The 144179-nt window shown below is 39.8% G+C and overlaps 2 protein-coding genes across 15 annotated transcripts; one reads left to right on the top strand and one right to left on the bottom strand.

Annotated features, from left to right (window-relative positions):
* The first annotated feature begins 35845 nt into the window (after positions 1-35845).
* Positions 35846-57465, top strand: LOC310650380 (transcription factor CP2-like protein 1). Its single transcript, XM_083379312.1, has 15 exons — positions 35846-35940; positions 38465-38616; positions 41371-41444; positions 41993-42098; positions 43238-43344; positions 44975-45127; positions 45695-45805; positions 46582-46679; positions 46776-46830; positions 48723-48816; positions 49325-49415; positions 50610-50692; positions 51518-51663; positions 55596-55647; positions 56927-57465. The coding sequence occupies exons 1-15, from the start codon at positions 35858-35860 to the stop codon at positions 56962-56964; spliced, it is 1443 nt and encodes a 480-aa protein (XP_083235438.1). The 5' UTR covers positions 35846-35857; the 3' UTR covers positions 56965-57465.
* Positions 35869-142456, bottom strand: FBXL20 (F-box and leucine rich repeat protein 20). 14 transcript variants are annotated; one of them, XR_014494357.1, is made up of 17 exons: positions 135492-135653; positions 113763-113824; positions 101582-101636; positions 98876-98950; positions 95268-95362; positions 93441-93509; positions 92585-92680; positions 91791-91917; positions 89688-89762; positions 87592-87722; positions 77998-78058; positions 74440-74484; positions 71711-71767; positions 70662-70874; positions 69449-69557; positions 65277-65355; positions 63098-63144 (listed from the first exon to the last, which is right to left on the bottom strand). XR_014494357.1 is itself a non-coding variant. In XM_083379306.1 (16 exons), the coding sequence occupies exons 1-15, from the start codon at positions 135633-135635 to the stop codon at positions 69450-69452; spliced, it is 1413 nt and encodes a 470-aa protein (XP_083235432.1). In that variant the 5' UTR covers positions 135636-135653; the 3' UTR covers positions 35869-35995; position 69449. The 14 variants fall into 14 exon arrangements, 12 of the variants coding, with proteins under 12 accessions (XP_083235432.1, XP_083235430.1, XP_083235429.1 ...); XR_014494358.1 differs by lacking the exon at positions 65277-65355 and adding an exon at positions 65762-65858 and having other exon boundaries at positions 63106-63144; XM_083379306.1 differs by lacking the exons at positions 63098-63144; positions 65277-65355 and adding an exon at positions 35869-35995.
* Between the last annotated feature and the right edge of the window lie 1723 nt (positions 142457-144179).

Here is a 144179-nt window from a genome sequence, read left to right as displayed (position 1 = left end):
GAACGCGCTCAGACACAATAATAACCCGAACGGCTCCGTGCATCAGGAGAACGCTGCAGACAGCGGAGAAGGGGAACAGGCCAACAAAACAGAAATCAACGCTATTCTCCAGAGGCTGGAGAAGTTCAAGAACCGACGTGACCACATCCAGTCACAGAAGAAGCCAGTGAGGGCCAGCAGAAATGCAAGAGTCCCAAGTCACAATCCAACAGGGAACAGCCAAAATTGTGCCAGCTGCGGGGGCAACCACCCCAGAGCATCCTGCCGGTTCCGCGGAGTCAAATGCCATGCATGCGGTAAAACCGGCCACATACAGTCCGTCTGCTGAACCCGAAACCGCAACAACTTAAATGACATCGACGAGCAGCCTGCAGGTACCAGTAACCCCCTTGAAACCCCAGGGACCTGGGCACCCCATGTCATAGAAAATTTGGAAGTGGCATGCCAGTCAGCGATCCACCCCCCGCTCAAACCAAAAATCCAAATTACTATCAGTGTGGAGGGAATCCCTTGCCAAATGGAAGTGGATTCCGGCTCACCTGTTTCTTTAATTTCATCAGAGACCTATTCTTTAATTTGTTGTAAGAGCAGGCAGCGGATTGGCATAAGACCCACCAAAATTAGACTAACAGACTTCCAACGTTCCCCGATTAAACTAAGAGGACAAGCCACTGTGTTTGTCAAGTATAAGGGATTCCAGGGTCAGCTAGAAGTTCTAATCACCGAGGGAAAAAGGACTAATCTAGTGGGCTTGGATTGGTTTGAGGCCCTGGGCATTTGGCTAGGGGGAATAAACAGCGTCCAATTTAATAGCCTAGAATCCGTCTGTAGCGAGTTTACAGATGTGTTCGGGGGGGGATTGGGAAAATACATCGGACCCCCAGTAAAATTAAGACTCAATCCCGAAGTCCTGCCCGTTAGAATTAAAGCTAGGAGGGTCCCATTCACTTTAAAATAAGAATTTACGCGGATTATAAGGCCTCGGTAAATCGGGCCTTAAATCCGCATGCTTACCTGGTCCCCTCGGTGAAACACGTCCTCGCAGCAATACAGTCCGGCGCCATCTTTGCCAAGCTCGACTTGGCGCAGGTGTACCAGAAAGTTCCGGTTTCCCGCAAAACAGCTGAAATTCAAACAATTGTCACACACAAGGGAGCCTTTCGAGTGAATCGTTTACAATTTGGAATTGCTGTAGCTCCTGGAATTTTCCAGGAAATAATGGAAAAAACGCTGAAAGGTATCCCTGGTGTGTGCCCGTATTTTGATGATGTGCTGATCGCCGGAGAATCGGAGACACAGTTAGCTGACAGGCTGAGAGCAGTACTTAGCAGATTCAGGACTGTCGGTTTGAAACTACAGAAAGACAAGTGCTGTATTGGGGTAACTTCAACCGAATTTTTAGGGTTTAGGATAGATGCACAGGGCATCCACCCCACTGACTCGAAAGTAAGAGCTATTAAGTTGGCTCCAACTCCTAAAAATAAGGCTGAATTACAGGCATTCCTAGGCTTGATTAATTTCTACCATTCATTTTTACCCCATAAGGCAACCATTGCAGAACCTCTGCATAGGCTGCTAGACAAAAACACCCCTTCGAAATGGTCCACAAAGCATGACAATAGTTTCAAAACCCTAAAACAATTGCTCTCTAGAAATTCAGCTGTCACTCATTTTATTGAAGGGAAACCTGTAGGCCTTGCATGCGATGCCTCTCCTTATGGTGTGGGCGCAGTACTCAGTCACTTAGAAGACACCAGGGAGCAAAAGCCAATTGCCTTTTACTCCAAGACACTTACACCAGCAGAGAGGAACTATGCGCAGATTGATAAGGAGGCGGTAGCCCTCGTGGCAGGGGTTAGGAAGTTCCACGACTACCTGTATGGTAGGAAATTTGTGATCTTCACTGATCACAAACCCCTGTTGGGGTTATTCACAACCAACAAAATAACACCTCAGATCCTATCCCCCAGAGTCTTACGATGGTCCATATTCCTGTCTGCCTACTCTTATGACTTGAAATATAAACCTGGAAAGGAGATGGGACATGCGGACACACTAAGCAGGCTGCCCCTGTCCGTTGTTGAGCCAGACCCAGCCCCGGCCTGTAATGTCATTACCATTCAGGAGCTCCCTGACTCCCCCCTCCAAGCTAAGGATATAGCAAGCAGCACAGCTGGCGATAAAATCTTAAGCAGGGTATCAGCATGGGTAGCCTCAGGCTGGCAGGCACAAAGCCCAGGGAAGGACTTTCAACCATACTTTACCCGAAGAAATGAACTGTCTTCACATAAAGGATGTCTACTATGGGGTAGTAGGGTTATAGTCCCTGACAAACTGAGAACTAAAGTATTACAGGCATTACATGAAGGGCATCCGGGCATTGTTAGAATGAAAGCCCTGGCCCGCAGCTATGTGTGGTGGCCAGGTCTCAACAAGGAAATCGAAGGGCAGGTTGCGGGGTGCTATCAGTGTCCAAAAACCAGGCCCAAACAACCACACTCCCCTGTGTATAAATGGGAACCAACTTCTATGCCCTGGTCAAGAATCCATATTGACTATGCAGGCCCCTTCCAAGGCCACCTTTTTCTTATAGTTGTGGACAGTTACTCTAAATGGTTGGAGGTAGTGCCTGTGTCTAGAATGACCACGTCCAAAACTGTGCAGGTGCTTCGGGGGCTCTTTGCAACACATGGCCTACCTGATGTTATTGTGTCAGACAACGGCCCATAATTTAAATCTACTGATTTTCAGGCTTTCATCAGAGCCAACTTGATTAGGCACATCACATCTGCCTCTTTCCACCCGGAGACTAACAGCCTTGCAGAACAAATGGTAAGCTCAACAAAAGACGCCTTGAAATGAATTATTACCGGAGACTGGCACCAAAGACTGGCACAATTCCTATTAAGTCAACATACCACTCCATCCACTACCTCCGGCAAACGCCCAGCTGAACTTTGTTGGGGCCGATGCCTCATTACTAAACTGGACAGACTGCACCCTGACCGTGTGGCGGCGGAAGTGGAGCAGCGCACGACCGTGAAGGAGCTGACAGTGGGGGACTGTGTGTGGGTCAGAAATTACACCGCAGGGGACTTTTGGGTTCAAGGGGTGGTGATTGATAAAACTGGGCCACTGTCATATATTATTGAGGGGGAAGGGGGTTGACAGTTTAGAAGGCATTTAGATCAGTTAAGGAAACGGGCTCCAGAAAACCAGCATGAGGTTGAGGCCAACGACAGAGGGTCAACCTCAGGCCCTGCAATCACCTTAACACCTGAAAGGCCCTCGTATGTGTATATGCCAACCACACGTATCAGGGAAAGACCAGAGACCAGTGAGGCATCTCAGAACCCGGGGGACCAGCTGTGGGACTCCAATCCCAGACCAAGGGATAGCGGGGAAGAACTTAGCCAGTCTCCAGACAGAGCAGAGCTGCCATTAAGACGGTCCAGTAGAATTCGCAAGCCCCCAGCATATCTGCAAGATTTCGTAAGGTCATAGGTCATCCACAAGGGCAAGAAGGAGAGTCTAGTTATTGTTATTTGTTCTTGTTAGGGGGGAAGGGAATGTTATATATTAAGTGTTATTGTTAAACTGACAGCTCAGCCAGGCATCAGCTGTGTAACACCCGGCAACAACAGGTGGCGTCGTAACTCCCGTCCTATTGGTCAGGCCGTTCTGGCGGGACCCTTTAAGGATGTGGATTGGTCGCCGGCTTGCCAGCAACAGTATTTAAAGGAGCTGAGCTGTGGAGACTCTGTCCTGTTCCATCCACAATAAAGCTGAGCACTGACCCGGTGTCATGTCATCTGTTCCTGATCGGTCAACCCACAATACTTAACAATCATGGCAGACAGGGGTCTGACTCAGGACAGTGGTCACATATTAGATTTGATCTTCTTGTTGGAGCAATGGCAAAGTGATCTGGTGGGAGATCTGACATTATCCCCTCTGTTATGGTTCTTTGAGACTTTCTTATGCTGACCCTTCAGGCCATCTTCGGTGACTTGGTTGGCACGGAGGTAGTTTTCTACTCTTTAGATGTAGGATGACCATCTCTCTGGGTGAGTAACATCAAATTCCTCAAGCTTTCTGACTTTCGCCATTGTAGGGAAGTCTTCGTGTCTTGTGCCTCTCGTTGCCTCGTCCTGCTTCTTCTGTAGGCCCAGGGACTGTTCTGCAGGGTAGTGTGGTCCCTAGCGTGGCTTGCTAGGCTGACCAAGGGGGGTGAGTAACGTGGTCCCTGCCAGGCGCATTGGTGGCCTCACCTCCTAGTGACTTTCAGCTCTTCTGAAGAAGCAGGATCCCACCTTCATCACCAGTGTTGTGTAGTGAGTTCTTTGGAGGCAGTAAGTGAGATGAGGCATTGCAAACAGGAACATTGCTTTATTGAGGCAAGCAGGAACAGAACTGAAAAAGAGGCTTCTGCGCAGCTACTTATACAGTTGGCCACTAGGCAGCGGCCAATAGATTTAAAGGAACCAATTCCCACCCCAAATCCTCCAATCATCTTCTTGGAGACTGGCAACTCAGTGACCATTACACAAACACACCAATTGAGCAAGCTTAAGCAGCATTCAAAAGACACGTGAAAACAGTTCAATTAAATCCCAATACATTACAAGGGGATCTACCTATTTTCTAAGGCATCTGAATGGAAAACAAGAAGCAATGAATGGAAACTAATCAAGGAGAAAAGCAACCTAGAAATAAGAAATTTCCTGACAGTTAGAACAATTAATCAGTGGAATGACTTGCCTTCAGAAATTGGTGGTGCTCCAACACTGGAGGTTTTTAAGAAGAGATTGGACAACCATTTGTCTGAAATGGTGTTGAGTTTTCTGCTTGAGCAGGGGGTTGGATAGAAGACCTCCAATGTCCCTTCGAATTTTGTTATTCTGTTATTTTCAGGGCCTTGCATAGGAATTTGTTCAAATCTGATGGACAAAGTCACTCAGATTTGTTCCCAGTTGGAACCCATGAGTAGTGCAAGTTCATGTGAGATGCCTGGGAAAAGATCTTGCTTAGTTATCTGGGAATAGTTTGGTCCTATTGGCCCTGAGGAAGCAGACAGTCCTCAATGCTGTCAGTACAATCATCTGTCAATTAGATCCTTGTCCATTCTGGTTGGTGAAAGCCTCTAGGATGATGATTGACAGGTGAATTCAGGTAATGATAAATTCTTCACTGCAGGACAGGACATTCCTGGGGCTTTTAAGTAGGCTGTCTCTGGTTTGCTCCCTCCTAAAAGGAAAAAAAACCCAAAAGCCACTTGATCCCATCTGCCTGGACAATTTCCATCAAGTTTCTCATCTTCCTGTAATAGGGAAGGTAATAGAAAAGGTGGTTGCCTGACAGTTTCAGAGGGTCCCAAATGAAAATGAGTATCTGGGCCCCTTCCAGTCAGGATTCAGGCTCTGTGGAGCAGAGATAGCATGATCTCTGATGCTATCTCTGGCAAGAGGGGAATGGGTGAAGTACAACTATCCTTGCTCTCCTTGGCCTCTCAGCCACCTTCTTTTGGGGTGGCTATAGGGTTTGGGGCTGGGCAGCATAGTTTAGCACTAGTTCAGTTCCTTTCTCCAAGGCTGGCCCCAATCTGTGTTGATAGGGAGTGAGAAATCCAGCCTGCGGCTGCTCTTTTGTGATGTGCTACATGGCTTAATATTCCCCCCACTCCTTTCAACATCTATTTGAAGCCACTGGGTGAGATCATCTGTCATCGTGGGTTGAAGTATCTTCAGTATGCTGATGATATTCAATTTCATATCTCCACCCCTGGTGATCCAAGAGTGCTGTTACTGCCTTCTCATGGTGCCTGGAGAATGTGGGGGCCTGGATGGGGGACAAGAGGCTTTGGCTGAATCCTGGCAAGATCGAGTGGTTTTGGATGCACTGAGCTTCAGGATCCAGGACTTTAACATCCTTAGATCTGGATGGGGTTGCACTACTTTAGGCAGATCTGATCTGCAACTTGGGAATTGTCCTGGGCTCACAACTCCTGCCTGAAGAGCAGGTGGCAGTCATGTCTGAGAGAGTCTTTGCACAACTTCACACTGAGCACCAGTTGCTTTCCTGGATCAAGAGTCTTGCTCTTAGTCACTCAGGCCCTGGCCGAGATACCTAGACTAGTTTAATGTGCTCTACATGGAGCTACCCTTGACTAACATTCAGAAGCTACACTGATGCTGGCATGGGCAGTCTTTGGTGCATCTAGAGTAGCCCATGTTACACTACTGTTCCATAAGCTGCCAGTTTTCCTCCTGGGTCAATACAAGATGTTGATGATCACCTTTAAACCCCTGCACAACATGGGTCCAGGTTGCCTGAGGAACTGTCACACCCTAATGGGACTGGCTGCCCCACCTGTGCTGGCAGAGGAGGCAAGCTGGAGACCCTGTTGGTCAAGGAATACCAGCTGGTGGAAACTAGGAGTAGAGCCTACTCTGCTGTGGCTCATTCCCTTTGGAAATTCTTGCTCTCCAAAGTGAGATCTGCTCTCACCCTCCTGGCCTTCTGCAAGAGCCAGAAAACTTGGCTCTGCCAATTGAGTTGGGGCCCCTACATTAGAGGTGATTGATGAACCAATAGAAAATCTTAAACCCCCCCCCACACACACACACATCCTGCTCCTCCCTCCATCTTTTAATTATAATTTGTATTAGAATTGTTTATTTTTATGGCTTTATTGCTTTTATAGTAAGCTACCCAGAGTTCCCTGTGGTGAGATGGGTCACAAATAAATTTAACAAAAAAAGAAATAAAATTCGAGAGATGTGATGTACTTGAGACAGTGCTGTTCTTTTTTGGGGCTGCAGGGGGCACTATAATTCTTCAAAGGTTGCAACCTGGAACCTTTCTGAGAAGCCCCTATCTTCCCAGTGACACTTGGGCAAATAATTTAAAATGCAGATGTCAAAGTGGAAAGTTGCACGCAAACAGTTAATATAATGACTGTTATAGGACCGGGGTAGCAGATGAAGCCAGCCATAGCTTAAGATACGGCATTACATTTCTGATGTGACCCACTGGGCTAATAATCCTGATCGTCTCTGCTTGCTTCTTCTTACGGCTGAAAAAAAATGGGTTCCCTATATTATTTTTATTATTTCTAATATTTAATATTTTTACTTACATTATTTTTCCTAGGCTTCATATGTTCCTTTTTTCAACAAAATGGCCTTATTTCTAAGCAAATGTACTTGGCATGAAGCAGGCAGAAGATTCAGTGCTATTTATTTCTGCAGATTAACTGCGATTTACATGAGTGGGACATTCAGAATTAACTACTTCTACATCAGGTTGGCCAGCATCCAGAATATGTGCTTGGGAGAGTCAGCTTTAATTTAGATTATGACTAATGCTTCCCCCTACTTACAAGTTGCTGTTTTACAGTTAAAAAAACAACAACAGGAAGATGGAGTATGCATTCTGCCTTGAACTCTTAGAAGAAAGGCAAGATTTAAATTGCTCAAATAAATAACAAATGTCACCAGTGGCAAACTTGTTGTAAACCTGGAATAGCCATGGTGGTAGTAGGAAAAAAGAGTAAATAATTTGTTTCACAGCTGAAATAGTAACAGGGCAGGCAGCAATCGTCAGGACAGAGATGTGAAGACATTCTTTGGCCTTGCAAGTGAAAATGTCTAAGCATCCTACCAAGGAGGAAGCAGTTCAGCTTCAGACCAAAATAAATGGCTGAAAAGGGTTACATGTTAAAGAAAAGGCAGTTTTTTCTTTTGTTCTGTGTCTATCCATAAAATTCTCCTCCTCCCTAACAGAAAGGCAGGACTTTGCAGCTTTACTAGCTTTGTACGTGAAATAATATTTACTGAAAACAGGTAGGAAAACTTGGGCATGTGTATATAGAAAACATCCAAAGTACAGAATTATCCACCCCACACCCAAGGCCTGTAACTGTTGCTTCACCTTTCTTCTACTCACAGTTGACAGGTTTTGAACATTTGGGGGTATAGAGAGAGGCAGGAGGTAGACTGGTAAAGTCTATCCCTGGAGAACGCACGTTTGGCCCAACAGATGAACTGAGTCCACACAGTTCATGAAGCTACAGTGTGATTGATGTTATGTTGGCTTGTTTATCATTCAGCATGAACCCAGATTGTGTGGCTTCTTTACAGTTTCTACTTGTGAACCCAGGCAATTAGATGAAAATCACTTAGTGGAGTTAGTATGTAGTGCAAATATAATTGCATAGTCCATTTCAGTCTGCAAGAAAAGCACAGATGGAGACTTGGTAGCCTGCTGGAAGTCACTGAATTACACAACTCATTACCTAGCTGCACTTTAGCTTGGGGGGGGGACTAATATGTGGAATTCCACAGGGCTCGGTTGAATATTTTTTATCAGTGACTTGGATGGAGAAGATTGAGGGAACATCTATTTTCACTCAAACTGTGAAAATTTCACTGCAGGTTCAGGGAAGCGCTACCAAAGTAATGAAGGGTCTGGAAATCAAGACCTTAGAGGAACAAAGAAAGGGCATGGGTATGATTAGCCAAGAGATGATTAAATGATAACAATATTCAAATAATTGGAAGAGGCTCAGATGTCAGGACCTTCAGCAGAGGTTTAGAATTACAAGGAAGGATATCCAGAGCAGATGTCAGGAGGAACTTCCCTCCTGTATGAGCTGTCAGCTGGTGGAACAGACTGCCACATGAAACATTTTCCTCCACTGGAGATCGTGAAAAAGTTATAAAGTCATTTACCTGAGACCTAGGGGTAGTGTTTCTCAATCCAAGTGACTTGAAGAAGCATAAACTTTAATTCCCAGAATTCCCCAGCCAGCATAACTATTTTTAAGAATTCTAGGAATGTAAGTCCATGCATAGTTGATTAGATTGGGAAATGTTCTTGTAATGGATCCTGCACTGAAAAAGGGATTTAACTAAGATTTCTAAGATTCTATGAACTCTCAGAATTCATTGCCTCAGCTTCTGAAGGTTTTGGGAGTTATAGTTCAGCAATATTAGGATGACCACAGATTCTCCAACTTCAACTCAAAAGAAACAATATCTTATATGCAGCAGTGTGCAAAGTGATATTTGTACTTGATTACACAACTGAATGCATGTAGCAGGAGGCTGCCCAATAGAAGCACTGGGGATAAAAATGAAAATTTATTTTAATTTCTTTATATGGAGGGAGGGAGGGAGGGAGGGAGGGAGAGAGGGAGAGAGAGAGAGAGAGAGAGAGAGAGAGAGAGAGAAGGTTGACAAAGTATAAAGTTCAGTTAAAAGAGCCGACACATTTCTCAAAAAGATTACCAAGTAGGAAAAGCTAAAGTATATCAAAACTGGCAACTTAGAATGGTGAATTCTTCAATTGCCTACAAAATCAAATGTATTTTATCTTATTTATTTGTAATGTCACATTTTTGTTATAGAGAGTATCTATAACAGCATCTCTAAAGAAATATGAATGGGCCATAATGGTATCATTATATATATATATTTTCCCTTAAAATGTTTCTGTAATGAGAATGATTTTGTCCAATTTATCTGAAGGTTACCTGAAGAGAGGCAGCAGCAAAATGACAGCCTATTTCATTTATTTGGTTAGAAAAAAAAAGGAAATCGTAGGTAGCAGGAAACTCATTGTGCCTAATGTTGAAAGCAGAGGGGAAAGCATGAAAAATAAATGCAACATAGATGGGGAGGGGAGTCCAAAATAAACTTATCTCTGGGTGCACTTTTGTTCTGCATCTGAAGCAATGCTCATGGAGTGGAGCTCTGTGCTAGAGAGCGTCCATATAAATTTATTTATGGAGAACCACTCTCTTTGTGAAAGCATCTCCACCACAAGTCCTGCTTAAAAATAAAAAGATTTCAAAAGAGAGAGCAGTGGCAGCAGCCGTTGACCCTAATCTGTGAATACTTAGAATGCAGACATATTTATTTATTTTAATTTATTTAAAATATTTGAATGGCCACCCATCCTAAAGGACCATTCTGGATTGCTTAGACTGAAGATTGAACAGAAATACAGATGGCTATAGTGATATTTTTTTTACTGAAATTAGATAATAATTCCTATCATTGCATCCATATCATACCAAACTGTTATTCCAATCTGTACCTGTTTATTTCCTTTTCGCTGTGATACATACTCTTCCTCTCTTTGCAACACACAAGCAACAACATTACTAGGGAATTACAGCTGAACTCCAGGCATCCCGACTTTGGATGTGAATTCTTCTCTCTGCTGCTCTCCTTCAGGCCTTTGATCTCCATATGTTTTGACATCAAACACATGCCCAGTTTCTAGGACAGTGTGAGAGCCTCTGGGATGTATACTGTATAAACAAGAGAAATAAGGGCTGGGGGTTTAAAGGTAGAGGGAGAGATACAACTTATGTCAGACACCCTTTGCTTATTTGTTTACAAATAAACTCCAATAGAGAGAAATGCAAAAGTGCAAAAAAAAATCCCTGGGGAGAAAGAGGCACAGATCTATTCCTCAACAATAGGATATGCTCTTTCACTCAAAGGCTAACTCCTAAAGCAGTAAAGGGTGGGACGATCGGCCCTCTGTAAAATAGTTACAAGGTCCAAAATACATTTTGTTCATATGTTCAAGCCAAACACTTCCGTTATGTTATTTATTTAAATAAGATAATTTATGACACACCTTCCCGTGTAAAATTTCCAAAGCAGATTTTTATCCTATAAATCAGCAACATTTCAGAACATAAGGTGCTGGACGAGATAGAAGAAAAGTGCTGTTGCAAAAGACAGTTTTAGATTTTAAACAAGTTGGAGATGTATTGAATATATCTTCACAAGAGCTGCTAATCTAGTTCTGGTCCTGAATTCCAGCTGGGCCAAAGCTAAGACAGCCATCTTGCTTTCTCATGAACCCTTATTTTCAGTAGAATCATCTAATCAGAATAATAAGGCTGGAAGGGTGCTTGGAGGTCTTCTAATCCAAACCTCCCAACACAAGAGTCTTTATGACTACAGACAAGAATGCTTGAAATGTATATACCCATGTGCCCTCTTCTCATTTATCAAGGTGTGTATGCAGTAAGACCACCCATTGCAAGGATTTGGTGTCATGTTCAAGTGAGCGGTTCACTGGGCCATATTATCTCTCCTTATGAATTGATATTCAGCTCACGCATATATCTAGAACTCCATTATTTTCTTTATGGTGCTGCACATTGTGGGTGGGAAGAAAGATGTTTGTAGTGCTGACAAAGTGCTTTTTTCTAGAACAGTCATTTGTCATCGTTAAATTGATAAAAGATGTTTGGTTTGAGGCTCAGGGCTACTTCCATTCCCTGAAAGTCTTAGATGTAGCTTTCAAATTCTTCCAAAAGTTAATACTGAACAATAGTTTCTAATTTGACAAGAAAAAAGACATTACTAAATACAGAGGGAGGAATCATGAGTTGAATTACCAGCTTTAGTTACATTTCCGTAACTTTCCGTCGGGGCCTGAAGACCCACCTGTTCGAATTAGCTGGTCTGGCCTGATGGGGGATTATGGGTTTTTAATTGTTTTTAATTTGTACCACTGTTTTATTGGGCATGGGTTTAATTCCTTTTTTAATTTTTGTATTCTCTTTTTGATATATGCCCTGTGAACCGCCCTGAGTCCCTACCAAGGAGAAGGGCGGTATATAAATCAAATAAACTATAACTATAACTATTTCAGTTAGGTTTTTGGCTGCTTCTTCCCATTTTTTATCCTAACACTGTCTCCCTATTACTTGGAATGTGGTCCTCATAGACACCTAAACAGAACCTATTTTATCATAAACCATTTTTGAAAGGAGAGAATGCATACAGTAGTCCTTATCTTACAGCCATTTGTTTAGTGACCTTTAGTTACAATATGTTTAAAAACAGAGTTACAAACTGGTCCTTGGACTTAGTGACCATCATAGCATTTCCGTGATTAATTAAGTCACTAGGGAAGCCTGATTCACTTAATGTCTACATGATTTACTTAACAACTGCAGTGATTCATTAAACAACCAGGGCAAAAAAAATTGTAAAATTGGGCCTGATTCATTTAACAATTGCCTTGCTTAATTTGATAAATTCCAATTGTATCCTTACATTGAGGACTACTTGCATTTTTTCTCTCTCTGTGGAATAAAAGAGTCTAGATAGGTACTGCTTTGACTCTCATTTGAGGAGATACTGGTCATCTTCTGTATTATGGACATACAGGCTAATGGATCTTTTCTGCCCCTTTGCCTAATTTTGCCCTTCTCACATCCATTTTTTTTAAAATAAAGTGCCTTCCCACCTTAAGAAAGTAAATATTCCTTTCTTCCGTTCCTTCTTTTGCCTTGCTTTGAACTGATTATTGAGAAAAAGGAAAAATGAAGGTTACAATGGAAAGAAAGCACAACAGAACTGTTTATTAAGGCTTGCATTTCTAACTACAGTAGGTTCAATCTCCAAACTTGATGAAAGAAGAGAGAATGAATAACTTGCCTTTATCCCAAAGGACTCTCTGGCCCTTCTTAAATTACTATAACTATCTGGGTATAGTAAAAACAATAGCATCTATGTGGAAATTAGTCATATCATCCTGTTTTGAGTCATTCGAGCTATGCTACTGTATACCCTGTGACATTCTATGGAAGTAAAAGTTGGGTTGTGTTTTTTTTAGTAGCATAGGAAGAAAAATGATGCTTTTTAACTTTGGTATTGGGAAAGACTCCTGAGAATATCATAGACAATCAAGAAAACAAACAAATGTTTCATCAAACAAAACAAGAGTTTTGTGCTTGAGGCACAAATGATCACACTATGAGGCACAAATGAACACACTATGAGAAGATCCAACTTTCTGGAAAAGGTTCTAGTGCTGGGAAAGAAGGAAGAAAAGAGAAGTTCTGTTTGCTCAATTAAGTTAGACCACAGTTTTCTGCCCTAGAATCTTCCCCTGATAGCACCACAAGCTTCACACATTCTTCTTGCGGGCTATTACTACAGAAAGCTCTATCATGTGGACTCTCGGTCTAATCCAGCAAGACTATAAAGATAAGGATTACACACAAATCATAGAAATCAAGACATGGTTGCTTTTGTTGCAACAATAAGTAGAATCATCCTTCTGTAAGCTTCTAAAATAAAATGAGCTGCTGCTGCCAAAAATGACAGTGGTTGCCATTTGTTCACTAGACTTCTTAATTCTGGTTGGCAATTGCACCTACAAATGTGGAACCAGGTTTTTGTTGACCTACATTGTGTATCTTTTTTGGGAGGGGACATGTTGACTGTTCAAAAGAACAGCTAGCTGTATGGGATGGTGCCATATTACTAGTACCTTGCTATTTAATCATGGTTAAGTCTTTCTAGGGCAGTGGTTCTCAGCCTGGAAAACATTAGGTGGAGTTCAGCTCCCAGAATTCTCCAGCCACAAAAGATATTATTCAATCCCTTCCTTAAATTCTGATGTTGTGTGTTTTTTCTTTTTCTTTTATAGAGGCTTCTCATGCCTATCTCAGTCTTAGTTCTCAGCCCTAGCAAAAATCAGATTTTAATATTAAAGGCAAACTGTAGTGGTGGCTGCAGGAGAGGAATGAGAAGAAATTATATAGGCTACACAATGCGCTTGCCCTCTAAAATTGGTTGGACAGAAGAAAAGATGCCCAGCAATAGGAGGACAGTTCTGATTGGCCCTCTTTTCTTGTAATACCTGCAAATACATTTAATACAATGGACCAGTTCCTTGAGGATTAACATCTTATTAAACTTAAAGGCAATCTCTTGGCTTAGTTCAGCAGGCTTATTTATGCACCATTATACTTGTTCTAGTTTCTTGAATTAAAATTATCACAATAATATTTATATCATGTTTATGAGCATGTCTAAGATTGTTTAATAAAGACCGTTAATGAACTCCCACCTGTGATTTGGGAGCATACAACAGTCAAACATATAGTTTATTACTGCTTCATTTGGTATTAAGAATTGTCAGGGCTTTTTTTCTCATAGAACGCTCAGAACGGAGTTCCGGCACCTTTTTTGGATGGTACCCTGTAGGGTAGGCAAGGTGGGTTGTATGACATATGTGAGTTCCGGCACCTTTTTCTTTTACAAAAAAAGCACTGAGAATTGTTAAGGCAAATTATTGCTACCGATATTCCTTTGTACATCAAATGTCTTAGAAATGTTCCATAAGGTAGAGAATCTATGTCATATTAAGGATTGTCAATCTCTAAGTGGGAGAACCAGCTAAACAAATTATTACATGGCATTTCAACATAAATTTGATCTCTGAGAGTGAATAACTGATATGTAACCTCTCTTGATACTGGAATTGGCTATAGATGATGGTGAAGCAGAATGGAAGACTTTCAAGTATAATTATAATTTTTGTGTACTGTAACAAGAACAAATAGTGGGAAATAATTTGTTTTAAACGTTCCTATTGATTTGTTAAGTATTCAATTTGAGAATGCTTTCTTTTACGTCATTTGTTATTTACCATTTGTAACTAATTGAAGTTTGCATCTGCATGTACATTTTTCCCTTTTACAAGCGTAATAAAGAAAAATATGAGATGGATTCATGTGCTCAGGTCCACAACTGAGCTAAATGAGTCAGGAGTGCTGGAGTCTCTCTCCTCTTTGTTTGGAAGACAGGAAAACTGAAGGCCAAGGTTCCATAAAGAAAAAGGCCTTGGGCAGGATCCAGTTCATGGGATAGATGGGTATGGGCGTTGGAGAACCAAGCAAGAGGAAGGGGCTGTATTGTCACAAGGGGAAAATCAAAACTGAATTTGAGAGCTCTGTGTTTGCATCTTAGTAGCAGTCCTGGCTGCAAAAATATGGATGGCCACCGGAACAGTATTTCTCAAACTCAGCAACATTAAGATGTGTTGTTAGTGAAGATTCTCAGTCACTCTCGTAGAGTTGTCGGGAAATTGAATCATGACACCTGGACTTCTTTTCTGTCTGGTTTAAAATATTTTGATCTTATCCATGTAGCTTCTTGGATAAACAGTGAAATGTTTCAAATCAAGAAGAAAAGGAGTCTAGTCGCCATTAAGATGTGTTGAACTTCAACTTCCAAAATTCCATGCTCGTTGGGGGAATTTGTGAGCAGCGCACCACTTAATGTTGCTGCGGTTGAGAAACATTGTACTGCATGGCCACAGGAGATACAACCCCTCTTTGTTGGAACGGAATGGAATGGAATGGAATGGAATGGAATAGAATAGAATAGAATAGAATAGAATAGAATAGAATAGAATAGAATAGAATAGAATAGAATAGAATAGAATAGAATAGAATAGAATAGAATAGAATAGAATAGAATAGAATAGAATAACAGAGTTGGAAGGGATCTTGGAGGTCTTCTAGTCCAATCCCCTGCTTATACCATTTTAAACAAATGGTTGTCCAGTCTCTTCTTAAAAACCTCCAGTGTTGGAACATTCACAACTTCTGGAGGTAGGTTGTTCCATTGATTAATTGTTCTGTCAGGAAATTTCTTCTTAGTTCTAGGTTGCTTCTCTCCTTGATTAGTTTCCATCCATTGCTTCTTGTCAGTGGCGTAGCGTGGGGGGTGCAGGGGGGGCCGGCCGCACCGGGCGCAACATCTGGGGGGGCGCCCAAAGCCGGAGTTTTCTGCAACTCAGACAGCGAGCAAGCTTCGGCTGGGGGGGGGGAAGGAGTGGGGGCTGCCGTAAACTCTGACCGCCGCGCTTGCAGAGCAGAAGAGCGCTTTCTCTTCTTTCCCCCCCCCCGCCCTGGCTCGCCCCGTCCGGAAGCCCCTTTTGTCTTTTGATTATCTAATTAAAGACGGACGACAACCAAACCAACAAACCCACTCTCTCTCTCTCAACCCCCCCCCCTCAGCAAAGGGTTTCCATTATGGAGGAGGAGGAGGAGGAGGAAGGGGTGGGGAGGAAGGGCGGGCGCAGGTCCTTTCATATTTTGCAGCAGTGAATTCTTCCCTCTCGGAGAGTCTCTAATTTTGGCTGGCGGGCTCTTCGGCTTTGAAAACAGCCAGGCAGCCACAGAAAGCAGAGATAATAGTGGCTTTTAGGTCAAAGAGGAGCAAAGAGCGCGCCTCGAGATGGCGCGGCGAAAACGTGCTGTGCTCGGTCTCCCGAAGAGGAGTTCAATCGGAGCTTCTTTCTCATAAGAAGAGGCGTAGGATAGCAGCGTCGAAAAGTGAAACAGGAATTAGTCGTTCGAGAATAAACCTTTGTTAAGGGAAGGGGTGAATTTTTGTTTAATTATTATTATTATTATTATTATTATTATTATTATTATTATTATTCCTGCAGAGACCCCACGCGCACTTCACCACCCGGGGAATTTATATTCCAGTTGGAAAAAATGGGGTGGGTGGGTTTGTAAACATCCCCGTAACACGTTCAGACGTGGTTAAGTGAATCCTGATTTATTAAGTAACCCAGATGCCAGGGCTCAGGAAACAAATCCCATTAAGCTCGCCGGAGGGGGACGATTCTGCTTCACCGAGGGTCGGAGGAGCGAGCGAGTGGGCGGAGCATAGAAAGCAACGGCAGAAAATAGGTCAGGCGCCACAGCAAGTATGAACTCCTGGGGTTCAGCCTAAGCAGGCAAAGCTGCAGGTTGGGTTGGTTGGCTTTTCCGGCTTTGGAATAACCTTGGGAAGCTGAGGCATTGTAAGTTGGAAGTCATTGTTTGTTGCCTAACATGTTGGGTCACCCCACACCACATGCTAAGCCATAAACCGTGGTTGGTATCCAGGGTTTAGGACAAGATGGAGAAAACTAGCCAATTGTGGGATCATAAATCTTGATGAAGCCCATCATCGCTCCATGTGATGTATGCACTCAATCTACAAACATAGTCCAAGCCTATTCACATCTGTTGTAAGGTCATTCTCTCGTGGGGTTTATCTTGACATCCACTAAGAGTGGAACAAACATGCCCCATTAACCATTTTCAACGCCATGTCCTCTCTTTGTCTCATCCTAAATCACAGCTGAGGCACCTTAAAGTTGCCTTGTTTCAGTTTTAAACTAGCATTTTCCCTCTTCTCCAGAGACCCTTTTTTGCCTTGAACCTAACTCAAGGGTAGGCAACCTTGGCTCTTTTATGACTCATGGACTTCAACTCCCAGAATTCCTGAGCTAGTGGAAGAGACTCGAGTGCTAAAATCCACGGGTTAGGGGGCGCAAATTACTTGCCTTGCCCCGGGTGCTGACAACCCACGCTACGCCACTGCTTCTTGTCCTGCCTTTAGGCGCTTTGGAGAATAGCTTGACTCCCTCTTCTTTGTGGCAACCCCTGAGATATTGGAAAACTGGTATCATGTCACCCATAGTCCTTCCTTTCATTAAACCAGACATATCCAATTCCAGCAACCATTCTTTATATGTTTTAGCCTCCAGTCCCTTGATCATCTTTGTTGCTCTTCTCTGCACTGTTTCTAGAGTCCCAACATTTTTTTTTACATTATGGTGACCAAAACTGGATGCTGTATTCCAAGTGTGGCCTTATCAAGACATTGTAAAATGGTATTAACACTTCAAGTGATCTTGATTCTATCCCTCTGTTAATGCAGCCTAGCACTGTGTTGGCTTTTTTGGCACCTGCAGCACACTGCTGGATCATATTTAAGTGATTGTCCACTAGGACTCTGAGAGCCCTCTCACAGTTACTACTATCGAGCAAGGTACCACCTAGACCAGCGATGGCGAACCTTTTAGAGACCGAGTGCGCAAAGTGGAACCCAAAACCCACTTATGTATTGTTGGGTGCCGGCTGGGTGTGGCTCATTGGGTGGGTGTGGCCAATCGGCTGGGTGTTGCCCATTGGGTGGGCATGGCCCATTGGGTGGGCATGGCTGCGGTGGTAACGGCAGACTGGGTGGGACTAAAAAGTTCAATCAATCAATTCCAACTTTGCAAGATCTTTTTTTTCCCCGCGAGAAGTTGAAATTGATTGAACCTTTTTTTTTTTGCACACAGCAGTGGAGGCTTAAAGTGAAAAGGTTTTATAAAACCCAGCTGAAGGCCTAGGACTGGGGTGATGGCGCACATGCCCACAGATGGGTGCCACCTGTGGCACGCGTGCCATAGGTTCACCACCACGGACCTAGACTGTACCTGTGTATTTGATTTTTCCTGCCTAAATGTAGAACCTTACTTTTTTCACCATGGAATTTCAGTTTGTTAGATAGAGCCCAGTGTTCCAGTCTGTTAAGATCCTCCTGTATCTTAAGCCTATCTTCTGGAGTGTCGGCTATCCCTGCCCGCTTGGTGTCATGTGCAAATTTGATGAGTTCCCCATCTATCCCCTCATCCAAATCATTGATGAAGATGTCGAAAAGCACTGGGCCTAAAACAAGAGCTTTGGGGTACCCAACTGCCTATTTCCCTCCATGTAGATGCAGTTCCATTAATATGGTGGCTATCGAGGTATTTGCAGCCACACATTAGTAGCACTAGTTCAGGCAGTTGTTACTGTTGGCCCAAATCTGACTCAGGGCCAATAATCTAAAAAATAGTCTCATTCATTTTTTTTTCTTCCTAGAAAGTACAATCGGCATCACCTCATCTCCTTTTCTCTCACCCCACTTTTTTTTATTTAATTTCCTTAAGCATGATATAGTGAATATAGCCACAGTCAGTTGGGACTGTTCATGGTAACAATTTACATCCCATAGTGACTGCTAAACCAGTCTGCCAAATGAAGCAATCAACATTAAAACAGCATATTGTGTGAACCCCGAGCTCATTTTCCCTCACGCACCCCAAGCTCAGCATGAAATGCAAAGACAGATTGTAAGATTTTTCTCTCTCCACCTTTTCCTTCTCCTTTTCTTTTTGAAATCCAGCACTGCCTTTTTGCAACTTTACTGTTTTCAGTTAAGAACACAATGTCCCTGTTGCACGCACGCACACACACACACACCTCCCTCCTCTTTCTTTTTTGTCCCCTCTCAAAAAAAATAAATGGAAAAGCAATTCAGGGTAGGTTCCTAGCAATTTATATCCCTGAATTGCACAGTGAAATAACTAAAAAGGCTTTGGCCGCTTCAGCAGAGAGCACTATGCTCTGCAATGAAGTATTTTGAGCAGAAGGATTCCACAGAAATCAAAACTAAAAGAAAAGCAGAACTCCCTAGTAGTTAGCTTAGCCAAAGCCATTCTGACAATCCTAGCAGGAGGCTTTATTACCCAGAGAAAGATGCACCAGCAACTTTTCTGCAACCCTGATGACTGATGGCCAGTAGTTTCATCATTGCTCCTTTCCATGCAGGCTTCTGTGCCACTGTTCTTCCTGTTGCTTTGTGTCTTCTCTGTGAACGAAAGTACCTTTGTCCTTCTGGTTACTTTTAAGGGAAGGGAATAAAAGAAACAGTCTTTTGTGGCTGCAATTCTGTAAGGAAGTGTTGAAAGAAAAATCTTCATCAGGGTCCAGTCCAAGCCGGGAATGAACAAAATGGAGGCTGCTTTAGAAAGAAGGTTGTAGTTTATTGAAGAGCAGAACCACAAGACATGTGGCTCTGGAGCAGCTGACCATATGTAACTGGGTAAAAAAAGGTAAAGGTTCCCCCGCACATGCGTGCTAGTCGTTTCCGACTCTAGGGGCCGGTGCTCATCTCCGTTTCAAAGCCAAAGAGCCAGCGCTTGTTGGAGGACGTCTCCGTGGTCATGTGGCCGGCATGACTAGACGCCAAAGGCGCACGGAACATTGTTACCTTCCCACCGTAGTGGTCCCTATTTTTCTACTTGCATTTTTACGTGCTTTCGAACTGCTAGGTTGGCGGAAGCTGTGACGAGTAACAGGTGCTCACTCTGTTACGCGGCACTTGGGATTTGACCCGCCAAACTGCCGACCTTCTGATCGACAGGCTCAGCGTCCTAACCCACTGAGCCACTGCGTCCCATTCGTGTAACTGGGAGTGGGTTTTTATACCTTCTTGGGCTTTTGTGTCTGAGGTTGTTTCCTGTTCCTGTGGCCTGAACCTGAGTTTTTGAGCATGTCCTTTTGGTATTCTGATGCTGATGGGTTAATCCTATTATGTCCTACATGTCATGTATTTAGAGTTTGGGTGGGGGATGCAGATTTTAGGGGTCTTTGTCTTTCTAATCTCATCAGCTCCAAGCTTCCTGGCCCCAATCTTTCTGAACAGGATTATCAAATCTGCATTTCTACAGCCCTGGCCTCTGCCTGGTTTCTGCTTGGGGCTATTAACAAAAACTGGGCCTGCTCTTCTGCGTTTAAGATCCTAAGGGGAAATATAATGTTCTGCCTTTTAATATTCCCAAAATATTTCTTTTTGGAGTGTGTGGGGGTGTGTCTGTCCTCCCACAGAAAGATTTGCCTCCTGAACTCCACATAGGGAAAATCAAAAGGTTGACTAAGGAAGGTCTGACCACTATGCCACACATGGATAGATTGTGAAGGGGACCAACTGGTGGGACTTAGCTCAATTATTCTCAGGGTAAACTTTTCTAAAAGTGGCCAGGAAATTTTGAAACAAAACAGCAGCTCAGTCTTTTGACTACCAAATCCTCTTATGCAGCTGTAGGTGACTGAAGGCCTAGAAACCTGAAGCTTTATTTTAAGCTCTGCTCTATCTAGGTGTCAGTATAATATACGTCATATGCACAGAGTCATAGGAAGTGAAATCATCCATTCTCTTCATCTAGAGTCCAGGATCATCCTTTTTGTCCAAACAAAATAAGAGGACAGTTGTAGGCTGCCAAAGCTACATACAGCAGCATTTATGACTCACAGAGCTCTCCTATCTTTGTGGCCTTTGCTAAACCTTCTTAGTCAGAAAGCTGCATAGGAAGAAGTGGTACAAAATTACTTCCTAGCACTCCGTCCGCCTTGGCAATTTAGGAGCACCCTCAGTGTCCTGAATCCCTGCCCCATCACCTCTTCCTCTTCCTCAAGGACCTTCACTCCCACCCACCCCCAACCAAAGTGTCACTCCTTGACTGACTTATTTACTTCATTTTTTTCTGACCGCAGACAACCTATTTCAGAAGAGGATAAATCTGCTACAAGATACTGTCAGCAAAGAAAATAGATTTTTCCCATGACAGTTGCCAGCTAATATTCACTGTAGTCCATTGTGATTAAATAAAAAGCAAAAAGCAAAATTTAGAACTGAAATCTCTTTCCTCTGGGAACTGGATAGTTTTGGGTCAATTAATATTTCGGGAAAGGGAAATGAGGAACATTTAAACAAATTTGCCCTAATTCAACTAAGAACAAAAGCAATCAGATTTATTTTAATTTTACATTCCAATTACTAACATAATTTAGCCATTACTGAAGACAATTATATCAAACTATTAAACCATTTATACCTAATACAGTTCCGTAGATCAAGGTTCTATTTTTATTTTAAAGAAAGATTAAAAGCAAGACTAAGACTTAAAATTATTATAATAAGTATATTTTGAATTTGTCCCAATTTTATTCCTGATTAAAATAGGTTACTCAGGTTACTGAGTAACTTCAAAGGTTACTTAGGTTACTAAGCAAATGCACTGTTTGTCTTTATATCACTGACAGCCACCCTAGCTTAGGAATCTGTATAGCTTTATTAGGCAGCTGAGCTCATAAGACCCTGGAGTGGAAATTTGCTTTGGACATAACCATAATAGGTGATGCTGAACAAGTCACATCCTCCCCAAATCTTTGCAAAATCAGATTATAATTCTGGTTGGGAACTGGTAATCGTTTAAAAGTATTGCCTTTTCCTACACTCAGGTATGATTACCCACACCGCCATCCAAACACCTACTTGTGGGGAATCTGAAAAGTTTGTCTTAGGAGCAAGTATTTCTGTAATTAAAGCAACTATGCAACTTTTTCATTGTATACCTACTATACGTGCATGAACATTTAAGACAAATTGTTTATGTGTATTTATTGTTTAAATATACATAAAAACATGCACCCAAAACTTGAAATTTAAACTGGGGGTTAGTAAACCAGCAAAATTAAGAATACCCATCATTCATGGCTCATGTCTTACTAATAGTAGATTGTGTGTCATTATGCAGAAATTACAAGCTTCTTTATAGGTGAGAGACACCCACTTGCCTATCTAAATCTAGAATAGGCAGAAGGCAAAGTGGATATAAGATATATAAATGGTTTTCTTCTTCCACAAGGAAAAAAAAGTCCAGTGGTCATTTGAAAAAGCACTTTTGAGATAACTATGACCTGGATGTGTGAGAATATCCACAAAGTGAACATACTAATAATTAGCTGGCAAGATTTCTGATTCCTCATAGAGAGGAGAGGAAAGGAGAGGAGAGGAGAGGAGAGGAGAGGAGAGGAGAGGAACCCAATCACCTCCCTGCTCTAGAATATAATATGTAGTAATGGGAGGGGTTTTGTCTTTTTAAAAAAAATGTATTGTAAAACTTTTCAATAAAAAAAAATGTAGTAACTTAGGGATTTTTAACAGAATAACTGTTATGTATATAGAGTTCTTACAGCATTGAGCCACTGACACCACCAGGTGGTGACATACTCTATCCGGATTGGTTGGATAGTCCATGGCAGGAAATCCAGAGGAGGAGATTGGTCCCAGGTTCACCTGGCTAGGTGTATATGAAGGACCAACAGTGGCCTTTGTTCCAGTCCGGTGTGTCCATTCAATAAAGAGTGATCTGATGCTGTAACCTGTTGTCCGAGTCATACATGCGGTCCACGCAGTCCAGACTTGCAACATAATAGTGGCGACGAGGGTGGGATCCTGTTCCCATAGGCGCTGACTCAGTTGCAGAAGTCATCTTCTGTACGAAGTAGCATTGCTGGACCAGATGCATCATGGCAAAATTCGGACAAACAAGCAAATTCTGCTTCAACATTGATGAGCTCCAACGATGGGAAGCGCACCTGGGTCGGATCGAAGGGTTCCTGTTGATCAATCGGGTCATGGAGGACCGGATGAAAGCGGCAGCCCTGCTGTGCCTCAGCGGGCAGGATGTATATGACATAGCTGTTGGATTGTGCGCTCCAACACCCATCGCGACCGTTCCATATGCAGAACTTAAGAAAAAAACTGGCTGACCACTTCATGCCATCGAGGGCTCCAATTTACTGGTGTTTCCAGTTTAACCAACGCATCCAGCGTCCGGGGGAGACAACAACACAATACACAGTGGTGCTGAGACAGGCTGCCCATTCTTATAAGTTCACCAATCTCGAAGATAAAATTCGAGATCAGGTTGTATTCGGGCTAAGAGATCATCAGCTCCGACAGAAAATCCTAGCAAAACCTCCGATGAACCTTCGAGAGGTCCTAGACCAGGCATGTCCAAAGTCCGGCCCGGGGGCCATTTGCGGCCCGGGGGGCGGTTTAATACGGCCCTCTAACAGCCCTCCCTGCTCTGTGTAAATGCGGCCCTCCCTTCTGATTGAGGGCGGCAAGCAGAAGACTGTCTGCCACAGGAGGGAGGGTGGTGAGAGGGCCGCATCGGAAGCCCGATCCTGACGTCACCGCCCAAACTTGGAAGACGAGCGTAGGACAAGCGAGTTTGGAGTTGGAGAAGGCAAGCGAGGGAAGTAGGTTGGGTCATTGCTGGAGGCTCTTCAGCAGCCTCAAGGCGAGGTAAGGGGTGGCGGGTCCTTTCCACCAACATCTATCAGCCCATTTCTTCTGCGAAAGACTGGAGGGGCTGACTGGGCAAGGGAGCCGGCGCGCGAGGGGCGCAAGGCTCCTGTACGGAAAGCTGGCTGTGGCATTCTTTAGGGGAAAGGCGGCGGCGGGGGCTTACAGAAATTGGGGAGAGCTGCTTTTTGGTTTTAAGAGAGGGGCCGCTCGCATTGGCGGAGGGGCGTGGCGCCTCTGGGCACGTGCAGAATGCCTTCCAGTCACGGCCCAGGTAAGCCGCGGCTCCGCTGGGCAGGGCAGGAGCGCCCCTCCTTCCCAGCGAGGCGCTGAGCCCGGTGCAGGCAGCGGAGGCTACCGGGGTACGGCTAGCGGGTTGGGGCGTGTGACGCTGGTTCTTTCTTCCTTGGCAGGGAGGAAGGTGAGGCAGCGGCGGGGCAGGCCTGGCCCAGGAGAATCAAGGCGCGCTTTCTTCGCCGCCGGAGTTGCCCCGGCTCCGAAACCCTCTGGCTCCCCTGGGCGAAGGCGACGACCGGGGAAGGGCGGGGGGCTGCTGCATGCTTTGGAGGGGAGGGAGGATGCACCTCCAGACGGCTGTGCTTAGGGGGCCTCCTGGGAGCGACCCCCCCACACACACACATATGCCCAAGAGTATTTTCATGCAAGAATTTTGTACCTGTTCGAAAACAGCTCTGAATTTTGAGGTTGTTATAATGTTCGGAAAAATGTTCGGCCCTCCAGCACGTTCACTTCATCCAATCTGGCCCTCTTTGAAAAAAGTTTGGACACCCCTGTCCTAGACGAAGTAATGGCTTATGAGACAGCCACCAGCCCCGGCAAGCCAACACACCATTCCAGCAGCAGCCCAGGTGGGACAGTCCATTGGGAGTCCGCTGCGTTTGGCGGAAGCAGACAGATGGACGAAGAGGCAGAAGTAGATGCGGTGCATCATAAGCCAGGAAGACAACCAACGTGGCAGGACTACGACGGAAGCCATCGGAAAACCTCAGCGGCCAGAAAAAGCACCGTGTGCAGCTGCAACTGCAGCTGCAGAGAACAAAGTCCTTCCAGTGTCTCCAACCAAAAATGTGCCAGCTGCAGAGGGAACCATCACAGAGCAACATGCAGATTCCACTCCACGAAGTGTCGCTCCTGCGGCAAGACGGGGCACATCGCAGCCATCTGCCGGAATTGCAACAGGGACAGCCTGAATGAACTCCAAGCCATGGCATCGGCATGAGAAGGTACTGGGCCCCCGCAGCGCAGGTCACCAAAGTTTGGGGGGGAGCCGAGAACTGTGTCGCACACGGACATCCATCATTTGCTCAAATAAAAAATCACAATAGAGGTCCATCTGCAAGGTGTTCCTTGCATGATGGAGCTCGACTCCGGCTCTGCTGTCTCAATAATCTCATATGAGACATTTAAAGGCATTTGCAGTCGGAGCAAGCAGAGGGTTCCCTTAAAGCCCACAAATGTACAATTGTCGGATTTCCAGCACACACCCATTAGACTCAGGGGAAAGGCTACCTTGCTAGTGGCGTTCAAGGAATTCCAGGGTCCTTTGGACATCCTGGTAACCGACGGGCAAAGGACTAGTCTAGTGGGGCTGGATTGGTTCGATGCTCTGGGCATTTGGCTGGGGGGTGTAAATAGAATCCAGCCCAAAAGCCTCGAATCCATCTGCAAAACGTTTGCAGACATATTCGATGACAAGCTGGGTAAATACACAGGCCCCCCTATTAACTTCAAGATGAACCCCAGTGTCCTACTGGTGTGAATCAAGCCCCGAAGGGTCCCATTCGCTCTCAAACATAAAATTGAGAGTGAATTGGACAGGCTCGTAGAACAAGGGGTGCTAGAGCCTGTGGAAGGGGGAGAATGGGAGACCCCTATAGTGACCCCCCTGAAGGCTAATGGAGAGGTAAGAATATGTGCAGATTATAAGGCCACGGTAAACCAGGCCTTGAATCCGCATGCTTACCCGGTTCCGACGGTCCAACACGTCCTCTCTGCAGTTCAGGGCGGTGCCATCTTTGCCAAGTTATATTTGGCACAGGCGTATCAGCAGCTCCCCGTTACCAAGGAAATGGCAGATGCTCAGACAATAGTGACACATAGAGGAGCTTTCAGAGTCAATCGCTTACAGTTTGGCATCTCTGTAGCTCCTGGGATTTTCCAAGAAGTGATGGAAAGGACTCTGAAGAGAATTCCTGGGGTATGTCCTTATTTTGATGATGTTCTGATTGCTGGAGAATCTGAGGAGATCTTGGCTGACAGGCTGCAGGCTGTTTTAAGCAGATTCCGCTCTGCTAGGCTCAAACTAAAAAGTGGTAAGTGCAATATTGGAGTGGCATCCACTGAATTCTTAGGGTTCAGGATTGACGCCAAAGGAATTCACCCTACAGACTCTAAGGTGAGAGCAATAAAAATGGCTCCAACCCCAACAAACAAGGTGGAATTGCAAGCTTTCCTGGGGTTACTTAATTTCTACCATGCATTTTTGCCCCACAAAGCAGCAATTGTGGAGCCCTTACACAGATTATTAGATAATAAATCCCCATGGAACTGGACCTCAATCCATGAACAGAGTTTCAGGAATCTTAAGCAACTATTGTCCAGTGACTCAACTGTAACGCATTTTATGGAAAATAAGCCCCTTATGGCGTGGGTGCTGTATTGAGTCACATAGAAGAAAATGGGAAGCAAAGGCCTATTGCATATTACTCCTGAACTCTGTCAAGGGCAGAAAGGAATTATGCCCAAATTGACAAGGAGGCCTTAGCAATTGTGACAGGAGTCAAGAAATTCCATGATTATCTGTATGGCAGAGAATTCACTATTTTTACAGATCACAAACCATTGTTGGGGTTTTTCACAACGGATAAACAAACACCACAAATTCTTTCCCCAAGAATGCTAAGGTGGTCTATATTCTTATCTGCCTATACTTGCAAACTGGTCCACAGACCAGGGAAAGATATGGGCCACGCTGATGCATTAAGCAGATTACCATTAATGATCACTGATCTGGACCCAGCACCTGCGAAGCAGATCCTAGCCATCCAAGATCTACCAGATTGTCCACTTCAGGTGAAGGACATTGCTGCTGGCACCATGGTGGAAAAGGTACTGTGCAGAGTCCTAACGTGGGTGGCATCCGGGTGGCAAGAAAAGAGTCCTGGCCCAGAGTTTCAGGCATATTTCATGAGAAGACATGAGTTTTCTTCTCACAAGGGATGCCTGTTGTGGGGTAGTAGAGTTATCATCCCAGAGAAACTGCGGGAGAGAGTCTTGCAGTTGCTACATGTGGGTCACCCAGGCATAGTCAGGATGAAGGCACTAGCTTGAAGTTACTTATGGTGGCCTGTCTTGACAAAGCCATAGAGGAGCAGGTAGCTGGGTGCTATACATGCCAAAGGTCAAGGCCTGAACAGCTGCAAGCTGTACACAAGTGGGAACCGACTCATACTCTGTGGTCAAGGGTACACATCGATTATGCGGGTCCTTTTCAAGGTCAGCTGTTTTTGGTGGTAGTGGACAGTCATTCAAAATGGGTAGAAGTAGTTCCTGTTGCTAGTATGACTACAGCAAAGACTATCCAGGTGCTCAGGGGACTGTTTGCAACTCATGGGTTACCTGATGTGTTGTTCTCTAACAATGGCCCACAATTCACATCTGCTGATTTCCAGGCATTCACCAGGGCCAACTTGATTAGGCATGTCACATCCGTGCCCTTCCACCCATCGTCTAACAGCCTAGCAGAACGAATGATGAGAACGACTATGGATGCATTGAGGCACATCATCAGTGGAGACTGGCACCTAAGGTTGGTTCAATTCCTCTTAGCACAACACACCACACCGTGCACATCAGTGGGCAAGAGTCCTGCTGAGTTACGTTGGGGATGTCACCTCATCACTAAGTTGGACAGACTTCACCTGGACAGAGTGGCTGCACAAACGCAGCAACCCTACACTCCTAGAGAACTGCACATAGGTGATATGGTTTGGGTCAGGAATTATGATCATGTGCATGTGTGGATTCAAGGAGTGGTGGTTGATAAAACGGGCCCTGTATCATATAGTGTAGAGGTGGAGAAGGGCCGCCAGGTCAGAAGACATCTAGATCAATTGAGGAGGCAGGCCCCTGAAAAATCTCAGGCAACTCAACATGACCAACCATCTTCCTCATTTCCTTCGGGTCGGGGGGGAGGTGGAAGAACACACTGACAGTAGACATTTACCCAGAAGCATTGGTTGGGCAGAGCAACAACAGGCCCATGCCCAAAATGATGAGGGGGTCAATAGGGCATGGGATCAGGGCGGAACAGATGACCAAATGGTGGACCCAGTTGACATGAACAAGGAGTAAACACCGAAACGGTCCACCAGGACTCATAGGCCACCGGCGTATCTAGAGGAGTTTGTGAGATTTTGAGGCAAGGGTCACTTAGGGTCTAGTCGTGTCCAAATAATCAGGTATACATTTGTATGTTGTCAATTGTTGTGTCTTTATTACATATGGGGGGAAGGGGTGTTATGTATATAGAGTTCTTACAGCATTGAGCCACTGACACCACCAGGTGGCGACATACTCTATCCGGATTGGTTGGATAGTCCATGGCAGGAAATCCAGACGAGGAGATTGGTCCCAGGTTCACCTGGCTAGGTGTATATGAAGGACCAACAGTGGCCTTTGTTCCAGTCTGGTGTGTCCTTTCAATAAAGAGTGATCTGATGCTGTAACCTGTTGTCCGAGTCGTACATGCGGTCCACGCAGTCCAGACTTGCAACATAATAATAACAAAATAACAGAGTTGGAAGGAACCTTGGAGGTCTTCTACTCCAACCCCCTGCTCAAGCAGGAAACCCAATACCATTTCACATTGTCCAATCTCTTCTTCCAACTCTAAGCACCCACAATTTCTGAAGACAAGGTGCTCCACTGATTAATTGTTCTAACTGTCAGGAAATTTCTCTTTGGTTCTAGATTGCTTCTCTCCTTGATTAATTTCCATCCATTGCTTCTTGCCTTGCCTTCAGGTGTTTTGGAGAATAAGCTGACCCGGTCTTTTTTGTGGCAGCCCCTGAAATATTAGAGCACTGCTATCTAGTCACTCCTCATCCTTCTTTTCATTAAACTAGAAATATCCAATTCCTGCAACCATTTTTTATATGTTTTGGCCTGCAGTCCTCTAATCATCTTTGTTGCTCTTCTCTGCTCTCTTTTTCCAGTTTCAACTTTTTTTATATATATCATGGTAACCAGAGCTGGATGAATATTCCAGGTGTAATCTGACCAAGGCATTATAAAGTGGTATTAACACTTCATGTGATCTTAATTCTGCTTTGTTTTTTGTCTCAGATTTCTAAGAACTTTTCTGGATGGAAATGCAGTTTGAGATATGACTTCTACTTGAGCGCACAGCACCATGACTAGGTGGTTACTATCCTGAAATGTCCTGGCATATCTTTATAGCTCTCTTTATCTATTTTCCAATGAAATCTTGTGAGGGAATAATGTTCCTGTAGAAATGGTAATATTTCACCATCTAGCATTTAAAGAAATGGGATATTCTGTCACTGGAAGGGATGGTCAACATCCTCTGCCCTCAGAAGTTATTTCTTGGCAGATCAATATGCCTACACAATGGGTAGCCGTCACTTCAGGATAAGGAGTTTTAGCGCAATGTGTTTCACTTTTTTAAGGAGAGAAGAAACATGGTTTAGTGGGAAGCTGAGTGGGCAGGAAAAGGCAAAACCCACCATCTATAGCTCATTGGCGGTCACTTCTTTGTGAGCTCCACAAGTTTACAAATAATCAAAATAATATTTTCAAGTGGTATCAGATCAATGACAAAAAGTCGCTGAGGTCTGGAAGTATCCTAACTACAGTAAATGGAAACTTGAGGTTTTATGAAGAACAAATTTGTTGCTTCAGGTTTAATGTCTACTGACTATTGGTCAGACTGGCAAAGATTTTCCAAGAGTTCAGGGAAAGGCCTTTTCCAACCCTATTACTCAAGTTCCTTTGAACCAGAAATGTTGGAGAGAATTAAAACTGGGACTTTATGCGTGCAAAGAATGCACTCTACCATCAAGCTATTTCTCCTCCCAATATTTCCCCTACCTCCTGCAGATCTGGGGTAGAAAATACAGATGCAATTAGGCTTCCCTTAATATGACACCTGGATTGTCATGCGCTGGAACTTAATTTTTATGATGCTGAAAGTGACGCTACTAAACTGTAGCACAATTGGAAATGATCTGGCAACAGGTAAGAAAGCAACAATTTCCCCCTCCCCCCGAGTCTGATTTCATTCCAGTAGTGATTGTCCAACTATGTGGCTTTATATAATGAAACATTTATAACACTTCTCTGTAAAATGGAAAAGTTTCCAGCGATGTTGTGCAAGAGCAGAAAGAATGCATCCTCTCTTATTGCGTCAGATCTCTTTCTTTTCTTCCTTGACCTCCTAGATACTCCAGGCAACTGTATGTTTTACTATGCAACAATAATTAATATCAGTGCTGCCTGTTAAGTTAACCCATTATTAGTTCAGTTCTCATTAGAGCAGGGAGGTAGAATTTAAGCATGAAAACAAAACCTATAACGAGGGAATTGTAGTTCATTGAAATTTGGAAGGCCATAGATTCCCCCCCCTCACTATTTGAACCATAATTCCTATTATTCCCAAGTCACCAGCCCTCTTGTATCATGAGGGGATAGATTTCATTGTGATAGAAGCACTTTTGGTAGCCATGATCAATCGGTTCTCGCTAGTTTTCTGATTCTCCATAATCTTGCAAGATGTTGGATTAGAACAGGGGTGTCAAACTCAATTTCACTGAGGGCCGCATCAGCATTGCGGTTGCCCTCAGGGGGCCGGGTGGGTATGGCCAGGGTGGGCGTGGCCTACTGGGTGGGTGTGGCTAGAGTGCATATGGCCTACTGGGTGGGCGTGGCCACCGTTCGCATCAGGTGCCTATGGGGGTCTGGGCAGGAGTGGAACAGATCTGGGGGTCTCTGGCAGAAGGAGGGTCTCTGGGCAAGGACCAAGGCAGTGGGGGCCGTTCCCTCACTGTTTCCAGGATGGCTTCGCGGGCCACATGAAACCACTTCGTGGGCCGGATCCGGCCCCCGGGCCTTGTGTTTGACATGTCTGGATTAGAATATGGTCTGGAATAAAATGATCCAACCATACTGTATGATCCAACCATACAGTAACGCTTGACATGATGGGATTTTAAAAGAAATTGTAATGTAAGCTCTTATCCTATTAGCCTCGGATATGAAAACTGACAGGGTATAATGGCTAAAGCCTTGGGCTAGGAGCCAAGAGACCAGGATCTAAATCACACACAGCCATGGAAGTTACTGGGTGGTTCTAGGACAATCTCTCTTGGCCCAAATTATCTTACACAACTGTTGTTGTGAGGAGAAACAAAAGGAGGAAGCCAATGCATTGTGTACTAAAAAGAAAGCCAGGAGATAAATCTAATAAATAAATATAATGTGCCACTTTAATGTGCTATTGTTCTAAAACTTGGTCTATGAAGTGCTCAGTGTTTCTTTTCCATCGCATGCTGTTCATTACTGTTTACTAGAAACACAGTTGACGTTGTGATATTTGTATGTGTGGATGCATGTTTATGTATTTGTGAGGAAGGGATCTTTTTACAGGTCTATTGCCAGATTTGCAGGCTCTCTGACAGCTGTTTCCAAAAGTTACACTTTCAACTTTGGGGATAGAGAAGGCAAATTTTGTCTTAACTTTTGGAGGCAAATTATGTGTAGTGTTTGGCAAGTTTTTGAAGATAAAGTTGCTCTCCTCCACCTATATTTGAAGGCTAGGGTTTTTATTGGTTGGCCAGCTCAAAGATCACACCCAGAATACTGGTTGGGCATGTGTTTGTGGTACCAGTTTAATTTACTGGCAATAAAGTTTTGGGAGAGTCTGGTTTTCTCCTGTCTGTTATTTCATCTTAGCTTGTAGCCCTAAGCCTGACCCTTCTCAATCTGGAGTTCTTCAAATACATTGGGATCTCAACTCCCAAAGCAGCTGGTTGGCCATGGGATTTGGAAACATTAGGGAAGCTGAGTGTGCTACCACTCCTAGGAGAAATATATTTCTTACTAGAAGAACAGATGTTTTAATTGCCATGAATTACAGAACTGAGAAACCTTTTCCTCCGAATCTCAAGGACTATCATTAAGCCTTAACCAGCTGAAATTGTCACCTCTTTTCTGGCAAAATTATTGAGTGGATGGTTATCATGGAAACACTGTGGACAGCAGCTAATTATCTGGTTCCTATGGAAAATAAATCTTTACAGCATTGGACTTTCCTTTCACCACCAGATACATCAACAGCTGAGCGTCCTTTCGGCTTTGGCCCAGTTGCTTCATTCTTTCTGGCACTACTAGTACTAACCCTCTGCTCTTCCCCAGTAGCATATTGGACACCTTCCAACCTGAGGGGCTCATCTTCCAGCATCATATCATTTTGCCTTTTGGTACTGTCCATGGGGTTTTCATGGCAAAGATACTGGAGTGGATTGCCATTTCCTTCTCCAGTGGATCACGTTTTGTCAGAAGTCTCTGCTCCGTCTTCTAAGTATTCTTCTAAGTATTATGGCCATCTGAAATTAGTCACGTCTTATCTATTCTTGTGTTCATTCTCTGGGTCTCTCACTACACTTGATCCTTGTCAAAGTGTGCAGTAAGCAATTGAGGATGAGATCTTAGATATTATGGCCCCTTGATTCAATCTTTGATTCTATTTACTATAGAGTTGAGAGAGATAGTTGATAGTTGAGGCAATGAATTTTTGACTCTGACTTCCAGAAAAGTCAGCTTCCCATCATTATAATAGTGGTTTGTCCAGTAGGCTTTTTATCCCATTCAATTATCTAATTGACATTGTGTGAAATTGATTTGAGCTTTACATTTTAAAGACTGAATTGAACAATGACTCTCCATTCTGTATGAATAATGTGCAACAGTCTTAACGTCTGTTATCAAAAATTTCAATAGAATTTAGACTATGACTTATTTCGCAAAAAACAGCATTTCAGACTTAATGGATTCAATTGCATTTGTATATAAAAGGAATAAGAAATGGATAATGCATCATATCCTGAAGATGCAATACTTTTGTGTTGTCTTGAAATTGTTACCCACTGGTAAGATGTCACTATATATTTTAATTCAACAAACTACAAATTTATTAATACCTGGGCAGTGGAAATTGATTTTATGTGCATTCCTATTGCTAAAAATGTGTTCTTCAAATCTGAAAAGATATCTGTATGGCCCCATGTAACTTCTGTATAAAACTTTACATGCACATATACACAGGTAAAAAACTTTTATATACTTATATATATACACACACAAAACACTCATACACACACACACAAACATTTTTTGTTGTTGCTGTTGCTTCCCTTTTTGTTTTTCTAATGTTTTGTTTTGCCACTGTTTTTTTGAATAAATAAAGAGCAAAAGGACTTGACCTATTATGTGTGTGCTGCAGTAGAAATCTCTCTTTAGCAATTGCTAAAACACATTGAATTGCTAAAGCACAGCAGAATCCACAGCAAAGCATGATGATGCCAAAGTGATGACATGTGTCTGGTGACAGACAAATGCCACTTGACACAAGCGCATTGAGTCATAGCAGTAGTATGATGATGCATGTTTATCCTCTATATTTATCAAAGGATTGTACAATCAGTTCCCAACATAACTTTCCCTGTTTTCCTGAGCCACAGCCTTCCATCCTTCCGAGGTAGGTAAAATGAGGACCCAGATTGTTGGGGGCAATTAAGCTGACTTTGTAATAATGCCGCTTGGGGGTGTTTGTGTGAAAGCCCTAATAAGCAGGCATATACATAGAATGAAGGCTACTGCTAAGCTTGTAAGCTGCCCTGAGTCTTCCGAGAAGGGCGGGATATAAATGGAATTAAAATAAATAAAATAAATAAATAATTGTGTGCTCATTTTGTCTGGTTTGATGCATTCATTTAATAATACCTTTGCTATCTAACTGTCCCAGTAAATCATATTGGAAAACATACTTCCTGACTCATGTTTTAAAATAGGAAGAAATGGCTAAGTTGTTCTACAGATAGTCCTTGACTTACGGCCACAATTAAGCCCAAAATTTCTATTGTTAAGCAAGGCAGTCAAGTGACTTTGTCAAATTTTACGATTTTTGCAACAGTTGCTAAGTGAATCACTGTAGTTGTTAAGTGAATCATGTGGTCATTAAGCGAATCCGGAACTCAAATTTTGACCATGAGGATATCGCAATGGGGTGTGTGAAAGTGTGAAAACCAATCATTTTGACACACTGAGATGCAGTAGAAATAAATAAATAGGAATGTACTTCACAGAATGGAACAATTAATTTACTGTACTGTTTGAATAATTTTAGATTTTTTTCATCTCTCTCCACTGTTTTCTTTTTAATTATGTGTTATACATAACAAAAAAGTAGCCTATGACTATAAATAAATTTTTCTTACTTATTATTGGGTTTTTCTTCCAAGGAAGGCTCACCTGGTATCTAATATAGTGTATTTGTCAATGCAAATTCCTTTTAAAATTGGCAATGCTTTTAATATACAGTATGTATTCTTCCTGCCACAATCATCTCTACTGTTTTATAATGTTGTCATTTTGTTTTGTATTTTCACTGTGTTTTGTTTTGTCAACTGATCAGGTAATTGTTTATTTTTTTTTAAATCACCTTATAAATAAATACTCCAAAAGTGTTGTACCACTTACGTACACGGAAGAAATTGTGGGTCTACTCAGGGACATCTTCAAAGTGGAGACTTAAACTGTTTTCTGCCCCAGAAGACAGCAGCCTTTGCAAATCACCCTGCTTTACTGCCTAGCCTCATTGTTGTACTGTTAAAGTTGACACAACATTGGAAAGGGCATAATTTGGTTCACTTTTTGAAGTTTCCACAGAACAACCTCTCCTGCCCAGAGCAAGAAGTTCAAGAGTCCAAGTTAGCCAGAAAGACCAGTTATTTGCCCTGGAAATTCTCTCAGGTGCAGATGAACTGATTGATCATTCAATACTCAAGGGAAAGCATTCTGCACATGCTCAAAATGATTTACCCGTATTCTTTCAAGGAACTCGGTGGGTTCTTTTTAAATGAGAGATCCCTAAAGCTGTTATTTCTGCCGTAAGGCAGCAGACAGGAAGAGAAATGAGATTATATCTTCATTGTGGTTGATAGTTGCCCTGGCTTTTCTCCACTGCTCTGCTAGCAACCAGACACTACTCTTCTCTCTGCAGGTCCTTTCCCCTTGCAAGCTGGGCAGGCTGGGGCCTGTCTTAATAGTGATACATTGGAAGTTCTCCTGAAACCCGTTCCTGCTAAACTGCAAGGCAAAAGCATTTGAAGCAAGCAAAGTTTTGGAATGCATGGATGGACTGGAAGATGCAAGCATTCCAGAACCATTCTGTCGAGGCAACACATCTGAACAATGGCTTGCTTTTTATGGTCCACTGTTGCCTTGGCTTTTTAACTGACCTGCACCTGAAAAAAATAAAACATTTAATAGGCAAACAAATTTCAGTTCATGTTTCCTCTGTCATTCAGTTTGCTGTAGTATCATGATAATGGTGATGTAGTGTAGTGCTTCTCAACTTTAAAATATGCTGAAGTTGCCAAGGTGGAGAAACATTGATCTAGTTTTTTTAAAAAATCTGTTTTACATTCCTTCTTGATATACAAGAGGGTTTTTAAAAATCCCAGATCTTTATATTTCATTTAAGAGGGCACATTTCAGAATGTATAGATAAAAGTTAAGATTTATCTAACAACATTTGGTGAATTTTTACCTGCTATTGGAAGCACTGACTATCCTTACCTACCTGTCATTTCTTTGCTTTTCCTTCCTCCTTCACTCCTTCCCCCAAATCCCATACCTTCCTTATGTCTCTGCAGGGACAAATATATATGTTTTAGCTCTTGGCAATGACTAAGACATTTGATGGTAAAAATTATCTACACGCAGCTCTGAGAGGAAATGGTGTAAAAAAAAAAAGAGTTGTTCTCCACAACACCTCATTCTCAGCCAACCAGACAACACCTTTCTTTGACCACACCTACCTGGCCGGCAGGTGCATAAAAAGAAAAAAGGAATGACGCTCCAGAGCACTAAGTAACTGCTGAAGAGCTGAGTTTTGACTTCTCCCCTTCCCTGAATTCCTGCCACTTCTCTGGTCTACCTTTGGAAATCCACCAGTCATGCTTTTTTGGCATAGCCAACCTGATCATTACTGGCCAAGTCCAGGAGAAATGTATCCTTGCCCTGGCAACAATCTCATAAGGTGAGCAGCTTCTTTTTTTCACCCTTCCCTTTCCAGCTGTGCCAACAGCAGAGATCTGCAAGAAGAAGAAGAAGAAGAAGAAGAAGAAGAAGAAGAAGAAGAAGAAGAAGAAGAAGAAGAAGAAGAAGAAGAAGAAGAAGAAGAAGAAGAAGAAAGCATGCAAGTAAATCAACTTGTTCATGATGGGATATATGAAATAGTTGTAGTGATTCGGCTTCCAGAATTTTGCTTATTTCAAGAGAATGTCTGGAAAGACAGTCAGACTATCAGAGAGGATAAAGACTTCACTATACTTAGTTCTCTCTCTCTCTTCCCAGTACCTTGCATGCAGAGCTGTCATTCTTCTCACATAGAACTGGCATGGTGCTCTCCAGGATAGTTGCTATAAAAAGATTTCTCATCCATAAGTTGGTGTCTTCTAAATTTAAAGCCACTTAAACCTGAGTATCACTGTTTTTCCCATTTTGTGCTTAAATGAAGGAAATGAAGTGTTGGCATCAGAGCCAGATCAAGAAAAAAGAATAAGGGCACACCTTGTCCATTTCTTTGGTATAAACTGACATGAGTGACAATTCTTGTTCTGGCCATGTGGAGGGAGTGTGGGGCCCATCTTTGCTCTGCTGCTGCTTGAGAAGACCAGCCTTTGCCTAGAGGTAGGACTCACCATATTCAACATCCAGCAGGAGTTGGATCTTGCTCAGGCTAACAGGAAGACTTTTCTTAATTTCTTTCAAATTTCCTGCATCCTTAGTATGCAGAGAGCCACTATTCTCTGGAATTGCTATTTGATGTGTACTTTTTCTCTTTCTTTCTTCCCTCATCTGCTTTGGATTGCATTTAATGGCTGTTTCATTGTGAAAAATAAGACTAAGTGTTAAAATATCCTCTTCTACACAAATATTAATGATGCACAAGCCCTTGCAGCCTTTTTGACACTTTCATTTACTATGCATCACAAAACTACTCTTCTCCCTTATAAGACCTCCCGCTTAGGTAGCCAAACTTTCTTTCACCAGCCTGACTTTAATGGTATCTCAAGAGGAGGAGGCGCCTGTTGAAATCCAGAACTGCAGCCATGCACCAAAAATTTGTATATATAAAAAATCATTTCACTTTTAAGAGCTCAAGGTCAGAAATCCAATCCCAGGAAGCATGAAATGTTTCTGTGAAGTACATTAGGTAGACAGTCAGCCATTGGCCCAAGGCCACCCTATTATTAGTAATATGGCTAGAGACATTTACAAAAGCCTTTTTGTGACACTGTCTTTTTATGTGCAATGGAAAACTGGGCTTCTATATAACTTATCTGTGAGAACAGGCAGAGAGAATTTTCTCTCTTCACTCTTCCCCTTTGAAATTGTTGCTTGCTACTAATGACTAATACTGGTATATATTGTGATAAAGACTAATTACATATTTTACAGTCAAACAACGTGCACTTGTAAAATTGACACTCACAATATCAATGCAGAACAGAATGCGAAAGAGAACAAATTTTAAGTAAACAATGTAGAGTTGGCACTCAAATTATGGTTAGTTTAAGGACATTATCATTGTACAATATTACAGGTGGACTTGAAAAATTTCCTCTGGCTTTTACTAAAGTAGATGCTAAATAAAGATCCTGGCATTTGTGATCTACTAAAAATTAAGTGCCTCTGAGCTGAGGAATTTACAACCAGTGCAGGATTCAGAAGGGAAAATTATTAACATGAAGCAACCAAGGATTAGAAACCACAATGATCTACTACCTCCTGCTTATTTCTAAAAGGAAAAGGAAAAAAGATGCAAAAATAACAAATAATCATAGAGAAAATACACTTTGTAACTCTTCCTTTCATCATCCTGTCATTTAAATACTACACAGGTGTTTACAAAAAGATCTCACAAAATCTACTTGCTTTTTAAAAGATTCTGAAGATGTGGTGTTGTGTCATCATAATTGGGAATCCAGTGGTGATGTGAAATCTGTAAGATGATTGTGCTGATTGACACATGACCTGTAACTTCCTGCCGATTATGTTTTATGGTTTTAACTTGGTTTTAATGGTGTTATTTACTGTGTTTTGTAATCTGTTTATTGTCTTATAGTTGTTTTAATTATGTGAACTATCCAGAATCACAAATGTGAGATGGGTGGCTATACAAATTGAACAAGTACAGTACATTAGTGTGACTTTGCAGTCATTTTTGCAGGAATTTCTCAGCTTTTGAATCTATTAAGTATTATTTAGAACTCAATCTCTTTCTCTCTCTCTCTCTTACACACACACACACACACACACACACACACACACACACACCAGTGTTTTCCTTAGCAATTCCTAGTTTCTGAAGTTTTGTTGGCAAAATTTTGGAACTGGTTGCCATTGCTTGATTCTTAGAGCTGAAAGAGAGTGACTGGCCCCCAGCTGGCTTTGTGCCCAAGGCAGGATTACAACTCAGTTTCCCAGTTTGTAGTATGAACCACTACACCAAAGTGACATTTTTATGTCTCTCATCCATACCTTTTTCACTGTTGCAGAGAGCCACTGGCACTGCCATTCCTAAAGCAGGAAGAACCAAGTATCTCAACATCAGCGGAGCAGCATTGTCCATCTTTCCAGTATATTCTGTGTGCCGTTACCTCTCCAGCTGTCAAACAGCATGAGGAAACTCTCACCTATCTCAACCAAGGTAAGAGTTTATAAACCAAGGGAGGTGGTGCAGGAGAGAAAGGAAAAATAACTATATTCTTCTTATAAACTGCCCTCTTGTGGTAAACCTAATAGACAACATGCAGGTTCCACTGCCTAATATAGAGAGTCAAAATTACTGGATTCAGGCACACAGGCACAGGCACAGGCACACACACACCCCACACACATAGCCTCTACTGTTGGAAGAAAAAGGTAAATTACAGATCTGCTGTGAACTGACAGCTGAACCAGGTAACAATAAGGCTTTCAACCATTTAAATCCTAACACATTCCAAGATTGATCGCCTTTCTAATTAAAAGCTAAAGGTTGCATTTTATCCAGCAGAAGATCTTTTGTTAGAACTATACACAGTGTTTACACAATATGCTTAATCTGATTACTGAATTAACTCATTGTCAAGGCTTGCACAATATATTTTACCAAAAACTAGCCACATGGGTTGGGCCTGCACAATGTGTTACTTCTTTTTGGTTGCCTTAACACTAACATAGCATAGCATGGTGTATGAATGCATGGTGCATTTTAGCAATTGACATACAGAAGTAAATTCTACTCAGATGGAGATAATTTTTACACAGATTTTTTTAAATTTTGTTGGTATGCTGTGAATATGTTTATTCATATAAAGCAGCATTTCTCCACCTGACCTAATTTAAGATGTGTGAATTTCAACTCCCAGAATTCCCTGCTGACTTTAAAGTCCATACATCTTAAAGTTACTTAAGTTGAGAAACATTGAGGTAAAGAAGCAAGGGGAGAGTGAGATCATTTTTAAAGCAATTTTTTTAAAAAAACAAACCAGGAAACTACAGACCAATCAGTCTAACATCAATACCTGGGAAGATCCTGGAAAAGATAACCAAAAACCAGATCTGCAAACAACTAGAAGCAAAGTTATAACCAGCAGCCAGCACGGGTTTGTCAAAAACAGATCATGCCAAACCAATCTTATTTTATTCTTTGATAAAGTGACTAAATTAGTAGACTAGTAAAACACTGTGGACATAGTATACTTAGATTTCAGTAAAGCATTGAACAAAGTAGACCACAACCTGATGCATAGTAAGCTAGAAAAAGATGGGATAAACAACATCATTATCAGATGGATCTGTAGCTGGCTGACAAACAGCGAGTAGTCCTCAATGGTACTACATCCACAAGGAGATAAGTAAGCAGTGGGGTACCACAAGGCTTTGTCTTAGGCCCAGTACTCTTCAATATCTTCATAAATGACTTAGATGAGGGAATAGAAGGGGAACTCATCAAATTTGCAGATGACAACAAACTGGCAGGAATAGCCAACACCCCAGAAGACAAGCTCAGGATCCAAAAAAATCTTGACAAACTTGAACAATGGGCCCTATCCAACCAAAGGAGTTTTACCGTGGGGAAAAGCAAAATTTTACATTTAGGCAGGAAAAAACAAAGGTATAACTACAGATTAGGCAAGACCTGGCTCAAAAGTAGTAACTGTGAGAGGGACCTTGGAGTCCTAGCAGTGTGCAGCAGCAGCCAAAAAAGCTAATTCAATCCTGGGTTGTATAAACAGAGGCACAGAATCAAGATCACATGAAGTATTAGTACTGCTTTATAAAACCATAGTAAGACCACACCTGGAATACTACAACCAATTTTGGTCACCATACTATAAAAAAGATGTTGAGACTTTGGAAAAAGTTCAGAGAAGAGCAACTAAAATGATCAAAGTCCTGGAGACTAAAACATATGAAGAATGGCTGCAGGAATTGTGTTTGGCTAGTCTAAAGAAAAGAAGAAACAGGGGCGACAGGATAGCAGTATTCCAGTATTTGAGGAGTTGTCACAAAGAGAAGGACATCAAAGGACATCCAAAGCACCAGAGGGAAGGACAAGAAATAATGGTTGAGAACTAACCATTATGAGAAGCAACCTGGAATTAAGGAGAAATTTCCTAACAGTGAGGACAATTAACCAGTGGAACAGCTTGCCTTCAGAAATCGTGGGCACTCCATCAATGGAGGTTTTTAAGAAGAGACTGAACAGTCACTTGGCTGAAGTGATATAGGTTCTCCTGCTTGAGTAGGGGGCTGGACTAGAAGACCTCCAAGGTCCCTTCCAGCTCTATTCTATTCTAATATAGATGATCTGTGGATGGGTGATTATGGATTGTTATTGGTTGGATTAAGACTCAGGTCAATTTAAATTTAAGATTAACAGTAAAATAATTGGAATATTTATACTTGTATGGGATGTGAACTATGCCATCATACTTGGTGAATTTATGTCTTAGCAGAGTTATAGGTTGTTCAAGTGTGGTTAAGCGAATAATAGCTTACTACCACCTAAGAGTTTCTGTACTTCAAAATATACCCAACATTTTAAAATATCTATAAACTTGGTACATCAATCAGAATAAAATGAAGAGAAAATTATAAACTAATATTCAGCTGTAATGTTTTAATAGTTCTTTTTGTATTTTTATATAACGAATAGAAATTTTGGTATTTTCTCACAATGTTAAACTAATTTCATATACTTTGAATGTTACTGATAATTTCTCAATGATATACTGAGCAATAATTTAGAATCTCAGTAAGCCTTCATTTACTTACTAATATATTTCTCTTCTTCATTTGAAAGTGTATTAGGAAACAAACATGGAACATTAAAAGATGATATTTTGGACTTTGGGGCAATGTGTGGCATATTTGGCCAATCTCACATTCCACATGGTGTATTATTATTTTCCAGGGCAATCATATGAAATCCGTATGCTGTGTAATCCCAAAATAGGTGAATTTGCTGAGGGAAGGAAGCTGTTGAAGGTAAGGCATAGGATAGGAGAACTGATTGGCATTTTTGAAAATTGAGTCCTCATGAAGCTTCATCTTATAACAAACTATGGAACTCACGCAACATTTTTCTAAAAGATCCAATTCACTGCCTATAATTAATCATTAATTCTGAGAGAAACAATTGTTTTCTTTAGAAACGCTCAAATCCTGGACATTCCCATCGTGGTTTGCTTGCAAAGTCTGTCTGAAGAGAATCTTGTTCCATAGATAGTGGACTGAAAATTAATCAGAACAGAACTTTATATAGTTCAGCCAATTCAGTGTCTTTGAGGCAAAAGTCACAGAGTCCAAAAATTCATACATACCACTCCAACATCTCTTTGATCTGATGAGTGGTGCAACAATTAAGTCTAATTAAATCAATTTCACAATATTTCTTTCTCCTACCATATGTACAGCCTAAAGAAGGGCCAGTTGTCTGTATGACTCAATGCAATACTCTGGTGGCATAAATGGATTAAAAAATGTTGGCTCTCTCTCTCTCTCTCTCTCTCTTTTCCCCTCTTTCCTTTGATCAGAGTGTAATCAGGGTGGTCTTCCATGACCGAAGACTGCAATACACAGAACACCAGCAATTAGAGGGATGGAGATGGAACAGGCCAGGTGACCGTATCCTAGATATTGGTAAGGTGTATTTTCAAAGGGGAAGGAGTGGTATTATTTTCCTAAGCCCCTAACGTGGAATGTGCTTTCATAAGAATCTTCCAAAGAGATTGTAATTGTGAGAATGCCTGCTCTGAACACAGAGAAACAGATCGATCATTTCAGCTCTGCTATACAGGTAGTACTTGATTTATGACTAAAATTGGTACCAGAATTTCCATTGCTAAGCAAGGTGGATGTTAAATGAATCATGCCCAATTTTTACAACCTTTTTTTTACCAATTTTGTTAAGCAAATCACTCCAGTTGTTAATTGGATCATGCAGTTATTAAGCAAATCCAGCTTCCCCTATTTGCTTTTCTCGTTGGAAACTGCCTGGCAGGATCACAAACAGTGATCACAAGATCTCCAAAAGCCTTCTTCCACCACAATACCATTACAAGGTTTTGGGACACAATTCTTGACTTGTGTGCTGCTTCACCGCCATCTAATGTTTTCTCTTTCCTCATTTCTATGCGTAGTCTGTGCTTGGTTGGCAGAAACTTTTTATTTTAATCTATATTTGCCATCCCCTGCATCCATCACACTGTACAATATGAGCATTCTAAATAAAAACACATGCTTCCTGCCCTTACAAACACTTAGATACCCTTTGGCAGGGTACCCTCAAGTTAAAAAAGTTAAAATGCAGAAATCTGTCCTTTAATTTTATTTATTTTCTTGGTTTTGCTCTTGAAGCTTTATTTATAAAACAAAATTATAAACGTAACTTTTTTTTAATCCTTACAATCCTCTTTCAGATTTGCTCTTTTTTCAGGTTTTTCCTTTATTTTTTTCCCCAAGAAAAATATGGTCACTGAGGCAGTATTTACAAGATGCAAAGCCTTCGGGGCAGAGTTGTGGCTGCCCTGTTGACTTTATTAACACTGCAGATCCTTCCTCCCAAAGAGGACTGCAGGATTGTCAAGCCAACATCCCCATGAAAAAGTTGAGAAGGAATTGAGGGTGTGTGGGGGAAAGAGTGTGGGAAACATTCTTTGCTTGGGATTTCTATGGCCGATTCCTTATAGAGCTTTCTCTCCCCTGCCCTGCCCCCAGATCCCCTGCTCCCTTTTCATGAGAGGGTTCTGATAGGTTTTTCCTTTTCTGGCCTGTTGTAGATATCCCCATGTCTGTGGGCATTCTGGAGCCTCACATGCCCTCCACTTTGCTCAATACTGTGGAATTCCTGTGGGACCCAACTAAGCGTACTTCAGTCTTTGTGCAGGTGGGTAGCAACCTGTTGGTCAGTAGGCTCATCTTTGTTCCCTTATCCTTTCATTTGCATTTTAAAAAAACATTAGCGCAAATCTTACAACAGGCATAAAAGTAATGAAAGTTCCCTCCCCCAATAAACAGAAAAAAAGAGCTAGTTTGGTGTAGTGGTCAAGGTGTTGGCCCAGAAACTAGGAGACCATGAGTCCTAGTCCTGTCTTAGGGATGAAAGCTGGCTGGGTGACCTCGGGCCAGTCACTCTCTCTCAGATGAACTCACCTCACAGGGTTGTTGTTGTGGAGAAACTAGGAGTAAGAAGGAATATTATTTTCTTCGCCACTTTCAGTTAGTTATAAAATAATAAAGGCAGTATAAAAATCTTATTTAAAAAAAAAGAAAAAAGCAAATTTTCCACAGAACCACACCAATATTGTGATTCAGCCTCCTGCATAATTTTGAAATTATCACCACTTTACACAACAAATAAGCCAAAATCCTGTGCCTAGAGCAACTATATACTAGATTGTCAAGGTAATGATTTAAAAGCTAACCAGCTGATGTGAGGCAAGATGTATGATGTAATGATGGGAATGACTCAGCAGGATCTATGTCCCTTTAAGAGCCAGCTGGGTCTGTGTCCCCTTAAGAGCTTTGTGTGCTCTCTTCCATTTCCTGCTGTAACTGTGGTGTGTTGAATCCTTTATTAGCACATGTATGTATATTGTTCCTGGTATATGATATTGTATATAGTGTAAGATAAACCACCATTTAATATAGACCACTGTTTACTGTGTTTACTCCTGGGTTATCTCGCCTAATAAGACTGTGCATGCTCTGACATTGATGGATATTGATACAATGATAGAAATTCATAGAATATAAATGAGGGGAGTATGCAACAAAATGGGTCAGCATGGATTGTTCCTCGTTTTGGAATTTCAGCCATTGATTCTTCTTTGTTCTTCCTCACCAAGTTAGTGAACATTTCATGGTTAGTGGGCATCCATTAGATTATATTAGGGGGCCTCTACCAATTATCCCCTTCCCAATTTTATTATATTTTGATAAACCTGTGACTACCCTACCTGCTGATTTTATCCTTGTTCAAATGATGTTTTTGCTTCTTAAACATTGACCTTCAAATTGCAAAAATTGATTTGTATAATCCCAGCTTTTATGTACAGGGGAAGCAAAAGTGGCTTGGAAAAGAAAGGCTGTAGATCAATACCAAAGTACCTACTTTCCACACAAAAGGAACCAGAGTGATAGATTAAAAAGATGTTCTGTCCTGAAACTGTATAGAGCCATTGCCAGTCAAGGTCAACAATACCAGCTACAACAAGACCTCGGGACACTCATTGTAGCTGATCAAAGGAAACTTCACAAGATGAGAGAGTAGTTGTGAGTTTCAAGGTTGCAGAAAGTTGATTAGTTATGGTGAATGCATATTACTTCCAGAAAGTTAATTGTCCCTCCACATTAATTATGGGAAACCAATGGTGTATGAAGGAAAGCTTGGTACCCAGCCCTCCAGTGACCACTTGGGGACCATCGGCTGGCTAGATATGCTTATGGTCTGATGCAGCAGCTCTTCTCCCAACTGAGAGAGGCTTGTCTGTTTCCTCTTTCTTTCTTTGAAACAGGTCCACTGCATTAGTACTGAGTTTACACTTCGTAAGAATGGTGGGGAAAAAGGGGTCCCCTTTCGCATCCAAGTCGACACCTTCAAGCCCAATGAGAAGGGTGAACACATGGAACATTTGCATTCTGCCAGCTGTCTCATCAAAGTCTTCAAGGTAATGTCGCCTGACTCAGTAGGAACAAACATCGAAAGGAAGGATTCTTAGTACAAGGATACTACAATTCCTATCCCCTGCCCCGGGTATAGTAAAATGAAAGCAGGATGGAGTAAAAGAATCACTGCCAAGCAGAACCAGCTTTAGGTTAAGGTGGAGGGTATCAAAGGTTAGGGGATGCTAAGGTTACTACTCCTTCCAAATCATTCTAAAAATGGACATCTTCACAGTGGCCTAAGGGCACCACATATTCTTGAGCCAGCACTGCTGCAGAGCATGCTTCTCTATTTGGAAATGGAATGAGAGATCAGTTAAAAGCTGATCCATATGCAGTTTTGTTGGGCGATAACAGTCTTGGACAATATTATTCATGTGTGAACGTTGATCTAAGTAGCAGAAAGACTGGAAGACAAAGTCATCAGCGGAGGATGTTCACATGTTCCACTACCAGTTATCCAAAGTACATTGCTATATGCAGAGAAGTCATCTGAGATGTATGATTAGTTGGCCTGAGTCAAGTGTTCCTGAATATTTTTTATATTTTAAATGAGACTGTTTATTTCCCAGCCCAAAGGAGCAGACCGGAAGCAGAAAACAGATAGGGAGAAGATTGAAAAACAGTCCCTCCAGGAGCGGGAGAAGTACCAGCCTTCATATGACAGCACAATATTGACAGAGGTACTTTTGCTTCTTCTCGCATCCTTTTTTTGCTGTTTTGCCAAGGAGCTCTGTGTAATTTAGAAGTTTACTTTCATTAGCAACATAAGAAGCCAGTCCAAGATGGATAACCTCTAGACATTAATTTATGGGGTTAAAATAAAAAGCAAAAATAACATTTCACAACATTATAATATGGTACTCTACTAAATCTTCTAGTATTTATTTTTTAACCAGCAAAGCATCTCTGGAAGCTCACTAAGAGATATGAAAGTGATGGCCCTCCCTTGCTGTTGTCTTCAAAATCTGGGATTTATAGACATGCTACATATGAACAATATTATCTGTCTGTGGTGTGTATATGTGTATAGTGTATATATACTATGCATATGTGTGTGTGTGTGTATGGATATGTATGTGTGTGTATATACACTGATACACACGTACTTGAATACATATATTGAAGCCTTGATTTATTTTAACAGTGAATTGCTGAATAAGCCACAATGGCTGAATTTATATATTTCAATAAACCATTGCTTTACACATTATGCATACTATAATAGCTGGGATAACACAAATCTGATATGCCCATACCTTTGCTAATGAACCATGCAGTAAAATGTCATGTGGGATAGTCAATTCCAACACACCAACCAGTCTTGACCGCTCCTAGAATATTCTGCTTCATTTCAGAATGATAAATTTGCTTTAAATTCAGCAATTGCGGAATGCAAATTCCAGGATCTAACATTTCTCTCCTCCTCCTGTCTATTTCTTCCTATGCTTTGCCTTAGTGTGCCCCTTGGCCTGAAGTCTCCAGCAATCTCAATAGCCCTCCGCCAACTCCTGGTCTTGTTTCTCCACATCCCTTCAAGCTTCAGACCCCTGAAAGGTACACTAGGCAGAGCATCTGTAAGAGCATGTAGCCTTCTTTATTTTGGCCTTGGAACATCTGTAAGATAAACTGCCTTTGTCGCTTTTTTGGCAGGGTCTGCTCCTCACCCGGTTATGTTTTGGACAGCTCATCGGAGAGCACGGTAGAGGTAACAAATAGCAACTTTAGGCAGGTGGAAGTATTTATGAAGACCATATTAGTAAAATAAAATAAATGAAATAAAACCCAGATGGATCTTTTGATATTTTGAATTTATCCAAATCCTATTCTCCATTAAACTAAAGCAACCACTTTCAGAGAAAGTGCATTTTGTGAACTATTCTACTAGTTATGAGATGATTTGATCATTTACCAAAAGTCCGTGCTAATTGACTCTCCTGCCTTCCCTGCTTTAGTGCAGAATACAGCAAGCTACCAGCAGTAGACTAATATGATCAGCAGAAATGGCTGTCTTTACAAAAACACCAGACTGATGAAGCCACACAGTAATAGGTGATGTCAATTGGGATTGACAAGTTTTACTCAGTCTGTACTTACTTTGCAATCAAATAAAGTGTAAGAGTGCCCCCTGGTGGCAAAGAACAGTTTTGTTTCCAGTTAACAAAAAATGGATGAAATTTAGTTTATGAAAGAACATCCAATATACCCAAAGTTGGCAGTTAACTGTTTGGCTCATCAACATTTTAATTAAAATGTTAAGCTAAATGGTGCTGCCATTCCAAACATTAATTTATTGGAGAGAGGAACAAACTCTTCTCCACTATCTGGTATATCATCTTAAATTTTGAGTGGGTAACACTTGTTGCTCCAGATGGCTTATTGCTTCAGACGTGTTGCTCCAGATATGGCTGAAGCACAACTTCCAGCATCATTAAGAAGCCTAGCCCAATTGTAAGTTATTCCCAGTTTTATATCAGCTCACCAGGAGGACCACAGGTTCACCACTTATGCTTTACATGATTACACTACTGCCTTAACCAGCCTTTCCTACTACCTCCACATGCCTAAGAGTAACCTTGGAATGTCAGAAGCTGTAGTCCAATGCATCTTCAGGTTGGTGGTATCTGTCCATTACTTTGCCTACAGCACTGGATTTATTGTATATAAAGCTGCTAAAGCAGATTTTGAGAACTTCTTTTCATTATTTTTAACTTTTCCAATTATTGCAATAAATGTAGGAAAATTCTGATAGTTTTCATATGGTTTAGAAACTGAAAATCTAAATATTTACCCATGTAATCTGGAGCCATAATAGTGGAGCAGGATATTAGCAGTGGGCAAAATAGTTCAAATATGAAGTATTCTGTATTTCAAAAAGCCTATTTTGAGTTTGAAACAGCTGCTGACTGCAAATGAGAGTATTTTTATTGCTTTGGAGGTGTAAAACAGCATGGGGTTTTTCCCCACTCAAAATAACTGTTTCAGATTTGAAAGGGGTCTTTAAAATTGAAACATTTGGCAAATCCCTCAAAATGTGAATTACTTACTTAGTGGATATTGAAGTAAAACACTTTCTACAATTCTACAATTCCTGCAGCACTTATTCTTAATACGTGAAACATAATAAAAAAGCAGGTTTGCACATGTGTTGAAGAATTTTCCTAATCCCCATGAATCAGTAACCAACCAGAGCCATCTGGATTAAAGAGGAGAGGTTTTTAATCAGAGAATATGACTACTTGGCTAATTTGGGGCCCAACGATTAAAGATGTATTAGAGTTCTGATACATATTTTTCATTAGAAAGTTTTTATTTAAAATATTTGCATTTCTCAGAGGTTTTTAGAACAAGATGGCTTCTACCAGTAGTACATTATATGAACGTCATGAAGTATGGCTGCAGGATTTATAAGGGCTAATTCAGTTCCAGAATAAATTTACGGTGATCCAACTTGGCCCTGAAAATAGTCTAGACAAGAGCTCCTAACCTTCCAAATAATCTGTTATCATCAGAGAGAAAGAGGGAGTTTCTTCTAACCTGTTTTGGTGGACTTCCAAGACTTGGTAAAAGATGCCTATTAAATTTTCTGCCTCTTTTCAGACCCTGAGTCCAAGTGCTTCCATTTTGGAAACTCAACAGTGGTTGCTCAAAAACAGGTTCTCCAATTATTCCAGGGTTTTTGCCAGCTATACAGGTGAGACTTCTTTCCTTCTCCAAGGTGCAGATGCCAATAAACTCATCCAAGAGTGTGTAACTTTGCAAATTTGCATTTTTCCCAGGCCAGTACCTTTTATGGCCTTCTAAATCAGATCATAAAATAAACACCACACACATTTCTTAAATGAGGGAGAGCAGCCATTTTTTCCAGCATTCCTTAAATTAGAAAACACCTACTATTCTGAATAGATTGTAGTGGATAAAGGAAATACCGAAGCTGAATTTAAATTACAGTTTTCTTATGATAGATGCTTTTTTCTTTTTTTTCTTAAGTTACTCTGCAAGACACCATATATATTATGCGATAAAAAAATGAAAAATGGGCTCTGCCAATCTCTGATATTGCAAATATGAAAAAAAGAATTCTAACTACATTATGGATCATGATGGGTCAGAATAAATATACTAAAATAAACATTTATCCAGTTCTGCCTTGCTCTCTGAAAATGATCTATTATCAGCAAATTCCTTTTTTGTCCCCCCAGGAACCGATTTGCTCAAACTGTCCCGCAATGATCTTGTACAGATCTGTGGAATGGCAGATGGGATTAGACTTTCAAATGCTCTAAAAGCAAGGTATGGTATTATAAACAAAGATAGCAAGCTTATGGATTATTTAAAAAAATTCTATTAAAACATTATTAAAAAGAGAAATAAACATTGGGAAAGAATGAAACCATTGTCCAAGGAGGCCAAAGAAAGCTCACATGAAGTCACCAAAGGTCAAGCTTGAACTTTAATACAAGCACAGGGTGAAATGTAAAATCAAGTCTAAGCCATTCTCAAAGTAATTATTGTTTTGTGGTTCAGTGATTACATGAGAAGAAAACCAGAGCCAGGGGATTAACTATTAGGAAGTACTTCAGATTAGACAAACATGGAACTTCCTGACTATTTGAGCTGCCAGCTAGCTCAAGGTCTTCAGAGGCTGGATTGCCTATGGGAGACATGTAGCTTCGTCTGGGAATCCTGCACTGAGTAGGAGAATGGACTACATAACCTCCAAGGTACCTTCCTATTCTATGTCTTTATTATTATTTTAAACCTATATATCCCTTCCATACTCTGTTTTACATCCTGTTAGCTGTACTGAGGGCTTGTCAGAGTATAACAATACAATTTGAATTAAATTCATTCAATTCCCCACTTCCCCAAAGTAACACTTTCTTTAAAAAAACGATTTTCAAACACAGCTTAGGGAGAATAGCCAAATATAAAAGAGGATGGGCTCCTTAATCTGAAAACTAAGAAGAGGTTCAAAATTCCTTTTTATATCAGGCTGCTAAACTTCCTTTTTTGCATCTGCCATCCCAAACTTGCAGTGAAAATATACAGAATACTTGTGGACTTGAAGGTCCAGCTTTACCCATATCATTCAGTAACCATGTCACTGAGATGTGGGGGGGGGGGTTGGGTAGGTCTGTAGGAGCAGTGGCCTAAAAAAAGTCAAGAAAACAGGCACAACTATGCAACTGAACCCTTTTATAATTTAGGTGAAAGGGGCAGTACCTCAGTAACACAGAACATATTCTATGTTCTACACGACTGAGGTCCTGCCCATTTCACCTGAATCATAACAAGGGGAAGAGCTTCAGTTGCACAGTTCTGGCTGTTTTCTTGACTTTTTTTTAGACCTCTCCTCCCACAAACCTCACCACCATCGTCACCATCATAGTTGATGAGAACTTTGTAGTTAATCCTTGAAATAATTTCATCCTGCCAGGCCTTGGCACATCACAAAGTGGACTGACTTCCTTCTCTTTTTTCTAGGACTGTGCGCCCTCGTCTCATTCTTTATGTGTCCAAGGAACTGGAAACAAGTGGGAACAATGCTCCCCCAAACCCAGCATCTGGTAAGACAGAATTATTTCATAAAGATGATTTGGGGGCACCTGTGTACACCTCCCAGCAAGCAATCCAAACATGTCTCCATTGATTGAGAAGACCTTTTTGCCACATGTTCTGTTGTGGTGCTGCTTTGCATTTTTAAAAAGATGCAATATTGCACGTCATGTTTATGTTCTATTTAATATCAGCAGCTTTGAAAAGTGGGATCTATGTAAATTTAAGCAAAACAAAAAATTGATCTGCAAAGCAAGATCAAGAGGCTCTGGAACTTTCCAGCAAGTTAACAGCTGTCTTGGAAGAAGTTTTTCCTATTCACAAAATGGTTCCCAGGCAGGTTTAGCTGCTTGCAAAAACTCGAATTTACCCAGAGCAAATCTGATCAAAGTCAGTTCCCATTGTCCTTTCTAAGTTCTCAGCTTTTCTTGCCAGATGGGCATAGCTCTAAACAAAGCACCAGACCATTTTCTAAGAATGCCCAGGGGAGTCATTTAAGGCTTTGAGGCATTCTCAGAAGTAATGAGGATGACGGAAGCTGGTGCTTTACATTGCAGCATGCCAGGGAGTTGGGTTTCTTTCTTCTGGTTTTGATGAAAGAGTCTACAAAATAGATTAAGATGAGGTGGAGTGCGGCAAACAGCAGGGGACAAATTTGTGGGCACCATGATGCCCAAGGGAACTACACTGCTCATTTGGGGGATTACAGTCTCTCCTTCACAACTTTTAAGCACCGATAGCATAATTTTGTGTAAATTGTTGTAAATCTTTTTTTAAAAAAATTGTATTTCTTAAAACTGCACCATATTTCATGCACTGATGTTCCTTCCCAAAAGTTATATACCAGGAGTTATATCTGGAGGAACTGACTGCCACGGAGCTGACTAACAAATTGGCAGAACTGCTTAGTGTCCCAGCCAATCAGGTCCAACAAGTTTCCAAACAGGGGCCTACAGGAATTCACATCCTTGTCAATGATCAGGTATGGAGAAGCCTTATTTTAAGAATGAGCCTTATTCAGTCTTACCTCTCAGAAACACAGATCGACTCCTTGTCTCCAAAGATTAAAGAATAGATTGGAAAATAACAATTATAACAATAACAACAATTATGTAGCTACCTATCTCGCCAAACAAGCGACTCTATTAGGAAGGAGTCTTTAGTGTTGTTTAGTGGTAAGCTTAGAAGTGGATAAGCTTTTTTCAGCTATCTGTATCTCCAACTTTTTTTCTTGGAACCACTAAGTAGGATTTAATTAGAAGTGTTTTGCTATTTATATAAACATGGTAAACTGGGAAGAAGAGTTTAATCCCAAATAACCCAAAAGATGATTTGGATAAAACCAGCCATCTTTTGCCCTCTGCTGACTTTAATTGTTCAGTCCATACCTAGCACCTTTTGTGAGCTCTGCCAGCATTTAACTTTGGCTGATACCAATGAATTGGCCTTTTTCTTCTTCCATAAAGTTATTTCAGCAGTTGAGAACATACTATGGTCATATATGCTTGAAAGGACATATTAAACAGGCATCACTTGATTGGGAAATCCAGAGCAGACCACAATTTCATTATCTTAAATGGCGGCGTCAACTTCCCTCCGCCCTGTGCGCTCCCACAGAGGGGGCCTCCTCAGGGTGCCTCCGGTCAGAGAATGTCAGCTGGCGGCCCCCAGGGGAAGGGCCTTCTCTGTGGGCGCTCCGGCTCTATGGAACCAACTGCCGGTTGAGCTCTGGACGGCACTGGACTTTTGCTACTTCCGGCGTGGTCTAAAGACCCATTTATTTGAACAAGCTGGCCTGGCCTGATGGGGGACGTTAGGGTTTTTAATGGGTTTTTATATTGTTACTGTTTTTTATTGGGCAATTGTTTAATTCTCTTTTAATTTTTGTATTTTCTATTTATATATGCCCTGTTCACCGCCCTGAGTCCTTCGGGAGAAGGGCGGTATACAAATTTAATAAAATACATAAATAAATAAAAATAATAGTGTTTCAGATTGTGAAAATTTAGAGCAACATCCATATGACATGCCCTCCTGATGCTCTGGAATACAACCTCCATAATCTATAGTCAATGTAGCTAGAAAACACCAAGTTTGATGGCATTCCCATAGAGTTAACACACACAATCCAATCTAAAATGTGCTCCAAATGGCTTGAGCAAGTGAATTAGCTGGAGAGAGAAGGGGCGGGGGGGGGGAGAGAAATGAACTGTAACATTTCTCAATTTATGTAGTACATACTCAAGTACTCAAAAGCATACTATACAAAATCAGCATAGTTATGGCTCAGAAGTGCTTCAGGTAGTAATAAAGTTAATAAAGTCTTTAGTAGTAAAGATAATTCCGAGTAAGTGCTAGAGAGTATGTATATAAAGTATATGATAATATGAAGGCATTTTGTGCAGATTTAGCAAAACAGCCTCTTCAGGTTGTCTTCTCTGTAGATAATGATCTTCTGAAAGGGGTTATTGATCTAATCCTGCCTTCTCCAATTTGGCTTCATGATGGCTTGAAATTCTGAGAACCACAAACACAACACATATAATACCTCCTTGCATTAATTCCATCTGCTCTGTCTCTTAAAATAGTTTAAAACTGTAAACTTTATCACCTTGCATACAGATGTAGATGGAAAAGTTCTGGGTAGCTCAAAATCCATGCACATGAGTAATGAGTTATTAGTCATTAAAAACCCCTCAATTTTATTTTGGCAAAAAATATGGACCAAAACAGCTACCAGTGATTTTTATAGATTATTTTCAGATAAAAGAATGCCATCCATTCAGAAAGGCAAATCAGTAAAACATCCCTGCTTTGCTGCAGATTCCTGGAGCTGAAATAAAGTATGCCCTTGCCTAAGGCCACTTCATCAATTCTTGACAGAAATGAGATTTGAGTTGGAGATTTTCTAATTTGCAACACGATTATTTACTTAATCACAACTGGCAGGGGTCATGCAACATGCTAAGCCACAAGAACCAACTTCATGTAATAAGGAAGCCATATTATGACCTAGTGTAACAATCACTTCATTATTGCCATTCTTTTTCCTGAACCCTGGGTCCCAATTTCAGGGGGTTGATAAATATGCTTGAAAACATGTGGATTCTCTGAGAGATAGCTGGCTGGGAACAGACAGGGAATGCTCCTTCGTTATAATGGGGATCCTGTCCCTGGCAAAGAATATTATCTCTTCCCCTTTACTCATATTATTTCTTATTTTTTTCCTATTTGGGAAAGAATGCATTCTCAAAGAAAACATTTAGATTGCAACTAACCATTATTTTTATTTGTAAAGAAAATTTATGGGATAAGTTACTTACTTTGAAAAGTAGACTCAAGATTCAGAGGGATCTTAACAGACAAGATGTTGTTCAGTGATAAGTAAAGTAGTCCTGTACTTGGGTAGGAAAAATAAGATACACAGGTACAGTACATGGCTCAAGAGTAGTAACAGTGAGAAGGATTTAAGTGTCCTGGTGGACCAACACTTAAGTATAAATCAGCAGTGTGGTGCAGCTGCCAAAAAGCCAATGCATTAAGAGAGGGATAGCATCAAGAAGACAGGAAATGTTAGTACCACTAGTGAGGCCACATTTGGAACACTGCATTCAGTTCTAGTCACCATGATACAACAAAGATGCTGAGGTCTTAGAAAAAGTGCAGAGAGGAGCAACAAAGATGGTAAGGAGTTTGGAAGCTAGATTGTATGATGAATGCCTAAGGAAACCAGGTGTATTTGCCTAACAGAAAAGGCTTATGGGAGACCTTGAAGGGCAGTTACAGGAAGGTAAAGGTAAAGGTTCCACCGCACATGTGTGCTAGTCGTTTCCAACTCTAGGGGCCGGCGCTCATCTCCGTTTCAAAGCCGAAGAGCCAGCGCTTGTCCAAGGACGTCTCTGTGGTCATGTGGCCGGCATGACTAGACGCCAAAGGCACACGGAACACTGTTACCTTCCCACCGTAGTGGTCCCTATTTTTCTACTTGCATTTTTACATGCTTTCGAACTGCTACGTTGGCAGAAGCTGGGACGAGTTACAGGAAAGACTGGGTCAGTTTATTCTCCATAGCACCCGAGGCAGTACAAAAAGCAATGGGTGGAAGCTTGTCACAGGAAGATCCAATTTGGAAATGAGGAGGAATTTCCTGGCAATGAGAACAATTAATTAGAGTTGTGGGTGCTCCATTGTTGGGGGTTTTCAAGAAAAGATTGAACAACCATTTTTCTGGGATGGTATAAGGATTCCCTCCTTGGGCAGGGAGTTGGACTAAGAGACCTCTAATGTTCTAACGCTATGATTCTAAGTTTGGGTACCAAAAGAATTTGTGGACAAAATAATGAGGATGGAGATAGATGTTTTGCTCTACAGCAAACCAGTCCCCTATATTCTTTTGTAAGTAAAAGATTATAAAAATTAGAAATATAAAAAGGTGAGGTGGAACCAAACCCCTCTTAGACTCTGAGAGGTAATTATAGCATATGCACAATTGTCTAGTAGCCGCAGATGCCATTCTGGAGACCTTCAAATCAAGTCCAGTATCTAAATTTTTAAAAATGCAAGTTCTGGTCATTCAAAACTGCCCTTTGCTTAAGCTTAGAAGCAGTGACACTTTACACAAACTATTTGGGGGATTCTTGCATTAACAGAGTTTCAGACAAACTAAATTACATTTCTGTTAAGTCTCCCCCCCTCAAGAGCCTTTGACAGCCCATTTTTTTCTCTGTACATATGCACGCATTGCCACTGATTTTTATACATCTTGACAATCTCACTTTATCATATTGCCATCTGTTGCTGAACTCTCCCTCTCCAGCAACTAACGGTTAATTTAAAAAAAAACCAAAAAACCCCCAGGCATTTAGGATTCTAGCCAAGAACTAACTTTGCATTGTTCTCTCCTGGTTATCACAGATGGTCAAAAACCTTCCAGATGAATCATGCTTCATAGCAGCTGTAACAAAAGGTAGGTAGATCTCCCTTGAAAGGAGCAGACTTCTGACTTCTTCAGGACTATAAATTTATTGAAGCCTGAGTGTGTGTAGACAAGAATCCATTATTCAATTTGGGATATACTCTCAGTTGTCAAAGTGTGCATGACACAGTGGACCCAACTCCAGAAGTGGTGGGGGGTTTTTTTGTTGTTACAAGAAGCCTGAGATAGTGTAGATTTTCCTTTTTAATGGACCCCACTTCCTTCAATTCTGTTTTAGGAGGTTTCATGGGGGCATTAAGGAGGTGGAATTAGTGAAAATTATTACAGGTAGTCTTTGACTTACAATGGTTCATTTAGTGATCATTCAAAATTACGACAGCACTGAAAAAAGTGACTTATGACCATATTTTACATTTAAGACCACTGCAGCATCCCCATGGTCATGTGATCAAAATTCAGACACTTGGCAACTGACTTATATTTATGACGTTTGTAGTGTCTGGGGGATCATGTGATCACCTTTTGTGACCTTCTGAAAAGCAGTCAATGGAGAAGCTAGATTCACTTAACAATCATGTTAATAACCTAATTGCAGTGATTAACATCTGTGTCAAGATAGATCATACAATGGGGCAAAACTCACTTCAAGTCTCACTTAGCCACAGAAATTTTGGGCTCGATTTGATTGTACATTGAGGACTATCTGTATTTCCCTCAATGCTTATAATACTTCCAACCAGAGGAACCAGAAACAAGGAGGCAGGTGTTGTTTTTTTAAATTAATGTCACTTGGCAGTTCACATTCTTTGGGCTCTGTAATTTTTCCTACTTCCCTCCCCTCCCCCATATTATGGAACAGGATTCAAGCAGTGACCAGACTCTTTGTCTGCTTGAGATTCTTTGGATTTACCGCTGAATTTTCTGTCCTTACTGCTTTGCAATATGTCACTACATAAAACAAGGCATTTCTTTAAGTTAGCAGGAAAATATTGCACATATAGTGGTAGGCAGTGGAGTCCTGCAAAAATATTATACTTATCCAGTTAAGTATACAAGGCACAACAAATTCATTTAATATTTCAGCAGAGGGGGAAGTAACTTAAAATATTCCTTTAGAGGCTTTTGAAGAAGACTGCACAAAATCTCCCTTTGAAGCAATCACTTTGATTTTTTTTTCTAATAAGTTATAAAAGCAGACCCTATAATTACCCAATACTGGCCCATCCTAAGAAAGAATGAAAACTCTCATTGTTTTTAGGAACTATTTAAAAAGTGACTTGGTTTTGTCTTGTCTTATATGTCACTACAGTACAGAATGCAGAAGGCTACCATTTAGTTCTAAAATAGACTAGGATCTTCTTGACGGTGTGCTGCTGGCCTGCAAGAAGATGGCGAGCTGAAAGACGCAAAAGCAGGTGCAATAAGAATATTAATAGCAATACCCCACAAGTTGACACTACGCCAATGAACTCAAGGCTGACATCATCCAAGACAGATCTTAGCAACAGGAATCTGTACTACAATAAACTACAGGGATTTTTTCCCCATATTTTTTTGCAAAAAGAAAGTGGCAACCATGTCACCACTTAGATAGACTCCAAAGAATGGTGTATATTATCAACTGATTATCTAATACGTTGCACGCAAAATGACTATTTGCATAATTATCAGTTTCTAATGATATCATTTGCATAAGTCCACATTTTCTGTTAGGAGGAAGATGGTTGCTGTAGTGATGAAACCTGATAAAGTGCTTTTAAGAGGATGAACATGTGGGTAGTTGATCCTTTACAAATGCAATAATTCACCCTTGCAAGAGGGAGGGGGCTATCACAGACTTATTATACTGTAAAGCAGACATGTCAAACACAAGGCCCGGGGGCCGGATCCGGCCCGCGTAGTGGTTTCATGTAGCCCGTGAAACCATCCTGGAAACAGTGAGGGAACGGCCCCCACTGCCTTGGCCCTGGCCCAGAGACCCTCCTTCTGCCAGAGACCCTCAGATCTGTCCCACTCCTGACCAGGCCCCATAGGCACCCTTGATGCGAATGATGTAGAGCTGGCCACGCCCACCCAGTAGGCCATACGCACTCTAGCCACGCCCACCCAGTAGGCTACGCCCACCCTGGCCATACCCACCCGGCCCCCTAAGGGCAACCGCAATGCTGATGAAATTGAGTTTGACACCCCTGCTGTAAAGGGAAGCAAGCTATAGTCGAGTACTTCTGTGTGGGAGACTCATCCTCTCAATTTATTTGCAAGGCCAAAGGAAAACTAAAAAAAAAATCCATGTTTTTGGGTTGGGCCTTTTCTACAAATAATGTTTCCAGCATCTGTGATGAAGGTGAACAGCCATGCTCACTGCACAGATGATGCATCAGTCAACTACCTGGAGTTATGGAAAATGCTGTAGGGCTATCTACTTTTGCCAATTTCTTTCTCTATAGAAACGCCCAAGCAATGCAGAGCTTTGTTTTTTCAACTGATTATTAATGGTTAGTTCAGTGTGACAACACCAGAAAACGTTTAGCTTGTAAAGGAAATCTCTTTAGGTTTTGCTCTTCATTCTTCCCTTAACCAAAAGGCAGATTTCTGTGTGCACTCATTTCGGTTGCAGTATTATCTGTGTAGCTTTCTTTGATCTTAACACGGGATAGTTTTCAGTGAGAGAAGTGCCAACTGTTTTTGTTGGCTTCTCCTGGAAAATATAATTAGATATTGATGATTCTTGGTGGAGAAATCCAAAGAGTTAAGGTGATGAGACTATGTAACAATCTTCTATAAATATCAAATTATTGTATATTCTAACCACCAGGGCAGGCAAAAAAACTTGTTCAAACATTTGTTGTTTTTACATTTGTAAAATACATATTATGGGACAGTGGATGTCAACTTTGGTCAGCATTTTAATTTAAAAAGCCAATCAAATATTGAAGTGGATGATTGGATGATTTTCAAATAGTTTAGACTGCACTCATTCATTTGCTTATCTATGAATAACCGCTAGTGAACTCAACAGCCCTGACATTTGAGTAAATGTGCACAGAATCTTGCTATTAAATAATGTATCAACAAAGAAAGTGCCCCATTAGCTTTTACATTTTTTCACAAGAAACATTTCTGGATTCATTAGGCTTAAATCATTATTTCACTTAGTATTAACTGCAACCTTTTTAAAAATTATTTTTTTATTTGGATATTATTATTATTTTCTAAGCTTTTTATATTAAAACATGACTGTAGCTTTCTGCCATCTGTTACCAGCTGGGTGGGGTTTTTTTGTAATGATTTCTAAATCCTGCACAGTAGGAAAGCGGCAACATAATTATAAAGTAATCAAGAGTGCCTATTTTTATACCAGATAAACATAATGTATTAATGCAAACATATGAAGCGCTAAGTCAATAGCGCAAAGCACGCCTATCCCTTTGAATAGTGATCCAGTTTGTGATGCACAACTTATGTGATGTTTAAAAAAACTCTTGCCTTTCCTATGCAAAGGAAATCCCATTTAAATTTGAACATTCAGAAAATTGACCACCTTAATATTTTAATCAGTTCCCAGATATTAATGAAAGCTTTAACCTACAACATTACAATTTACCAACTCAAAGCTTTCTTCATATACCATATTCTAAAGTCTGTGTTTTGTTGTACAGGATATGAGGAAAACACACTTGTTTCAGGTAGGTATTGATTGGTAACTTTACTGTTGCTGATAAATTTTGCTAGCAATATTGTACAATACAATAAATCTAGGTCTGCCCTTTGTAAAATGGGGGAAAAAATCTAAAATTACTCCAGGGAAATTATTTAGAACATTTAAACTTATTACCTTTTAATTAAGATATGTTGATTTTCCATCTTCATACACTGTGGTCTGTCCTTTTATATTGTAGTAGATCAGGCATGTCAAACTGCCAGCCCGTGGGCCAGATGTTACGCTGAAACTGCACCCACCCCATTGCCACCAATGGGGAAAAAGTCGCAACATGTCACGCGACGTCACATGATGTCACAAGTTTGACATGCCTGTAGTAGATGAATTTGTTAAAAAAAACAATTTGATGTGCCACAGACCTAATATTAATTTCCAAATATTCATTAATTAACAGAGTGTTAATACTTATAATACAGCATACCATAGATTTTAGGATTCCAGTTAAATAGGTTACATTTCTGTTTCCATTATTTTGGAGCACAAGAGTTCCTTGTACATTAACTGTGCACCAAAATCTAAATTAATTCTGGAAGACAATTTGAAGACCACTTAAATTACTCAATATGTTCCTCCAAATTTTTTCTTGGAAAGCTTTTTCTCAAGGTGACAGAAGGCCAAGTATTTGGAACTAGGTAATTTTTTGCAACAATTTTCCTACACTATGAACTTGTTCAAGGTTTTAATATAAAATAGAAACACATTGATCCATGTGCTTATTTTGGTTGTAATAAATTGGCATTGTTACATCCACAAGTTTTCAGAAGCAGTAAATACAGATTCCATGTTCTTGAAATGTACAGATTTCTCTATAGTCTATACTTAGGGAACTAAATGGCAAGATTTCAATGGGGATGTCTAATATATTTGTTAAAGAGGAGAATTATGCTCTACATATCCAAAGTAGCATTTTTCACACTAAGCAATGTATCAATAGTTGTATAAATGCAATCTTAACATTTTAAAACACATACTCTATTGTTCCAGGAGTGAAATGTTCAATAAAACATTTATCTAATTAAAATGTACTTGTGTGAGTGCTTTGACACTGGTTTCCTAAGGAATTGATTGAACTTCATTATATTATGATATTAGGGTTCTAAATTCTAAATATATTTGGTATATAAACTTCAAATACCCAATGTCTGGACAATCCTAGGGACCTATGCAAGGGGCCTTTTTGCAGACTTCAGTACCATTATTCCAGTAATTCTTCATTCTAAACTGATTCAGCCAACTGTGCCTGTCCATATTTGTAAACAGATTATAAGCTTTCTGACAGATACAAAGCAATAGGTGAAGTTTGGGAAAATCAGATCAAACACCCAAATAATTAGCAGAGCCCCACCCCCAGGACTGTGCGCTCTCCCCATTACTCTTCTCTGTATACCAACGACTGCTCCTCTTAAAGATCCCTCTGTGAAAATAATGGATTTTGCAGATGATACAACAATCATTGGTCTCATGCAAGATGGTGATAAATCTGTTCAATGGGAGGTTGAACAACTGGTGCAGATGAAACAATCTGGAGCTGAACATGCTTAAAAACTAAAGAGTTGACTTTAAGAGGAGCCCTCCTAGTCTACTACCCCTTACTACATCAGACAACAGAGTATCAACAGTAGAGTCTTCACAATGCTGAACTGATAATTTCCAGAGTTCTACCTTATGGCTAAATAGTATGGCTGTATTACATTTCTTCTTCTCATATGTTCCATTACCTTCCCTATCATTATTATAATTATTATTCTTTGCTTAAAAGTAATATGCTTATTACTTTGTTGTTTTGCATGTACACTGAGATGTACACCGAAAACAAATTCTTTGTATTTCTAATCACACTTGGCCAATAAAATATTTTATTCTATTAGTAGCCACCACCACACACGCTAATAGAGAAGTCATGAATTGCCATTCACTAAATGTGCTCCAATTTGAGAAAATAATCATCTGTCTTAATTTGGTACTAGGAGGTTAAATCTGAAAGTTTAAATGATCTCTACCAAATCTGTGATTTTATTTCTTCCTTTCAGGGACAAATATAAGTCAAATGAACAGATCATATTTAAAAGCAGTAAAACTTGGTCTATCGGCCTTTCTCCTGTAAAAAAAGCATTTTTAAGATGCCACGTCTACCACATTCAAATAAAACTAAATAACTACAGATTTGTTACATTTTTAAGTTATTTTTTCTGTATTTGTGAATAATTGCTTTGAATTTTGTGATATCACTGTTTTAGCATACCTTGAGCATTATTTATTTATTTATTTATTTGTTTTATATACCGCCCTTCTCCCGGAGGACTCAGGGCGGTGTACAGAGCAATAAAGTAAGAATACAATAAAGCAGTAAAGTGAGAAAATTTTAAAACCCAAATCCATCAGGCCAGGCCGGCTTGTTGGAATAGATAAGTTTTTAGATCACGCCGGAAGGAGCGAAGGTCGGGGGCCATCCGGATTTCAGCTGGTAAGCGGTTCCAAAGGATTGGCGCACCCACCGAGAATGCTCTCCCCCTGGGGGGTCACCAGCCGACATTCTCTGACCGGTGGCACCCTGAGGAGGCCCTCTCTGTGGGAGCGCACAGGACGGAGGGATGTTGACACTGGCAGTAGGTGCTCCTGTAGGTAATCCGGACCCATGCCATGTAGGGCTTTGTATGTCATCACTAGCACCTTGAATTTCAAGGTGCTAGTGATGCAACTGGAAGCCAGTGCAGCTCACGGAGCAGAGGTGTAATATGGGAGTATCGGGAGACCCCCAAAAGCACTCGTGCAGCTGCACTCTGCATCAGCTGAAGCTTCCAAGTGGTTCTCAAGGGCAGCCCCATGTAAAGAGCGTTGCAGTAGTCAAGACGACAGGTCACAAGTGCATGGGTGACTGTACGCAAGGCATCCAGATCCAGATAGGGTCGCAGCTGGCGCACTAGACGAACCTGGGCGAAGGCCCCTTTAGTCACAGCTCCTATATGATCTTCTAAGGAGAGCTGTGAATCTAAGAGGACACCCAGATTGCGAGCCTTATCTACGGGGGGTAATAACTCGCCCCCAATATTAAGAGATGGAATAATCTGAATATCCTGACATGCCGGTATGTACAGCCATTCAGTCTTGTCCGGGTTGAGTTGAAGCCTGTTCCTCCCCATCCATTCCCGGACCGCTTCCAGGCAACGGGACATCACGTCGAGGGCATCACTGATGTGGTTTGGGGTCGAGATGAAAAGCTGGGTGTCATCAGCATACTGATGATAACCCACTCCAAAACCACGGATGATCTTACCTAGCGGCTTCATATAGATGTTAAACAGGAGAGGTGAGAGGACCGACCCCTGAGGAACTCCATGAGAGGCCTCAGGGTCGATCTCTGGTCACCCGCCAACACCCACTGTGAACGTACCAGAAGGTAGGAGGAGAACCACTGAAGAACAGTGCCTCCCACTCCCAATCTCCTGAGACGCCGCAGTAAGATACCATGGTCGATGGTATCAAAAGCCACAGAGAGGTCTAATAGGACCAGGACAGAGGAATGACCCCTGTCCCGAGCCCGCCAGAGATCATTCATCAGAGCGACCAATGCCGTCTCCGTGCTGTGTCCGGGCCTGAAACCTGATTCGTACGGGTCTAGATAATCAGTATCTTCAAGGAACAGAGGAAGCTGATGCGCCACTACGCTCTCAACAACCTTCGCAAGAAAGCGAAGGTTGGAGACCGGGCAAAAGTTGTTTAAAACAGCTGGGTCCAGGGAAGGCTTTTTGACTCAGCAGAGCTGGAGGTTCTTCAGATCAGACATTGAAGTCATTCCCAGGACCTTACTATGTTTATAAAGCAAAAATGGGTTATGTGTAATTCAGCTGAAATGTCACAATTACTGTTTTCCACAATGGATAACACAGCAGAGTTCTGTGCAATTTTTGCTGAGGCATTTGCTATTACTGTTTAGGTACAGGCATATCCAATGCCAATATTAATATTTTGACATCTCAGGTTATTGTGATTTCTAATTAAATAAGAAAGGACTAAAAACTGTAAATTATAATAAGCTTCCAACTACAGTTCTCAATGTAGTCAGCATTTTACAGTGGAGAATCTCCCCCACCATTGGCTCATGTTTGAGGCAAGACAAAAGATTCAGATGGTATTTCTTCTGGGGAAAAACAGATGCCATCCCTCTTTCAAAATTTATTATGGGAGAGCTAAGTAGATATATAATCAGTTAAACCTTATTGAGAGGTCTGTGTGATTTTGGCTTTTGGTTAGCAACTGGGTGAGCTCAATTCTATTGTAAGTGCAATGTATATGTTTTTCTATTACAGAGCAGAATGACCTTGTGGGTGGGATTTTATACCTGAATGCCCTTAAACCTACCTGCTAAAGAGTTTGCCTGAGGCATGTAAATTAAGCTTGTGTTTTACAAAACAAGACGCTAGAAAAGTATGCATCAGAGATATCTTTGGAGACATTTGTGTCAATATTTAACATTGTAAGTAGCCCAGTCACCTCACAGCAAGATGGCAAATAAATTTAATAAATAAAATATGGGTAAGATGGTTATACTTCTAAAGGAGTGGGCAAACTTGGGGCCTTTTAGGCTAGGAAACAACCAATGAAGTTCTGCAACCCAAATGGGCCTGTTGAAGGAGATGAGAAGTCTTAAGTTCTGAATTCCTCTGTTCTGTTCAAATAAAACTTAGCAGCCATCCGACATACACATTTTTGCCAAACACCCTCTAATTGTACATTGAGGTTGAGATAGGAGGGGAGAATCAATTTCTGAATCTGGGGGAATTCCTCTAAGGCACAAAGGCTGGATACAAGTATAGTAATGGGGTCCAGCTGCATTATATAGAATGCATTAACCTTTAATACATTAGTGGAAAAGTAAAGGCATAACACAGATCTTTGATCCAATTAATATACTGGCTGCCTTTACTCCTTGGTTTGGGAAGTCTGAGATGAATTTCTCAGTTTTGTAGATCACACATGTTCTTAGATCAGTTGTCAACCTCGGGATTGGGTTATGGTCTGGACACGTTCATTTATGGCAGTTATCTCTATGGGGTAGGGATTGATCCATTCCAGGAAGATCAACCCTCTCTGGTGTTAAGAATAGCACTGACATGCTTTTTAAAATTATGATTATAAAGCCCAGTTCTTTCAAAACCTGCAAACATCTTTTTCTTGTTCAATCTAGGATGACTGAATCAGTATATCTTATAGGCAGGAGTCCATGGGAATATGAGATCAGCTATACTGATTACCATCAATTAATACCTCAAGAGCTGTTGAATGGAAAACAATGGATACCTGAGGAATATCTAAATAAACCTCTTGTCTTTCTCAAGATATTCTACACTGGATGTTTCCATCCCAAACCTTTAATATTTGATATGGCAATTTATGCATTATATAAATTATATATTATATATATATATCCATGTAAAAAAAATTCAGGAATAATGAAGAATGTGAAATACAGTATCTTGAATCTCTTTTTCTGTATTGAAACAAGAACTTCATTTTATCTTATGAAACTTGTGGGAGGGCATATAATAACTTAGTGTATATGCACTGTTGAACTCTATAATGACGTTTGTGACTCTCTTTAGATTATGTGTAGTTATATGGGTTCATTATGTGGGCACATCCCATTAGCCTCCCACCTACAGTGTTTTTGCAACTCCTCACAATCCTGATGGTTTTCCCATTCAATCCTAAATTGTTATATGCTTCAGGCAGGGAAAGGCACAAAGCAGGAATGTGAGCTGCAAAGAAAATATCCACTATTTGTGCATCATAGGAATTCTTAAATTGGGAAAATTCTTAAATCCTTTGTGTTGCAGGTTTTATTAACCCGAGATAAATTTGCACATGTGAATTCTGGGACTGGCTATTGGTGGCCCATAGACTGTTCCTCTCCTTTCTCTCTGTTCTTTAACAGAATTACCTAAATTGCATAGACACCAGGACAGCTTCCATTAGATGTTCAGTTCTTTCCCGTCTGATGGCAGCCCGGGCATCGACAACTGCCGTGAGGAATGGAATACGGGGATTGCTGCAGAACTTCTCCTTGCACCTTGAGTTGATTGGGAAGTTGGGAAGACTCTAGGACATTTCCCATCCTTTTCATCTCTTACAATACAGGGAAGATACCAAGATCATAGCCCTCACTGGTAGTCTTTGGGAATAAATGCTGAGAGATTGGAAGTGATGGTTCCTCTAAAAAGGGTGAGGAGAGACAATACCTAGCATGCTGATTTTTTTTCGCTTTCCACTACCCAGGCTACCTGGCTACCTAGAGATGGCAACAGGTTCTGTAGCAGCTATGCTGGTCACATGGTTTGTAACTCAGCAATTATGGTGTTGACTAATGTCTCTTGAAGAGATTATGGAAATGAGGTGAAGTGAGTGCGTTAGCAAGTAAATACATACTGGCTTTATGGCCCAGACCCAACTTTGAAGGAATTCTGATGTATCTCCAGGCTGGACATTAAGAGTTCCTGCTTATATGCTTTGTGGGCTTATCAGTCTGGAAGAGGAGGAAAATTAGGACAAGGGAAGAAACAGTCTGAAAATAAAAGGTGTCCTGGACAGAGCTGATGGGCATAAATGCTCTTTGGAAAATAGCAGAGCCAAATCTAGAGATGATACTTTTAGAAGCATTAGTAATTTCTCACCTTGCCTTGTAGAAAGGAAGATATCCTATTGTAGAATGACTTGGCTCCACCTCATAAAAATTATTTTAACACATAAATTTAGAATCATGAAACTGTTAAATTCTATTTCTTCACTCTGATCTTTTTTGTGCAGTAGTTGAGTCATACATCTTCATCTAATCCAGATTGTCATAGCTAGAAACACAGAACTGAGTTTGGACAACCCATAGAGTTTTAGAGAATGGGTAATGTTCATCACATAATACATTCCTCAGATCAAACCTGATGTTTGTCAAAGCCAAGATTTTTTCTAACATTAATCATTAATACTAAGACTCATCTGCTCTTTGAAGCAGCAGCCAGACAGGTAAATAATGGAGTAATAACACCCTCTTTTGTCTAACTCCAGAAAATGCAGTCCATTATTGGCGATCATGGCAAATCCTTATTTAGTGTCATGAATACAAGTAAAATGCATGTTTTGATGCTGAATCTTAAAAATCCATAGAAGAAAACCCTAGAAATTAATATCAATTTACTCAAAGTCTTTCTCTCAACCCCAGATGTGACATAATTAGAGCTATTTCTATCTGTACCCTGATCAAGTAGCCCTATATTACTGTTAGTCAGTGGAACATTTAGGTGAACCATTTAAACTGAAAATATAGTATATGTAATGCAGCAAATATTTCCATTCATCTTAAGGGGGCTGTGCACATGAGTAACACATGACATTTATCCCATGTTCATAGAAAAAAAATCCAAAACACTCAGGTTATTTTCAAAGCTTTGCTAACCACTGACAAGGTGGCAACATACACAAGTTTCTAACTTGTTCTGGATAATAATCACAACCATGGTGTTTGGGATTGAAAAGAGGGAATTACACAGTAACACTGGATCAATAATATATATTGGAATTGTTAATCAATAATTGTATTTCCCTACTTGAGCCAGATGATCATTTAAAACTATAAATTAGAAGAGATTATAGGGAAGAGAGAAATGACATTAAAAAATATTTTTAAAAAAATCTTTTGGAACATTCTAAATTTAAACCCCTATAAAAGCTATATATTGGTGGGGATTGATAAAATTCATTGTAAATGTTTGTGTAAAAAAGCAGGTATCTGTGCAAAAGAAATTGTGAATATAGAGAACACAGCACAAACTTCATATGGAGCAATGAGAAAACATTTTCTGATCTCTAAGTAAATGTGCTGCTAACAAAAATAAAAAACACATCACAGAATGATTTAATAAAACAGTGGAATTCTATCTCACCTTAATATAATTAAGATATAATTAAGAAACTTTTTAGAACACCTATAAGCTTGGCAGGGGAAAAATAAATTAATGTTAAATGTGGGAGGTTGTCTGGATATGACTTTGCAATCTATGTTGGGCTTTCGCTTCCAGAAGTAGGTTGAAGATCACCGTCCCTTTAAAATCTAACTTACCAACTACTAACTAACTTAGGGAATATTTAATGTCTCTTGCCTTGCTTGTCGTTCTGCCCCGCTGATCTTATCAACCGAACATTCTGAAATATTGCCATTTCCAGGGTAGGTTTCAATTTCTTATATCAACAGGGTGTACTGAGACAATACTGAAATCGCTGTGATTGAAATACACAGTCTTCAAATCTGAAGGCTGAGATGAGTGTGATTATAATGGGAGTTTGCAATCCAAGAAGCCTCATTGGGAAAGATCTAAACTCTTAGGTTAAATTTTGCAGTCAACTGTCCTGCAAAAGAATAAAAAAACCCTGTTATGTAAGTCATACTGTGTCAAATACTGGTACAGAAGGGAAAAAAAGCAGCACATCCAGTAGTTTGAATGGCAAAAGCAAATGATACATATTCACTAATAAGAAGTATTTATAAAAGCAGGATATTGGATATAACGGAAAGTGTGTAAGTGATCTTTGGCAACTGTTTTGGAGTTCCATTTGCATTATTTGTGAAGAGAATGTGGTGTTGCTGTATCATCCCCACCGCCCTTTGACACCATGTTTGATAGTAAAAATGGCTTCTGAAAATTGATTCCAGTATTTTTTAAAACACTGAGCTTTGAGCAAATCAAACCAAGTTCAGTAAATATATCCTTCAGTGTTTAACTGGATGGACCTTGTGAATTTTTCCATCATGAGTTCTAAATAGAATGCAAACATCTGATGCAGTTTCTATAAATATCCAGCTATTTGAAAAAGAATTTTCCAAGTTCATCTAAATAATGGAAGACGGTATTTGTCACTGAAATTAGAATAACCTATTTTTATATACCATTTCTCATTTATGAGGCACCCATTCCTTTGGATGTGATACATTAGAATAGACAGAACTTCTCTCTTCTCCCCAGATTGCATTACTTCTTTTAAAAAATGTAGAATAATCTTTATAAAAGGGTTTTTCCTTTATAACTTCAACCCATTTCACAGCTGTTTTCAAAGCTTTATCTCCTAGTGGCATAAAGATGCCTTTTTGAAAAGAAATATTAACTTGGCATGTGTATTATATGTTCAGTCATTTCATACAGTTTCAGATTTAGACATCTAGTTTATATAAAAAAGAAGATACTGAAGAGAATGGGGGAGGGAAAGATATCAGGCCTGACATTACAGATTTCTAGCTTTATCATCACAACAATCTAGGAAGCCTCTGAGCCAAATATTATAAAAGAAGAGAAACTGCTGAACCTCCAAGATGAGCATGCTCAGTGTATGTGCCGGCACAGAAAACAAGGAAGTACAGAAGCGCAGGAATCTACATCTCACAATGGCTGCTGTTTTAACATTCCTTAACACACATATGATTTTTTTTCTTTTAAAATAAAAATATACCCAAGGGCATTGTGTTTTCTTTTTGCTTTGTACATTTTCCTCCCACTGAACAGTATCTTCAAGGTTCAGTGCTCATGTTTGTTCCTCCTCAGTTATAAACCTCTCCTTCAATCCCAACATCATTTTTTTTTGCTGCTTTCAGTGTCAAAAGAAAAACTTCTCCCTCTCTTGGAAGCAGTTCTTCTTATGTGCGAAGTGATTCAACCAACAACTCTTTTCTCCCACCCGCCACCCCATGATTTCTTCTGAGCCGGCTCTGTAGGAATGGTTTACAATTATAGCAATCCACCCACGGGGCAATGGGGGGGGGGACAGGAAGGGGAAGAGGAGAAAGTTCCCATAGATTTAGGTCCTCAGTTTCAGAGACCTTCAGTCTATTGGAATAACTATGTATATACGTGTGTGTGTGTGTGTGTGTGTGTGTGTGTGTGTGTGCCTTTTTATGTGGGGTAAAAAAGGGGAACAATGTTTTGCACCAGCTTCCCCTGCTTTGTTTTCCAAAGGCCCTGGTGAAGGAGCACTGGCATCATTTTGTTGGCAGAGATACTGGTGTCCACTGTAACTTCTAGAAGGGTAATTTAAATACTCAGTTTGTTTTTCACAAGGTAGACTGGCTCTCACGTCATAGGATGATGCAACATCTGCAGAAACGCTGTCTGCTGCCCCCCACAGATGGTGGTGGAGTTACAGGTGCAAAGTAGGCGTGGACTTTAATATTGGGTAAGTGGGTCTGAAAAGACAAACATATTTTTCCCATTTAGAAAAACTTAAAAATACCAAAAACATGAACAAAGATTGTAAACTTAAAAAGTTGAGCATGAAGTAATACTGGACCCTTTTTATAAAGAAAAAAATATTCTGTAAGAGCCAGAAAGATATTTTAAGGAAAACCTATGGCTTGTTTCCAATCTTCCCCAGTTTAGTTTTATGCATATGTATTTTTTTATTTCAATATTTTCTCTATTATCTGGTTGCTTCTGTAAAGAGAACTTCCCTTAATCTCACTTTCTGTAGATTTGTAAAAGACACTGATTCACAAATGAAAACGAAATTGAGGTGCAGGGACACAAACATGCATGACTGAAGGGCTATTTCATCATCAGGCCAAGAGGTTAAGGCAATTAAGGCAATTAAGTTCTTAGGATGCTTGAACTGTGTAAATAATTATCTTATTTTGAGCTCCTTTAAATAACATGCAAGGCTGTGCAAGGGTCTTTCTGCACTGAGAAGGATCTGACTAGTGCCCATGAATATCTCCATTCTCTCAAGAAAGCAGGGAAGGTCCTCAAACAGATCAAAGTATCTCAGAAGAAGGAGGGAAGTAATGAGATAAATTAAATTTTGGCTATCTATTAAAAGGATATATTTTTATAAAAAATTACCAATAGTCACTGGGTCCTATGTATACTTAGTAAAGTTGGAAACTAATTTCAATCTCGTTCTTAACCTACCCAGGCAACAAGTCTTAGATTTTGATTTATTATTGATTTGTCACATTTATGTCCTGTCTTTTATCTCAGCTGTTTACATGGAAGTCTGCTCTAACTTTATCTTACAATGACAGCCCTGCAAGAAAGGTTGGACTGAGAGAATAACTGACTCCCAATTTCCAGTGCATTCTGTGGTTGAATGGAGCCTTGAATCTAAAGCTTCATAGTTGAAACTGAATACTAAGTCTAATATGCTGATATTATGCCATATATTCATACTTTTAGTTTGAAGAATATTGTCTAAGTAGTTGCAGCTACTGTTACGATGAGGAAAGAGTTAAGTTAGTACAGGAGCTAGAACTGTACGCACATCAATCTATCAAACAATGTACATGTATTTTTACCCTGAGTCTCTTAATTCCAGCTCGGGTAATCTGTTGGCAGTCATACAATTCTATCCTTTCCAGGCTGTGGCAGTTCTTGAGGTGTTCCAAGGAAGCATCTGTGATCAAGGGGCAGTTATCCAGCTCAATGACCTCCAAACGATCATGGGCACAGGCACCATTGCCTAAATGGCGAATACCATCATCGGTGATCAGCTCACAGTGTGATAAACTCTGCCATTAAAAGAGAAAACAAAGCAACAGGTGGTAATCAAGGCTGGGCTATGCAGATTTTTTCAATCTAATTTACCAGACCCAGGCCTCAATTATCCTCTACAATCTGTTCTGCTGAAATCCTGCACAATATTTTAACTCCTTCAGGTGAAAATACACAGGCCTCACGGATCCTCTTTTCTTCAGATAAGAACCCCAATTCCATGTATATTTGGGTAACATGTCAATTCTTCTCTCTGCTATTTTTTAATTTGAATCATTGGTAAATGATCTTAACAATCTCCGAAGTGATTGTGGATGGCTTATAAATGTTAAAACAATCACCACTACAGTTTAGTAAAACCAAATGCTTGATGTCATACATAAATCAATTCATAAATATATCGTATCTACATTGACTAGCAGAGCTTGCCTGACTACAAGACTCAGACACCTGGGGGAATAGCTAAGTGTGTAACACCTTAATCCTAATCTCTAGAAGGATGTTCTATAGCAGGGGTATTCAAACTTGGCCCTTTTATGACTTGTGGACTTCAGCTCCCAGAATTCCTCAGCCAGGCACGCTGAGGCCCTTTTATAATATATAAAAACTGTTTAGGGTGACATTTAACAGGGCTGCAGTCCTATTCAGAGCATTTACGGAATATTGAGTTTTATCTGGTTGGATGTAAGGTATATGTTCAGCTGTATAACTCAGCCTCTTAAAGGTGCTCTTCAACTAAGATATATAATAAAATATTCTCTTGGCCCTTCTGACTCACATTTTAAAATTCTATAGTACAGATGAAAAAATGGGTTGGGTAAAATGTTAGCCTGTAAGAAAAATGTTAACTCACCAAAACTTGGAGCAGTGGACAATGTATGGAAAGCTGGATTAATGTGCTGTCTGTTATCTGGAAGAAAACAAAGACATGTTTGAAACTAAAAATGTGTATTGTACTGGCAAGGAGTTTCATATGGATCATTTTGTGTTAGTGTTCTTCTAGACACAACATAAAGTTTGAAGAGGAACTGATTCTTCTCTGGTCGTTTCCTCAATGAGAATTTTGGGTGGGGCCAAAAACCAAAATGTGAATTTCTTAATATAAAAAGTACTGTATTTCTTTTTCTGTTCCAAAAATTTTATTAGTTTATAATATACGATACAATGAAAATACAAAAGTAAATAGCGGAAAAGATAGGGAAGAGAAAAGGGAGTAGAGAGGTGAGGTAAGGGAGAGAAAAATTAAGAAGAGTCATTGACCTCTAACTTCCTTTGGTAAAGTAAAGTGGAATTGGTAAAGTAAAGTGGAATATCAACATCAAACCGCAACTTTTTACTGCTACAAAATAACATAAACTAACCATTTCAGTAACATCAAGTCTATCTAATTGGTAAAACCCAAAATCAAATTTTCATTTTTGCTACCTCAAGCACAAGGGGAAAAGTAATGTATTTCTAAGCCAATAATAATGCTTAAAGTATCCATAAATTAGGTAAAATTTGACTTTCTAATTCAAATTACACATAATTTTTCTAAATAGAATTTAAAATTTGGGCCACTTTACAATTAATAACTAAGAGGAACATTAATCTGAAGAAGACCTGAAAACTCAATCAAAAATTAATTACTGCTGACAATTATGGAGGGATCTGATTAAAAAAGAAGAAGAAGAAGCACAAGACCATGGAGAACTGAAATCAATCCTCTGTACTTTAAAAACTTTTTCTCTACTTTGTTCCTCTTATTTCCAGGCTGATACTAAGGATACTGGTAGATGACATAACAGTTGTTTGTTTCCCATCATGTAATCTAATCCTTTTCCTACTTACTATGTCCGTGAATCTTTGTAATATAATGGTATGCAACTAAACTGATTAATCTCTAAAGTAGCAGCAGAGCAGAAACTTTGATATATTCTCAAACTCTCTGGTAATGTGTAATAAAGAATTGAAATCGGATGCCAGGAAAATGCATAGACGTTTTTCCTTGTTTGCTTAAAGCAGCCCATGAAGCACAGTGAGGAAGCTTTCTGCCTATATGAATTGCACACTTTGAAAGATGTTTACTGGGCCACAAAGAGAAAAGTGAAAGTGGACCAGCTGCTTCCCACTAGACTAGAGCAAGCATGTCCAACCTGTGGCCCAAAAGCTATATGGGGCACTGGACAGCTAAGTAATGCAGCCCTGCAGGACCGTAAACTTTTAACATTATTATGTGTATTTATATATGTTAACTATATTATATATTTAAATGTGGCCGAAGACAATTCCTCTTCACTCTGTGCAGCCCAGGCAAACCAAAAGATTGGATATGCCTGCACGTGTTCTAATTCTGAATTTCATTACAAAGTCAATATATGTGATTCAGAGACTTATTTGAATTTGTGGCATTACAACCATGAATACCTTTTCTTAGGTATAATAAAGGCCTATGAAAATAACCCATTACATATTAGTAATATCCCATCTTCATCATTACAGAGCGGTCTCATAGCCAAATTATCGCTCAAAAATACTTCCTGCTTCACTGCTTGCTTAAACACAAAATCAAGCATATTCTTGATAAATTATAATTTATTTTTCATTAATTTAATTTATTAATATTTCTCCGGACCCCTGCCATGTAGGGCTTTAAACACCATTACTAGTACCTTGAATCTCACCCGGAAGACAACTGGTAACCAATGCAGCTCACGGAGCAGAGGTGTGACATGGGAGTATCGGGAGACTCCCAACACAACTCTCGCGGCTGCATTCTGTACCAGTTGGAGCCTCCGGGTGGTCCTCAAGGGAAGCCCCATGTAGAGAGTGTTGCAGTAGTCTAGACGAGAGGTCACGAGCGCGTGAGTGACCGTGCATAAATCATCCCACCTTAGATAGGACTGCAACTGGCGCACCAGGCAAACCTGGGCAAAAGCCCCCCTAGTCACAGCCACTATGTGATCTTCCAAGGTGAGCCGTGAATCTAGGAGGACTCCCGAGTTGCGAGCCCTATCTACAGGGGGTAATAATTCACCCCCCATAGAAAGAGATGGAATATCCAAATAGACCCGGGATGAAGGTATGCAAAGCCACTCAGTCTTGTCAGGGTTGAGTTGAAGTCTGTTCCTCCCCATCCAGACCCGAACCGCCTCCAGGCAACGGGACATCATGTTGAGGGCATCACTGGGGTGGTTTGGGGTCGAAAGAAAAAGCTGGGTATCATCAGCATACTGATGATACCCAACTCCAAAGCCACGAATGATCTCACCCAGCGGTTTCATATAGATTTTGAACAGGAGAGACGAGAGGACCGACCCCTGAGGAACTCCACAAACGAGAGACCTCGCGGTCGACCTCTGCCCTCCTGTCAACACTGACTGCGAACATCCCTGGAGATAGGAGGAGAACCACTGTAAGACCGTGCCTCCCACTCCCAATCCCCTGAGACGCCGCAGCAGGATACCATGGTCGATGGTATCGAAAGCCGCTGAGAGGTCTAATAGGACTAGAACAGAGGAATGTCCCCTGTCCCGAGCCCTCCAGAGATCATTCACTTTTAACTAAATAATCTAGAAAATAGGTTGAAAATAGTACAATTACCTGAACACATTCCTCCAAGTCCATTTTTTCAAGTTCATGACAATTCTGGAAAACATACAAATTAAAGATTAATTTGTTTTTGAAACATGTCCTGGTATTGCAGAATAGTTTTATTTGTTACTAGGAAATAATTTCAGTGTAAGCAGTTGGAAAACTTACTTAAAAATAAGGATTAAAAAAACAAGTTTGCCAGAGAATTCGATTACATGTAATGTATTAAAATTATTTTAGGGCAAGTTAATTTTGTTCAGAAATAAATATGAACATATATCACACACACACCCTTTCTGACTTGACTCTAAAAAAATATCAAAATTTGCAGTCAGATTATATAATTTTATTGAAATGTCTGTCAAAGCAATTTGTTCTTATTCCATGAACCAAGTTTTATTTTTAGCACTAGATGGTATCTAACTAATCAAATGTACTTCAAATGGATTACATTAATGAGGCATAGGTATCTGTGCATTATGGCCTTAGACCAGTCACTGATCTCCACATGTTATTACATTTCAATTCTTATCATATTTAACCACTGTGACCAAAAGTAAAGTATGGGCATGGTATTTCAAGAACAATGAGGCCCAAGACTGGAGAAAGTTAGTTATAAAATACAAAGAGTAAAACAAAAATTAAAATTAGAGAAAAACTTTTGTAATGTTTGCACTAAACCTAGACTGATGGATAAAGCACCACCAATAAATAATATTAACTTGCTGCATCGTCTATTCAACCACATCAAGCACCTGTAACACTATTAAATTACAATCATCTTTAAAAAGTGTAGAAACACATTGAGCTCAGAATTCTGGTTCTTTTCAGATTTCATGTTCATACAAAAAAGCAGGCACAGGATATATTATTTGAAAAGATATGGACTGGAAAAGATCGCTGAGCTACCACATATCAGCATAAGTTAGTTTTTTTCCTGCACCTTAGATTCACTTCTCGACTGAAAAAAGAGAAGACTAGCTAGATTAACTAAATGTTGGTAATAAAGCATGAATGGAGGAAAACTCTATGTTCATTCATTCTCATAGGTTTTTTTGTTTTGTTTTTTGAGACATCATATCCTGCTTTTCATATATTTCGGGAAAGGCAGCAGAATGATAGAAACGCAAGTTAAGATAGGCAAGAAAATGGTAAGTGAGCACCTATCCAGCCTAGACGAGTTCAAATCGCCAGGACCAGATGGATTACACCCCAAGGTTCTCAAGGAACTGGCAGACGTGATCTCAGAACCACTGAACTATATTTTTCAAAGATCCTGGAGCACTGGGGAACTACCAGAGGACTGGAAGAGAGCTGATGTAGTTCCCATCTTTAAAAAAGGGAAAAAATAGATCCAGGAAACTACAGAGCTATCAGCCTGACCTCAATACCTGGGAAGATTCTAGAAAAGATAATCAAACAACAAATCAGCGAACACCTTGATACAAACAAAGTCATCACTAAAAGTCAACATGGCTTTGTCAAAAACAGATCGTGCCAGACAAATCTTACTGCATTCTTCAACCAAGTGACAAAATTAGTGGACCAGAGGAATGCTGTAGATATAATTTACTTGGACTTCAGTAAGGCATTTGATAAAGTAGATCACAACCTACTACTTGATAAGATAGAAAAATGTGGGTTAGACAGCATCACCACCAGATGGATTCGTAGCTGGCTGACAGGCCGTACTCAGTGTGTGGTCCTCAATGGAACTGCATCTACATGGAAGGAAGTGTGTAGTGGGGTGCCCCAGGGCTCTGTTCTGGGCCCAGTGCTCTTCAATATCTTCATTAACGACTTGGATGAGGGGATAGATGGGAAACTCATCAAATTTGCAGATGACACCAAGCTGGCAGGAATAGCCAATACTCCAGAAGATAGGCTTAAGATACAGGAGGATCTGGACAGACTCGAACACTGGGCACTATCTAACAAAATGAAATTCAATGGTGAAAAAGTAAGGTTCTACATTTAGGCAGGAAAAATCAAATGCAGAGGTATAGTATAGGTGGTACCTTGCTCAATAGCAGTAACTGTGAGAGAGATCTCGAAGTCCTAGTGGACAATCACTTAAATATGAGCCAGCAGTGTGCTGCAGCTGCTAAAAAAGCCAACACAGTGCTAGGCTGCATTAACAGAGGGATAGAATCAAGATCACGTGAAGTACTAATACCACTTTACAATGCCTTGGTAAGGTCACACCTAGAATACTGCATCCAGTTTTGGTCACCACAATGTAAAAAAGATGTTGAGACTCTAGAAAGGGTACAGAGAAGAGCAACAAAGATGATTGGGGGACTGGAGGCTAAAACATATAAAACATAGTTGCTGGAATTGGGTATGTGTAGTTTAACGAAGAGAAGGGTGAGGGGTGACATGATAGCAGTGTTCCAATATCTCAGGGGCTGCCACAAAAAGAGGGAGTCAAGCTATTCTTCAAAGCACCTGAAAGCAGGACAAGAAGCAACAGATGGAAAATAGTCAAGGAGAGAAGCAACCTAGAACTAAGGAGAAACTTCCTGACAGTTAGAACAATTAACCAGTGCCTCCAGAAGTGGTGAATGCTCCAACACTGGAAGTTTTTCAGAAGAGACTGGCCAGCCATTTGTCTGAAATGGTATAGGGCAGGGGTAGGCAACCTCAGCTCTTTTATGACTCATGGACTTCAACTCCCAGAATTTCAGAACTTCAACTCCCAGCACAGCTGATTCAGGTATTCTGGGAGTTGAAGTCCATGAGTCATAAAAGAGCCGAGGTTGCCTACCCCTGGTATAGGGTTTCCTGCCTGAGCAGGGGGTTGGACTAGATGACTTCCAAGGTCCCTTCCAACATTATTATTATTATTATTATTATTATTATTATTATTATTATTATTATTATTATTATTATTATTATTATTATTATTATTTTCTTATCAAGTTTGGTCTTTAATTTGCTTCCCTTTCTTCTTTGTTACTAGGACTAATCCTACCATTTAGGCTCAAGACCTATTAACATTACTGATTTGGATATGTGAGACTCTGTGTATCTGTTTTTTCTCCCATCCTTAAAGCTCCAGTGCAGCACCAACAGCGTAACAGCTCCCAAGGAAATACTGAAACAGAAGCTGTTCACTTATGAAGTGCTGGCATAGATAGTAAACAAAAGCATTTACAGGTAGTCCTTGACTGAGCCACGACTGAGCCCAAAATTTCTATTACTAAGTGAAACATTTGTCAAGTCAGTTTTGCCCCATTTTACGACCTTTCTTGTTAAGTAAATCACTGCAGCTATTAAGTTAGTAACATGGTTGTTAAGTGAAACTGCCTTCCCTATTGACTTGGCTTATTGGATTACAAAAAGTGATCACATGACTTCACTGCAACTGTCATAAATGCAAGTCAGTTGCTAAGCATCTGAATTCCGATCATGTGATGGGGATGCTGCGATGATTGTAAGTGTGAAAAATGGGTGTAATTCAGTTTTTTCAGTGCTGTTGTAACTTTGAATAGTCACTAAATGAACTGTTGTTTACTTGAGGACTAGCTGTTAATGGAAAAGGCGGCCTTGACATCAAATGCTTACCCGAGCCAGAGTTGTGAAGCCCACATCTGTAAGCTGGGAACACCGAGCTACTTCCAGTATCCTGCACGGGAAAACACACACACACATCAACGAACAGTTTTTAGTATTTAAAACCTACTAAGGAATAATTTTTAAATCCCTTATTCCAAAATAGGTGAGATGTTGAATTATTCCTACTCCTATTTCATTGGATTTTAGATATCAACAATCCTATCAAGAAAATCAAACACTAATAGAAGAAGGAAATAAGACACTATAAATCTCAGAAACAACTTGTTCCTTTTTGTGACTTATTTCTAAATTTTAATATTTTTACTGTTTCCCAGCACTGATACTGAAGATTTTTCGGAAACAAAAATCTCCATTCCTGCTTGCCTTTCTTAGCTAAGGAAACAACTTTTAACTGAGTCCTTTTGTCATCTATCCCCTCCCTTCACCAACATATATCACTGCCCTCTGTTTGATTCCCAACAATGCTTCATAAAACTGTTTTAGGGCAAGTTAATTTTTGTTCAGGTTCTCAAACTGATCTAATCAAAATTGTCTTAATAATCAATTTATGGAAGAGTCACACTGTTGTTTCGGAATGATAAGTTAGCTTTCGAAAGGGAGGTGAACACTGTTCATAATAGTATAATGAAACTATTCTACATAGTGATGTTTTATGCTTTCCACACAAAGATATGGAATATATTCTAACCATATAACATCCTTACATGCTCCTACATTGTCCTGTGGATGAAGAACTGGTTACTTACCTGCAACTGTAGTTTTTCAAACAGTCTATGATTTGATGCACATGGATTGTGTGCGTCCACATAGCCCCATTCAGAGCCTTCCAGATCTTACAAACTTCTTTTGAAAGGAGCCCCATCCTCATATGTACTATATGACTATGCACTGTCCTCACTGAACCCCCTCAATTCCTAAGACTGGTACAAAAGACTTGAAGAAAAATTAAGGTTACAAGAGATGAAGCCAGGTAATACGTTGCATTGTGTAAATTTGCAGCTGACTACTGTAAGAACTGCAGTTACAGATAAGTAAGCAGTGCTTTATTATAATGATTTCTCTCATTCACATTTGTGCATCTAAAAGCTTCTTATTTAGAAGAGTTTGGGTGACATAAGGTTACCAAAGCAAGGAAAACCCTTCCAAGGATTGCATCTCACTGTAAGTTTGAGTCTGTTTTTATGCTGAATGAAGGTGGAGGCCTGAGATTAAGGAGCTGCCCACATACAAGGGCAATTTGGAAATAAGCTTGTTTGGTTATCAATGACAGACAATCGCAAACACAGAACTTTTATTATACACATTGGAAAACTACAACATTATTTTACTTTTTGACATAATCACCATTCAAGTTGAAGCACTTGTCATAACTTGGTTATGGGGGAAGAGGTGTTGCCTCCCATTGATAGGGTGCGCAACTTAGGCATCCTCCTGGATGCACGACTCAGTTTAGAAGATCATGTTGGAGTCGTGGCCAGGGGGGCATTTGCACAGGTTTGCCTGGTGCACCAGTTGCGACCCTATCTGGACTGAGATGCTTTACATACGGTCACTCATGAGCTTGTCATCTCCCAGGTAGATTACTGCAATGCTCTCTACATGGGGCCGCCCTTGAAGACCACCCGGAGGCTTCAGCTGGTGCAGAAAGTGGCCACACAGGTTGTGATGGGAGCATCCCGATACTTCCATATTACACCCCTCCTGCGTGAGCTGCATTGGCTACTGGTTGCCCTCCAGGTGAGATTCAAGGTGTTGGTTCTTACCTATAAAGCCCTACATGGCTTAGGCCCGGGATATTTGCAGGACCGTCTGCTGCCAAGAACGTTTTCCCATCGCCCTGTGCGCTCACACAGAGAGGGCCTCCTCAGGGTGCCGTCGGCCAGAGAATGTTGGCTGGCGACCCCCAGGGGGAGGGCCTTCTCTGTTGGGGCACCTGCTTGGTGGAATCAACTCCCCCGGGAGCTCCAGATGGCCCCAGACCTTCGGTTCTTTCGCCATGACCTTAAGACATATCTTTTCCAACAGGCCGACCTGGACTGATGATAATGGGGTTTTTAAATATGATTTTAAATGTTTTTATTGGTTTTAGTGGGACTTTGACACAATTTAATTCTTTTTTAATATTTGTATTTATTTGTATTTTATTGTTGTTAGCCACCCTGAGTCCTTCGGGAGATAGGGCGGCATACAAGTCTCATTATAAATAAATAAATAAATAGCTTCCTACAAGGTTTGAAATTCCATAGTCGTTCGGCGCCAAATCTGGGCTGGGTGGGGAGTGTGTGTGATCAAAAACATCCCAGCGGAACAACTCCAAAAGTTCTTGGGTGTATTCAGCGGTATGTGGGTGAGCATTATTGTAAACCAACACCACAATGGAAGCGGTGCCACAGAAAATCCCGCCAAATGTGAAGACGCCAAAGGAATACTGCTAGTGAAGTTCATGGAGCGTGGTTTGACCATCAGTTCAGAAGTCTATTGTGAAACATGAAAACTCAGACGAGCCATCTTTAACAAGTGTTGGGGCATGCTGACTTTCGGTGTGGTGTTGGTTCATGATAATGCTCGCCTGCACACCGTGCCCAAAACTTTTTTTTTTAATTGAAAAGTTTTACAAAATTTTAATAATAACCCCCCCCAATCAACCGTCTCCCCTTCCCTTCCCCCCCGGACTTCCCAAAGCATAATACAGGGTATTACATATAGAAATCTTATGCAAACATATGCTAAATATCTATTACAATGTTAACAAACCTTCTACCCTTTAACTCCCTTATAACAAAACTAAAGTAATTATAATAACACTTCTATAATTGTTAAGAATTATTCATATGCTATTTGAAACTTTTTAGTCCCATATTTGTTCTGAATATAATCAATCCATCTTTTCCATTCCAAAATATATTTTTCTTGTGACTGTTTTTTCAAGTATGCTGAAACTTTTGCCATTTCAGCTACGTCCATTACTTTAAGTATCCATTGTTCTATTGTAGGTAAATCTTCTTTCTTCCAATGTTGCCCCAACAGTCTGGCTGCCGTTATTAAGTGTAACATTAATTTAGTTTCTATAACAGTACAATCCGAAATAATCCCCAATAAGAATAGCTGCGGAGTAAATCTTATTTTTTTCTTAAAAACTTCCTGAAAAATCCACCATATTTTTATCCAAAAGGCTTTAACATTTTTACATGTCCACCATATATGATAATAAGTTGCCTCTTCACTACCACATCTCCAACATTTAGGCGGTTGATTTGGATACATACATGCTAACTTTTTAGGATCTAAATGCCATCTATAAAACATCTTGTAACAATTCTCTCTTAAGTTTTGTGCTTGTGTAAATTTTACATTTGTAACCCAAATTTTTTCCCAAGTATCCATCATTATAGGCTCTTGAATATTCTGAGCCCATTTTATCATACAATCTAACTAACTCCAATTCTGAATCAATCTCTATAAGAGCATTATATAACCTTTTTATATGCGATTGACTTTGATCTCTAATTTGCTTTATCAAATTTTCATCAACTATTATTATACCAATTTTCTGATCTTCTATCCATCTAGCTTGTAATTGTATAAACTGAAACCAAGTCTGTACTATCTTTTCTTCCTTTAAAACATTTAAAGGTTTCAGTTTCAAAATATTCCCTTCCATCCTAAGAAGTTCTTTATAAGTAATCACATCTTGGTTCTGCTCCACATTTAGCTTTCCTATTGCATGTCTAGGTATTGCCCATATAGGTATTTTGTTATTTAATATATATTGGTACTTTTTCCAAACTCGGAACAAAGCGTTCCTTAAGATATGAGTCTTAAAAATATTATCCACCTTTTTGTCATAAAATAAATATGCATGCCATCCATACAATAAATCATACCCCTCAATATTCCAATATTCTTTCATCTGTTAAATTGAACCAATCACTAATTGTTGATAACACAACTGCATCATAATATAATCTCAAATTGGGCATCTTCAAACCCCCTCTCTCACGTGCATCTTCCATTATTTTAAGCTTTACTCTCGGTCTTTTCCCTGCCCAGATAAATTTATTAATACCTTTTTGCCACTCATTTAAATTTGCACCTTTCTTAAGTATTGGTATCATTTGGAACAAAAATAAAAATTTTGGTAAGACATTCATCTTCACGGCTGCTATTCTCCCCAACCAAGACAATTGTAATTTTTTCCAACTATCAATCTCCTTTTGTACTTTTTGCCATAACAATTCATAATTGTTTTTATATAATTTCACATTCGATGCTGTGATATATACCCCCAAGTATTTAACCTTTTTACTATTTCAAATCCTGTTGATTTTTCTAATGCTTCTCTTTGTTTTATACTCATATTTTTTGTTAATACCTGTATTTTAGTTTTTTGCTTATTAACTTTAAATCCAGAAACTTGTCCATATTGTATTATCACATCCAATAATTCTAAAACTGATTCGAGTAGGTTGAGTTAAAGTAACAACCAAGTCATCTGCAAACGCTCTCAATCTATAATCTTGATGCCTAATTTTACTTCCCTTTATCTTATTTGATTCACGTATTTTAATCAATAATATTTCCAGTGTTAGAACAACAATGGTGATAAAGGACATCCCTGCCTTGTTCCTTTTTCAATTTTACAAATTTCTGTTAAATTACCATTAACAATTATTTGTGCCGTTTGCTTTTGATATATTGCTTTAATAGCCTGTAAAAATAATCCCCAAATTCCATCTTTTCTATTACTTTCAATAAAAATTGCCAATTCAATTGTTCAAAAGCCTTCTCTGCATCTAAAAATATCAATGCAGCAGAGACTTAGTTGTTTCTTTCCAAATATTCCAATAAATTAACAATTTGTCTTACATTGTACTTCATTTGTCTACCAATTATAAACCCCGACTGATCATTATGTATCACTTGTTGCATTACATTCATTATTCTATTTGCCAATACTTTAGCAAATATCTTATAATCAGTGTTTAAAAGAGATATTGGTCTATAATTTTTTGGTTGACTAAGATCTTGATCCTCCTTTGGAATCAATGTTATGAAAGCTGTTCTCCATGATGGGGGCACTACTCCCCCAAGTTGAATTGTTCTAAATAAGTCCTTCAAAGGCTCCACCATTTCTGACTGCAAATTTTTATAATAACTAGCTGTCAATCCATCTGTCCCTGGTGATTTACCCAATTTCAATTGTTTAATTGCTAAAACAATCTCTTCAGAAGTTATTAGCTGATTCATTCCATCCCACTGCTCTTGAGTAACCTTAGGAATATTCACCTCTTGTAAATATTTATCTATATCTATACTTTGAATTGTATCACTTGCATATAATTTAGAATAAAATTCTGAAAATACCTTTCTAATAATACCTTGTTGATAAACCTTCTATTTTCTCTATCGTCCGAGACTTTTCTTTTTTCCTTAACAATGCGCCCAAAAACTTTTGAAGCAGTTCCGTTGGGATGTTTTTGATCACCCCACCAACACCACAGCCCAGATTTGGCAAAAAGCAACTACTACTAAGGTATTTCAAACCTTGTAAGACGTTATGAGGGACGCGGTAGCTCAGTGGATTAGGACGCTGAGCTTGTCGATCAGATGATCGGCAGTTTGGCGGGTCGAATCCCAAGTGCCGCGTAACAGAGTGAGCACCTGTTACTCGTCCCAGCTTCTGCCAACCTAGCAGTTCTAAAGCATGTAAAAATGCAAGCAGAAAAATAGGGACCACTATGGTGGAAAGGTAACAGCGTTTCGTGCGCCTTTGGCATCTAGTCATGCCGGCCACATGACCACGGAGACGTCCTCGGACAAGCACTGGCTCTTCGGCTTTGAAACGGAGATGAGCACTGGCCCCTAGAGTCGGAAACAACTAGCACACATGTGCAGGGGAACCTTTACCTTTTACCTTAAGACGTTATGACAAATGTCTCAATCTGAATGGCAATTATGTCGAAAAGTAATGCAATGTTGTAGTTTTCTACTGTGTATAATAAAAGTTCTGTATCTGCAAGTGTCTGTCATTGATAACCAAAAGGAGGTTTATTTCCAAATTGCCTTTGTAGCTTCATTAAGGTAATGATCTAGTTTAGGGAAATGTTGCCAGGTTTGCTGTCACTCTTGATAAGGTACAAACTGCAAGAGGCAAAGCTGATATCTAACAACAAGCTTACATGACTGCTACTATCCATTAGGAGAATATTGTGAGGAAAGCTCTTCCCTTAGATAGGCATTAGAAGGCCAGGAATGAACTTTTTAGTGAAACAAGCATTTAGTTCAGGTAAAAAGTACAAATATCATGGAAAGAATGAAGCAGTGTTTCTAGTGGTATTTAGAGCTAGGGGAAAAAAGGCGAGCAATAAAAATTCCAGTGTTAAGTGGAACACTCAGGCTGATTTTGAAAGAAAAAAAATAATGGGAAAAAATCTATTCTTGATAATTGAATGTCTCAGCAATCAAAAAAAACTATTTTCAAGAAAATGAGATTAACTGGAAGAGTAATCATGGCTCTAAGAATAGGGAGAAGGAGGCAGAACTATTAGCCTTCCATGAAATGCTTTTTAAGTGGCTAGAAAATAAGCATTTTCCAATGAAAAGAAAAAAGATGGCCATAAGATACACTATTATTGAAGAGAGAAATCAAGCCTCATTGCTTCGAATGAAGGGAAAAGATTGAAACCTGATGGATCTGATATTGCCAGGGAATGAATCCTTCTCAGCAGAGGATTTCCATTTAAGTGTAAAGGAAGCCTGTTTGTGTGGGCTGTTTGGTGCTGATGTATGAGAAAGCCAGAGGAAGGGGATGAAGGGAGACTGTAAAACTTTACTATTTCATCTATGCCACAACTCTTCCTATCAAGTAACACAAAATGTTAGAACAGTTTTTCCCAATTCTCTGATCTGCCCTGTCTCATGAAGAATTCTCTCAGTTCATCCTTTTCAAACTGGTCAATTAAAGTAAGGTCATTCTATCCCACATCTCTAGTACGTGTTTCCCTGAAAATAAGGACCAGTCTTATTTTTATTTTATTTTTTTGCTTCCAAAAGAGGCACCAGGTCTTATTTTTGGGGAGTGTCTTTTCCATGGTCTCACCTCACTGTGGCGGCACCGACAGCCCAGCCCAGCTGGCCCACATCTTCTGCAACCAAAGGAAATGGATCTGCAGCTGAGAATGGAGCTCCGGCCTGCATTTCGCTATCAGAGGGCTTCCAGAAAGGCCTTTGTAGCTAAGAAACAAGCTACAAATTCCATAGCTTGGTTCTCGGCTGCAGAGGCCTTTCTGGAAGGCCTCTAATGGTGAAATACAGGCCATTAGAAATACAGAATGGAGCTCCATTCTCAGCTGCAGACACATTTCCTTCAGCTGCAGAAGAAGTGGGCCGGCTGGGCGTCGATTCATGGGAGGCCTGGCTGCAATGGTAAGCGGGTGTGGGACGCATGTGGCACACACCCTAGCTTGATTTTTAGGCATGCACCTCACCCTAAAACTAGGGCTTATTTTTGGGGGGTAGGGCTTGTATTAGGCCCACGCCCAAAAATCAAGCTCGGACTTATTTTCGGGGATAAGTCTTATTTTCGGGGAAACACGATATATAACTAAAAATCTCATACTCACTCACAAAACCCTAGAGTTGCTTCATTATTCTTGAAAATCTCTTTATGAAGTTTGTTACTTGAGAGGGTCCCTGAAGTATCCTGGACCCATGCTATGAAGGGCTTTAAAGGTGATTACCAACACTTTGAATTACACCTGCAGACCGGCAACCAGTGCAACCCACAGAACAGTGTTGTTACATGGACCACTTTTGGGGCCCAAAACTGATGGTACAGCTACTCTGTACTAGCTGTAGCTTCTGAATGCTCTTCAAGGCTAATCCCTTGTACAGCATGTTGCAGTAGTCCAAATGCAAGATGATTAGGGCTTGAATGACTGAGTGAAGGGACTCCTGATCTAGGAGAAGCCGTAACTACAACCTGCTCTTCAAGGAGTTGAGAGTTCAGGAAAATACCCAAACTTTGGACTGGATCTGTCTGGGGCACTGCCACACCATCCAGAACTAAAGATGTCAAAGTCCTGGATCTTGGAGCTCCATGCACCCAAAGCCATTCAAGCTTGCCAGAGTTCAGTCAAAGCTTGCTGTCCCCCATCCAGGCCTTCATAGCCTCCAGGCACTGTGAGAGAGCAGAAACAGGATCACTTGGGTCACCAGGGGTAGAAATACAGAACTGAATATCATCAGCATGCTGAAAACACTTCAACTCATGGTGATGGATGATCTCACCCAGCCACTTCATGTAGTTGTTAGAAAGGAGTGGAGAGAATACTGAGTCCTGTGACATGCCACAAGAGTGGCCATGGGTTGTATCTCTCACTTCCTATTAACACCAATTTTGATCAGCCTTGAATAAAGAAGCTGAACCAGTGCAATGCTGTGCTGCCCAGTTCCAATCCAGGCCCAAAAGGATACCCATGTTGATGGTACTGATGGCTGCTGAGAGGTCAAAGAGAGAGAAGATGGTTGTACTATCCCATCCTGCTCTTGCCAGAGATTATTAAGAAGCACAACCAATGCTATTTTTGTACCATAACTGAAAGGGGTCCAGATAATCAGTTTCATCAAGGACCCTCTGAAACTGCCACGCAACCACATTTTCCATTACCTTCCCTAAGAAAGGAAGATTGGAAACAGGATGAAAATTGTCCAAGAAGGTGGGATCAAATAATGTTTTTTAAAGCAGAGGTCCTCAACCTTTTGGGCACCAGGGACCAATTCCACGGAGAAAGGTTTTTCCACGGACTGGAGCATGCATGGTTTTGTGTGCTGCCTGCATCCCACGGATAGGGCTTTGTTTGTGTGGACTGGTTAGTGGCAGGCCGTGGCCTGGTACCGGTCCATGGACTGGGGGTTGGGAACCCCTGTTTAAAAGGATTCATTGTATACAAGGACTGCTATTGGTTCAAAACGACTAACTTCTTCTGAGTGTTGTGGTAACTATTCACATCTTACACCATTTGAAGTTTAAACATAGTGATTTCCATAGCTTATTGGAAAAATAATTTACTTTTTCATGATTTGTGTTAGGTGACAATTAGGTATTTGTGTATTTAATATGCATGTCTTGGGAAACTCTAACTTATTTTGAGCTCAAAATGTTCTCAAAATACTTGAAATAGCTAGTTACATACTTGAAACCCATGTTTTGTACTCAAAACCGGGGGGAGGGGGGTCTTGAAGCTGAAATGGTTCAACTTAAAAATATTTTATACACTCTTAATAATGGTGAATATTTCTAAACGTGATGAATCCTAAGGAGTTTTGAAGAATTGAGATTAAAGAAAATATAAATAGAAGTTACAGTATTTCAATAATGCTGAAATATGATTGGCTCAAAGAAGAACATGCAATACAGTGATAGTCAAAACTGAAGGGATTCAGCAGGAGCTGGGCCTAGCTACAAAATAAGCATGAGGATAGAGTACCCATCAAACAGTTCTGTAAGTTCTAAAAGACTCCAAACAGGCACATAGTCCATATGTGTGAATCTTAGAGATCACAAAGAAAAAGTCTACTTACCTAAGTTTTGGACAATTTTGCCCTAACGCATTCAAGATGGCATCAGTGATGTTGGAACAGCCAGAAGCACATAGAGATTGCAACTTGTGGCATCCTCTACATATTGTAATGAGGCCATCATCTGTTATTTGCTAGAAAAAGAAAGTCAATCATTCATAGCGAGAAGCATGAATGGGATGATGCTGTATCCAATTTGCTCTGTAAATTCTAAAATTAAATGTTAAAAACTATTTGCTGTTGAAACAGTTGGTGAGTGACTATTTGGCAACTATCTTACAAAAAACCAGAATGTCAAATCCATAAGATCACCCCAAACCATTTCCTTTTTTGGATAAATGTTCCATTTTTGGCATCACTACAAACTGGTTCATTATCTTTTCTGGGAAGAAAAAATGTACTTCCTTTTTCAGCTCTTTTTTATACACACAGAAAAACAGACTGTATTTTTAACACATGTTGAAAACAAAAAGGAGATAAGACCAACAAAGCATGGCAGTTCAAAATATTTTTTCCAGCCTGTTCTACAAACAAACTTTGAAAAAAGTTCATACACAAGGCAAACGTAAACCAGGTGGATTTACCAGACTAAATGCTAATATTACAATGGTTTTGGAAGATTTTTCAAGATATTAAAGTGATATTCATTATATAGAAATGTGAAGAAATAGTTGCCAATTTGAGAGTTTAGAAACATTTAGTCATTGAATGGAGTCAAGCAAAGTCTTCAGAGTTTGGGGATGGAATAGATGATGACTTTTGCTTTGTCATTATAGTGACATAGTGAATATAGTGGCTTTTGGATTGATTGTTCAGAGCTCAGAAACTAGGTTATAAAACCATTTGAGCCAAAGAAGTATTTTAAAATCCCCCAATTCAAAATATACTAGGAAAAATGACAGCTGATAGAAGGGATTAGGCATGGAATATCCATTTATGATTTTAAAATGAAAACTGCCAGAAAACAAATCTTACAAAAACACTCTTTTTAAATGCATTAGTAGGAAGAGGGTAATGGAAGGATAGAAGCAGTTTGAAATCAAAGCAGATAAACAACTACAAGAGAAAGCTTAAAAAAAGTTTGCCATTTCAAAATTGCACAAATATATATGTGTGGACACATGCACAAATACACACATTTATTAATCAGTAGATTGCTGTGGAAGCCTTGGTACCCAATAATTCTACTTAGATGTTGTTTCCGCACTTATTTTCTTGTGTAATGAGAAAAGCAGGTGAAGCACCAAGGGATTCAGAAAGTGTCGCATGAATCCTTAACTCTGGGAATTATATTTGGCTTGTTTGAAATTTGGAGAATACATATTTGTGAAAAATGGCTTCTAGGGGAATTTGTCTATTCAGAGAATTTAATCAATTAAAAAGGTAAGAGTTATCAGAAAGATATCTGCTACCCTTTTTATTTTACAATCTATATTTATCCTTTTTTCTGGTCAATAGATAAATTTGGAAGCAAACTAGCAGACTGCAATCATTTATCATATTTATGGGACTGCTGATGGCTTGGAACCAATATAATGGTTCCACTCTCCCTCACCCCCTATGCGTAGGTACACACATATGTATAAAATGATCATATGGGACAGAAAACTAGAAGGGTGTCATAAGAAAACTTGAAATTGAGATAGTGCCAGTGTTAACCACGCTTCCTGACCATGCAGAAGACTGGCCGATTAAGTAATCCTCTGACTTGCTCCTAAATATACTGCGTTTAAAGCTTGATATATTATTTTTCCCTTAGTGATCCTCATAATTTAGAATCTGAAGGCACAAAGTTCAAAACAATAAAAAAGTGGCAGAAAAAAATTACATCTGTTCTAATTGTGATAAGAAAATCAACTGCCTGATTCATGAAAATACTACTTGAACTAGGATAATATAATGTACAAATTTTGACCATTCTATTGCTCACATTTTAAATATTTTCTTATACCCCATATTTTTCTATAATAAAATAGTCATTCTGTTAAGCCAATACTGATAACATAAAACATTAAATATGATATGAAATAGGTAATTTGCAAAGCTGCCATAGTATAAGAAAGGAGAGAACACTGGGTTTATAAGGGCCAACCTCTTACCAAGCATGTTTGCAAATTCAGTGTCACTAATTCAGGACAGTTTGCACCAATGTATTTGAGAGCTTCATCTTCCAGCTAAGAGAAAGACAGAAATAGAGAAAAGAGATAATTTCCTAGGTCTCTTCACTGTAGTTTTCATTCGTAGCACAAGTGGGCAATATTCAGTCAGTCATGCTTTTCTTACTCCTGTCTCACTACAGATCATGAAGCTGCAATTCACAACAAAAGCCAGAAATTTGGAGATATATTTCAACACAACACAAAACAATTTCTTCCACCATCCTCCTTTTTTAAAAAAGCAACTGATCCCATAAGAATCTGCAAATGTTGTTGTATGATTAACTAACTGCCATGCCTGCTGCAGCTTTTGAATTTTGAGAATGTGTTGTTGAAAATAAATATAAGTAAATCTCACTCACTTGTGTATCAACGTCAAAAATTACAACAGTGCTGAAAAAAATAACTCTGTGAAGATACACTCTTTACAGATCTCTCAATAACATGTTCACTATTATAGGGAATATACATTAAAGGAATGTCTAGTACTGGCAATCCTCAGCGCATTTGGCAAATAACTGATGCTACCATATATGTATTTCCCATTGTGTGCCTACTTACTCTCTTGTACAGATAGTACTCTACTTACAACCACAGTTGAGCCCAAAATTTAAGCCGGAGGATGGGGGGGTGGGGGTGGAGGAGAAGAGACTTACGACTGATCTGCAAAGTTGCAGTGGTCAGTGTCCCTACAGTCATGTGATCAAGATTCAGGCAATCAGATTGCAATTACAATGGTTCCAGTGTCCTGCAGTCCCTATTTATGCCCTTCCCTATCTGCTTCTCACAAGACAAGCCATCAGCAGGGAAGGTTGCAAGTTGCTCCTGGCACTTTTTATTTGAGAGCCTGCTATGGAGTACAAGATCCTGAGGATCATCCACTGCATAACACATGCATGCAGCACCAACTCTGCTTGCGGTCCTTTGTACCACCTTGCAATGGGCTCAGCATCTGCCTCTCCATGGTACAGTGCCTGGAATGGGACAACTCGCTGCTCCTTGCATGGCCAATCTCCTTGCATGGCCAACTTACCACGGCCAACTCACTGTGGGACAATTCAACAATTTAATGTAATTATTTAAAATAAAAATTATTTAAACGTTTGTCATTCACATTTTATTTTTGTCCCTCCTTTGGCATCTTTTCTTTAATGATTCTATTTCACTATTTATTCGATATTAGTGTAACCCTTGTCCTGTGGCAAGTTATCCCTTGGTGAGTTGGCCATGGCGACTTGTTCCTGGCAAGTTGGCCACAGTCAGTTGGCTGCAGCGAATTAGCTGTGGCAAATTGCCTGTGGTGAGTTGGCCACAGTGAATTGTCACAGACCCTGAAGTACATGCCTTTGCACCTGATTGCACTATGCAGCACCCCCACCTACCCAAACTCATATCCCCAGCACTTCCCCACCCAACTAAACTTGTGTCACAAAATCCATCTCTGCCTGGCTACACTCCATAACACTTATGTACCCTCTGGCCTCCTTCTGGACTGCCTGAGGAAAGACTTGTGGTGACTGGGACTGCAACTTTCTGTGAACTTCCCCGATTTTGCATGTTGGAAGCTAGTAGGAAATTGCAAGTTACAATCATATCAGGTCTCTGCTTAATGATGTACAATCCTCGCTTAAAGATGGCAACAGGGAATGCTGGGATTGCTGTAACTAAACAAATGGAGTCAAATGATGTTCCGCTTTAGGTCCATATCACTTGGTCCCAATTAGTGTTGCAACCCAAGGACTACCTGTAATGTTCTGATTTAAAGAACAAATTGTGAATCACTATTGTAACATTTTGTACAGTCTGAGATAATAATAAATTTCTTTAGAATTATTCTTTTTCCAATTTTCAATGTCTCATATGCAAATCATGAAACACAGCATGAAACAAATCAGCCAATCCAGCTTTCTAGGCTACTTAACTTTCTAAACAAATCCAGCCAATCCAAATCCAGCTTTCTAGACTACTGAACTTTCTGAATAAATCCAGCCAATCCAAATCCAGATTTCTAGATTACTGAACCTTCCGTGGAGACTAGTACAGTACCTGTGTACAGCCTTTAAGAAACAGAGCTTTGAGTCCACCACAGCCTCTCACCAAATTTTGGATGCCATCTTTTGTCACTTGGTCACACCACGAGATATTGAGTTGCTCTAGTAGAGGGCACCCCTCACTGAAGGGGAAAAGGGATGAACACAGAAAGAAAATGCAGGTGTATATATTAACTCTAAAGATAAACATCTTGCTTCAGGAACCAAGGTATGTTAACCCTTGCTTATGTTTATTGCTCTAAACTGTTAACTGTTTTCTTCTCTGATGCAGCCTTAATAGACAATCCAATTGAAAGCTACAGCTGGAACAAACAGAATAGCTATAGAAACAGGGCTGGAGAAAAGGGATTGGTCTGTTTTTGCTTCCTGCTATTAGGGATTTGAGATAAGAGAGCATCTCTGATTTGACTGATAATTCTGTGTTTGCATATTTCTTGTAACATTTCCAACGTAAATCTTGCTGATCATGGCTGCTGAAATGTTTACCAAAATCCGAAATGTAGGGACTGTCCTGGGATTAGAAAACCATTTACTGGCATACAAAAAGTTATCCTGTGTCCCGCTTATCTGAGTCTCACAAGCTATATTAAGTACAAACTGAATATTGATTCTTTCAAGTTATAAACTGGGCCAATAGCACTACTATTAGTAAATTAGGCCTTTTGGACAGGGAAGAGAATAAATGCATCACAAAGACATCCGACATATTTAAATCAGAGAAAATCACTATGACTTTACTTTTATTAACCTAGTTCAGGTGGTTAGTTTATGAACAATCTGAACACTCACCTCAATGCTTTCAGTGACAGGTTGGTTATTGATGTGCAGGAAGCTAGATCAAGATGCCGTAACTTTGAGCAAAATTTACTAAGGCTAGTACATGTACTGGAAGAAAATAGAATACCCACAGGTTCATTTTGTTTTTATTTAAAAAAGTAGGAAAAAGCACTGGAGACATTTTTAGATGGATGACAACAGCTAATTCTAGTAATTAAGATATTGTGCCGCTATTCCATCTTACCTTCTTCAATGATTTTCTTGTGATTAAAAAAATAAAAATAGAAATGGTTGAAAATACTGGAAATTTACAAATGGGAGATGACACTAAACTGAGTTGAGACATAAAGAGATAAAGATGGTAGCAGTGTGCAAATTTATTGATGTCAATCTGGAGGAGTTTGGCAGAATGGATTTTTTTGGAAGGCTTGTGGATGTTGAGAGTGGTTTATGGAAGTGGAGAACTATATGGAGAGGAAGGCAGGCATAACAGGCTTGATGATAGGCTTGAGAATTGGTAGAGAATTAGAAATGTGGAAATTGAAAAATAATGAATGAATGAATGAATGAAGATTAAGATGAGCCCCACCACCAATCTACTCTAATCCCATCCAACATCCTTTTTTAATCATGAAATAAGAAATATAGCAATTACATGAAAATAGCATATTTGGGCAAACTAATAAAAAGGACCAGGGGAAGGGGGAACAGGGGAGACCATCGGGGAGAGGAAACATAGTGCAATCTTATATATGGTTCAGAAGACCAGACTAATTTCCAATGAAGTTCACTCTCAGTTAAGCGCTATAAGATTCAAGTTTTAAAGAGCTAATGCATATTTCAGAACTCCAAAATAAAAGTCACTTACGCATCTGTAATCTTGGTGCAGCCATTTAGATTCAACACTTCAATATTTCTGCAGTTTTGGGCAAATATCCTTCATGCAAAGAAACATACATATTTTCAGGCTTTTAATGAAAGATTTTATTACAATGATTTGATTTTTAAAAAATCTTGTATGCAGTGAAAAGTAAAGCTAGCAACATAAACTTTAAGTAGTATTTCGACAATATCTAGGGAGAAAACCCAGTTTTTAGGAAGCAAAAAAAGAAACCATGAAACATAATTCTATTGAAAATTTCTACTGTATAAATGTTGAGCCCTACTTTTAAATTATTTTGAAATGTCATAAATGTAGGAGTTCAGTGATTATGTTATCATGCAACCTCTGAATCATATGTTTGCCAGCTTCTACTGCAGAAGTGGGGAATGATGGCCCCTTTATGGCTTCATCTCCCAGAATTCCTGGGCCAGCATGGGCCATCGTTCCCCACCCCTGCTCTAATGGGATAAGCATCACTGGACTTGATAGGTATTTATTTTAATTACTTAAGCAATATAATAGATATTGTACATCTTACCAGGAATGACTTGAGGAAGCATCAGACAGAAGTAGTAAAGGTAGTCCTCGATTTACAACAGTTCACTTAGTGACCATTTGAAGTTACAACAGCACTGAAAAAAGTGACTTATGAACATTTTTCACACTTACGACCATTGTAGCATCCTCATGATCACGTGGTTTACATTTGGATGGTTAACAACTGACTCATACTTATGACCGCTGCAGCATACCAGAGGCATGTGATCCCTTTTTGTGACCTTCTGACAAACAAAATCAATGGGGAAACCAAATTCACCTAACAACCTTGTTGCTAATTTAACAAGTGCAGTGATTCACTTAACAAGAAAAGTCACAAAATGGGGCAAAACTTACTTGACACTTTTCTCACTTAGCAACATAAATTTTAGACTCAATTGTGCTTGTAAGTTGAGGACTACCTGTAACGTTATACCTCACTTAATCTGAATGTAACATTTCTCAATCGAAGGTGAGGATCCTGTGCTTATTCGATCATAAAGATGTCTATAAGCAGGCCATACAACCAAGTATTTCAGTATGCTCCAAATTCATTCTTCTAGAGAAAAGCTGAAGCCAGTCTGTGTTGCTGCATCTATGTTCTCCCATAATTTATATCTAATTGTTTTCGATATTTCCTTAGATTTGTTTTTAACTGTTTTGTTGTGCGCTACTAAGACTCACATTTATAAGATGAATAGGTTTATAAATTTGCTAAATAAGCAGTTTTTTTCAATGCCATTTCCTAAAAGTTTCCCCATTATATTACTATGCAGTACTGCATAGGAGTAAATCTTCTGCTTAGAAGATAGGAAACATCTAGAGCAGGCTTACATAAAGGCCACAAGCAGCCTTATATAGCCTACAGTATTTCTTTAAAAAGGCTGCCCCCCCAAAACATGTTACCAACTACCTCCAAGCTTTACTGCTCCTGCTGCTAGTTCCAGCCTTTCTGCCGATCCACAAGTCATGGAACAGTTGACTGGCACTCCGAGTATTTCTTTGGGGCCCATGAGGATTTTTAATTTATCAATGCGAGCCTTTCCCCTCAAAGAGTGGTGCAGGATTGGTCTGGAAATAGGAAAGAATGCTTCCCTCCTTTAAATGACATCTAAGTTATACTCTAGTTTGATGTTACAGATAATTATGATGACATAGAAATCAAATATTTGAGGATGCTGTATCCTCAATTTTTGTACCCAAAATTAGCTACCTGCCCTATCATTTTATGCCCAGTTCTGATAGGTATTAAATAATTTGGGTTGACCTCTCTACCTCAATGCGTTGTCTCCCACACCTAAACATCCGCGTAGACTCAGCTTTCGAAGGAATCCTCCACATCGTTTAGAAATATTCTCTACTACACGCCCCTGTAAGAAGAAGACCAAGAAGAAAATCTTCCAAATTAATTCTCTTGCTTAATTTTACATGCAGCAAACAACTTTTTTTCTTTAAACTATCTTTTCCTATCTGATATATTTTTATGACATCTTGTTATCCTCCTTCACCTCTGGGCATTTAAACTATATTTAAATTATATTCAGAATGGTATGTTCTATGGAATGCTTGCATTTATTTGGTCCGTATATAGGGGTCTCTAGGATCAGTTCATAGAAGCTGAAGCTTATATTGTAGTGCTAAGTTTGTGGCACTGTATGGTGCAAGTTTCCACCAGAGGGAAGAACACTTTGGACCATGTGTATTCCAATCTGAAACAGGCATACAGAGCTTTCCCTCTTTCCCACCTGGGTACATCTGACCATCTTTCACTCCTGTTGTGCCCAAAGTATGTTCCTCTCAGGAAAAGGACTCAGGCAGTCACAAAAAGGGTCAGAACCTGGCCAGTGGGTGCTCTCAGTCAGTTGCAGGACTGCTTTGAAACCACTGACTGGAGTATATTTGAAGAACAAGATCTAAATTCATATACAGATGCCATACTCTCTTATATTAGAACATGCACTGATAGTGTAACAACGGATAAGTGCATTAGAGTTTACGGGAACTGTAAACCCTGGATGACTGCAGAGATACGAACACTCCTGAGAGCCCGGGATTCTGCCTTTAAGGCGGGGGACAGGGGCACATACAGAGAGGCCAGGGCAAATCTCAGAAGAGGCATTAGGATGGCAAAACAACAATACAAACAAAAGGTGGAGAACCATTTAGCGAACAACGATCCGAGGCAAGTATGGCAGGGACTGCAGCACTTAACCAACTATAAGGGCAGCACGAGGAGCATGGCAAACACCGATGCCTCGTTGGCTGAGGAGCTGAATATCTTCTTCGCCCGCTACGAGGTTAAAAGACCAGACCCCGTAGCCTCTGCTGGCTGGCCTTCTGACTCTCAGCCACTCACCCTGTGTGAACACCAAGTGAGAGCTGTATTGAAGGCTGTGAATCCCAGCAAAGCCACAGGCCCAGATGGGGTGCTGGGGATAGTGGTCAGGAATTGTGCCGATCAATTAGCAGGGGTCCTGACAAGGATTTTTAACATCTCCTTGCAAACGGCATGTGTACCATCGTGCTTGAAAGCAGCTACCATTGTCCCAGTCCCCAAGAAAACTGCAGTTGAGTGCCTGAATGTCTACAGACCTATTGCATTAACGCCTGTAGTAATGAAATGCTTCGAAAGATTGGTTCTCCAACATCTTAGGACATGCCTCCCACTGGACTTTGATAAACATCAATTTGCCTACAGGGGAAATAGGTCGACAGATGATGCCATAGCTACTGCTTTACACTCTGTAGCAAGTCATCTCGAGAAGCCTGGAAGTTACGTCAGGATGCTTTTTGTTGACTACAGCTCAGCTTTCAACACCATTTTGCCGAGCATTCTCATCGAGAAGCTGACTGACTTGAAATTCTCCCCCACCATCTGTGATTGGATTCAAGACTTTCTTAGGGATCGGTTACAGTGAGGGTCGGCTCTGCTTTGTCCACCCCCCTGAAGCTTTGCACCGGCACACCACAGGGTTGTGTGCTTAGCCCCTACCTGTACTCTTTATACACTTATGATTGTGTATCATCTGACCCATCCACTGCGATAATCAAGTTCGCAGATGATACAACTGTGGTGGGTCTTATTACAGGTGGGGATGAGACAGCATATAGGGCGGAGGTACAAAAACTATCCATATGGTGTAGTAACAACAACTTGCACCTAAACATCGGCAAGACGAAAGAGATGGTGTTAGACTTCCGGAGAAAAAAGGAGGAACCTGCCCCACTTTACATCTGAGAGAACTGTGTAGAGAGAGTTTCCTCCTTTAAATTTCTGGGAGTCTACCTCTGTGAAGATCTGACCTGGAAAGTTAACACAACTCAGGTGGCTAGAAAGGCCCAACAGAGGCTTCACTTTCTTAGGGTCTTGAGGAAGAATAGGGTAGAACAACAGCTAATGACCCTCTTTTACCGGTCTACTATAGAGAGCGTCCTCTCGTATGGTATTGTGGTTTGGTATGCTGGTCTGACAGCCGCGGATAGGAAAGTATTACAGAGGGTAGTGAGCACAGCACAAGACATTGTGGGCTGTTCCCTGACACCACTGGATGACATCGCCAGGGCTCGTTGCCTTGGAAGAGTGAGGAAGATTCTCAGGGATGATTCACACCCTGGACGGTATCTCTTTACTCTCCTACCATCCCGTAGGAGATATAGGAATATAGCCAGCCGTACCAACAGGCTGAAAAATACCTTTTATCCGTGGGCTGTTAGGCTTTTAAATGGGACATAATCTTATGCAGAATTGACTTGGGAGGCCAGTGTGTGGTGTAGTTGGTTCACATAGTGTGGTGGGATGGAGGGTTTGTTGTCACTGTGTGTTGGGGGGAGAGAGCACGGGGGGAGGCTCAGCTAATCTCAATGTACACATGTTGTACTTTGACAATAAAGGTTTATTATTATTACTAAGATGCTTTTCTGTGGCAAAATGATCAGCTGAATATTTTCAAGATTAAGTACAAACCATAATTTAGTATGCTGTCATCCAACTCTTGTTATATATTGTTTATTGTGCTATATTCTTTCTCAGTTTGTGCCTACAAAAGACCATGCAGCTAACTTAGCTACATAATCATAGATTCCAGGCATAGGATTATATAGAGGGAAGCAGGGGATCAAGGGCTGGTTTTTGTAGAGAAAGCTGACTTTGGCTATCTGTTACAGTTTGATAGAAATAACAGAGGGATTTTCTTCAGTAGCATACACAGGTACTAAATTGACAGAAATTAATTAATTTGAGTACAGGGACCAAAAAATCCATGAGACATATTTATAAGGGGCAAAGCATTACAACTAACTACTTTTCAAATCCATGCAACCTTTGTATTTTTTTTTCTATTGAGGTTTATCCTTGTAGCACTAGCTATCACATAAAGAATTGCACAGGGAGAAATTCCTGGAGACTGTTTCAAAATAAAATAAAAATCAAGTGGTATTCTTACTACTTTTCATTTTAATATGGTGACTTTTAATGATACTCTAAATCTCTATACTTGATGAGTCACCTCATGCTGGTCAATGCTAGTTATACCTCAAAGATATCATATTCATATAATTATAAGGCACAATGTTCAAATTGAGAGATTATTACCTCCTTCAAATAATGGATTTTTCCTTCAATATTTTCAGGTCAGGGACATAAATCTTTGTGCACAAATGCTACTGAATAAATTCATACAGAGATAAGCATTCACAGTATAAATCAATATAGTTTTCTACTGAAAGCATATTATAGCTTTAAAGGTTCTTTCAAATGAGAAGTAAAACAATTAACAATTTGTCTCTGAAGATCTGAAAAGATGACATGGCTTGTTAGTATTCTGAGGCAGTACAGTAGTTACAGTTTATCTAGAGACAATCTTTTGCACATGACTTAATTATACCTCAATGTCCCTCTGGAAATCAAACAGGTCAATGCGTTGCCAATTGCTACCATCCAAAGCTAGGACATTCCATGCCTATATTGAAATTGATATAAAGTTGAAAAAAGAATGTCAGATATGTTCCTCTAAATATAGAAAAACTAAAAGTAGATAAGATAGATCTCTACTTACCTGAGCCAGTCCAAAGCTTCTGTCCTCTAGCAATACCGAGTTACTTCCTCATGAGACCCAATACATTCAAGCAGTCTAAACATGCCTCAGTTTAAAACAATGCAGATTTAATCTTTCTGTAGCTAACCATTTTAATTCTTACTTTCAGAAATTACAGAGGATATGTACATGCAAGAACAACTCACAACTGACTCCTGCACACTTCAGTTTCCCAAATAATAATGCCTCATTATCTTTTAAGAGTGAAGGCTTTGTGTAATGAATATAATAATACAATATACAGCAGTTGCTTGGATTACCTTATTTCAGTTTAATTCAGATGATTATATCATTTAAAGCCAGATGTTTAAAGCAGCAGAAAGGCTTCCTTATGAAATATGAGGGGCAGCAATGAATGTTTAATTTAATCAGTGAGCAGATTATAAATCTGCTTTCCCCTTTTTAAAAAGATGTCTATGTTGTTTGATCACACTGATCCTGTATTTCATACTTTGAAAAATCATTTAAACGCTTTTATTGTTTTTGCAATAATGTTTGTAATCAAAGCTTATTTTTCAAAATTATGTCTCCCAGTGCAACTTTTATTGATTCCAACAAGATTATGCAAATCCTTCAGAAGTGTTGTGAAGTATTAGAGCAGTTATGCCTTTTCTCAAGCTTATACAGCTGTTTTAGAAGCTGGCCTCTGCATGCATGCACAAGGTACTGCAGAATACCAATTCTGAAGGATATGAACAGCACAAGATTGTAATATTTGACTAATTTGATTTCTTTTTTGGTATTTCTTTTTAAATGAGGCAATCACAGCAATAAGCCACTAAAAGTTAAGATAACTTCTCAACACAGCATTCTCTAGGTAGGGTAATTATTCCCAATATCCACATTCAGTATTTTGTAGTCTCACTGGGAATTATGGGAAATAGAATTTAATACATCTGAAAGATAGCAAGTTTGGAAAACATTTAATAGACACGTAATAAGAATGTGCTACAGAATAAACCAGAATTATTAAATCACATTACCCAATTCACATTGTGAATTATAATAACTGTGGTATTCTGCTCAGGGTCTAGTCCACGGGTCGGCAACCCGCGGTTCTGGAGCTGCATGCGGCTCTTTCAGCCTTCTCCTGCAGCTCCCAGTTTGCAGAGAGACAGAGACAGAGACAGGCACTTGTGCTTCCCTTCTCTCTCTCTCTCTCTCTCTCTCTCTCTCTCTCTCTCTCTCTCTCTCTCTCTCTCTGTGTAACTCACGCTATTCTCCAAGAAGCTGACAAGCTTATTGGGCGGGGCTCCTGCCTTTGCTGCATCTCCACAGGAAGCAGCAGAAAACAGGACAGGAGAGCCAGCCCAATAAGAATGTGTGTCAGCTTGTCCGAGAACAGCATGAAGCCAGCTTGTTCAGAGAGAGGGAGAGAGGGGGAAGAAAGAGAGAGAGGGAGGGAGGGAGAGAGAGAGAGAACTCATGCACAGCAGCCTCTATTTCTTTTTAATTAAACTCTTCAATCAAGTTCCCCCCCCTCGCGTGTGTGCGCGCGTGAGTTTTGCGGTTCCTGGTGTTGTTTTTTTTCTCTGGGAAGCCAGTCCAAGTGGCTCTTTGCGTGTTTAATGTTGCCGACCACTGGTCTAGTCCATTCACCATTAAACAGGATTTCCTCTGACGTATACCATGTGTATTTATATGAAACAAACGAACCATACAGGAATGTAGGAAAGTGTTCTCAGTAACAATCTTCAGTTTTAAAATTCTATTCCTGACATTGTCCAGCAAAATATGAGTCTGAGCATCTTAACACTTTTCCCCCCCAGACAAGCATTCAATTATTGAGCCAAGTATAGCTCACATAGATGTCTGTGTATTCTCTACGAATAGTTAACTTAGAATCATTCATTTAATGATCAAAATTATGATGTGTTTAAAAAGGTTAGTGCTCATACTTGTGTCTTAGCATCCACACATCACATGATCAGAATTTGGGTGCTTGGCAACTGGCACATATTTACAATGACTGGGATGATTTGATCGCCATTTGCAACCTTCCCAGGGAGCTTCCGACAAGCAAATCTACTTAAGGACCATGACAAAACTTGTTATAAAATTGGGCTTGACTGGAAGTTCTGGCCCCAATTTTGGTCTTAAGTTGAGTACTGCCTATATAAAAATCCATTTTGTTAGCCCTCTCTTATCCATGTCCTCAAAAACTCTTGCTACCGAGGACCTGTGAACATGAATTATAGGTGAAGAGAACGCATCAGCTGCAGTCCCATCATTTCCCAGCAACATAGAAGTCTGCATGTCAACAGTAACAAAACAAATGGACATTTTTGATACTGTATTGATACAAAAACTACAAAGGGTGGGAGAAAATGGGCTCACACTGAATATTACTTAAGGCTGACACATTTCTGGGTTTCATATGCTAGTCTATAACCATATTAAAGATTTGATTTGATCTGATTACTGGGTTTCAAGATGACAATCTGGAGATACCCAATAGAGAAAGCCTTTCCAGTACTAGTATGCAAATATTCTTACCCTGGAGACCTGCGCGCAGCGGCATAGAGTGACCACATCCAGGAAGGAGAATATTCTGTTAAAACACACACATATACACAAATAACTAAATGTATACGTATAAGTGTACTGTGAAATGACTTAAGCAAAAGCTACCAAGAGTTTTGTTTGAAACCTGGTTTTAATATCCAGGTTTCAGTTCTGAAAAACTAAAAGAAGAATGTGACATTTAATCAGTAAAAAAAGTCAAATGAGTGGACACTTAAGTAAAGTAATAATTTAGTAATATTATTGTTGCTTATTACAACAATAATTTACAGTTTATTCGGTATATTATCTCAAGGTATAATATTATCAATTTCTTTATAATTAAATAATTGAAGTACAGTAGACAAAATTTTACAACTCATATATTTCATTAAGATTTAATGCAACTAGATCATGTATCTAAATTTTAGTTAACTAGATATATATACATCTTCTGCTTCTGCATTCTTTGCAATTTAAATCCGTAAACCAAAGTTTAGTAATTATTAAAATTAGTGAAATTAGTTAAATGAAATGGTGGAGACAGATTAAAACTACTGATAGAAGCAATCTAAATTACAATGTCTGTACTATAAATATGACATTTATCAGTTCAAATAGTTGTATTATTTGGTATCTCAAACCAAAAAGTACATTACAAAAAATAAAATTGAATAAAGCAAAGATTAAATCACAAAACTCAAAATATATCACAAAATATTGTTTTAAAATATGATAGTGAATATGAAGTATAATTCTTGATATCATTTTATTATGATGCAATTATGATGCAGTTAAAAGATAGTTTTTTTACAAAGATCTTGACTTTGAGGAATATTTGATTATTAGTAAGGTATTCTTTAGGACAGGGCATTCAACCTTTTCAGAGATTGTACCACTTTTAGGATATGGCAATATTCAAGTACCATCAGTCGCCTAGCAGATGGGTGTAGCCTGTTCAATGCCACTCACTGGACCCAGCTGATTCGAGACAGCTGGGTCAGAATGGAACAAGTGGCACCAGCTAACTCGATGTGGGAAAAACTCAGTTCCCCACAAACTCCTCGCCTCCCCAGACAGCTAGCAGCCAAGCACATGTGCATGTGCGTGCGTGCGTGCACACACACACACATACACACCACCTTCCAGATTTGGGGACTTTTACCAATAGAGGAAGGAGAAGGCCTTCTCCCCAAGCCCAGGCATGACTGGCAATTTGCTAGCTCAGATGTGGATATAAGTCTCCAAGCTTGGAGTGTAACACGCTAAAGAGCTGTTCTTTTCCCAATCCCAGACATCATTGGTGTTCCTCTGTCCGGTGCCCCCACCCGGCAAAGCAGGAAGTGGAGGACGTTTGCAGGAAGCAGTTTCCTCCTAGTCCCACTTCTGTCTTGACAGATCCTTGGAAAGCAAGAGGAGGTGGCAGGGGAATAGCGTTCCTGAGTCCTGCACAAGGGAGCCTGGCTCTTCTCGAAAGGGAATTCCCATTTTCAATTGTGTGTGGTAAGGATGCTGGCTTGTTGGGTCACCCTTCCCTCACACAGCTTCCCTGCCACCCCCTCCTCCTCTCCAGAGATCTGCAGGGGAGACAGAGATCTGGAAGGCAAGGTGCAGCCTCCATATTGGCCACTTCTACCTCTCCAAGCCCTTCTCGATTAAACATACATTGCATACAAATTAAAACACAGCCAAAAAGAAAACATAGTTAAATCATTAATTACAGCTCTTCATGTATTTTCTGGGAAAACCACCTTTACTGATGTTAGGAAGGAAGAGCAAACCTTATTAAGGAACTCTTAACAGGAAGGGAACTGAAGCCCCCAAAAGGTCTCATTCTTTCTAATCTGCCTTCCCTCTGAGCCTTTAGTTCTCATTATTTTATTATTATGTATTTAAGAAGAAGATCAAAGGCCTCCGTAGCTCAGGATACTCACCTTAAAATCAGAACCCAGAAAAATTTAGTTAATCCACAATACCACCCTATGAAGAATGAAGATAATCTTTGGGCCCTGAGAGCATGCAGGTGTCCAGTCAGAATATTAGTGGCACACCTGTCAGCAACTGGAAGTGCATAAGTCCATGTACTTCCCTTTCCTGTCTCAGAACTCAATCGATACATCCTTTAATTTTCAGACACATCTTCTTCTCATAAGCTCCTTAAAAAACCAACATAGTCGGAAAAATAAATCCAGCACTTCTGAATTCTTTCCCCAAGGTTGCTAGCAAAGTCATCAAAGAATGTAGTTGTTGCTGCTAAAGTCAAGAATAAATAACGAATCAATTTTGCAGCTCTCTCCTGTCACTACATCCTCTTACCTCCACAATGTGGCTTGGGATTGCACAAGGAGCTAGGCTAAAATCTGGTTGAGTAGTTTGCAGCCAGGTGTCCAATACAGACCTTGCCAATGTGATTTTAATAGCCCAGGAAGGGATAGGAAAACCTGAGGAAAACTTTGTAATCAATAAACCATGGTGGACTACGCTTGTTTTGCCCTATTTTGATTCTCCTCCCCATCAGCAGCCCATGGATTTTAGAACTGCATGGCCACAAAGACAGAGGCTTTCAGCGTCCCAATCCCTGCTTAGAGATGGATTTGTAATTTGGTAAGGGTCAGGCCATACGCCCCCAATCAAAGGAAAACCCTGAACCCAGCGGGCCAGAAGGCAGCCTAGCCTCCATGCCCCTCTGGTTCCTTCTCCTCACTCCCTGGGCATAGATGCAGTCACTGCTCCTTGCCATAACTGGGGCAGGACTTGCAAGTACCTCTGTCCTGCAAAGCAGTGCTCCCCGGCACTCCCGCCAGCCGCCTAAAAGCTGAGCGCTCCAGCCTCACCCAGCCACGGAAGGGGGCAGCAGCCAAGACTACAGCAGATTTGCAGCTTGTCGGCGGCACTCAAAGGCTGCCCAACTTTACTCCGGAATTTCGGGGTTGGAAAGCAGAAGGGCAGCGCCGTGTTTGCAGGTCTTGCAGCACCTGCTGGAAAGCCTCCTGCTTCCCCCCCCCCCCCGCCAACAGCTGCCTCGTTCAGAGCCTCCCTGATGCTGACGGGCCTGCTGGCATAGGTCTGCCTGCTTTGTCCTGCAAAGCGCGGCTCACTCAGCGCTTCCCATTCTCACACACATTCCTCCAATATCCTCCCCATTCACACACAAACATAGTGTTGAAGAAATAGTGGAACAGAATAATTAGATAAAAGATTTCAAAGAAGGAACAAAATGAAATGTGAATGATAAAAATTAAAATAATTGTTTAATTATTTTAAATAATTGAATTATCCAATTGTTCTGCAGCAAATTATCCCGGGGTAAGTTGGCTGTGGCAAGTTAGCCACGGCTAGTTGGCTGCGACGAGTTGTCTCATTCTGCAACAAAAGCTTCCTCTCCATTACCAAGCCGTAGTTTCACACTTCACAAAAAGCCACAGCTTAACTTGGTTTACTGAAGTTTAGTTTGCTTAAAATAACAAATTCATAAATGATAGCATATAAAACACGTTTTATGAATCCACAGTAAGCCACAGTGAAACATATTAAGGCTTAAAACAATGTGTGAATTCAACCACTGAATAATTCTGAACAAAATGTTAAGGCATGGAACCCAAAACATTCTTTGCAAATGATTGACAGCTATTGTCATGGACCCAAAGTATTTCTTGCTTTCCTTATGGGTAGAGTGATCTGTAACTACAAGATGTCAGCAGCCTTACCTTAAAACCAATGTAAACAACAATGGACTACAGATCGCCGCGATCTAAAAACATACTTGTTCGAACAAGCCGGCCTGGCCTGATGGGGGATTGGTGGGGTTTTTATTGTATTTTATTGGGGTTTTATTATGTATTAATTGTTTTTTAGTGGGCAATGTATTTAATTATTTTTTAACTTTTGTAATTCTGTGTTTTTTATTCTTGCCCTGTTCACCGCCCTGAGTCCTTCGGGAGAAGGGCGGTATAGAAATATTAATAAAATAAAAAAAATAAAAATATAAATTTAATAAATAAACAAACTATTTGGACCTCTTCATAGCCTCTTGGTATTTAGCCAATGTATCTACGCCGCCATAGCTTTGTATCAGACCCACCAATGGAATATATATTACTGGAAATTTGAGGGCAAGTAGAAAAAATAGCTAACCCAGAAGAAAGAGGTATGACATACAACTTAGTGAATTTGGATAATAACTTTCTCAGCAAAATTTTATTCCATGGCAGGAAGAATTGTTGATTCACTACCAACAAGAGATGTTACAAATATGTATTATGATGTTAATACAGAAAGAATAATGTTTTTGAAGATAAGTACGGAGAAAATTTTAAAGTATAAGGGAAAAAGTTTTTAAATCATATAGCATATTTCTTTCCAAACCTAATACTCCCTTCAGAATTAATCTGTAGTTAGATTCACACGTTGTTTTAAGCTTTAATGTGGTTTGTTTCACTTTGGCTTACTATGGATTCATAAACCATTGTGGTTTGTAACCATCATTCATGATCCCACACAAGATACTCATTTTCATCATACATTGAATACAGTGCAATGGAAATCTTTCAAGAACATTTCTCAGTCATCTGGGTTGCCTCAACTTCATTCTACAATTAATTTTGGAATCCTTATTACATGTATAGAATCATTAAAAGATCAGTCCCCATCTCTATGCTTCAGTACTTGGCTTAAAACTCTGGGACAACATAGTTATAGCAGATGCATTCCTAGTGAAGAAAATGCCAGGAAATTCTGTCTCTACATTAAAGACTGATCACGGTGACAGAAGTACTTATGTACAGTAGATATAAAATACAATCACATCTTTGGAAAAATAAAGTTTCAAAAGAACTATAATAATTTTCACCAAGTTCAGTGCATTTTACATTTTCATTTTTTTTTCTTTTTCTCAGAAGAAAATAGGAGGGTGATGTCCTGGGAAATAATAGAAATTATTAATTTCTACTTACTGTTTGGCATCCCATAGTGTAAAAAGCCTAGCTTTTAATGAAAGTACATTAATCTTCTGGAGAACTGAAGAATAAACAATAGTACATAATTTTATAGGGTCATTAATTGGTCAGCAAGTTGGTAGTTCTCCTTAAAACATCCTTTGAAAGAGATGTTTTATCAAGATTGCCATGTTAAGAAACAAATCCTGTTGTCATACAGCAATATCTATACTGCTGAAATATAAAAGACAAGGTTATCTGCAGATAATAAAATGGTGATTTGAACATTAAGTTCTATTAACTCTATCTTGTATTCTAGTAGCAGCTAGAATAGCTGCTTTTAAAAGGAAGGCAACTGGACAGATTCCTATTGCTAGGTTGTTTGCAACAAGGAGGCTTAGTTCAGGAAAAGCACCAAGAAAGCAAAAAATCTTTGGAGCACTTTGAGTGTTTAACTACTTTTGCCGTCCATCTATTTTCTAGTGGATGGAGCATAAAACCAAATCAGAATGATATAAAATACTGTTTTGGGATATATGGAAGTGAAAACATTAGCTAGCTTTTAACTAATTGTAGTGTGTTCCTGGAAAATCAAGTATATCTTTACAGAACAGATTATAGATAAATACCAGCTAAAGTTTGATAAGTCACAACCTCACTTAATGTTATGTAATGCATATGACATTACAGCATATCAATGAGGTTCTGATTATATTCTAGAATACTACCAATTCACTGCTAGTACTATTATTCACACTTTCTCATTTCTACCATAAGTGTGTAATTGCCACCAATACTAAAAGAAAGAAGATGCTGCCTTTTTGGCTTTCTCGTGTATGTCAAACTGGCAATGAAAAGGCAAACAAGCCTTCAGTGTCAGGTCCAGGGAAAGATTCCTAATCATCAAAACCAAAATCATCAAAAGATTCCTAAGTCATCAAAACTGGAAGTTATCCACTGAACACCTATTGCAAATGAATGGAGAAAAATGTAATGCTTTTTGCTCGACACCCCCATACATGGGATGCCAAAACATTCTTTGCTATTAAAAAATCCAGAAGCAACCACTTATGCAATAATTCTGTATGAAAACACACCAGTCTTTGTCTTGTAGAAACTGAAGCTTATTTATTAGGCAATCCATTGGATAAAGCTCTCTTTCAAAATCTCACGTGCTAATTTGCATTAAGAAATTTTCACAGCTTGCATGCAAGAAGCCTCCAATTCTCAAAACTATTTCTTATGTTTTAAGTTCTCAAAAACACAGAATCTAGAAGGCACATCGTTAAGTCTGTCAGCAAGTATTCCCAAAGTCAAAGTTGATTTGATCTACAGAAAGGATTGCACTATTGTATTTTCAAAACTAACCAATTTGTTGTGGGATATATTTTCATAAGTTATAGCTGAGGGCTTTTCAATCTTTTCACTGATTGTACCACTTTTAGGATATGGCAATATTCAACTACCACCAGTCATCTAGCAAGGTGTCAAAAACTTGACCAAAAAAAAAAAAGGAAAAAATTGATAAAGTACAGGTAGTCTTTGACTTACAACAGTTCGCTTAGTGACTGTCTGAAGTTACAACGGGACTGGAAAAAAGTGACTTATGACCATTTTTCACACTTATGACCGTTGCAGCATTCCCAGGTTCATATGATTTATATTCGGATGCTTGGCAATCGATTCATATCTATGATGGTCACTGTCATGTGATCCCGTTTTGACAAAGTCAATGGCAGGGGGGAGGTGGCCAGCTCAATGTTGCTCAGGTTGGGGGGTGCCTGTGGGAGGGAGGCAGGGTTGTGGGAGGGAATCCGGGAGTCTCTGGTGGAGGGGGGTGGGACTGGGATGATCCACCGGAGGAGCCTCGCTGTCCCTCTTGGACCACGTGGGGGACTTCCAGACGGTGGCACAGGCTACCCAGAGGCCTAGGCAACGGAGGACAAGTGTCCAGCCCAGCCCTCGAGCTCCCACCAGGATCCAGAGCCCAACCCAGTATAATCCCTCTTGACTGAGGGGGCACCCGGCTGCGCTTACCTCCTCCTCGAAGCTGCTGCTGCTGCTGTGCACACTCTCCTTGGCCAGGTTGCTCATGGTAGGTGCAGGAGGGCAAAGTGCATGAGTCTGAGGGAGGCCCACTCCCTCTCCATGTGAGGAGACCCAGCTTTGTAACCAAAGCATTCTCAGCGATAGGATGGGAGACCACCAGGATAGGCCAGGAGGAGGAGCCAAAGGGACGGCAAAAGGGCAGCAGGGCTGCTCGTGGCCAAGTGCTAAGGCAGAACTTCCCTTACATCCTCTCATTCCAATCTCCCTCTCTCCCTCCATCCTTACCCGCCCTCCTTCCCTGCCTTCCTCTTTCTCATTCCCATCTCCTTCCTTCCTTCCTCTTTCCCTGCCTCCCTCTTTCTCATTCCTGTCTCCTTCCTTCCTTCCTGTTTCCCTTCCACCTTCCCTGCCTCTCTCTTGCTCATTCCTATATTCCTTCCTTCCTCCCTTCATGCAAAACCTCCAGCCAATGGTGCTTTTCTTCATTCCTGATGGAGAATGACCCCTCCTCAGCCCGTGTTTCTCCCATTTTTCACTGCCACCTCTGTGCGTGCCCGGCATGGATGGCTGTCATGAAGTTTAAATCGGCTCCTGGCCGGCCTGTTTTATCTCCTCTCCTCTCCTCTTATTTCACTCATTAAAATGCAAATCAATTTATAACTTTTTTGAAATCCATTTTTCTGGATTTTTTGTTATTATTCTGTCTCTCACTGTTAAAATAAACCTACCATTAAAATTATACACTGATAATTTCTTTGTCAGTGGGCAAACATACAAAATCAGCATGGTATCAAATAATTTTTTCCCTCACTGTAGCATAGCACTATCTAAACTGTTTTTTTAAATATACTGGCCAGTGTTTTGTTTGCCAGAAATGCTTGCATAAGGAATAGATAGGCCTGTATTCAGATGAAAAATGTAAGTCAAAGAATATACTAAATGCTTGATTACTTTCAAAACTGACAGCAAAATATTCCTTCCAAGTCCTATGACATACAGAAAAATTTGGTAAACACACAAAAAATATTAAGGCTATTATAATAATTGTTATTTTTAAAGGATGTTTCTTTACTGCTTCACAGAAACATCTGGTTGGCCGTCAGGAAAGCAAAGTACTAGTTCATATATAGATTAAAGGTCATAGATATGTATAGGAAAATTGTCTTTCATATGGAAAGACAAAGGACAAAGCAATAATAAATTCATCAGCTGCCACAGCCAACCAGTTTATTAAGATCATAATGTATGTAATAGTTTTAAAAAATGTAACAGAGAAAGCTGATCAAGGTTAAACATAGACTAAGATCCAAAGTATATTAAGATTCATAGGCAAAGAAATAGTTTTGGGTGACCTGCAAGACTGAATCCATTGTGATTCAAATTCTAAATTAATAAATAAACAGCAATAGAGAATTTTAGATAAATTACAATATATGTATGTAATCCTCAAACTCTCTCTCTAGAGGATTAGGTTTTTATTTTCCACCTCTCAAATAAATGAACTCTATCCTCTAACAATATGTTCCAGAAAGCAGAGTCCTTATTAATATATATTTTGATATTCAAACGCTATAAAACTAAGAAAACGGGGGGGAGCACATTTCAAAAGCCAGAAACAATTACTTATATAATAGAAATATAAATGCTATGATAGCCAATAAGTGCAAAATGCTATGATAATCAATAAGCAAGCTAGTTTTAAATACTATTCTGCTCCATAGCAAGTAAATGCAATCCAAGTGTCAAGGCACAATGACAAAGCAGTTTAAATTATCCCTTAATTCTATAATGTGAAATAGCCTCTAACTACCTTATCAAGAGCCAAAGTGAATGGATTTGTATTTTTTTGCTAATCAGTTCCTACGGTAGATCTCACTTGTAGCATTAAAATCTATTGCTCACATTTAAGAAAGTGAATGCTGCTACTCTCTAGTAACTAATGAAATATAAAACTGGTATAACCAGAAAGTCTGCAGTAACATTAGCAGACTGGAATCTCAAAAAAAATTATAGACTGAGCAGTAGAATGTATGCTATCTAATTTGCTATTCTGCTTTTGTGTTAAACTAAATATGGTCATCTACTACATGACAATCTTGTCTGAGGTTAAAAAAGAGATTTCAAAAGGACAGTCTTAAAAGACATGTGATCCTGATTACCTCAAGCCTGGATGAATGAAAACATAAAATTTGGTATAACTATTATTATCTTTAAATTAATAAATCAAGATCTTAGAGACTGATTAATATTCTTCTGTCATATTTTGTATGCATTTTTAAAAATATATAATATGGAGCTAATCAGAATGGACATAAGTAAATATATAATGATAATCACTAGAAACAGATTGCTGATCCCTAATTCTAATGAACAGACCTGGGTTTATCACAGTATTGTAAACTTAACAATAGAAAGGAGTGTGATTCAAATTATGGGATACACAGATGTCTCTGCTAATCAGGTCTGACTATGTTCAGCAGCAGGGTTTGCCAGGTGTTGCCATCTGCTGAGGATGAGCTATCGTTAGTCTAGCTAAATCTCTGCTGATCTCCTTATCTAGTCCAGAAGAGGGGATTGTTCTTCTGGAGATTCTACAGGATTTAAAGTGTTGGAAATTGCTTAGATTTACTCTCAACCTGGCCTAACCCCTTTGGTTATCATATCTCACTATTCCACTGGCATATCTTGGCATCAGACAGCAAAAATATTCATATGACTGAACTGATTTGCATGCTTTTTTATTTCCATACAGTGCAATTTTCAGTATGTCCTTTAGACTGAGATTTTTCAAACTGTATTCTAAGATTATAAGCAAACAGCCAATTTTCTAGCACTACAGCTTTGGCTCTGGATCAGGATTTTCAGGAATTTATTTTTAACCAACAGATTCTGTAGCCTGAAAAAAAATTGAAAATACCTTCTTTTGTGTTTTAATTCTTACTACACAAAACTCTTTAATTGTCAGGTAGTGTATGGAAGATGAAAACGATTACACATTGTAAGTGCCTTGTAGATTCATTTTTAGATTTCTAAAAATTATGATTTTCTCTTCCAAAGGCAAATACCTTTGGACATGAATGTGAAGTGGTAACAAAAATAATCAACTCTAGATGAATAAGTGAAGTCAAGATGCTGTTCCAGTGCCTAGAAGCTGTTTGGGTCTGGATAAGGAAGAATATATTTAGGCCCAAACCTAGCATGTTAGAGAGGGTCTGGCTTTCGAAGGCCATCCAATTACAGGAAAATCCCATTTCTAATTCTGGATGGGGGTCATGGTCCCATACCAAATTGTTTCATAATGTGTGGGCCCCTTTTTTACTCATACCTCCTGCTCAGTACAGATGTGATTGGAAAAGCCTTTGCAAATTCCACCCTGTGTGCCAGTTATGATCCTACTCACAAACATTCAAGCCTTGGTCACTGTTTGGATTATATAGATGTGACTGCCTTTGAAGTTGTTCAGAAGACAGTGCTTTGAGTAGTTTTAGGCACATCATTTCACCCATGCAATATTACTTTTAATTGGTTTGACCAGTTACAGTGGATTTCTGGGTGTAATTCAATATGCTGGTTTTCATTTTCAATCCTACACAGCTCAGGACACAGGTATCTAAAACCTACTCCCAATTGTAACTGCTATCTATCTAATAAGTTCAGGAAGAGTAGCTCTCTAACCAACTGATTCCCAAGTTCTTTGGAACAATATTTTGTCTCTATTCCATTTGGCTCCACCCAGCTGGAATTCAGAAAAAGCCATAAAAATTGGTTCTTTTAGCCCTGGGAAGATAATGAAAGGAAGGAGGAAAACATCAGAATAGTGACTTTTACCCTGGAATTATTCATATCAGGAAGATACAAGAATTTGACTGAAAGCATTGTTAGGATAGGGAGCAATAAAATAAATGAGCATCCAAGGGCAACAAAGGGAATGATTTAAATACAAACTAATATGGAGAAAAAGTTAGCTGAGAGAGAGGAAACTGAGAGAAAAATTATGGGAATGGGGACAAAGTAAATCACAAAAAAGCAGAAGCTGGGTTCATGGTAAAGCAGAAAAAGATTCATCCTAAGAAACAAGAAGTAGAAAAAATATATACTAATGCAAAACCCAAAAGGACCTGATGTAACTTCCTGATATGAGTGCAATGAAATATCTTCTTAGCTTATTTTTTTAATCAAAAGGGGAAATTCAGAGAAAGGTGACAAACTACTCTCTTGAAAGGGAGTGTTTGATGGAAATATCTTAAAACCTAGATATGCTTCTTGTATTCCTCCTCTCAAAGCTTAATAATTAAAATACCCAAACATTTTTTTACGGCTTTTACTTGGTACTGAGATAAAATTTCATCCAGAAACAAAATTAAAAAAAATTGTTTATTCTGACTTAAATGAAGATGAAATGAACATTATACTTTAAGGCAAATTTTACCTTCCCTTCCCTTATTTAGGTTATCATAATTTTGGAGTTTGAAAGTATGAGAATGGATGAGCATTTAACAGGCTAACAAAAACAAAAAGTAGGATCAGGCATTTCCTTCCATAAAGCTAACCGGAATGCTAAAACTAACCTAAAATCTGTGGGTTTTATTCTAGGATAAGAGCTACATTTCTGCAATTGTGAACAGAGAGAAATATTGAGTTTATATCTTCAATAGCTGCTTTCCATATCCTTTCCAAATAAAGAACACTTTCTCTTTTTTCTAAACAGTAGAAAAAGTTAATAGAGTCTGTTGGGAACAAATTGGATTCTGGACACAAGATAGCTGAGTATGCTAAAGAAAAGCTTGAAGATCACCACTTGTCTATCTGAAACAAACCTAGCAATTTCCCATCTTGTTTTAGAAATATCTTCATTTCAATACACTTGCTTTGAGTATTTGTAAATAGGCTTAAAAGGCATCATAATGTTGCTCCTTAAGTTATGACTCCTTATGAAGGAGATGAGACACCACGTTTTAACTGTGCCAAACCACACCGAAAGCAGCCCTTCCTTTTCTAAATCTGTTGAAAGGCTGCATTGCATATAGCAAAACTAATTTGATACAGCGAACGATTCAGGAGATTTGGGAGTTTAGCTTTCCAGATTGCAGAATCTAGGCTTTGGAGTTGTTTGCAATCAACTAGCATCTTGCTTTACTCTCATGTTAGTTAAACCTGTGCTCAATCTTTGAACAAAACAGAAGACATCTTACCGAAGAAGCAACTCTTTGGGAAGCTTTTTATTGATCACAGCCTCATCATTATTTGAGAACATCTACAAAATAAAAGCAAAACACACATTAAGTCTCCTGCATTTTCATTACGGATCATATCCTTATCAACACAAATCAAAATACAAAAAATTGGGAGGGGTGTACAAAAAAATTGTACAAAATTATTTTTAAATCAAATTGGATTTGACAGCCTTTAGAGATTATGTTTGTATGTTTATTTTGAAAAGTAATTTGGAAATATGCTGCAGTCGCCACTGAACTGCTGGGACTATATATTATACTTATTTTTTAATCTCTGTAATAGTACTGGGATCATGAACACTATGACTCCTTCATCTCAGGGTTTTCATTTTTTTCTGCTGGAGCATATGGATATGTCCATGTTAGGCACAAGTTACTGAGTCTAACCAACTTTTTTTTGTATTGTACCAGCTGAATAGGCTCTGTTTTCCTTAAAGACAAAACTATTCTTTTGGGGCAAACCTATTATGATCATGAAGCAATGGTGCATTCTCAGAAACTGGAGATTAAACATCTGTCCAAATAAACTTGAAAATACTGGGTTATGTGATATGTTAACTCTAACACTGTATTAAAAATTGATCTTTTCAGGTGTTTCAACGTATATCTTGCCTTGCCAAATTATGTCCCCAAACTTTGTCTGACTGCATACTATTCAGCAAACAACCACAATTTAAGTAGAGATGAGTCTGGCTACTTGCCCAGAATCTCCACACAACATGTCTATGTCACCAGGTAAACTTTCCAGTGGATATGCAATATAACTAGATACATATATCCCTTTTGGTGGCTGATATAACAGAAAGCAAATTTAAAATGTCCAAGTCTAAAAATGGAAACAAACTTCTAGAAAATAAAATTACAAGAAATAAAAATCACTACAAAACAAAATAAAAGATGACTTAGGTGAGTTAAAATGCTCTCTGCAGAACATTTTTATCTTCAAGATTTTCCTACATGCAATCATGCTAGCATGATCTCCATGGCAGGACTGTTCTAGAGGACTGGCACTGCTACTAAATCCTTCTTTATTTTCTAAATGTTAAGGAAACCAAAATAAACATTAAACCAATAAGCAAATCATGTATAATTTATAACAAAACTTGAGAATAGTTTTTAAAATTATTTTTAAAGCAAATATAAGATATAGACCAGCATGATCAATACTGAGCAAAGCAAAAGTCCCAGTAAATTAGAAATTTAGTGGTTCTAGAGGAGGAGTAATTAGGCTCCACAGTCAGACTACAGCAAATATGATATATATAACACTAGTATGGCAAACAAAGATTAATGTAACACTTTCAATGTATTAGCTTTTCTACATTAAGAACTTTTATTTTGATATATACCTTCAGTGGATTCCATCTAACTATCATGTTACTTCTTCAATGATAATTGTTAAACTATTACATATGTCAAAAGAAAATAATGACAAACGAACTACACATTGTTGCCAAGGAAAATATGTGGACATGTTAATGAAATCACCAGGAAATGAACCACTACAAGACAGATTGAGGCATCCTGACTATTGATCTTGCGTATGTGTTTTTAATTTGCACAGCAAGAAATGTTCAAGTATTTTAAAATTAACAACAAAAAAGAAATTAAAGCAACTGGTTTTTTACACAATTATAATGGTTATTCTTATTGTCTTCATCAGATTTAAGGAGCATATAAAAATTCTAACCTTTAGATCACAGCATGACACTTCCTTTTTTGGAAAAAAATGTATTAGTTTTTATAGGGTTAAAAAGGAAGGTAGGGAAATGGAGATTTGGGATAGGGTAGAGGAAAGGTTAAGGGTGAGGGTTGGGGTTTCCCCCAATAACATTCACTATTTGGCAAACAGCATGTTGTCTGGGTAGATATATATATAAATAAAGAGGCTAACAATAACATTGATAGATATAATAAATTATCAAAAACAATACTAAATTTTCAATGTATGATAACATTCTTAGTCAAATAAATTCAAAGTTGCATATCACATTCCTTTCTCTCTAACTCGCTTATCTAGCCATTGATAAAACTTATTCCAACTTCTGTAATAAACTGAATGCTCTTTCTCTTTAATCTCTAAGGTTAATCTATCTGCACAATCCAATATTTTCTTAATTAATACTTCTTCAGTCGCTGACTTTTCATTTTTCCAATACTGGGCATACATAATTCTCGCTGCTATCAATACATGTAACATTAGGTATCCGCTCTCCTTATCATAGTTAGGGCCTATCATTCCTAAGAGAAACAATTCTGGTTTAAATTCTATTTGTTTTTTAATCATCTTCTCTAACCATAAATGTATCTTAAGCCAAAACCTTTTTGCTTTAGGACATGCCTTGGTGGAGCAGTGGGCTAATGCCTCCTTAAGTAACACCAGCTGCCTGCAATTAGTGCAGGTTTGCATCTCACCAGGCTCAAGGTTGACTCAGCCTTCCATCCTTCCGAGGTAGGTAAAATGAGGACCCAGATTGTTGGGGGCAATTAAGCTGACTTTGTAGTAATGCCACTTGGGTGTGTGTGTGAAAGCCCTAATAAGCAGGCATATACATAGAATGAAGGCTACTGCTAAGCTTGTAAGCCGCCCTGAGTCTTCGGAGAAGGGTGGGATATAAATGGAATTTTAAAAAAAATGTCCACCAGGTAGGATAATAAGTACCTGGTCTTTGCTTACATTTCCAACAAACATTTGAAGTATTTTTAAACATTTTAGCTAGTCTCACTGGTGTCATGTGCCATCTATAAAACATTTTAAACAAATTTTCTTTATATGATACAGGTTTGGTTAATCTAATATTTCTATCCCATAGCTTTTCCCATTCTTCAAGCTCTATAGTATGACCAACATTTTTTGCCCATATTACCATTGTTTCTTTAACTTGTTCCTCCTCCATCTTTAAGTTAAGCAGTAATCTATAAAGTTTTTAAATCAGTTTTTCATCTGTTTTTAACAATGTAAGATCAAGTTCTGTCTCTTCCTTATAGAGCCCCATTACTTTCACGTCTTTTTCATATCTCGATTGAATTTGTAGATATGGCCACCATGGTAAGTCAATACCTTGTTGTAAGTCTTGTCTAGATTTCAATCTTCCTTCATTATGCAGTAAGTGTTTATATGTTACAAGTTTATCATAGTTAATTAAGTTTGGGTAAGCAAAAGCTTCCATTGTTGAGAGCCATTCAGGTATCTTAGTATAATATTTTTTCTTTTATTTTTTCCCATTCTAAGAGAAGTGCATTTCTCATACCATGGTTCTGAAAATATCTATGCGCTTTATTCTTTCCATACCACAGAAAGGCATGCCAGCCAATCTGCAGGTCATGCCCCTCTAGGTATAGTAATCTTTTGTCTCTAAGTGTTAACCATTCTTTAATCCACATTAAAATAGCTGCTTGGTAATATAACTTCCACTCTGAAAGTCCAAATCCTCCCCTTTCTCTAATGTCCTGTAGCAATTCCACTTTAATTCGTGCTTTCTTCCCTTGCCAGATTTCAAAATTATGGTATTTAGTTCATCAAAGAAGGCTTTTTCTAATTTTACAGGAATGGTTTGAAATAAAAAGAGTATTTTCGGTAAGATATTCATTTTAACTGTACTATTCTCCCCAATATTGATAGTTGGAGATTTTTCCACTTTTTTAAGTCCAGTTTTATTTCTTTTAATAGTTTTGTATAGTTGTCCTCTTTCGATGTTATATATCTTGCTGTTAAATAAATTCCCAAGTATTTAACTTTTTTAACTATTTGAAGATTTGTTTTTCTTGCAAGTTGCATTTTCTGTTTTTCTGTTAAGTTCTTTGTCAAAACTTTGGTCTTTTCTCTATTTATTATCAGGCCTGCAACCTCACCATATTGTTCTATTGTGGCCAACAGTTTTGTGCTTGTTTCCAGAGGTTCTTCCAGTATAAAGATCAAGTCATCCGTAAATGCCTGCAATTTATATTTTAACCCTTTATCTCTAGTACTTTGATCTCAAAGTCTTGTCTAATATTTCTGTTCAATACTTTCAACGTTAATATGAATAGCAATGGTGATAAAGGACATCCTTGTCTTGTGCCCTTTTTAATATGAAAGTTTTCTGTATAGTCTCCATTTATAATTACTCTAACAGTCTGTTTATCATAAATTGCATTCATGAAGTTTTCTCCAAAATCCATTTCCAAAAGTTACTGAAACATAAATTGCCAATTTAAGTTATCAAACGCCTTTTGCGCATCAAGAAATATCAAAGCCATCCGTTTGCCTGGATGGGCCTCATAATACTTTAAAACGTCCAAGACTGTTCTTAAATTGTTTTTTATCTGAGCATGACACTTCCTTAAAAGCACTGGAAACTTCAGCTGGATCAAAATGCCACAACAAACTTCTGACTGAGGCCAATTTTATGCAACATGTAATTTCTATCTTATGACTACTCTTGGCTTACTGGTCATTTCCAAATTCTAATTATATTCCATAAATTAAAAAAATAGGATTCAGTCAGAAAAATTAAATGTAAACATGTATACAGTAGACTGTCAATATATGGGAATCAAAATTACTTAATAATGGTCCTTATACAATTGTCAAGTAATATATTATGTGTGAACTTAATGTTTTCTTCAGTATTAAACTGAACAATGGAGATCCTTCAATCCACCTATTTTGGTTATATGAAATACCGAATAACTGATGTTCAGTGAAGTACAGACAGTCCTCAATTTACAACCATTCATTTAGTGACTGTCCAAAGTGATTTATGACTGGTTTTTAAACTTACAAACATTGTAGCGTTGTCATGGTCACCTAATCAAAATTCAGGCATTAAATAACTGGCATGTATTTATGACAGTTGCACTGTTCCCAGGGTCATGTGATCACCATTTGTAACCTTCCCAGTTGGCTTCCGACAAGCAGTCAGCGGGGCAGGGGGTGGGGGAAGCCAGATTTGCTTAATGGCCACCTTACCAACAGCAGTGATTTGCTTAACAACTGTGGCAAAAAAGGTTATAAAGTGAGGCAAAATTCACATAGCTGCCTTGCTTAGAAACGATGGGACCAATTCTATTTATAAGTTAGGGATTATGTATAAATTATTTCAATTCTTTAGCTCTTTCAATTTGTCTATATTTTACATTTTATAACTATTATATCAAAATTAAGACTATACCTGATGATGGCTTTATAGAGGACACTGACATTTACTATTGGCAAAGGTATGGTACCGAACTCTTTACAAAACATTGTTACATTGTAACAGTTACAAAACAAATTACATTCTTTTTTCATTTCATTACGATTTCTATTATACAATTCTGCTTAACTGTTTTTAAATGCACTACAGGGTATGATTTTGAAAAACAAAGTTTGTTAACATGAATTAGTTAAAACACTTGTTTTTAAAATCTCATCTCAGTAATAAAAAGTGTTCCCTAAACCAGGGCTTTTCAACCTTTTCACCCATTGTACCACTTTTAGGATATGGCAACATCAGAGTACCACCAGTCACCTTAGCAAGGTGTCAAAAACTTGATGACCAAAAAAAGGGAAAAAAGTGATGAAGTACAGGTAGTCCTTGACTTACAACACTTCACTTAGTGACTGTTCAAAGTTACAATGGCACTGAAAAAAGTACCCCCCCAAGCCACAGCTGAGAAAGACACCTGCATGCCCACCCGGTGGTGCTCTTCCTCCTATCCGAGGTTTTCATTGTTGTGAGCATTCCTGTTGAGCATTGGCAACGGGGGTGGGGTGGGAGGCATTTGGTTTTTATCCCCCGTCTGCTGGGTGGTTGCAGCAGGTTTTGGTCACTTGACATGACCCTGGGACACTGTGACCGTCATAAATATGAATCAGTTGCCAAGGATCTGAATGTAAATCACAAGAACCTGGAGATGCTGCAACATTCCAGCTGATCGGCGCTTCTTCTGGGCTCAGCAGACATGCCTGGATCAGCGTCAAGCTCCAGCTGGAGCCTGGCACTGATCCTGGTGCTTCTTCTGAGCCCTGACAGCCCCGAAGCGCCAATCAGCTGGAAAGCAGTGCTGATCCGTGGCGCTTCTGCTGAGCCCTGACAGCCCTGCAACTCCAGATATCTCTCACTCAGGCTTGTGCAGTGCTGCCACCGGTTCAGCTCATTCCCCTCCCCCGTTACCTCTTTTCTAGGATGGTTGTGTACCACCTGCCAGGTGCCAATGTACCACACAGCCCAGCCCTAAACTCTTACAGATATAGTCTACTTTATCTGTACCTGTATTTTTTAGGCAGAATGCATGAGCAGCTGAAATGCTATTTGCATAATGCTATTAGATAAATATGCTTAGATATTTAAGAATTTTCAGCAGTGGTACATTTTGGTCCTTTGGATGTTGCTGGGCTATAACTCCCATAAACTCTGACCAATGACCAGGTTGGTTGTAGCTGATAGAAACTGGAATGTCAGCTGGAAAATCAAATCCCTGATTTATGTACAAAATGCATGTGGTCTTACTGTTCATTGTTTGTGGATTTTTTAAAACTGAGATTACACTTACCGTACATCAAACAACTATGAATAGATAACTCAGAAATAAAAGATTGCACATTACATTAAGTCATGTTTATTTGGCCAATTTATAATAAAAAAAAGCAAGCTGGTGCTTTTTAAGACATGTTTTCTCACCTTGGCAACTTTAACATCTGTGGACTTCAACTCCCAGAGTTCCCCAGACATCATTCCAGATGTTAAAATTTGCCAAGGTTGAGAAACACTGCTCTAAGTCATTAATAGTATTTAAATACTCAAATGTTTTGTTTATAGAATATCACAATGAAGCAATCATGGCTTAATGCAACACACTATTATCCCTAAGACTATTGAGCAAGGATATATAACAGTAAGCTTTTAGCTGATATATTTACAGATCACAATTAGCTATAACGTCGCTTTTGGCAGTGTGATGTATGAATCTACAACTAGAGCTCACTATAACATAATGATATGTTCAACAAACTACAACTGTGTTAATGTAGCTACAGTGTTTAAAATCACAGAAAATAAAAGCTGTTTTTTTTTTAAAAAAAGTCTTGATTAACAAATATGTTTCATGTCTGAGATGTATTCTTTCAGATTTCTGTTAAATCTTTTTTCATTAACTTTAAGAAATTAAGTTTCATGAAGAAATTTAAAATTATTGAAGACACACAAACTGAATGGGATTTTCCTAAAATTAATTACAGGAGACTTTTTGTATGTGTACAACTTGGCACGTCACTGCAATGTCTTTTGAGGTAAAGCTTTTTTCTTACTTAAATTGTTCAACAGACAGGTTTATAAGATAAAAGGTAAAGGTTCCCCTGCACATGCATGCTAGTCGCTTCCAACTCTAGGGGCCGGTGCTCATCTCCGTTTCAAGTCTGAAGTGCCAGCGCTTGTCCGAGGACGTCTCCGTGGTCATGTGGCCGACATGACTAGATGCCAAAGGCGCATGGAACACTGTTATCTTCCCACCGTAGTGGTCCCTATTTTTCTACTTGCATTTTTATGGTTTATAGCAGGGGTGTCAAACTCAATTTCATTGAAGGCCGCATCAGCATTGCGGTTGCCCTCAGGGGGCCGGGTGGGTGTGGCCAGGGTGGGCGTGGCCTACTGGATGGGCGTGGCTAGAGTGCGTATGGCCTACTGGGTGGGCGTGGCCTGCTCTACATCGTTCTCATCAAGGGTGCCTATGGGGGCCTGGGCAGGAGTGGGACAGATCTGAGGGTCTCTGGCAGAAGGAGGGTCTCTGGGCCAGGGCCAAGGCAGAGGGGGCCGTTTCCTCACTGTTTCCAGGATGGCTTCGCGGGCCACATGAAACCACTTTGCGGGCCGGATCTGGCCCCCGGGCCTTGTGTTTGACACGTCTGGTTTATAGCAAACAGTAAATTCAGTGATTCTGGCCATTTCTTTTTCATTCCTCTAGCAAGGATTCTAAAAGTGCTAATCACATTCACTTTTCCTTGTGCTCCCTGCAGCAAGGACAAACATGGAGTGAACTGTACTGTACTGTGTTACTATATTGTAAAATAAAAAATAAATGGTTCCATCTCTCGGAAATTAAATAAATAAAATAAAATTTTGTTACAATTGCTAATGAGAGATACAGCCCAAATGTATTTGGAAAATACTAAGCTAGAGAAGTCTGATTTACATCAAACAGTATGGATTATATCTTAAGCTTTATTAAAATCAAAGGGACCTAACTAATAATTATTTTACAGTTAATCAATTTCAGATGGTTTACTCACATCAATTCCATAACATATTTTACACAACAAGCTATGTCAAAAAATGGCTTAACACAAAACTGGCAAAAAATAACTTTGGATATTATTGTTGTTTGTTGTTGTTAGTTGCGAAGTCGTGTCCGACCCATCGCAACCCTATGGACAATGTTCCTCCAGTCCTTCCTGTCCTCTACCATCTTCTGGAGTCCATTTAAGCTCACGCCTACTGCTTCAGTGACTCCATCCAGCCACCTCATTCTCTGTCGTCCCCTTCTTCTATTGCCCTCAATCTTTCCCAGCATTAGGCTCTTCTCCAGTGAGTCCTACCTTCTCATTAGATGGCCAAAGTATTTGAGTTTTAGCTTCGGGATCTGGCCTTCCAAAGAGCAGTCAGGGTTGATCTCCTCTTGGACTGACCGGTTTGATCGCCTTGCAGTCCAAGGGACTCGCAGGAGTCTTCTCCAGCACCATAGTTCAAAGGCTTCAATTCTTTGGCGCTCAGCCTTTTTTATGGTCCAGCTTTCACTGCCATACATTGCAACTGGGAAGACCATAGCCTTGACTATACGCACTTTTGTTGACAGGGTGATGTCTCTGCGTTTTAGTGTGCTGTCTAGATTTGCCATGGCTTTCCTCCCCAGGAGCAAGCGTCTTTTAATTTCTTGGCTACAGTCCCCATCTGCAGTGATCTTGGAGCCCAGGAAAATAAAATCTGTCACTACCTCCATTTCTTCCCCATCTATTTGCCAGGAATTGAGAGGGCCAGATGCCATGATCTTGGTTTTCTTAATGTTTAGTTTCAACCCAAGTTTTGCACTCTCCTTCTTCACCCGCAACAAGAGGCTCTTTAGTTCCTCTTCACTTTCTGCCATTAGAGTGGTATCATCTGCATATCTTAGGTTGTTGATGTTTCTTCCGGCAATCTTAATTCCAACTTTTTATTCATCTAGCCCTGCCTTTCTAATGATGTGCTCTGCATATAAGTTAAATAGGCAAGGCGACAGTATACAGCCCTGGCGGACTCCTTTCCCAATTTTGAACCAATCAGTGGTTCCATGTCCAGTTCTCACTGTTGCTTCTTGGCCTGCATATAGGTTTCTCAAGAGACAAATAAGATGGTCTGGTATGCCCATCTCTTTAAAGACTTGCCAGAGTTTGTTATGATCCACACAATCAGAGGCTTTAGCATAGTCAATGAAGCAGAAGTAGATGTTTTTCTGGAACTCTCTAGCTTTCTCCATGATCCAGCGTATGTTAGCAATTTGATCTCTAGTTCCTCTGCCTCTTCGAAATCCTGCCTGTACTTCTGGTAGTTCTCGATCCACATACTGCTGGAATCTAGCTTGTAGAATTTTAAGCATAACTTTACTAGCATGAGAAATGAGTGCAATGGTGCGATAGTTGGAACATTCTTTGGCACTGCCTTTCTTTGGAATTGGAATGTAAACTGATCTTTTCCAATCCTGTGGCCACTGTTGAGTTTTCCAAATTTGCAGGCAAATTGAGTGTAGCACTTTTACTGCATCGTCTTTTAAGATTTTGAATAGCTCAGCTGGAATACTGTCACCTCCACTAGCTTTGTTGTTGCTCAGCTTTTCTAAGGCCCACTTCACTTCACATTCTAGGATGTCTGGCTCGAGGTCAGTGACCACCTCATTGTGATAATCAGGGACATTAAGCTCATTCTTGTATAGTTCTTCTGTGTAATTTTGCCACCTCTTCTTAATCTCTTCTGCCTCTGTTAGGTCCCTGCCATTTTGGTCCTTTATCATGCCCATTTTTGCATGAAACGTTCCCTTCATCTCTCCAATTTTCTTGAAAAGATCTCTGGTCCTCCCTATTCTATTGTTTTTTTCTATTTCTTTGCATTGTTCATTTAAGAAGGCATTCTTATCTCTTCTAGCTATTCTTTGGAACTCTGCATTTAATTGGGCATATCTTTCTTTTTCTCCCTTGCCTTTCGCTTCCCTCCTTTCCTCAGCTATTTGCAGTTTCCTCAGACAGCCATTTTGCTTTCTTGCATTTCTTTTTCTTTGGGATGGTTTTGGTTGCTACCTGTTGTACAATGTTGCGAACCTCTGTCCATAGTTCTTCAGGCACTCTGTCTATCAGATCTAATTCCTTAAATCTATTTGTCACCTCTACTGTATATTCAACAGGGATATGATTTAATTCATACCTGACTGGCCTAGCGCTTTTCCCTACTTTCTTTAATTTAAGCCTAAACTTTGCAACAAGAAGCTCATGGTCTGAGCCACAGTCAGCTCCTGGTCTTGTTTTTACTGACTGTATAGAGCTTCTCCATCTTTGGCTGCAGAGCATATAGTCAATCTGATTTCTGTGTTGACCGTCTGGTGATGTCCATGTGTAAAGCCGTCTCTTGGGTTGTTGGAAAAGAGTGTTTGCTATGACCATCGTATTCTCTTGACAAAATTCTATCAGCCTGTGCCCTGCTTCATTTTGTACTCCAAGGCCAAACTTGCCTGTTATTCCAATTATCTTTTGGCTTCCTACTTTAGCATTCCAATCTCCCATGATGATAAGGACATCATTTTTGGGTGTTAGTTCTATAAGGTGCTGTAGGGCTTCATAGAACCGGTCAATTTCATCCTCTTCAGCACCGGTGGTTGGGGCATAGACTTGGACTACTGTGATATTGAATGGTTTGCCTTGGATTCGAACTGAGATCATTCTGTCATTTTGAGGGTTGTATCCCAGTATTGCTTTTCCTACTTTTGTATTGACTATGAAGGCTACTCCATTTCTTCTGAGGGATTCTTGCCCGCAGTAGTATACCTGATGGTCATCTGAATTCACCCATTCCTGTCCATTTTAGTTCGCTGATACCTAAGATGTCGATGTTTAGTCTTGTCATCTCTTGTTTGACCACGTCCAGCTTTCCTTGATTCATGGATCTTACATTCCAGGTTCCTATGGAGAAAGAATCTTTACAGCATCGGACTTTCCTTTCACCACCAGACATATCCACAGCTAAGCGTCCTTTCGGCTTTGGCCCAGTCGCTTCATTCTTTCTGGCGCTACTAGTACTAGTCCTCTGCTCTTCCCCAGTAGCTTATTGGATGCCTTCCGACCTGAGGGGCTCATCTTCCAGCGTCATATCATTTTGCCTTTTGGTACTGTCCATAGGGTTTTCATGGCAAAGATACTGGAGTGGTTTGCCATTTCCTTCTCCAGTGGATCACGTTTTGTCAGAACTCTCTGCTTTGACCTTTCCGTCTTGGGTGGCCCTGCACGGCATAGCTCATAGCTTCATTGAATTACGCAAGCCCCTTCGCCACGACAAGGCAGTAATCCATGAAGGGGTTGGATATTATTAGGTGAACATAACTCAATATACAATCAGAGCAGAATTGCAATCCATTTGGGACTTGGAAACATCTGCAACCATATTTATTTAGTATTTACCGTATTTATAGACTGCCGAATGTCTAAGGACTCTCAGCAGCTTACAAGATTAAATATACAAACTCAATATATATTACAACAATAGATATAAAAGATACAGTAGGTCTATAAAGTAATGGAAACATAAAGTAAGATTAACTAAACCAAACAGTAATCAAACAAAATAGATCTGGTCCAGGACAGTAATGTAAAGCTGGGGGTATCATCAATTTATTGATGAAATCAAATCTCAAATCTTTCAATGACCATTCTCAATGGTTTGTGCAAATGTTAAACAGGAAAGTTTTAAAAAACCAATTCCTGTGGCTCCCTACAAGAAAAGTAGCCATCCAGCTGATCTCTGCTCCCCATCACCACCGAATGGAACTCTCAACTAGGGAAGGAGCAGAACCACAATATAGTGCCCCAATCCCAACAACCTGTGTTCATAAGACAGTAGTCCTGAATACAAGAACACACTTGTGTTGGATCAGATACATTTTTTTACTTTCTTCACTGACGAGCTAGGCGTCACTTATTTGTCAAATTTATATGCTGTTCATGAAGTAACTTTGGTGTATAATAAAACTGGCATTCATAGAACTATTTAACAACAATGAACTTAAATAAAACAAGATCATGAGAAGGAAGATGTTTTATATATAATTCAGCCAACATGCAGGCTCCCGGTTATCAGAAGTTTTCCAGACTTGTTGAAAAAGGCAAGTTTTAAGGGCTTTCTGAAAAGTCACAAGAACTGAAGTTAATCTCACATAGGAAGGATGTCAATTCATCTCCTGCAGGTATAGGGTCTCCTGCATGGGTAGAGGGTTGGACTAGAAGACTTACAAGGTCCCTTCCAAGTCTGTTATTCTGTTATGTTAAACCAGGTCCTCAATAGATTAATCTATTAAGATCATCAAGAAATCCCCCAAATACTCATCAGAAGCCTGAGGCAGACTTGCTCTACGGAATTTCAGTATAACAGTCAATCACATTCAAACTAGGAAATGAACTGATCTTGGCAAAGTTTTGATGGTAATGTTAATTAGATAGCAACCAATCAAAAGCAAGGTCCAAAGTCCATCCATATGTTTGTTAGGCCTCAGATCACGTTGAATTGTCCTGATATCAAATGACAGGAGGTTTAAATCAGCAGAGCAACAATCAAATCTACAAGTTTGGTAATAAGATGGCTGGTGAACCAGTAGAATTCTCAGCTTGTCTTTATGGCCCAAATTCAGAGTAGATATTCATTTTATTAGCTGTTGTTGAATATTTAATTTTGACCAATTTGAACTCTCTTTGAACAGATCAAAGCTAAAACACTGGGAATTTGGTGTAAATACAGGAGAAATATTAGCGTATCATTTGAAATTAATGAAATAATATAATTCTGAAATATTAACAAATTAAGGATTGAAACTAACATACAAAATCTATTCATTATTATAATTTAGATAATGCTGGATGAATTGGATGCAATGGATAGTTTTTTGAATGAGTGTGGCATTAAATTACTGCAAAAATGTCTTGAAAAGAACCTTTGAAATCACAAAATATATTGAAGACCAATTGATGAAAAAAACCCTCTAAGCCAAATGGTTTTCTAGCCAAGTGGTATACATTTCTTATAGATTTATTGGCTCCAATGTTGTTAGAAATGTATAATTAGTCATTTAAATGTGGTAGATTGCCTTTATCATTTTATAACATTTATATAATATTATTTTAAAACCAGGTTAAAAGTTCTTAAAACAGATCACAACAATATAGACACCTACATATTAACCACTTTTTGGCTTGGTGATTCTAAGGGATTTTAAGACTCTTGATGAAGAGTCTAATTTCCCCATCTCAAAATCAGACATTTGAAATTTATGTTCATTATTAGACATTACAGATATGTCTCAATAGAGATTGAATTCTATTGTATTAATTACCTGTGGATGTTCAAAAAAAACTTTTTGCAAAGTTCAGATTAAATTTCAAAAGACGTTTTGTCTAGGTATGGCCTCCCATTTTATTAAATGGATTCAAATTTCCTACTTACAACCAATACAACAAAGTAACAATTTATTTTGGATCAAATGAATTTGATCATGACAGCTGTCAGTATTGTCCATTTTGTGTCCTGCTTTTTTTACTTAATTCTTGAAATGTATGCATTATCATACATAGATAATGCATGGGATAGAATCAAGATCACGTGAAGTGTTAATACCATTTTACAATGCCTTGGTAACGCCACACTTGGAATAATGCATCCAGTTTTGATCAACACGATGTAAAAAAGATGTTGAGTATAAAGAGTACAGAGAAGAGTAACAAAGATGATTAGGAGACCGGAGGCTAAAACATATAAAGAACAGTTGCTGGAATTGGGTATGTCTAGTTTAATGAAGAGATGGATGAGGAGTGATATAATAGAAGTGTTCCAATATCTCAGGGATTGCCACAAAGAAGAGGGAGTCAAGCTATTCTCCAAAGCACGTGAAGGCAGGAGAAGAAGCAATGGACGGAAACTAATAAAGGAGAAATGCAACCTAGAACCAAGAAGAAATTTCCTGACAGAACAACTAATCAGTGGAAGAACCTCCTCCAGAAGCTGTGAATGCTCCAACACTAGACATTTTTAAGAAGAGACTAGACCGGGGTCAGCAACCGGAAAAAGGAAAAGAGCCACTCAGAATCAGTTCCATCACACAAACAAAAAAGTGGGAGCCGCAAAAAGTGCGCGCGCGTGCGTCCACACATGCGCATGCTCAAAAAACTTTTTGTGCATGCTCAAAAAACATGGGAGGCACCTGCGCGGCGATGGTGTGCGCGCACCTCCGCCCGGAGTTCTCGGCACTAGTGGCTTTTGTAAAGCAGGAATTGCTTCCAGCGGAGTCGTTTCCCTCTATTTTTTTTTTTACAATAAGTTTCTCCTCCCTCTCCCCTCCCTCAAAAATAGAGGGACCAGGTCCGAAGCGCTAATTAGAAACATCATTTGAGCAATAAACAAACACTTTCGAGCAAATAATGCCTGTGGAAAAGAGAGGGAGCGAGCCAGGAAGCTGGTCCTCGCCTACAGCGGCCGGGCCCCGATGGCTTTTAAAAGCCCGGGGCCTCGCCGGGAATGGAATTTTTAAGGGAGGGCTGTGAGAGGGAAAATGGAGGATTTTTACCTGGAGGTTGCGGGGGATCTGGCAGCTTTCCAAACGTGGCGCCATTGTCTGTTCGGGCGGAGGTGCACAAGCAGCTCTCCAAAGGTTTGGAGAGGTGCACGCGCACCTCTCTGAACGGGCGGAGGTGCGCACGCAGCCCTCCAAAGGTTTGGAGAGGTGCGCACGCACCTCTGCCCGTTCAGAGGTGCGCGCGCACCTCTCTAAACGGGAGGCGCCACTCTCCATTTGGAGAGGTGCACGTGCACCTCTCCAAACCGCCGCCGTCCCATTCGGAGACCTGCCGCGCTCATCAAACATGGACAAACGCGGCAGCTGCGCAAACGGGACAGCGGCGGTTTGGAGAGGTGCACATGCACTCTCCAAACCACCGCTGCCGCCCGTTGGGAGACCTGCCCCGTTCGTTCATGTTTGACGAGCGTGGCAGACCTCCGTACGGGACGGCGGCGGTTTGGAGAGGTGCGCGCGCAGCTCTCCAAACCACCACCGTTCGGAGACCTGCCGCGCTTGTCAAACATGGACGAATGCGGCAGGTCTCCCAACGGGCGGCAGCTGTGCAAACGGGCCGCTGCAGCTTTCCCAACAAGCGGCACCACTGCCTGTTCGGGCGGAGGTGTGCGCGCACCTCTCCAAAGGTTTGGAGAGGTGCGTGCGCACCACTGCCCGTTCGAAGAGGTGCGCGTGCACCGGGTGATTGGGAGCTGCAGGAGACGGCTCAAATGACCAATGATATCTATGTGGAATTGTTACTTGATTGAATATTAGCCTTTATGGGCTTTATTGGAAATTTATCTTCATTAAGATCTTAACTATTATGCTGGTCAACATAAAGCAAAATGAGTCACTCTTTAACAGTGAATGCCAGATACTGAATACTGCTACTGTCTTTCATAATTGATTGCTGGCTTCTTTGATTGGCTGGAAGAAAGCCAAGACAATCCTCTTAGTTTTTTTTAAAAAAAAATTCCATCTGCCGTAAACAAAAAAGTAGGTCCTAGTTGTAATCAATGCTACCAGGCATTATGTCTGGTATATGAGGTACACAGTTTGCAATGTTGTTGCCTTTGTTTTAAGATGAGGTCCCTTTAAAGCAAAAAGAGAAACGAACAGAACAAAACCAAACCCCAAAACCTTTTTATATCCTTTTCTCTTAATTCTAGACATAACAAGACACTTTAAACAAAATATCAGACATTTTTCTATAGCATATCTGCTTTTAGCTTTATGAAACCAATTATATATCATAACTTATATTTACAAGGTTAACTTTCACTGTCAAAATAAATTCCTTCAAACATTTTCTGCACAATCTCCAACATATCTACACACAAGCTGTTATTTTTATCAGAAACTGAACAACCCGTGCCATGTTAGGTCATCAATTCAAAAATATTTCAATACCTAAACAGAGAAACAGAATGACCAAGGAAGCAGGATTGACTTCCTGCTGGCTTTTCCCATTGAGTTTCCCTGTAGGAATCTTGCAGGGACTATCAGAAATTTCCCTTCCCAGCAGGCAGGTATTGCTGGATGTTCCCTCCACATACTTCACATAAAACTGAAATACAATTTGAAAAATTGAAAAACAACTCTGAAAGGAATGTTTCCATTTAAACAAAATTATTCCACTGTGATGTAAATTCAGAAATGGTGTAAGGAAACAAAGGAATAGAGGAAATGCACCATTTCATGCCTAGCAATCAGTTCAGTTAACGTCTGCACCAGAATTTAAAAACTTAAAACAAAAGATTTAATTCGCTGAAACTCATAATGAACATAAAAATTGGGCAGTGCTAAAAATGAACATGGAAGAATTACTTCATTCATTGTTTTGATATTAGAAACTCAATATGAACAAAGGGAATAACCAATTTTTAATTTCTGTTTGTAACAGTGAAGAATTAATTCTGCCAACACATTATCTTACTAAATGATACTACTGAAATATAAAAATATAGATGAAACCCTCAATTTATTTAATTTTTAATATTCAATGTATATGCCACCCACAATTTCTGTGGTATAAGCATTAATGTTCTCTGCAACTGATAAATCATATACATAAAGTTACTTTTCCTGTTCAGCAATTTCTATTTCCTAGTTTTCTCTTCTACACTTCACTTAATGTAGATTATAATGATTATAAACTCTTGGAAATACCATCTCTAGACTAATAAATTTTAGTCTGTCGAATTCTATCAATACGAAACTCATTCCTTTGTAGGTTATATTGTATCAAAAACCCTAAGAAACAGGAACCGATAAATCTGATATGATAACAGATCCTCATTTCCGTAACTTCCTTGGAACTATAGTCTGCTGGATTAGAAACTCAGCTAAGGTTAGAAAAAGTCAGAGGGAAGTATAAAATAAACTCATTGACACTTATATTTTTTATTAGATGTACACTCTAACTTTATTTTGGGCAACTCAAGGTGCTGTATGTAATGCTCCCTTCTATTTTTCCCACACAACAACTCTGGAGACTGGATTGGATTTACAATTGCCCAATTCTACAACTTATTAATTTCCTACAGTTGCAAGAAAAAGTATGTGAACCCTTTGGGATTACGTGGAGTTTTACATGAATTGGCCATGAAATGCGCTCTAAACGTCATGTAAGTCGTAACAATAGAAAAACATAAGTCTGCTTAAAATAATACTACACAAACATTAGCTGTTGTCATGTTTTAATTGAACATAAGATGGAAACATTCACAGTGCTGGGTGGAAAAAGTATGTGAACCCCTAGCCTAATGACTTCTTCAAGAGCTAATTGGAGCCAGGAGTGAGCCAACCTTGACTCCAATCAGTGTGATGATATTGGATGTGTTGCTGACAGCCGTCCTGCCCTTTAAAAACACACACCTGTTTTGGGTTTACTGGTCTTAAGAAGCACTGTCTGATGTGAACCATGCCTCGCAGAAAAGAGCTCTCAGAAGACCTACGATCAAGAATTGTTGACTTGCATGAAGCTGGAAAGGGTTACAAAAGTATCTCCAAAAGCCTTGATGTTCATGTGTCCACGGTAAGACAGACTGTCTACAAATGGAGAAAGTTTAGCACTGTTGCTACTCTCCCTAGGCGTGGTCGTCCTGTAAAAATGACTGCAAGAGAACAGTGCATAATGCTTAATGAGGTAAAGAAGAATCCTAGAGTGTCAGCTAAAGACCTTCAGAAATCTCTGGCACATGCTAACATTTTTGTTGACACATCTACAATAAGGAAAACATTAAACAAGAATCGAGTACATGGGAAGACACCACGGAGGAAGCCATTGCTGTCCGAAAAAAATATTGCAGCACGTTTGAAGTTAGCAAAAGAGCACCTGGATGTTCCACAGCACTACTGGCAAAATATACTGTGGACAGATGAAACCAAAATTGAGTTGTTTGGGAAAAACACACAACACTATGTGTGGAAAAAAAAAGGCACAGCACACCAACATCAAAACCTCATCCCCACTGTAAAACATGGCAGAGGGAGCATCATGGTTTGGGGCTGCTTTGCTGCCTCAGGGCCTGGACGGATTGTTGTCATTGATGGGAAAATGAATTCCAGAGTTTATCAGGACATTTTGCAGGAAAACGTACGACCATCTGTCCGCCAACTGAAGCTCCGCAGAGGATGGGTGATGCAACAGGACAATGACTCAAAGCATACAAGTAATTCAACAAAACAATGGCTTCAACAGAACAGAATACGCCTTCTGGAGTGGCCCAGTCAGAGTCCTGACCTCAACCCGATTGAAATGCTGTGGCACAACCTTAAGAGAGTGATTCACACCAGACATCCCAAGAATATTGCTACACTGAAACAGTTTTGTGAAGAGGAGTGGTCCAAAATTACTCCAGATCGTTGTGCAGGTCTGATCTGCAACTACAGAAAACGTTTGGTTGAGGTTATTGCTGCCAAAGGAGGGTCAACCAGTTATTAAGTCCAAAGGTTCACATGCTTTTTCCACCCTGCACTGTGAATGTTTCCATCTTATGTTCAATTAAAACATGACAACAGCTAATGTTTGTGTAGTATTATTTTAAGCAGACTGTGTTTTTCTATTGTTGTGACTTACATGACGTTTAGAGCGCATTTTATGGCCAATTCATGCAAAAGTCCACGTAATCCCAAAGGGTTCACATACTTTTTCTTGCAACTGTAAGACCACCAACCTATTAAAACATATTATTAATAATGCTCTGCTACTAATTAAAAATAATAATCTATTCTTTAATTAACTGAAACTGTAAGCAGAAAATTGTGTAGCAGGTATATGTGTATTTCACACACTTGGCACAGTCCTGTACTTGACTATTCAAAACATTTCCAAGAACGAGCAGGCTCAACTTGACCATGGCATTGTATTTGATAAAGGATTCGAAAAGGACAAAGCCTGAAGGACGACGCCAGACCAAGACTGCTTCATACTCTAATCTTATTTTGCAAGCAGAATATATTAAATATAAACTTTAATGGAGGAAAAACAAATATATGTCTCCATGCTAGCATATCAATGTTAGTCAGGTTGCACAAAATCAATATAGTAAGTATCTATTACCCATCCTAGAGGGTTTTTTTTTGAGAAGCTAGTCAAAGTAGCCAGTCAAAAAAAGGAGTAGCTAGTCTCCCTTTTTTCAGACTAGCAATCTATTTAAACTAATACACATTCTTAAATTTAGAGGAGCACTAATTCTAGCATATTTTAATGCACTTCCAACAGTCATTTTTGAAATAAAATTTAGGAATATAACTTATTAAAATTGTGTCCTTATGGTGAAAATACAATCCATTTCATTTATTAGCCAAGTGATATAGATTTGGTTTTTTTGAATATAACCAAATTTTGCTTTATTGTTTGTAAAGCCATCTGAAACTAATCATATTATTTAGTTCTGTTTTTTCTTTATTTTGTAAGCTTTAGTTTTTATTTTAAAATGGGTACTCAACTAGGTCTCAATAATACACACTAGGTCAGCTTTTCATTCAGGACCAAGTCCCTAGTGACATGAGCCTTATTAGACACCAATCAGACATTGAACTTTGGGGTGGGGGGAACTGTTGAGAAAATGATGGGGCAGCAACTCCAGAGCAACTCTGAAGAAAACAGATTATCTAGATCCATTTCAGTGGTATTTCCAGTCTGGACAGCACTCCTTATGAACAGATAGCTTCTAGAGCAGAGGTGTCAAACTGCTGGCCTGCGAGCCGGACACATCATCCGGCCCACCCCATTGCCAGCAATGGCAAAACAGTCCCAATACGTCTCGCAACATCACGTGACGTCACGAGTTTGACATGTCTGCTCTAGAGTGTGACCCTCCTGGTGCTGCTTGGTCTCTTAGTGGTTTTCAATAACATTAGCCATGCATTTTACTGGCTCTTCTTCTCTGAGAGTAAGAAGCAGGAACTCTAACCTACAGTGGTTCCTCTTTGATGAATCTTTCTTGAAAGAAATAAAGATGGCTATGTATAAGAGTGTGCTTTGTTAGACAGAAGTTACTGTTGGGTATGTAAGCAGAAATATAAAATGTAAGTTGAATGCAAGAGAACCAATTATTTGAGTGTATGCACTAAAACAAGAAGAGATGGGATCAAACTGAATGGATTGAATATCAAAGGGAACGTGCAGTGTGTGAAAGAACTATATTGAGATAGTGTGATCATACAAAGAGGATAAAGGAGAATCTAACCGCAAAACAAATTTAAGAAGGGACTGGCTTAAAAAAAATGGGAAGACCAACAAAGTCATGATTAAATGAGGCTGACGAGATCCTCAAAAAAGGAGAAGTAAGAAATTTAAACAAAGAAAATAAATGCATTGAGCAGTATAGATACATGGTAGAAGCAAGGAGGATTTGTGAGAAAAGTAAAGAGTGTTATAATAAACTTACATTGATGTAAACTAAGTTTAGCTACCTTTCCTTTGCTTGTTTAATCTCATGCTCCAATTACTTTGGCTTACTATTTTACTCCTTTTGTCCACCTTGTTTAATGTTTTAGGGAAGAGCACGATGAGAATTTATATGTGTGAGGTTGTAGTTAATGAGTTACACTCTGTCCTACTTGTTTTATTGTAGCCAAAGCCACTTTTCTCACTGAAACTACACAAGACAGCATTCAGGTAGAGAAAACAATTTGCTCATTTCTGCACAAAAAAGAGGTTTATCTTTACTGTAATGAGCTTACTACCCCCAACAAAGTCATTATAACAATGTTAATATAAAAATATTCTAGAACTCAGCAGTAACTGACTTTACCACCTTTTAAATTCCAAGCGATTACGGAGGGATATGAAAAGATTTGTGTCAATTGTAAGGAGCTAGCATAACTAATTTCACAGAACCCAAATATCAAGAAGGATGTTTAAATAGGGTGTCTAGGATTATATTATCTCAGTTACCAAGTTGTAGAGACATTATACACTAAACCTTAATAGGAAAGAATATAGCAGAAACTGGCAATTAGCTGCAATTGCTTTTGATTGTATGCAGTGGAAACAAGTTATAATAAAGAGTCCTATACTAAAATGAATGGATGTAGTGACAAGCATTGCAAGTTATGACACTATGATAGTGAGAACATCTTTAAAATTTATAACCAAAAGTGTTGTCTAAACCAACTGAAATATATTAATACCAAACCATAGCAGACACCATATCTCTAGAGCAGGGCTTTTTAACCTTTTCACCCATTGTACCACTTTTAGGATATGGCAATATCCGACTACCACGTCTCCTAGCAAGGTGTCAAAAACGTGATGACCAAAAAAAAGGAAAAAAGTGATAAAGTACAGGTAGTCCTTGACTTACAACAGTTTGCTTAGTGACTGTTCAAAGTTACAATGGCACTGAAAAAAGTGCCCCCCAAGCCACAGCAGAGCAAGACACCCACCCACCCGACGGCGCTCTTCCTCCTGTCCGAGGTTTTCATTGTTGTGAGCATTTCTGTTGAGAATTGGCTGCGGGGGTGGGGTAGGGTGTGTTTGGTTCCTCCCCCTCTGCTGGGTGGTTGCAGCCGGTTTTGGTCACTTGACATGATCCTGGGACACTGTGACTGTCATAAATATGAATCAGTTGCCAAGCATCTGAATGTAAATCATAAGACCCTGGAGATGCTGCAACATTCCTGCCAATCAGCGCTTCTGGGCTCAGAAGCACCAGGATCAGCGTCAAGCTCCAGCTGGAGCCTGGCACTGATCCTGGCGCTTCCACTGAGCCCTGACAGCCCTGCAGCTCCAGCCATCTCTTGCTCAGGCTTATGCGGTGCTGCCATTCCCCTCCCCCGCTACTTTTCTAGGATGATTGCGTACCACCTGCCAGGTGCCAATGTACCACAGGTGGTACCCTGCTCTAGAGTAAGAATGAAGGACTATTTAGCACACAAGGACGGTAGAGCCTTTTTAAAAGGGAGTTAATAATTGTAGCAGGACTTTTAAAATAATTTGCTCACTTTAAAGAAAATCTTTCTAGGTATATTCTACTTAGAAAAATGTTTTAAACTGTAATATCAGGATTTGCATAATATACTAAATCTAAACCAAAAAAATACACTAGTGCTTGAGATTATACTGACTACAGAATAGGGTTTTTTGTTTTCACTGAAAAAGGATGAGAATTTGTCTCCTTATTGTTTGACAGTTTGCCACAAATTTTTGCTTGTATGATTTCATGAGTCTGCAAAAATGGGTCACATGCAGTTCCCCCCTCATCAATTTTAAGTATTTCTGGTTTTAAGTGTTTGGTCTGAATCTTACATATTTCAGTTAAAGATACAGTCAAGACAACATAAGATACTATGATTATTTTTCAAAATCCAAATAGCTATTTCCATGAGATCTTGACAAAAGCTGTATTGACAAAAAGAAAAAATGAGAAATATGAAAAAATGGGTGCAAGTAACTGAAAATTACACTTGAAGAGAAAACACCTCGACTACTTAAAACAATATTTTTGTCCTATAGCTTTTGCCAGTGAGTTTCTCTGTATATAATTTCAGGAAGCTAAAGTACATTTGTCAGTATTATATCATGCAAACATTATAAATCTTCAAGACAGTGAATAATTTGAAGCAACAAATTCAAGATCCAAGTCAAGATCCAATGTTCTGTTTTGGTTCTTCAGAAATTGACTGTTAGCTGCTCAAACCCTATAATTCTTTAATTTTTTTTTTCAATCAAGAGAAGAGGAAAAATGATTAATAAACAGTATCTTTGTTACTGAAAAAGTTCTTTCTTGTCAAAATATTTCTTTAAAAACTAATAAATTCAACCCTTCAACAGTTAACAAGTTTTGTAGTCAAATTTAAATACTATGAAGTTACTATGAGAACTAATATAAACACTACCATATTTTAGTTTTGTACTACATTCTTTGTATGAGAAATAACAGCTCAGTACCCCAACTCATTCATACTATAACAGTTTTAAAAATATGTAACAAGTATAGTGATTTAAAGTTAAGCCCAATCCTTCCCATTACATTGCTTGTTTGGGCCACTTAATTTTTCACATTCTATTTGTGAGATGTCCATCATGAAAAAAATTCTCAGGGTGTATATTTTTCACAGTGTGTATAAAATTGTCTTTGCCATCTTTGTCTTTTTCAAAAGCCAAACAATAACATTCCTCAAAAATATCTATTACTACTGTGCCTTGCAAAACACTTTCTTAATTTCAGGGAACATATATAAATACCTTATTCCTTGACGAAAAGTCTAGTTGTTACAGGCCAAAATCTTCTGAAGTTCAGTCAAGAATCTGGAAATATATCAAGTTTCTACCAGCACTATGAAATGTTTCAATTTAACACCTATGCCTGAAAAACTATATAACTCTTAAGTTATTAGATACAAGCAACCAGAGTCACTTGTGCATAAGTAAAGTCAGTAACTACTCTGCTACAAGAATCTCACCAGACTGCTTACCTTGCTCTGGGAACAAGAAGATAAGGCTTCATGGATCATAGGGGAGGTCACACTAAGGAAGTTTGCAACTGCTCAGACTCAATGCTAAAACCCTCCTACCAGCCTCGCTGGCAATTTCCCAAAAGATGTTCACATAGGATCACTTCAGTTAGTTCCGCCCTGCCCCCCCCATCAAATAATATTATTTTGTTTGCTCATCAATAATTTTAAAACATATTAAACTTGCTCCTATGATACATCTGTTACTTTTCTTTCTGGTCCTCATACTCAAATTTCTTCCTATTTAGCCATAATGTAGTATCCTATCTGTTCATTATTATAAATAATTAGTAACTCTCCTAAAGACCAGTTAAATATGACTTTTTTTTGAAGAATTATCCTAATATCTGTTTTATGATTCTGAATTAATACAGTTGCTTTTAGGTTGTCTTTTATAGGAATTGAGAATTTTGGGCATTATAATGTTATACAACATGATTGGACATAGATGAAATAATTTGTGACCAGACTACCAATAGTCTCCATATTTTATGGAAAATTTTGAAGTATTTTCTGCAATTCTAAATTGATAGAGACCATTGCATGCAGTGTAGGTATGGTATCTTATTTATTTTTCCCCAACATTTGAACTGCTTAAATGTAATTTTGATCTGAGAAGGCAATTAGAATCAGTACATATAAGTATGGTTTAATGTGAAAATCATACATATTCAAATATTTATTTAGAAATTCTTTACAATGAAATGCTTGCAAAAGCTGAATGGTATTGATTTAATATAGACAGAATTCAAAGAAAAAATGGCAGCACAACTGTTGTCATATTGATGTTAGCATGCTTAAAGAATTGCATGTACAACTACTTTCTCCAGAAATACAAAAGCTTAAATTACTTCCAACTTTTCCTCCCATTTCTAGCTTCTACTCACCAAGAGTAAATTACTTTAGTTCTTGATATTACCCGATTTGTATTGTGCATATTCTCTAAATGTATCTTCCCTTCTACTTCTAAGCATCTTTATATAAGGAAGTACTGTATTCTATTTTATAAAACTTCAATGGCCTTAATGAACAGCTGTCTCAAGATGGATTCAAGAAGAAAGTGTATTACAACTCTGGCTTGATTAGTACAGGTAGTCATTGACTTTCAATCACAAGTGAACCATGAATTTCTGTTGCTAATTGTTTTGCCCCATTTTACGACCTTGCCACAGTTGCTAAGTGAATCACTGCAGTTGTTAAGTTAGTAACCCAATTGTTAAGAAGTGAATGTGGCTTCCCAACTGACTTTGCTTGCAGGTCACCAAAGGTGATCACATGATCCTGGGACACTGCAACCCTCATAAATGAGTCAGTTGCCAAGCGTCTGAATTTTGATGTGACTATGGGGATGCTGAAATGGTCGTAAATGTGAAAAATGGTCATAAGTCATTATTTCCAGTGCTGTTGTAATTTCGAACAGTTACTAAATAAATTATTGTAAGTCAAGGATTATCTGTATTATATCCATTCCAGTTTCCCATTTTAGCCTACACAGTACTTATTTATATTATTACTAGGTAATTTAAACATATTCCTGAGAATGAAAAACTTTTTATGGAAAAACATGGCAACAAAAATGTTTTCAAGCTAATTTTCAGTTTTTTCAAAACTCAATTATACAACTCAAAATACTTTCTGCATAAAAAGATTCTTTATACAGAAATAAGTTTTTATTGCATCCTACTTTACTAAATAAATATATTGCATTTTTACTAATGTACTTTTCCCCTTAGAAAGTTTTTTGATTTATGGTAATATCTAATTTCCCTTTTTAATAAGATGAATTCATTTCTCAAACTATATTGTACATATCCCTTTTTAAATAAAAATACTGAATTGCATGCAAAGCAAAATTAAGACCAAAAAATTTGAATATATTTGATTTCCAAAACACTTAGGACACAGGCGGGGAACTAATGCCCCTTTATGACCTGTGGACTTCATCTCCCAGAATTCCTGAGCCAGCATGGCTCTCTTCTCTCATTTCAAGTTTAAAAATGTTCAAGTGGTACAGTTTAAGCAGCTAAATCTCTTTCAAGTATTGTTAGTCCTGCTCACTTTCTGCTTTCAGACAAGGGGACTGAAACTGAACAAAATATTAAATGTGTGTGGGGTGAGTGGGTGGAGGTTATTCTTTGCTAACCACAAGGTTCTATCTTTTGAGTTGGAATTTGAACCTAGTGACATCATACTATGTTATTCAATTTATGACATTTAATTCAATGAATATACCATCTCTTCTTTTTATTTGCTCTTTGCATCAACATGCAGTTTGATATTTGTATAAAATAGGAAAATAAAAGCAAAACACAGTATTACCTGTCTTAATCCAACAGCCAATTTCTGGATGAAGATATTCTTTTTCATGTTTGGAGGTTTATCATCTGGTGCTAAATACTTTTTATAACACCTGGTTAGTTTTATTTTTCCTTTCTAAACTACAAAATGAAGAAGCAATAATGTTCAGAAGCAATAATGTATTTTTAAGCAAGGTTATTATTGTTGCACTTATTATTCCTGCTTTATATTCATGATAATACATAAATAAGAAAAAATAAGGAATACATTTGTGACTCCCATGTTTTTTTTTTTTTGCCACCATCATAAATTCAGAAAGGATCCAAATTGGAAGAAAGACATTTGTCACAATAATGACCTGGAAATAACACTGGTGAAAATAGGGTGGTTTTGTGTAGTCCCAGATCATTCTGATTACATGCTATATTTTCCTGAATAGCTTGTTGTTTACTCTTGCTTCCCTTCCCAAATCTCTCTCTTTTAGCTTCCAAGTATTCCACTCTTTCCTTTTTCAAAACCTCATGATACAAAAAGCAACAATAGCACCAGATTGTTCTGCTTTTGACCAATCTGATATTAAACACTAGTCATTTGCTCTTATTGTAAAATAGCTGTTCAGCATTCGCTTTGCACAATTTCAAAGACATGATCAATTATACATCCCAAAAACAGCTCAACTTCCTGTTAAAGAGTTGTAAGGACCAGAATCTCCTTAAAATCATAATCACTTATCTGTATGTCAAGATCCAAAGACATTTATTATTACTTGTAATGGATACATACATCTATGTCCTCTAGGATATCGTTCAAATTACTAGCTGCTCTCATTTCATTAACCTATACAATAATTACATAAGCTTCATATACTATACTTGTTCATCTACATAACCCCAACATAAACATAACTTCAATATCGTGTTGTTTTCCTAATACAAATAGTTTTTGTCTTCTTTTTCTTCCAAAACGTACGCCATACATTATAAGGTTCCTCAATACGTCTTTGCACTATCACGGCACGTCCCCTCCCTTTACCCCAGATTTTGGGGGGGGGGGAAACGTGGTAGACGAGGTTATGGAGGCGGCAGCAGCAACTTTATAATTCTTATCACTCCATCGGGCTTCCTATATGACACACATTTCCACCGCATCCCCTCCTGTACCGTTCTTCGCTCTATATTTCTGCCACCACCATCAGCCAGGCCCTTGTTAAGTATCCGACTATCACTAGCTGTCATTAACACGGAGAAACCACCTGCATGATCCGTGCCAGCTCCTTATGTTCTCGTGACGTATTCACAACCTATTTCTTCTGAACTCATCTTCCCCGCAAACCCTCCACACCCTCCAAAACAATAACGTCGCTGTCAAAAATATTTTCTACCCAAGGGGAATCCCGCAATCGAAAACGACGGCCCTACCCTGGGACTTCTACTTCACACAAACCTAGTGCTCAGACTCCTCCCCGTCCACCGTTCCTCCTTCCTCTGTTGGCTCCTCCCCTCTCCCCACAGTTGCGGGGGGATGGGACGGCAAACTCGGTGCAAAGTAGTACCCCTCCCCCCCCCCGCTTCAACTCCAAATACTTCCTGGCAGTTCCCGCGGCCCCGCTACGCACAGCCGAAGCCCCATCCTCTTCCTTCCAGCCAGGGCCGGCGCATCGGCGGTAAAAAGCAGCCGCACCGGCACTTCCCTCTGAATAGCCGAGCTACCTCGACCCCACAATCTTTGGTTTGGTGGTTGTGTTTGCATACAGGAGGAGGAACAGGCAGCCGAAGGGTCTCTTCCGAAGGAATGCTTTCTCTGCTCAGACAAAAGACCTCCTACCTCTCCTCTCAATATCCACTTTGAAAAAACGGGACTCCCTTCCTTCGGCTGGACACGGAGGAAGAGGGCAGCCTTCATCCCAGGGACATCTACACCCGTGTATGCTCTTGCCGTTCCTCTCTCTCTCCCCCCCCCCCCACGCCCCAAATCGTTCAAGAAAACGCACAACCCCTTCCTCCTCCGCCGCCGCCGCCGCCGCCCTTCATCACTCCTCCAGGTCGGTAAGGGAGACGGGAAAGGCAGCATCTCCAACAGGGAGATCTCGTCCCTTCCCCGGCTCCCATTCTCCCTCAACCGCACACTAAACAAAGCCTCCCCCACCCAACAAAACTTCAAGAAGGCCAAGCAGGCAACCGGCCGTCTGCTCACCTCAAACCGGCCCTTAGTGACCCCGTTCATTTCCCTCCTCATGGCTGAGGCCTGGCGGGGGTCAGCTCGGGCGAGACCAAGCCAAGCCGGGCCAGGCCGAGCCAGACCTGGCCCCCCAACTCCTTGGCGCGGCGGCTTCGGTCGCTTGCTTGGCCGTCGTCCTCCCTCTTCACCGCGGGAGGGGGATGGCGAGAGAGGAGGAGCCGTCTTCCCCCCTCCCAAGGCGGCGGCGGGGACAGGTTCACGGTGCGCGTGAGGCTGCTGGTCAGCGAGAGTTCCTTCCCGGCACGCGCGACTCCGAAGGGCGAAAATAAGGAATCCGGCCTTCCTGAACTACAACTAATTCTTCTACCCAAAACAAAAACACGCCGCACCTGCCAGCAACAGTGCCGCTCATTGGCCGAGGACGGCGCAGACGAAAGAGGGAATATTAGACGGCGCGCGCTCCCGAGACCTGAAGCGAGCTGCCGTGGGCGCGCCTGCTACGGGGAAGAGGGCGGAGGTGCCTGTTTTTTTCCTTATGATCTCTTTGCGGTTAATGCAGCAGCAGCAGCAGCAGCGGCAGCAGCTACTGCCCCTCCGTGGCAGATGCAGTTTTTGCCCCCTATAAAGTTCAGATATTGGGGATGCTCACCGACTCTTTACGTGCTCACTAAGTTATGTACGTGTTTGCTTACGTGCATTAGGCTTTTTCTCTGTAGAGTACTTTTAATATGTACTATCTCAGTTTCACTCCGCTGTGGAGATGAAAGTGGACGAGGACCTGAGGTCTGGCTTTATGATTAACTTAGTTCTAAATAAAGCCACTATTTTGTTCATGAATATTAATACATAGATCAATAAAGAAGCTAGTACCAATTGGTAATTGAGCACACTAAAATTTTCCCTGGATTGTATATGAGCATAGCGTATGTATGGGACCCACATAAAAATCACCATTAAAACGGAGCACATCTGTGTGCTTGTATGAAAACACACTCACTCTCTCTCTCTCTCTCTCTCTCTCTCTCTCTCTCTCTCTCTCTCTCTCTCTCTCTCTCTCTGTAATCATGGCTCCGATTATTGTACTAGAGTGCTACAGTGGATCAGAGGCATAGGTCAATTTGCATGGGATTAATATGGAGTCTTGTTTTCACTACAGATTCTCTGCTGGCATGCAGTGAGCCATTGCAATGTACAATGTACCGGTATCTGAACATTTTGGGTGTTAATGAGCCAATAAACTATTGTAGGAAGTCAGACTTCCTCCCCACAGAGAAGGAAATATTTTGGGGGGATATTAAAAAAGGCAGAATATTATATTTCCCCAAAGTTTTTCTTAATAATCACAAGCAGAAACTGAGCAGGCCATCTCTGTAGAAATGCAGATTTGATAATCCCATTCAGGAAGACGGGCTAGGAACCTTGGAGCTGATGGGATTAGAAAGCCAACACCTCTAAAATCTGCATTCCCCACCCGAAATTTAAAGACATAACCTTTAGGACATAATAGAATTAACTCACCACCATTAGAATACCAAAAGGGCACACTGAACCTCAGGTCTAAGTTTTCCATGGTTTTCCGCGGAGCTCCGGAAGATGAAGCATCGGAGACGGGGCCTAGAGAGCGGTTGGAGATCCAGCCGATCCGAATCCGACCGATTGCGATTAAGAGCCTATATTAGGTCTTATCTCGCTGCGATAAGGGTGGCGAGGTCTAATCACTTTGCTACCCTTATCGCGTCCGCAGATAATCGCCCGGCCGCCCTGTTTAGGGTGACTCGCTCCCTCCTTAACCAAGAGGTGAGGGAGGAACCCTTGTAGGGTGGTGCCGAGGAGTTTAACCAAAATCTGTCGGACAAAATCGCTCGGATTCGGACCGGTCTGGACTCTGACTGGGCAGAGTCTGACGATCAGGACACGGGCGGTCTTGTCAATATTACCTGGGAGGAGTTTGATTCTGTGACTCCGGAGTAAGTGGACAGGATTATGGGGAGGCTGAGCTCCACCACATGTTTATTGGACCCATGCCCTTCCTGGCTGGTTTATGCAGCCCGGGAGAGGACACGAAGCTGGTTCCAGGCAGTTATATCGGCTTCTTTGAGTGAGGGTAGCTTCCCCGCTGTCTTGAAAGAGGCGGTGGTGAGG

This window comes from Vipera ursinii, assembly GCF_947247035.1.
Source record: "Vipera ursinii genome assembly, chromosome: Z".
In the NCBI taxonomy this organism is placed as follows: Eukaryota; Metazoa; Chordata; class Lepidosauria; order Squamata; family Viperidae; genus Vipera; species Vipera ursinii.
This window is presented reverse-complemented; position numbering and strand designations above follow the sequence as displayed.

What these genes read in the sequence shown, in the direction of transcription:
- LOC310650380 (XM_083379312.1), top strand. Translation starts at nt 35,858, where the DNA reads ATGCTTTTTTGGCATAGCCAACCTGATCATTACTGGCCAAGTCCAGGA. An exon ending in AGGGAAGGAAGCTGTTGAAG is followed by an intron (nt 41,445 to 41,992) that starts GTAAGGCATAGG and finishes TCCTTTGATCAG; the next exon opens with AGTGTAATCAGGGTGGTCTT. An exon ending in CATAGCAGCTGTAACAAAAG is followed by an intron (nt 55,648 to 56,926) that starts GTAGGTAGATCT and finishes ATGTCACTACAG; the next exon opens with TACAGAATGCAGAAGGCTAC.
- FBXL20 (XM_083379306.1), bottom strand. Translation starts at nt 135,635, where the DNA reads ATGTCAAGTGACCAAAACCGGCTGCAACCACCCAGCAGAGGGGGAGGA. An exon ending in GTGGGAGACAACGCATTGAG is followed by an intron (nt 93,510 to 95,267) that starts GTAGAGAGGTCA and finishes CTTTGCATGAAG; the next exon opens with GATATTTGCCCAAAACTGCA. An exon ending in TTCTTAAAGGCTGTACACAG is followed by an intron (nt 89,763 to 91,790) that starts GTACTGTACTAG and finishes TCTTTCTCTTAG; the next exon opens with CTGGAAGATGAAGCTCTCAA.